The sequence below is a fragment of the Sminthopsis crassicaudata genome, chromosome 3 (genome assembly GCF_048593235.1).
Source record: "Sminthopsis crassicaudata isolate SCR6 chromosome 3, ASM4859323v1, whole genome shotgun sequence".
NCBI lineage: Eukaryota > Metazoa > Chordata > Mammalia > Dasyuromorphia > Dasyuridae > Sminthopsis > Sminthopsis crassicaudata.
In genome coordinates this window covers 331,757,361-331,901,539 of record NC_133619.1, presented here as the reverse complement: position 1 = coordinate 331,901,539, position 144,179 = coordinate 331,757,361, and the positions used below count along the sequence as shown (strand labels likewise).

The 144,179-nt window shown below is 37.3% G+C and overlaps 2 protein-coding genes across 7 annotated transcripts in view; one reads left to right on the top strand and one right to left on the bottom strand.

Moving 5' to 3' along the window:
- The window catches only part of ADCY5 (adenylate cyclase 5), a 250,104-nt gene extending 192,206 nt beyond the window's left edge, over nt 1-57,898 (top strand). For all 4 annotated transcript variants that reach the window (XM_074301403.1, XM_074301406.1, XM_074301405.1 and 1 more), the window contains exons 6-21: nt 901-1,059; nt 2,718-2,859; nt 7,072-7,212; nt 12,724-12,746; nt 16,970-17,114; nt 18,782-18,879; nt 21,348-21,435; nt 32,351-32,467; nt 33,532-33,696; nt 36,486-36,661; nt 38,066-38,098; nt 40,781-40,913; nt 50,000-50,263; nt 52,319-52,523; nt 55,070-55,194; nt 56,849-57,898. In XM_074301403.1, the coding sequence (XP_074157504.1) occupies nt 901-1,059; nt 2,718-2,859; nt 7,072-7,212; nt 12,724-12,746; nt 16,970-17,114; nt 18,782-18,879; nt 21,348-21,435; nt 32,351-32,467; nt 33,532-33,696; nt 36,486-36,661; nt 38,066-38,098; nt 40,781-40,913; nt 50,000-50,263; nt 52,319-52,523; nt 55,070-55,194; nt 56,849-56,977 (2,143 nt within the window). In that variant the 3' untranslated portion in view covers nt 56,978-57,898. The remainder of the gene's footprint in view (nt 1-900; nt 1,060-2,717; nt 2,860-7,071; nt 7,213-12,723; nt 12,747-16,969; nt 17,115-18,781; nt 18,880-21,347; nt 21,436-32,350; nt 32,468-33,531; nt 33,697-36,485; nt 36,662-38,065; nt 38,099-40,780; nt 40,914-49,999; nt 50,264-52,318; nt 52,524-55,069; nt 55,195-56,848) is intronic.
- Nucleotides 57,899-70,447: 12,549 nt separating this feature from the next.
- SEC22A (SEC22 homolog A, vesicle trafficking protein) lies at nt 70,448-143,719 on the bottom strand. Of its 3 annotated transcripts, XR_012488086.1 has the most exons (8): nt 143,325-143,461; nt 135,972-136,172; nt 121,382-121,545; nt 118,464-118,658; nt 105,920-106,035; nt 101,617-101,682; nt 93,523-93,678; nt 70,448-79,731 (listed from the first exon to the last, which is right to left on the bottom strand). XR_012488086.1 is itself a non-coding variant. In XM_074301407.1 (7 exons), exons 2-7 carry the CDS (start codon nt 136,151-136,153, stop codon nt 79,531-79,533), a joined length of 924 nt encoding a protein of 307 aa, XP_074157508.1. In that variant the 5' UTR covers nt 136,154-136,172; nt 143,579-143,719; the 3' UTR covers nt 70,448-79,530. The 3 variants fall into 3 exon arrangements, 2 of the variants coding, with proteins under 2 accessions (XP_074157508.1, XP_074157509.1); XM_074301407.1 differs by lacking the exons at nt 93,523-93,678; nt 143,325-143,461 and adding an exon at nt 143,579-143,719; XM_074301408.1 differs by lacking the exon at nt 93,523-93,678 and having other exon boundaries at nt 70,448-71,371; nt 143,325-143,462.
- Between the last annotated feature and the right edge of the window lie 460 nt (nt 143,720-144,179).

Genomic DNA, 144,179 nt, shown 5'->3' with positions numbered 1-144,179 from the left:
TGGGGTAATAGCTCATAACCTAAGAAGTAGAAGGGACCCAGAGATCATCTCACCCTATCTTTGCACATGGGGAAACTGAGGGAGTTTAAGTGACTTAAAGGCATAGCTAAAGTGACAGCCGATTTTTGACTTCAAATCCAGAGGCAATGAGTTGACATTAGTTCCCTTCCACCCTTCTCAATTACCATGCTTTGCCAAGGAGTATTTAAAGTATATCTCTCTTTTCCAGTTTATTGGGAAGAAGTGGAATGGTTTGGCTACAGTTAAACAACAGATAACCTACAAGTAATTTCTTGTGTTTGCTCCAAGAGCATTAGAGGGATATTTTTTGGTAGCTGCAAAATTCCCTTCCAAATGATTAGCTCCAGATTATATTAAAATGAGTTTGCATTTCCCAAATGCACCCTAATTGACCAGTGAAAAACACAAGCTAGAAGTATTTGGATTAGAAGGAAAAGATAGGGCTCTAAATTAAAATTTTTTCCAACATATTTGTACCTGTGCGTTGATGCACTGCACCACCTTGTGTTCGTAGGTGGAAAATGCAGTTTCTGCCATTTGAGAAGAAAGCCTTCTCCCGAATAAAATAACAACCCCATTTCTAGGTTAAGTAGTCTCAGTCCCTTTATCTGGATAAAACCAGGGGAGTGGCTCCTCGATTTCGGTTTTTTGTGACTCTCCCCCATTATTACATCTATTTTTCCTCTCCATCCTCAGTTCTTGTCCCCTTGCCTTTTTCTCTCCTCCAAAGATTCAATTCTTGACCCTCCCAAAGCCTTAGAATCACTAGAATTTGGAATATTAAAGCTTTACTTAAAAGTCACCTGTCCAAGCTTCCCAATTTTCACAGGCGAGGAAGCTATTCCCTCACATGCTTCCTTACCCACCCTCCTCCTCCAGGTTGGTCCGAGAGGTGACCGGGGTGAACGTGAACATGCGGGTGGGGATTCACAGTGGTCGAGTACACTGCGGAGTGCTTGGACTGAGGAAGTGGCAGTTCGATGTCTGGTCCAATGACGTGACCTTGGCCAACCACATGGAAGCAGGAGGCAAAGCCGGGTAAGTGACCCAGCCTCGGTCGTCGGTGTTTGGTCTCGCCAGCCGGCGTCAGGCAGTTCCTCAAGCCTGGTCCTGTCAAGTCACCATCCCCGTGAATCTGAGAGGGGTAGGGATGGGCGAGAGGAGGGAGCTGCTATTTCTAGGGATGTCACAATATTTGGGAGATTTATTCATTCCTTCATTTAGTCAATCGGAGAGTATTTTTTAAACTATCTTCACCATGCACATCTCCAAGATTGATTACTGAGTTGTATGGCATCCAGCCCCAGCCCCAGCTCAAGGAGCATGGAATCTAGCGGATCAGCGGTAGGGAGAGTGGTGAGCTGGTAAACAACCCGCAGTCTCCCAATGACTAACCAATCATTTATGATCAATCTGCATTCTGAACATTGTGCCCATCACATTCGGAAATGGAGGCAATCAACAAAGCAAGACATCAGACCCTGATTTGTAACATTTGATGATTTCTGAGAGTAGAACTGAATTGGCTTTCTGGCAGAAAGGATGGCCTGAGCAAGCTGAAAGTTCAGGAAATAGTACATGCAGATTGACTGGGATGGAAGGTTCTATAGGGCAGTAAGGGGAGATAAGACTGGAAAGGTTAGCTGGGAACACACTGTAGAGAGTCTGAATGCTGGCTAGAGAGCCTAGGCTTATCCCCCTAACCAGTACTTCCCAAACTTTACAATGTCAGAAAATTTCTCAGATCCCCATGACAGTAGTTACTGTTAGTATCTGTTGATTGAGAAACTATGCAGTGCCAGAAATTACTGTGAATTTGGCAAAGTTTTGTAGTTTATTTCTAAATAGAAATACATATAGATGCAATATTTATGATTGATTCAGTCTACAAAAGGCGCGTTTGCTTCCTTATGGATTCATGGACTACTTGCAATAACTCCGCGGTCCCCAGGAGAGCCATAACTCACAGGTGTGGAATCAGCGCTCTGGGCTTTAGAGAGGGGCGTGACCCAAGCAGAGTAGTACTTGGGGAAGATGAGTCTGGTAGCAACGCGTAAGGGTTGTGTGGATCTGGAGTTAGGAGGCTGTGACAGTGACTTAGTTGTGGGGTGGAATGAACGTTAAGGAGTTAGTAGGAAACAGAAAGGAGGAACAGTTGGGTTACTGAGTTGAAATTAGGATTGGGATTGAAGTTAGAATTTCACTTAAAGTTTAGGGGGTTTAGGTCAAGCTGAAGGTTGTGGAAGTGATTTAAGGCTCATGTTAGTTCCAAATTGCACATCAGATGGACGTGGCTCTTCTCAACAACGAGGTGATTCAGGCCAGTTCCAATAATGTTGTGATGAGGAGAATTTAGAGAGAGGACTGTGGGAACTGTGGGTCACAATGTGAATTTTCACTCTTTTTGTTGTTGTTCACTTGCATTTTATTTTCTTTCTTTTTGATCTGATTCTTCTTATGTAGCAAGATAATTGTATAAATATATGCCTATATTGGATTTACATATATTTTTACCATGTTTAACATACATTGGATCATTTACCATCTACGGAAGAGGGTGGGGGAAAGGGGGGAAATTGCAGGAGTGAATGGTGAAAAACTATCCTTGCATATGCTTGAAAATAAAAAGCTTGCATATCAGACTCCGTCTTGCCGTGATCTTACTCTCTTACCCGATTGTGTTTCTTGGACTGCAGGCGCATCCATATCACCAAGGCCACGCTGAACTATCTCAATGGTGATTATGAGGTAGAGCCTGGCTGTGGGGGGGAACGCAACGCCTACCTCAAGGAGCACAGTATAGAGACTTTTCTTATCCTGCGCTGCAGCCAGAAGAGGGTGAGTAGGGGAAAAAGAGGCAAAATGAGTTCTTGAGAGGGGAGGGGGCAGCCTGAGACCCCTAGATCAGAGTTGAAACTAACAATATAGCAAGCCTTGCCCATCTGGAGCGAGAAACGTGCCTTCTAATTAACTCTTTAAGGTAAGGAAAGAGATTCCAGAACATTATCCTGGGGCGACTAGAAACAGACTCCAGAACACTTCCAAGGACTGATGTGGGCCATGGGATAGCTCTTCTGGGGTGTGACCCAGAGGTGAGATCTGGTAGCTTCCTATTTTAACTAATTATCCCTGGTAACTAGGCATTAAGGATAACTAAGAGCAATTCCAAATTGCAGTGCCCTGGAAAAAAGCCCTGGTCATCCCCCACTAGTTCTGCTTCTGCAGGATTCTCTTCATAGAGCCTCTTCTCTTCTTCCTCCTGTTTCCTTTTTAAATGGACATGCATGGTGATGTTAAGCCTAGAGCACTGTGTAATTTTCTCTATCTAATTCAAGAAAATACCATCCCACAACATATATCTTAGAGCTGAAGATGGTCCAATGAAGGGCAATTTAAATGGGGGGAGAGGAGAGTATAATGCGAACTGCCCCCAAACAATCAGAAGTACTCAGTTTGGAAAGGCTAGAAGACCTAAGGGGTTTGGAGTAGGAGAACATAGTCCTGTCCCTTAGATCTCAGGGTGTTAGAAAAAAGGGGCAACCCCCTGAAGCGTTTAGGAGACTAGACCTAGATACAGGAAGACCGGAGTGTGAATTCTGATTCAGACATCTAAGTGCCGTGTGACCATGGGCAGACCACTGAACCACTCTCAACCTCAGGTTCCTCATCTATGAAAACAACCAATGATAATAACCCCATCTTACTGGATTGTGAGCACAGATGAATGAATGATGAACATTTATTAAGCACTTATTATGTGCCAGACATTGTGGAAAGCACTGAGGCTCCAAATGCAAGGAAGAAAGGCAGGAAGGATGGATGGATTTATTACGTACTTATTCTGTGCCAGACATGTTGCAAGTTCTTTATTTTAACTCATTTGATCCTCACAATAACAATCCTGGAAGTTAAATGCTATTATTATTCCTATTTTACAGCTAAGGAAACTGAGGCAGACAAATGTTAAGTAACTTGCTCAGGATCATACAGTTAATGTATATATATATATATTTGAGATGGATTTGAATTCAGGTTTTCTAAACATACACACACAGTAAGATGGATCAGTCTGGCTAGAGCACTGGGCTGAAGTCAGGAAGACCACATATTAGATATGTGACCTTGGACAAGTTACTTAACCCTGTTTGCCTCAGTTTTCTCATCCATCAAATGAGCTGTGAAAAGAAATGACAAACCACTCCAGTATTTTTTCCAAGAAAACCTCAAATAGGGTCAAGAAGAATTGCACATGACTGAATAATAAATATATTGTGTGTGTGTATATGTATGCAGTATACAAAGTGAGTGTGTATATATTTATACATACATAATATATATGTGTGTGTGTGTGTGTGTGTGTGTGTGTGGTGTAAAGTGCTTTGTAAAGTTTAACTGCTGTATAGATATTAGCGATAAGTATTTTTGTTATCAGTGTTGTTGGAGCTTAAGAAACTGGTAAACTGAGGACAAATAAAAGGAAGTGTTATTTTACACTGTAGGTAAAAACTGTAGAGAAATTATTATCCTGATATAGGGACATTTCCATTCCCAAGGTGAATCAGATCCCCTGTTTCATTTCATTAAGTTCATGAAATAAATAGCAGAAAGTAACATGCCCATTTGTGCCAAAAGTTGGGAAAAACACCACGAGGCTATTTTTAAAAATCTAGTGGTTTTGCCCTAAAGGCCAGAATAGGGGGAGTATTATTTCATGAAAGCCCACGTACATGTATCTATTGTGAATCTCTCACTTGTGGAGAGACCTCCTCCCTTGGGCTTATGTCTTTGTCTCTACTCCTGTATCTTTTCGTTAAGTAGTTCTTGATCTTTTTCCTCCCTCTTCATATTCTTTCCTTTCCTTTCCCTTTGCCTCTCTGCTTTAATTCCCCATAATACAGAACTGAAGTAATAGTATTTTTATCTACCCTTATTTAATGCCTTTCTATATCCTGGTCTTAATCTGAAAATCAGTAAGCAGTCTCTTTGCCTCCTTTCTCTTCCTCCTTCTTCCCTCTCCTTTTTTTCCCTCTCCTCTTTTCTTCCCCTTCCAACTCTTATGGAAACTTTTTGGTAAAAAGACAAAGATGCTGATTAAGCAGCAAACACATTTGGATGCTTAATCTGCAAAAGTGAATTATATAAATTATATAAATCATATAAATCATACATCCTTTTATGTATTTGTAACTTTTCACATATTTGTAACTAGAAATTTCTCTTAGTTTCCCAGAAAGTTCTGCCCCTATTTAGGGGAAGGGAAGATTAGCAATAATGATGTCCCACAAAGAGGGTCATTATAATTTTTTAAATCTAGGAAAGAAAAAGAAGTCCAGAAGGAATAGAAAGGAATACAATTCTAACACAAACCATAAACTTTATTTATACACCTTTTTTTTTAAAGTAGCATAAAAATGAAGCATCCAGTTTCAATAGAGAATCTTCTTTTTCTGTTCTTCTAAATACATGGAAATGTTCTTTAAGGTTTAGAATTTAGAGATGATTTTGATGATGAAAATATGAGAGATATGGAAACGTGGACAAAAGCATTTGCAAGAATGGAAAGATCTTCAGAACTTCCTGGGAAACTAAGAGCAATTTCTGGTTACAAATATGTGAAGTTACAAATGCATAAAATAATGTATGAATTATATAATCCATTTTTGCATGTATTTGGGGCAGTTCAGACCTGGACCTAACCCATTCTAGAAGCGTGGGTAAATACGCATTTGTGGCAGATCGCAGTAAATTGCATCAGAACTGAAGTCCAGGTCTCCAGAATGTCCACTTTCTTCCGTGGCCCTCCTTGGGTTAAGATGCATTTAGTAGAGCAGATAGGGCATATATTCTAAAGACCAGGATATGGATTGGACAGTTTACTCACGGGCTTGAGTCCCTTTTGTTTCTTTTCCCTTGGTTACACAGCTAGCCTGGTGTTGGATTTGAATTCAGGTTATTCTAATTTCAGACTTAGTGCTCTAACCACTGAGATATCTAGCTGCCTTGTATATGTTGGGGTTGGGGGGGAAATGGGAAAATGTTGGGACTTGAGAATAGGGGGAAGACCACCAGGGAAGAATTATGGATTAGAGAAAAGAGTCCTGGCAGTCCAGCTTCTAATACATCATACCCCAGTTTCCTCATATATAAAATGAGTGGATTGAATTAACTAGCCTCAGAGATCACTTCCAACTTTTATATATGAACTTATATGCTTTAAAGCTACTTAAGGCACACAGCACCCTCACCCTACAAATGTTTTTTTTTGGGGGGGGAAATAGCCCCTAGAGATGCTTCCAGGACAGCTGGGGGAGGCAGGGAGGGAGAAATCCCAGCCATCCTGCCCTTTTCCTTCCTAACAACAGCCCGGCTTTTAAGGCCATTTTCACTGTGACCCAACCAAGCCAGATGGAATGTGTAATTTGAAAGTCTGGTGATTAAGGCTGCTGGATTGGGGAATAGAAAGGGGGCGAAGGTTCCCAGAAGGCAGAGAAACATTTAGAATGTCACTGGACCGTTGGGACCTTTGGGTGGGGAGGGAAAGAAGGAAAGCAATTGCATTACTCATTCCTTCCATCCCTAAGAGATAAAACTTAGAGCTCGGAGGGACTTTAGGCATCTTCTGTTTCAGAGGTTCTGAAATTTTGGGGGGTCCTGGACCCTGCTGTCTGTCTAGTGAGACCTGTGGGCCCCGCTTCAGAAAAGTGTTTTTATAAGCCTAAAGCCAATACATAAGATTACAAAGGAAACCAATTATAGTGAAAAACAATTATCAAAGCAGTTTTAAGTCAAAGTTCATAGACCTCAGATCCAGCCCTTTGCTATACTCCTACCCACAAAAGTGGAGGACAGATGGATATGTGGATTACTGTGCAGACAAGTTTAATGAAATAAAATAAGCCAAGGGATCAGGAGAGAGAATGGGACTATGTATGTAGGCAGTTAGGAGAAGGGTCTCCTCTTTTTCTAGTCCTCAGATATCAGGAGCTGCTGAAGGGGGTGGTATCCAGGTCCCTTCTGTGCTCACGCTGATTCTAACTGCTTTTTCTCCAGAAAGAAGAGAAGGCCATGATTGCAAAAATGAATCGCCAGAGAACCAATTCCATTGGGCACAATCCTCCACCCTGGGGCGCCGAGCGGCCCTTCTACAACCACCTGGGGTCCCACCAGGTCTCGAAGGAGATGAAGAGGATGGTAAGTTACCAAAGAGATGGCCATGGAAATTGGGGGAGGGAAGGGGAGAAGGAATATTTATCAGAGAAACAATAACAATAGTAATCCATTGCATTTATAAAATGCTTTTGGTTTTTTAAAGAATTCTCACACATATTACCTTATTTTATCCCCAGTTCAACCCTACAAATAGAGAACTGGGATTTATTCTTCTGACTTTATAAGACAGGTGGGAAAAAGGAAGAGAATAAAAATTTAGTGAATCTGTGATAAATGCTTCACAAATATTAACTCATTTGATCTTCACAGTAACCCTAGGAGGTAGGTTCTATTTGGTGCCCATTTTACAGCTCAGGAAGCACTGGGTAGAGAGTGGTGGGATTTGGTAATTTTCAGTCCTGGATTTTCTGTGCCCCGATTTGGGTTTTTTTTGGCAGAGGTACTAGAGTATTTGGTCTTGTCCTTTCTAGATCATTTTGTAGGTGAGGAAACTGGGGAAGATGAGTTTAAATGATTGCCAAGGTTACACAGCTGGGACCTGTCTGAGGCAAAATTTGAATTTGGGTCTTCCTGACCCCCCAGTGCATTACCCATCATGTTGCAGAGAAGAAATCATATGTGAGAGAGACCTTGTCCCAACCCAGAGCCAACGTGTGACTCCAGACTGAGGACTTTTGCTTTGGAGTCACATGTCTTTGTCCCTTCCCCCTTGGCAGAGCTCGGGCTGCCAGGCTCGGGCTGGGATGCCAGCTGTTTGTTGGCAGCAGTGGGCATTTGGTGAGGTTTTTCTCCTCCAGTCTGGTGGGGAGAAACACGCCAGGTGTTGCCTGTGTCTGCTGCATTTCCCAGGCAACTGAAATTTCTCGCGAGACCCACTCCTGCTTGGAAACTGCCATGGTGATGCTCGCCAGTGCTTTCTGTGCCTTGGAAAGGCCCTAATCAGCTGGAGCTCTCCCTCAGCGGGGAAGGGAAGACCTGAAAAAACCAGGAGCCAAAGGGGATTTATTTACTGGGCTCTGAAGCCTGTTTCACCTCCCCGGGGCTGGGGGAGTCAGTGTGCATCCCACACCTGCACCATTCAGAGGGACAAGATGAAATGGATGTGGTAAAGAATCAAGAAGAAAGGAGGGAGAAAAGAAAGAGATGGAAGTAAAAGCAGGAAGGGGGAGAGATGTGGAGGAAAGTAAATTATAATGATATTTTTTTTTCCTTTCACTTCCTCAGTTCAGGGGGATAATCAAGAGTTATCTCGGTGAAGTCCCCCACTCACCTTAAGGGGAAGGACTAAGGAAGGGATGAGGGAGGGGCTGTCCTGCCTTTATGTTTCCTCAGGCCTGCTGTTGAGGAATTAGGTCAGGGGACGGGTCTGGGGAGGTAGGAGGAGCTAATTTAGAATCAGATGATACTGAGTTGGTTTAAGTGCAACAGGATGGATTAAAATTATATAGAGAGAAACACACGAGAGCTCTGTGCCTGAGAAGAACATGATTTACACTCTAGACAGCCTGGTTGAATCCTAAAATCTTAAAAACTTTGCTAATGTGGACAATGGAAACTGGGATCTAAAGAGATAATCCAGAGATTCTCCAATGTATGTATTGGTTATGACACTTAAGCCCCTAACTCCATTTACTTACCAGACCTGTCCTCAGGTGTTATATCCCCCTTTAGTCCTTTATTCTTCTTTTTGAGAGATTGGCATGTTTAATAATTTAAAGTAGCATAAATCTTAATTCATATGAAAACGTAACTTTTTAAAATGGGTGACTTAAAAAAAAAGTTATTTCCTGATATGCTAACCTCCCTACATCTGCAGTTCTCAGGGATACTTCTGCGAACATATACACAACACAGACATATATGTGTGTACACTATACATACACACAGGCACACACGTACGCAGTATATCTTATAATGCACACACGTAACACACACATGGCACACATATGTCCATAAATGCAATATACATATGTATACGCTCACAGTGCATAGTTATACAATGCATTTACATGCACACACAGACACACAAACATACTTATGCAATGTGCACGTGTCATTACACAGGTATATGCAGTACACATGTATACACACATCCATACAGATACTCTAAAATCTCTCTTAAAACCAAGGAAAATGGCAAGGGAAAACTTTGCTGCATGGTGTAGTCTCCCTCTCTCAAATAGGGAAGATGTACAAAACAGTCTCAAAACTGCAGAATTTCTTGCTCTTTGCTGCTCTCTGCTCCTTTTCCTTTCCTTTTCTTCCCTTTGTCCTGATTTTCTCTTCCTTTTTACTCCTTCTTTCAACAGTTTGAGTCTCTCCTAAATTTTTTCCTTCCTTTATCTCTATCCTATTTTCTCCTCTCTTCCCTCCTCATTTCCTCATTTCCAATGACCTCTACCCTTCTTGGCTTTTTCTATCACTTTCATACCCACCATTCTTTCTCGCCTACATTGGCCTACTATCACTAGCATGTCTCTTCCCTGTTCTCTGTCTCTCTCCGTCTCTGTCTCTGTCTCTTTTTCTCTCTCCCTTCCCCCTTCTGTCTCTGTCTGTCTCTGTCTCTGTCCCTCCCTGTGTATCTCTCTGTCTCTCTCCCCCCCTCTCTGTCTCTGCCTATCTCTCTGTCTTCCTGACTCTTTGATTCTTCTACACCCCCTACTCATGCTTGAGTTCTCCCTCACCCCTCTGCTGTCATCATCCTTTCCTTACATGTTCCTAGGCAGCAGATGTGACAGCTCCATGATGCTGCCATTTTCTTGGCCTGGAGCTGGGTTTAACTCATACGCCTCTTGGTATTGGCTCTCCGGAGAGTCTAACTGGGCCACTGTGTAATTAGAATGAGGATTTTCTGTAAACTGCTTTTGGCTCTGATGAGAAGCCTTTGGAGAAATAGGTTCTAAGGCTGTCTCCTTCTGGGTTGAGCATGCTGAGTGTGGCTGATGAGAGTTTGTTGCCTTCCCTTTGGAAGAAACTCTGTAATAGATGGGGAGATTAAGCTACAGTAGAAGCCTAAAATTACCCAGGAAATTGGAGCAGCTAAGTGGTGCAGGAGATAGTACACCAGCCATAGAGTCAGGAGGATCTGAGTTTGAATCCAGCCTTAGACACTTATTAGCTGTGTGATCCTGGGCATGTCACTTAATCCCAATTGCCTCAGGAAAAATAAAAATATACCTAAGTAGGCTAGTCTAGGAAAAAACCCACCTTCTTTAAAACATTTCAAGAATGTTCACTATCTTTCATAATCAGCACCTAATGCCTCCATGAATTGCCTAACTATAGACCCAAAGTCAGGAAGCTTGGGCCCTAGGCTAAGCTCTGTCACCAACTAGTAGGGAGGTGACTTCCATAAAGTAGCAAGAATGTGGGATTAAGAGCCTGAAGATATTAATTTATGATTCAACCATTCTGGAGAACAATTGGGACTATGCCCAAAGGGCTGTCAAAGTGTGCATACTCTTTGACTAATCAGTGTCTATAGCATCTGTATGCCAGAGGTCATAAAAAAGAGAAAAGAACTCACATGTACAAAAATGTTTGTGGTTGCTCTTTTTTGTGGTAGCAAAAAATTGGCAAAGGAGCGAATGCCCATTAGTTGGAGAATGGCTGAATAAGTTATGGCATATGAATGTTATGGAATATTATTGTTCTATAAAAAAGTGATCAGCAAGGTAATTCAGAAAGACTTTGAGAGACTTGCACGAACTGATGGTAAATGAAGTGAAGAGAACCAAGAAAACATTGTACCCAGCAACAAGATTATGCGATGATCAATTCTGATGGATGTGGCTCTTTTAAACATGAGGTGATTCAGTCTAGTTCCAATGATCTTGCGGTGGAGAGAGCCATCTGCATCCAGAGAGAGGACTGTGGGGACTGGATGCGGATCACAACATAGTTTTTTCACCTTTTTGTTGTTGTTTGCTTGCTTTTTGTTTTATCATTCCCCACTCCATTTTGATCTGATGTTTCTTGTGCAGCATGATAAATGTGGAAATATGTATAGAAGAACTGTACATGTTTAACATATATTGGATTACTTGCTCTCCAGGGAAGAGGGAGGAGGGGAAAAGGGAGTGAGAAAAATTTGGAACACAAGATTTTTCAAGGGTAAATGTTGAAAATTATCTTTGCATATATTTTGAAAATAAAAAGCTATCATTAAAAAAAACTAAAATAAATTGAGTTGTTACCAATTACTGAAACACTTTAAAAGATTTTAATTTGAATCCTGGTTTTTAGGATTTTAGGACTACATTTAGGCAAGTCATTTAAACAATCTGTGCTCAGTTACTTCAGCTGTAAAACGGGAAGGGGGTAGAATGGAGGTCCTCTAAAGCCCTTTCTGGGCAGCTAGATGGCACAGTTTTATAGAGCATCATCCTGAGGTCACACAGGCAGGAAGTATTAAGTGTCTGAACCAGATTTTGAACTCAGATCCTAACTCCATTGCAGGTTAAATCCTTCTGGCTGTGACTACAGACAACCTATTTAGTGGAGATGATGGTGCACAGCTAGAATTCAGCTAAGAAAAATCCCACCAAAGGGGGAAAAACCATAAGAAAGAAAAAGCAAACAAACAAATGAATGAACAAAAAAGGGTGAAAATAATATGCTTAATCCATATTGAATATGCTTCAACCCTAGTTCTCTCTTCACCCCCAATTCTCTGGGTGGGGTAATAATTCATTGACAATTCCAGAAAGACAGTAAAAAGTCATAAGTCCCCAGAGTCTCAAGTAAGTTTCCCTTCATACGTCTTCATCAGTAAAACAAAATGGGTACTTATGCAGTATATCAGACTGGGGAAATAGGAGGTGGGCTTCTGAACAGCAGGTGCTAAGAACTGAAGTGACTAGAGATTCAATTCTGCTCAATAAGAGGACAGTGGCACTGGGGAATGTGCTTAGACCCAAGGCGACTCTTCTTGCCAAAGGTTATTTACTTACTCATATCTCAGAGACATAAATTTAGCAATACATGATGTATCAACAGGGAATTTGATAAGTCTGTTCTAGTCCTTCTCCTTCCCTCCATAGCAGCCACACAAATTATCCTTTTCTAGTCTCTTCTTTCCTCCATTACTTCTCATTCTCCTTTCTTCTCTTCTTTATTTTTCTCCTCCTTCTCCTTCTCCTTTTTCTTTTCTTCCTTTCTCATTTTTCTCTTTCTTCCCTTCTTCTTCAAAATGTAGTGTTGGGTTTTTTTTTTTTTTGAGGCAATTGAGGTGAAATGATTTGCATAGGGCCACACTATTAGTATTTGAAGACAGATTTGAACTCAGGTCCTCCTAATTCCAGGGCTGGTGCTCCATTTACTGTGCCATCCAGCTGCCCTCTGTACCATCGATTTAAAAAAATGCTATTGATGACTTTTATTTCGAAATTACCGTCCATCTCTGTCTATATTTTGGCTGTGCCCCCTAGCTGTTAATGAAAGAGATGTAGGCCAGAAGGCAGGTACTCCTTACCATCACGGTACCTTTGTTGTTTAGCTTTATTCTTACACTTCTGTCTTTCTCTTTTTTAGGGTTTTGAAGACCCCAAGGACAAGTGAGTAATGTGACTTTCTTTGCCTCTCTTTCCTTAGTCTTAGAAATGCTTTTAAGATGTCCCCATTGCCAAGATTTCACAAAGACTCTTCATACCAGCACCTTATCTCAGATGAGCCTTAAGGGAGTCTATATACAGTCCTAGGAAAAGGACAGTTCTTAGTCCCCTGGAGTATACCCCTTAGAACTGACCACATCGATCTCTCATTTAGCATACAGGATGTTAAGTCACTCAGCAGGAAATCTGGGGCCCCAGGCAACGGCTGTGCTCCTATTTCTCTCCTTTCCCCCACAAAACATTTGAACTTAAGATCCCTAAACATATATGTTTGCCCCCAAGGGAGGTTTAAATTCCTCCCTCTTTGGACCTCAGTGACTATTTGAAATTCTGTTCCAAGGCAAGAGGAAGAATGGGCCCTTCTAGAAAGATCATTGTTTTGAATGTGTAGATCAGCAATTCTGGACCCTGTTTCAAATTAAAGTCCTTACTCATATCCTTAATTACACATGGTATTCTGACTGAGTGGGAAGTAACAAGGAAGTGGCAAATAGCTGGGAGAAGAAAAGCAGCTTAGACTATATCCCCAAGGAAGAAAAAGAGATTTCTAGTATCTACTCCACTTCCAAAAAGGGATAAGTACGATTCTTTAGCAGTGGATCTAATTCACTTCTCTGAATGGTGTTCTTAAATGCAGAAAATAAAATACACAGGATTATGAAGGAAATCAATTATGGAGATACTATATCAAAATGTCTTTTTAAAAAACAGCTCATGGACCCAGGTTAGAACCCCTGTTCTAGTCACCTTTCACATTCCTATTAATACCAGGTTAAATTTTGGCTTTCAGTATGTTTAACCAATTAATAGCTTTTTGGTTTTTAATTAAGAATTCAAAGAGTTAAGTTTTCTTTCCCAACAGATGATCACTAAGACCTCTCCAGCTCAAATTGCCTGCCATAGCATTGCTACTGGTGATTTTAGATAATCTGCTAGCAGTATTTAAGGATACCATGGTTTTGCATAATTGCCCCATAGGGTTGGTCTGCATTCTCCACATCAAGAGTTCCTCACTCAGATTACATCAGATGTTAGAGGTTCTCCTCTATCCCCACTCTCCAAAAACAAACCAAAACAAAACATCACACATTGGAAATATAGCACCTCTAGGACAGTATTAAGTTACAGGAGGACAGAACTAAGGAGAATAAAGGAGGACATAAGCAATCAGCCTCTTTTCTTATTTTTTCAAAAACTTTTTTAAATTGGCAAGCAATGGCCTTAAAGTCAGGAGGAGTCAAGTTCAAATTCAGCCTCTGACACTTACTCGTTCTGTGAGCCTAGGCAGGTCACTTAATTCCAGATGATTAAAAAAATTGGCAGATATTTGTTTTATCTTCCTTTCAGCTGTCTCACCTCTGCTAAAGAAGCAAACATGCTCTTAAAACAAATATACATAATCAGGCAAAACAAATTCCCACTTGGTCATGTCAACTTGGGTTCATTGTCTCTATCAGAAGGTGATTACTTCCAGCCTCCTTTTTATTGTTGTTGTTCTCAGTATTATTTTACTTTACAATACATGTAATTTTGATGTCCAAAAATGTGTGCTTCATTATACATATTTATTCCATTACCTCTCTGTCAGAACATTCTTCATCTGGAATCATGGTTAATCATTGCATTGATCAGACCAACCTCCTTTTTTCCCAACTCAGTCTGTTACTACATTTCTTTTTGGAGGACTCAAATTAGAGCTAGTCTCAAGCTACAGCAATCTCCCACCACCTCCAGGATTAACAGATTTTGTTATAGAACAATAAAGGAGCATCCTCACATGAAAACCTGGAAGAGGAGGTATTGATCGGTATTTCATTCATTGTTGGTATTTGATCAGACCCAGAGACAAGACAATAAGGTCTTATAGATGAGGAATCTGAATAAATTAAATGAATTATACAAAATTACACAGCCAGTTAGAAACAGAGCTACCAGATCTTAATCTAGCAATCTGAGTAGAAAAAACTTTTCTTCTTGTGAATAATGCAATGGTGTGCCTTCCTTCCTATTTCTTCTGAACTCCCTTTTCCAGTTTAAAGGGCCCAATGGGAGTCTGGGATTTGGTGAAGCACTTGTATCAGGATGGATTCACCTTGGGTTCTTCCTTCTCTCTACCCAGTATGTGACTTGGGGTCGAACAGGGATAAGGAAAAGAGTTGATCTGAGAAGTCTGACAGAGAGAAGAAGACTTTCTGCTCCTTGATTGATGAAGGGAGCCATCAGAGGGTCTAAGATCATAGGATTAGAGCACGAAGGGACCTCAGAGGTCTATTCTACTACAGAGGAGTAAACCAAGGCACAGTCAGGTTTTAAGGTCTGTCCAATGTCAGACAGGGAGTCAGAACCAGGATTTGAACCCAGTTCCTCTGATTTCAGAGTGTCCTTTCCACTATGGGAGGAAAAAGATAGTAAAGGTTGGGGGACAAGATAAGGAAAAGTAATGTCTAGAGGAGGTAAAGAAATACCCTTTAAAAGGGCAGTCAAGGGCAGAGCCACATTCAGCTCCTCTTTCCAAACAGTAGATCACTTCAACTCCTTCTGACTAGATTGTTCCAGAGAAAGAATGTTTATGGAATCATAATGTAGCAAAGATGATTTTAGTTAGAGGTGCTCATCCTTTTTTGTATCATGAATCCTCTGGCAGTCAGGGAAAGCCTTATTGACTCCTGCCCGGGATGATGTGTTGTTTTGATTTCATAAAATAAAATACACAGGATTACAAAGGTTACCAATTGAAATATTTATCCATTTAAAAAAAGTTTGTTTTTAAACAAGTCCCCAGGTTAAGAATCCCTCCCTGCTTTAGATCATCTCTGAGGTAGTCTGACCCTCTGCTTAATGGATAAATATGCTTTGCAACCTCTCCCAACCAGTGGCCATCTATTCACCCTTACAGTGATGGGGAGTCCAACTGAAAATGCAGTCCATTTCATCGTCCTCTTCAGAGAGCTGACTAAGCTCCTTCCCCTTGGCCACATGGGAGGTAGAAAGAAATGAAAGGAGGGTCCTGAGTCTCTCCTTCAGGGTAAACTACCAGACATCCCAAGCATCCCTATTTTGGGGGAGTGGGACTTATTTGATTGAGTGTTGAGACCCAAAGTCTGTCACTGGGGAACACACATGATGCATCACTCTAGGAAGGAGAAAATGAGGAAGAAGTAGCAGGTGGGGAAAAGCTGGCTTTCCATCCTGACTGAGTGTGGATAATTTGGTCACTGAAAATGAGCTCTGAAGAGCTATAGCCTTGGGCTACAAAGAGCTGTCAGTCTACAGTTGGGAACTTGTATTTGGAAAACAAGAAACGAATTTTGCTCCTTTTTCCTAGTCTTCTGCCTTTTCCCTTCATTTGCTCCTTTTTCTTAGTCTTCTTCCTTTTCCCTTCAGTTCCTCTGAGCCACCCCTACCCTTCTGCTTCTCTGCCTTCTCCCTCTAAAAGGCTGTAGGGTTAATAGGAAGATATATGACAAATGCACCTTTCTTTAGGAAGATGGACTTGTTCATTTAAAAGTTGTGCATACATTGGATTTTTGTAAATTGTGTTATCAGACAGATCCAAGAAGCTATCTGGTCAAAGAAATTTTACAATGACACCTTTTTGTAAAGTGATTAAACCTTTGGTGATGAGATTCTGATTAATGCCTGTCAGGTTGCCTTTATGTGAGACATAATTTGTATTGTTGAAAGAACGACATTTGAATTTTCTCAGGATCTCAGTAGCCTCTGCTCCTCCCCTTCACTTTCCCCTATGATGTTTCTGTTATGGGCCTTTCAAGCTTCCATTGTCTTCATAAAAGCACAGTCTACTCCAGAAGTGTCAAACACTCTCATGTTGTCCTCAATCCCTCTGTCTATAGCCCCAAATCAGATGAAAATCTAATCAGGAAATATTTAACAAATAATTAAAATTATTTTTAAAGTTAAATATCCTTTTAAAAAATTAAAAATTTATAAAACATAGGTAATATTAACATGTGGTTTTCTAAGTCAGCACAGCTCTCTCAGGGACCCTTCTGTATGACTTAAAAGTCCCTATTTCTATCTAGGCTTGCCTTCTCCCCGCCCCATGCTCCCATCTCCAGGGCTTGGTCTGGAAACGAGCACATGTTCTAATGTAATTTCTCCCTGGGTGGTATATCTGTCTTGGGTCTGTGCCCCTTCCCCCCAAGGAACACCCAAGAAAACATGAACCCCGAAGATGAGGTGGACGAGTTCCTGGGCCGGGCTATTGATGCAAGGAGCATTGACCGGCTGAGGTCAGAACATGTTCGGAAGTTCCTCTTAACTTTCAGAGAGCCTGACTTAGAGAAAAAGGTAACCCAGTCCTGGGCAGACAGTGGGATTTGGGATGGGGGAAACAGTTTGGGGGAGGGGTAGCACTCAAAACCCAAGCATGCGCTCCTCATCTCAGATTGACCTCTCTAACCAGGCTACTAGTCACTCACTTAAAGTGGTAAATCTCTGGACAAAAACTCCTTAGGTAAACTAGGTGAGGTCCCTTTTGTCAGCCTCTGTTTTTCCACCTGTGAAATGGGGGCAACCAAAAATCAGAGAGTACAAGAGGGATAGTGTAGCCTTTTTTTTTGCTGGGTATCTTTTATTAAAGAGCTATCTTACCCAGCCTTTCTAGAGCCATAGAATAGAGAGATACAAAAGCCCTGAGAGGCCATGTAATCTGTTTTGTAGTTGAAGAAACCAAGGCTCCAGAGAAATGGAGTTCAGAGATACAATCTTAGCGGCAGAGCCAGGACCAAAAGCCAGGTTTGCTGACTTTCCAGTGATCTTTCTGCAACACCACATGGCCTCCCCCAGTGCTCTGGAATGTAAACGAACTTCAGTGTTAAACCGAGGAGTATTTAATTAGGAAGATGGATCTACTATGGAAAAAACCTTTATGTTTCCCCGAGCCAAAGCACATTACTTCTAGGTTATCCACTATGTGGGATTATACGTGCCAGAGTTCGGCACCATTAGCACAGCCTACAGCAATAGCCAGTTGATAAAAATGGAAAAAGGCTGGTGGAGGGAAATGGAGTCCAGGGTTCTTTTCCTGGCCAGACTAGCCCATTAGCTATATTTGGAGATAAGTCATTTAACCTCTTCTGACTTCTGTTGTTTCATCTGTAAATTGGGCAAAATACCTGCTCTACCTACATCACAGAGTTGTGGTTAGGATCTAATTAAATGACAGTTTTTGAAAGTGCTTTGAAAAGGTCAAGTGCCATGCAAATGTCGATTATATTTTTATAATTAATCATAGAATCTCAGAGTATCAGAGCTCAGGGAGCATCTAATTCAATTCGTGTGTTTTACAGATGAGACAGTTTAGGCCAGAGAGGGGCAATGACTAAAAATAGGAATCGGCCTTATTCGTTCAGATCTCCGGGAGCTGGCTGGAGAAAACAAATGAGCGGAGGAGAATGGGCAACAGAAATCGGGCTTTTGTGGCCCTGGGGATTGTCACTAAGTCATGAGCTTCAACTGCTTTTCTTCCGGAATAGAAGTTTGTTTTATTTTGCTCTCATGTGACTATTATTCTCTGAGAGGGAGAAATCAGAAATCCCCCGGTTACTTTTCCCCAAATACTTGAGCTTGGGGATTCTTCTGCTCTTCATAGTACATACTATGTCCCTGTGAGTCCTGGCTGGGACCACTGGTGCCCTTGGTACTCAGAGAGGACCAAAATGGCCTCGGAATGTTAGTGCGTCTGACTGGCTGATCAGACTGACATGGGCCTGGAAAGCTCTGCCACAGGCTGGGCAAAAACATGCACATTGATCCTGGAGATGTCTCTCAATGTTCACATCTCACATTTCTTTTGAGCCATTGCAGGACCTGTGGGTGGGCATTAACTCTGCCATGCAAGACTGGCTGTATTAACTGATGTGGCCCGAGTGACTCATCCAAGTGAATTATGGAATCGGTGTTGACTGGTTCTACGTTCCAGGTGCCTTTCCAACCTCTGCCTTTTCTCCTCTCAGTACTCCAAGCAGGTGGACGACCGCTTCGGTGCCTACGTGGCTTGTGCCTCCCTTGTCTTCCTCTTCATCTGCTTTGTCCAGATCACCATCATGCCGCAGTGAGTACTTCTTCTGCCCCACGCTTTTTGAGTGCAAGCATTTCGGGTCTCAGAAGAGTAGGCAACTTGCTTCTCTAGTCAACAAAGCACATTTTAGTTCAAAAACAAGATGGACTTTATGATATTGGAGACCTGAGTTTGAATCCTGCCCCAGTCATTTACTAACAACTGTGTGACCCAGGACAAGTGGCTTCATCTCTCTGGACCTCAGTTTTCTTATCTACAAAATGGGGGGGGAGTTGGACTTAATATCTCTAAAGTCCCTTCTAGCTGAAAGTCTATGAACTGAGGAGGTGAGGAGAGTGAACATGGTTCGTGGAATTGAGAGTAAGGTTTCTCAATGTAGGAGATTCTTAAAAAGAGGAAAACACGGATGTCTGAGTTGTGAATGTGAGTTATTCACATTTAGTCACACTAAACATTCATCCAGTTCATTAATGGGTCATACGCTAGCTATGTGGAGATTGTTTCCATATTTGTCTGAAAGGAAGAGCAGTGCTAATTGTAATATATGTAAGCTCATCACCTTCCCCACACCTTTTGGTGTATAATTGCATATCATCAATTGCTCCATCACTCTTTGCTTTAGCAGTTACATTGATCAATGCATTGGATTGCCTCAGTTTCTAAGTTATGCTGATGTCATTTTATCCTTTGGCAGCAGCTCTTTAGAGCTAGAATTGCCTGAAGTTACTCTCTCACAAATCTTCTCTGTAGGGAAGCTTAAAAATCTACTTTAAAAAGTGGGTTCTTTTCCTTTTTATAAAGAATTTCTTTTTCTCCTTCCCATGTTGGTTTGACTGTTAAGTGCAGGCGTTTAGGAGAGGCTGGAACAAATACCTGGCTTAAATGGCTATTGAGTATTCACTTTCCCTTGGGAGCCTTTCATTTTCCTTTAATTCAACAAACAGTACTTAACTCCTCTAAGCCCAATCTTCTGTTATTGAAAGAAAAGGAATTTCAGAAGACTTTAAAGGTGTGGTTTTTTGTTTGTTTTTGCTAGCTCCCAGTGGAGAGATTGACAATTCAAAAATGAAATGCACTTGCTACCATTATTTTCCTTCCCTGGGGATTCCCCCCAGGCTCAGGAAGACTGGTATCTATCTTCTATAATTGTGATTTCCCTTTGAAAAGTTCAGAAAGGAGGAAGGGATAGAGAGCTCAAACCCATAGGCTATTTCCTATTGAAAACATTGTGATTGAAGTGGGGAATATGGAAATAGGATTTCTTAGAAATTGGACAAGGAACAGGAAAAATGAAATATTATTTTTACTCATTATAGGAATTAGGAGACAATAGGAGGGGATGGATTTAGCAGATCTTCACTGTTCTCCATAAATATGTGAGTCTAGTCTATACCCTAGTACCACGGACAAATGCCAGTGGGGTCCACATTAAGATTCCTGATATGTTATAGTGCAAGGAGACATTTCCAAAAACAGCTGAAAATTTTATAATGCAACATTAATTTTTGTAATTTCTTATGAAGTCAAGAAAATATACTCCATATTTTAAAGGAAGAATAAATAAAACATCCATAATCCAGACAAACAGGGCTTGCCCCACTTAGCCAAAAACATTCCATCTTCTTTTGACTTTCATAGACTGACCTGACCCCCTTCTGCAATCTCTCCTCACCTTAGATCCCTTTAAGGTTTAGCTCAGATGTCAACTCCTCAGTGAAGTTTCTCCGGATTCCCTAGTTGTTAAATCCCTTCTTCCCCCCCTTCATTTCTTTTTAATTTGCTTGGTGTATATTGTGTTTACTTATGTGTACATGTCATGTGTCTCCCAATCTCCCTGCTACAATGTAAGTTTCTCAAAGCAAAAAGTAGTTTGTCTTTATATCCCCAACAGCTAGCAATGCATGACATATGTTGGGTACTTAATAAATTATTTTATGAATGAAAGAATGAATGCATGAATAAAAATTAATCAAGTGATAGAAAAATGGCTAAAATATTGAGGTTCTAGTCTTCTCTAGGCTTTTGCTGCTTCTAAGTGATCAAGAAACATAACAATAGAATAATGGGTACATTTTGAAGGGAAAAAACATTTTTGTGGGAGGGAAGAGTTTTTTGAATCTGTTTGCAAGTTTATCACCAAGTACATTCTGAGAAAATAGAGTAAATTCTGTCTCAGAATTCTCTTAGAATTTATTTCAAAATTTTATCTAGAAGGATGTTTTCAGTTCAGAATCCTGGATCCAGAGGAAAAAGCTAGGGTCCATAGTTGTTCTTTTATAATGTGTAGTGTGTCCTTTTCCTTGTACTACACAGGGCCTCTCTGAATAGCCCAATTAATGTAACACAAAGCTACAGAGGTACTTCCCTCTGGATGCCTGAGTATGGAAATCACCTGCTCCCTGGAAGCCAGAATAACTGCCCTCTCCTACTTTAGTGAAGGAAGCCATAGTTCTTTTCCTCAGAATGCCCAGGAACCCTTCCAACTTTCTCTTTGCTTCCAGCTCCATGTTTATGCTGAGTTTCTACTTGACGTGTTTCCTGCTGTTGACTATAGTGCTGTTTGTCTCCGTGATCTACTCCTGTGTAAAGGTGAGTGAGCAAACAAGTTTCCTCGATGGCCTCTTTTCCACTGAAGAGTCTATAATGTTTTTGAAGAAGATAAAGAGAAGGGAAAAGAAGCCCTGATTCTGGTTTGCTGAGCACAGGGCTGTAACCAGGATCAATCCTGGAGCTTGTATTTTTTTGAGATTCAATATTATTCTTAGGACAGAGCACAGGAAGAAGAGAATGGCATTGTGGTCACACATCTGTGGTTGTTAGTGTTAACGAGCAAAATTGGAAGGTTGATCGGTGGGGAAAGAGCCGAGATATTTCACTGTGGGCCTATTTGTAAGAAAAGCAGATGTGCACCTTGACAAGACTGTATCACTTCTGCTTCTCCTTTAGGATTCGTTTCTGCCAGGTTTTCATGTGTTAGGGATGATGCAGAAGTGATACATTCAGAAGTATTTGCCCCAGGCAGAGTCCAGTGAGCTCTGATCCTTCAACCTTAGTGGGAGATAGAAAGGTCCCCAAAGTACATATATAAAGCTATCTGTCCAAAATGCCATCAATGTCCCAGACAGACTCAGAAGAATATAAAACTGAAAGGGATCTTAGCGACCGTTAATTCAGGGGATCATAGATTTATAGCTAAAGGGGACCTTACTCACTATTTAGTTTGACTCTCTGATTTTACAGATGAGATAGGAGAAATGACTTGCCGTGCTCATGCACTTGGTTAATAGTATGGCAGTTATCCAGGATTCTTTTAATTTCATTTTTGCTCCTTGACTAATTTGGGTCTCTTTCTGGGACAACTGTACAGCACAAATAACTTATGGTTATTTCTGAAAATCATTTTTTGGTTCCATTTTCACTACTTTCCTTTCCCTTTGCTGTGCTTCATTTGCTTAATGCCAATATTGCCATTCTGGGCAATGGGAAGGGGAAAGACTGATAGTGGAAAACATATCCATTCCTTTATGGTATCTAGTCCCTTTCAGCTTCCTTCACTTTCCTCTGTCTATTACAATATCGTATTCTTTGTCAGAATTTGAAAGCTCCCACCTTAATGTGCTATGTAAATATCTATTATTATTATCCTTCTATCCTATAATACTGAGTAACCACTCCAGGGTCACAAAAATCTAGGTTTATTCATTCTTCCTATCCCTTCTGGATTGTAAAATTTTCTTTTTGCTTCTGAAGAGGTGGAAGCTTACCTTCTAGAAAACATCCCCTTTTGCTATATTCCTGGCGGGAACAGCAGTATAAGGCCAGCTATAGAGAGCTCCAACCAAAGGAAAAACCATGTTTTCATCCGTGGTCCTCAGGGCTCTTCCTGCTGCCTTTCCTGGTCTTAGGCATTTCTCCATCTATTTCTCTAATTGTATAGAATAGGGCTTCTTAAACTTTTGTTTAGCTCACGACCAACCCCTTTAGCCCAAGAAAATATTATACAACCATAGGTATATGGGTATATAAAATAGGCACATAAATCAGAATTTACTGATAACATCATATTAGTTATGTGATCCCATATGGGGTCATGACCCACAGTTTAAGAAGCTCTGTAACAGAAAATCTAGTAAGGACACTATGACATTATCATTGCAATAATACCTCCCTCTTGCCTTTGGCTACTCTGTAATTATATCTCAGTATAATCTTTTCGTAAAAACAATAACAACAAACAATAGGGAAGGGACTTCCATCACATCTGTTAGTGGAATCATTCCAGATTTTTATTTCCTGCACTGTCAGGAAATTCTTTTGAAGCTTCAACAGCTGGTTGATCACAGCTCTAGGAGAAGAACCCAGTTCTCCTGACTTACTTTGCTCTTCTCACTAAACAGGGCTATCTCTAAGGTTCTGCTCCTTCTGGGTACATGAGAGACAACTACTCAGCATTCCCCTCTTTAAATTCTTTTGAATTTGACATTTTGACTGAGAAGTGTTAATATATACACAAATGATAATTACACACACATACTGAGGCATGAAGTATATGATCCAATTGTCTCTTATTTCTTGATTCCTTTTCACCAAGAATTAAAATAAATATAGTCGATTTAGAACAGAATGCAGCCTTGAAGGCTTTCCTCCAATAAAGCATCTTCCATGCATAAGTTAAGATCACAAAAAATTCCATGATAGACTGCAACTGTGGAGTTTAATTTTGTTCATTGATCTGCTGAGAAGTACTATCAAGCAAGGTTTCAGACAGGGAGACAAACAGATGCTCACTCAAGGTGTTTCACCAGTGTCATGGAGAAAAGCCTGTGCATAGACCAAGCAAAATGAAGACTTCCTTCTCAGTGGGAAAGTTCTGCAGGTGCTCTTGTATGCAGGGCGCATTGTGTTGATTGCATACAGCCTGGGAAGCATGGGGTCGGGGTAGGGAGAAGAGTTCTTATTGAGATCCATGACTACTTAAAAGTGATTGCTTATCCCTTCTTGCCAGAACCATGGAATTAATCTGCCAATATTTGGGCAGCTAGGTGGCACAGGCCTGAATTTTGGAAGATTCCTTCTGAATGCAAATCTGGCCTCAGACACTAGTTGTGTGACCCAGGGCAAGTCACTTAAATCCTATTTGCCTCAGTTTCCTCATCTGTAAAATGAGCTGAAGAAGGAAATGGAAAACCACTACAAGATCTTTGCCAAGAAAAACTCCCAAAAGGGGATCATGGAGAGTCAGGCAACTGAAAAATGACTAAATAACAACAAATGTTTGGAAGGTGCAGAATTGGCAGGAGGATCAAATTTGTTAAACTGCACAATTCTTTCCATAGTCTCAAACTGCTTACAACTATAAAATACCATCCATCTGCTTACCATCCCTCCTTTCCTGGTGATATTATGTGGTTGTGATTTGTAGGACACCAGGATCTCAGAAGAATCTGAATCATAGTTAACTCAAAAGGACAATGGAAAGATGTATGGTAGGTGTGAGCAGGCTGAAGCATGTTTTCAATGAGTAAGTGTATGAAAAGTGATGAAAGAGTGATCATCAAAGACACAGAAAGCTAGAAAAGGAAGTGACTAAGTTATTTATAAGAACAAGAAATAGCAAGTGGACAGTTTTAGAGCACAGCGTCCTTGCCCTCTGACTTTGTACTAAGCCAAGAAGTACAACCAAAATTAAGTAGCTTCCATGTTCATGTTATTTAATTCATCAGTTTTTCAATGGATACTTTTTTAAAAAAAAAATTAATATTTTTTCTGATTTAAGACAGTCATTGCAGCTTCAGAGGCCATATGCCCATGGAATGCCAAAAATAATTATTCATACTGGAGGAAAGGTTTCAGAACATTTTGACTTCATATTCTTGGTACCAAGAGAAGTTATGAATGGGTTGAAATCAACACTATTAGAACTATCCATACCACTGAGAATACATATCCATTGAAATCCTCAGTTTCTAGCACACAGTATGTATATTGTAAATACCTCTTAAATTAAATTGCATCCCCAATGGTAGATTGCTAGAAAGACAGGATGAGAAGTCACGGATGCAGGAAGAAGGATCATATGATTGTTGAATTTTTGTTTATAGGTAACACAAGTCCACTGACATATACTTGAAAATCACAATTAAGCCACTACATGGCCTTCTTTCCTCAAAACTAAAGTCTTAACTGATTTATGCTTATTATTGTAAAAATGCAAGATGATGAAAATGGTCTTTAAAAAAGTTGAACTCTGAGTTTGAATGTCTGAGGAAGGTTTTATTTCTGTTTCCTTTTTTCCCATTAATAGTATTTTATTTTCCAAATACATGTAAGATAATTTTCAACATTCATTTCTGTAAGATTTTGTGTTGCAAATTTTTCTCCCTCCCTCTTTTACTGCTCCTCCTCCCAAGACACCAAGCAATATAGGCTAAACATGTATAATCCTTTTAAACATTTTTATATTTCTCATGTTATACAAGAAAAAATCAAAACAAAAGGCAAAAACATAAAAAAGAAAAAAAAACAAATAAACAAAAAATGTGAAAATATTATGCTTCAATCCACATTCGGTTTCCACAATTCTTTCTCTGGATGTGGATGGCAATTTTCATCCCAAGTCTTTTGGAATTGCCTTGAATCACCTTATTGCTGAGAAGAGCCAAGTCCCTCATGATTGATCAACATATGATCTTGCTATTACTGTTTACTGTGTTCTCTCAGTTCTTCTCACTTCACTTATATACTCTTCTGTTTCAAAATAATCCATTAGTCCTTGAGACATTTAAAAAAAATAGAAGAGAATGACAGTTCATAGAAAAATAGACAAGCAGGTCAGGTTTGAAAATAATATGCTGAATTTACTGTATCCTTTAAAAGAAAAGTAAGCTATGTGCGATAGAGATTTACAGGTTTCATATGTAATCCTCTTTTCCTATTCTATTTTGTTTGTAGAAATATTCATTTATTTTTGTTACTGGTTAAGCTAATGATCAGATGAGATAATATTTGTAAAATGCTTAGCACAATGCTAAACACCTAGTAAGTGCTTAAAAATGCTTTATACTCTTCCCTTAAGTTCATAATTTTTATTTTAAAAAATGAAAAGAAAGAAAGAAAAAACTCTAACCAAATTGATTTTATTTGATTCTGGTTGTTCTTCACCATCCCACCTTGCTGTTGTCCTTGTGAGACAGGCTGTGAGAATCTGCATGATAGGACAGTAAGTAGCCCAGTGACTGCAGAGTGAAGTGGAAGAAGGCTGGGACTTACTGGGGAATAGCAGAGAGTACAGGAACAGTGGTGTATCTCCATTCTCTAGGAGGCTGAGGAAAAAGGGATGTGAGAAAATTACTATTTGGGATGGGGAATATTAGGGAGGGTAAGTGGAAAAAGAGAGGAAGGAAAGGAGCATTTGTTAAGCACCAACCATGTGGTAGACATCATGCTAAATGCTTTACAAATAATATCTCACTCGATCCACAGCCTTGGAAGATTCTTGGAAAGTATGGTCCCCATTTTAAAGATGAGCAAAGAAGTTAAATGACTTGCCAATGGCCATAGGGCTAGTAATTGTCTGAGATTGAATTTTAACTTCAGACTCAGTGCTTTATTCACTGGACCACCAGTCAGGTAGACTAGTGTGCAGCATAGATTTGGCCTTTGAAATTTCTAGAAATAAGTCATCCTTGGCCCCTCCTCTTAACAGGAGCAGAGAGGGTGGGTCAAAGAAGCCTAAATACTCCCCTTCCACTTTAAGCATCCTGAACGTTTCTATACATGCCGACCTTCAAGACAACCCTTATATTTTTCCATAATACATTTCTGGAAACTCCATCTTCAAGCAGATCCTAGTCTTAAAGCAGAATGAATTTAAAAAAAAAAAAAAAGAATGTTCTTATTTAACATGTATTGAACTACCTGCCATCTAGGGGAGGGGATGGGGGGAAGGAGGGGAAAAGTTGGAACAGAAGGTTTTGCAAGGGTCAATGTTGAAAAATTATCCATGCATATGTTTTGTAAATAAAAAGCTATAATAATAAATAAATTAATTTTTTAAAAAAAGAAAGAAAGAATGTTCTAACTAGGAGTTGAGTTTCTAATCAGGGTCTCAATATCAAATAAACCACAGCACTTACCAACCACTTGCTAGAGAAAGAAAGGCACATCATCTATAAACTTCTCCTATTTAAGATTAAAAAATATTGTCAGGCCTATAAAATATGAATAAATATGCCATAAGATGAATTACATGAAGGACTCTCAATAGGTTATTAAGGGTACATTCAAACAGAATAAACAAATACAGTTTATAAATCTGACATAAACTTAATATGGCAGCTATGATAGACATTAATTAAACATGTAGATAATAACTTTGCCTTCATTTCGAACAGAGGTTCTTAAAATTCCATGAACCTCTTTTATGTTGATAAATTTATTTCAGCATAATTGGTTTTCCTTGCAATCCAAAGTATTTTATGCATTTAAAATATTATTCTGTGAAAGAGGTTTATGTACTGTGCTAGATTATCACAGGGGACCATGGCACAAAAAAAGTTAAGAACTCCTTATTTAGAGGGACCCTTTGGGGATAATTTGGATGTTTTAGATTGTTTTAGACATCCATACAAAGAAGCAAATCTTACCTATGATGCTTAGTATGTGTAAGACTTTGGGCCAATTATTCTGACTCTCCAAGCCACCATTTTTTGCTAAAGTAATGGGTCCCTGTGTTCCTTTGCATCTTCCTTTTCAATTAGTGAAGTTCCTTCTGACAAACAGACACATTCCAATATGGTGTTGTTGAAAAAGCACTGAGTTTGGGCTGAGTTGTTTTCCTTAATATTTTATTCCCCTCCCTTCATTAATATATAAAAATAATTTTAAAGATTCATTTAAAAATTTTGAATTCTAAATTCTCTCTTCCTTCCTCCATCGTGAGATGGCAATAGTTTTCTTTAGGCTATGTATGTGCAGTTATGCAAAACATATTTCCAAGTGAGTCATGGAGTCATATTGTGAAAAAACAGATCAAAACAAACAAACAATGAAAATTAAGAAATTTTAAAAAAACATACATTTTGATCTTTTTCTGGAGGTGGATAGCATTTTTCATTATAAATCCTTTGGAGCACTGTATTGCTGAAAATAGCTAAATCAGTCACAATTGGTTTTCATGCAGTACCACTGTTTCTATGCACACTGTTCTCCTGGTTCTGTTCATTTCATTTTGCATCAGTTCATGTAAGTCTTTCCAGGTTTTTCTGAGCATCCTACTCATCATTTCTTATAATACAATAGTATTCCATCATAAGCATATACCTCAACTGGGTCAGCCATTCCTCAGCTGATGAACATTTCAATTTCCAATTTTTTGTCATCACATAAATTGCTGCTCTAAATATTTTTCCATTTTGTTTTTATATATTTGGGATATAGACTTAATAGTGAAATAAAAGATACACATGATTTTATTGTCTTTGGGGCATTTCCCCAAATTTCTAACTTGTTCTCTAGAATAGTTGGATCAGTTTACAACTCCACCAACAATACCTTAATGTTCCTATTTTTCCACATCACCTCTAACATTTGTCATTTTCCTTTTCTGTTATATTAGCCAATCTGATAGGTATAGGGTGGTACCTCAGAGTTGTTTTAATTTACATTTCTCTAATCAGTAGTATATTAGAGCATTGTTTCAAAATGACTATAGATAGCTTTGGTTACTTTCTCTGAAAATTGCCTATTTATGTCCTTTGACCATATCTCAATTGGGGAATAGCTCTTATTTTTATTAATTTGCCTCATATGTACTTGAGAAATGAAGCCTTTATCAAAGATATTGGTGTAAAATTTTTTCACAAGTATGCTTACTAACTATATTTTCCTCCTTCCTATTTTCCCCATTTATCCCACTCTCTCTCCTTTCATCTTATCCACCCTCATATGTATTTTGCTTTTCACTACAGCCTTTCCCAATATCCCCTTCTTTCTCTCAGCTTCCCCTTACCCCACCAATCTTCTCTTATCCTCTCCCACCTATTTTCCTATAGAATAAAACAGATTTCTATACCCATCCAAATATGTATGGTATTATTTCCTCTTTGAGCCAGTTCCAGTGAGTATACGGTTCAAGCATTTCTGTTCACCTTCCCATTTTTCTCTCTTCTACTATAAAAACTCTTTTGTGCTTTTTAAATATAATTTACCTTCTTCTACCTGTACTTTCTCCCTTCTCGTAGTGCATTCTTCTTTCTCACCCCTTAATTTTATTTTTTTAGATATCATCCCATCATAGTCAACTCACACCCAAGACCTCTATCTATGTATACTCCTAACTGCCTTAATAATGAGAAAGTTCTTAGGAGTTAGGAGTCCCATGTAGGAATTTAAATACTTTAATCTTATTGAATTTTTTTTAGTTATTTTTCCTGATTATCTTTTTATGCTTCCATTGAGTCTTGCATGTGAAATTCAAATTTTCTATTCAATTGTGGACTTTTCATCAGGAATGCTTGCCAGTCCTCTGTTTCACTGAATGTTAATTTTCCTCCATGAAAGATTATATGCTCAGTTTTGTAGGTAATTCTTAGTTGTAATCCTAGTTCCTCCAACTTTCAGAATATCAAACTTCCAAACCTTCTAATTCTTTAATGTAGAAGCTGCTAAATCTAGTGTTATCTTGAATGTGGCTCTAGATAATGGACAGAAATATGTTCTTCTTAATTTGAGACCTCTGGAATTTGGCTAACACTTCAAGGAATTTTCATTTTGGGATCTCTTTCAGGAGATGATCAGTGGGTTCTTCCCATTTCTATTTTACCTTCTGGTTCTAGAATATCAGGAGTTTTCTTTGATGATTTTCTTGAACAATGACTAGATCTTTTTTGTTCATGGCTTTCAAGTAGTTCAGTAAATCCTTAAATTAACTCTCCTTCATGTATTTTCCAGATCAGTTGTGCTTTTTAGTGAGATATTTCACATTTCTTTCATTTTTTATTCTTTTGACTTTGATTTTTTAAATGTTTTATGGAGCTATTAGTTTCTATTTGACAAATTTTAATTTTTAAAGAATTATTTTCTTCATGAGGTGCTATATCTTCTCCATTTAGATAATTCTGCTTTTTAAGGTGTTCTTTTCATTTTTGTATCTCTTTTTCCATTGGGCCTGTTTAGGGTTTTAAGGTGTTATTTTCTTTGGTAATTTTATGTGCCTCTTTACCAAGCCATTGACTCCCTTTTCATAATTTGCTTGCATCACTGCCATTCCTGTGGGGAAGGGGGTAGAGGTAGAGGAGGAACAATTTTTTCTCTCTCATTTTTAAAAACAATCTCTTGATTTTGGGTCTCTTGACTTTTTTTTACCTGAGACCAATGCACATTTTCCTTGAGGCTATAAATGTAGAAATTTTATTGTCTTCTTCCTAGACTGTGTCTTGATCTTCCCTGTTCCCATAGCAACTTTTTATGGTTAGGATCTTTTTTTGTTTGCTCATTTTTCTAACTTGTTTCTTGATGTTTAGTTTTATGTTAAAGTTGGGCTCTGCTCCTGGGGTGAAGGGGCAATGTCTCAAGCTTTAGTTTTTTGTGCAATTTTCAGCACTTGTTGTTATGTAGAGAAGGTTTCGATTCTTCCAAGGTGGCCTGATGTGATTACTACTCGTGGCTTGTGCTCTTGTCTATGAGTGATCGCATTCACTCTGTTCCAACCTGAAAGTGTGACCAGGATCTCTGTTTCCCCATGGCCACAGGCTCTGGTCTGCCACTGCTCCTTTCCCGGACTGCCACCCAGAATTGTGTCCCAGATCTGAGTATGAGCACTGTAACAGAGCCTTGTCTCTTATACCTGTCATCTCCTGCTGACCACTTCTCCAACCCTTCCCTGTCTGCAGGCTGAAAACTGCAGAAGCCGCCGCTGCTGCTGCGGATTTAGTCACTCCTGAGATCTGCTCCCGGTGTGCAGGTGTAGCCTGGGCTGGACTGTGCTCCACTCTCACGCCTGCCAACCTTCCCAGTCGTCTTTGGCTGGAAAATCATTTCTTCTCACCTTTTTATGGGTCCTGCTTCTCCAGAATTTGTTTAAAGTTGTTTGGAGGGGAACTGGGGAGAATTTAGGCAATTCCCTGCCTTTCCTTAGCCATCCTGGCTCGTTGGATCCCATTTTGAATCTCTGCTCTAATATTGCTAGCTGTATGAAGTTGACAATGTATTACTGCCTATTTGGGCTTTAGTTTCCTCATCAAACTGACAATATTTATTAAGGATCAGTTTCGAGAAACAAAGTGGCTCAGTAGATAGAGACTGACCTCAGGAAACTGGGTATAAATATTTGTTTTGGGGTCTTTTTTCAGTCATATCCAACTCTCTGTGATCCCATTTGGGATTTTCTTGGCAAAGATATTGGAGTGGTTTGTCATTTCCAGATCATTTTACAGATGAGGAAACGGAGGCAAGCAGGGTTAAGTGACTTGCTCAGGGTCACACAGCTAGGAAGTGTCTGAGGCGAGATTAGAACCCGGCTTCCTGCCCCCAGGCCAGGCACTCTATGGGCTGCACCACTTAGCTGGTTGGTGTAAATATCCATACATTATATGGAGGGCCCCCAAAGGGCTGCTCAGTGTATATGCAAGTGGCATAAACACAAATTTGCTCTAAAATTAATTTGTAATAATGAAGCATTATTGAAATAGATCTAGGTTCAAGTCCCTGCACATACTGGTCATTCTAAGCCTAAATTGCAGACAGGGTAAGCATTCCCTCCAATGAAATCACAGGTCTAGTCCCTCTCCCTATCTGTGCAAATCCCCGCAAAATGAACAGCTTGGACTAGTTGATCTCCGAGGCTCCTTTCAGCTCTACATCCCATGTTCTTCGGTGACCTTCAAGCAAGGTTCCCAACCGGAATCAAAAATAGTTATCTTTTGCCGTTAGGCGGCATGCCTCAGTAAGCCTTCAACCGACTCTGCAAAAGCATCTGGAAGTGCTATTTTTATTAAGCTGAGTAAGCAGCATAAATTGGTGGAGTGCGGGGCTGTAAAGGAAGAGGAGGTGAAGGCCTGGGGCCTGCTCATTCCAATCGTCACTCTCACCAGAGTCGGAGCCTTCTGGCCAGAGGCTGTCCAGCTAGTTAGTGGCGGAGCTGAGAAGCGGCGGGCAGCAGCAGGGAGAAGTAGGGACTGGGTGCAGACATCTCCCAACCCAGAGAGCCACGCAGATCAAGAACCAAGAGACCTGGCTGGAAGTGGAAAGCACTGCAGTCATAGGCTCTCTCTTAGGCTGATTCTGAAGGAGGAGGAGTTGGAATTCTTGGGAAGATGACCCAAACTGGCGAGACCCAAAATCCAAGGCAAGATTTTCCCCTCCCTCCGTATAAGTTGAGAGGGGAATGATCTGCTGAGAAATTACGGTGTTGTGTGGCTGTAGCAGTCTGAATCTTATTGTTTCTCTCTCTATCCATTTCCTTTTCTCTTTACCTACATCTTTATTCCCCCCATATCCTTGGCAGCTTTTTCCAGCACCTCTGCAGACTCTCTCCAGGAAGATCGTCCAGTCCCGGACCAACAGCACTGCAGTTGGAGTCTTTACCATCATCTTAGTTTTCCTGTCAGCATTTGTCAACATGGTATGTGGCCCCAATATCCATCTCACTACCCCAGTGGCCTAATTCTGATAGAGTTCTGCAAGCAGAGGGAATAGAAAGGTTCCTCCACAGCCCATAAATCTTCCTCCACAGGAAGGTCTTGCTTGTGTCTAACCACAGAGACTTAACGGATGCAGCTTTAAGGCTGGGATAGGAATGGACTCTTAAAATTATCCAACATTAAATCTTTTATTTCTAGCCACTTAGTGCCCTACTCCCAAGACTGGAAGTTAATTTAAAAAAAAACTTAAACCACTATTTTATTGATCTGAATATAAGCCCTTTTTTCCCTTCTCAAATCTTCATATTAGGATAATTAAAATGACCAAAATAAAGAAATCACTGATGATAAAAGTTAATAAGACTTTTTTCAATGGGATAAAAGGTTCAAAAATAACTTTTACAGTAACATTTTTAGAAATATAGAAACTTGTACAATTATTTTTCAGCTTAAACCTACATTTTTCCTTTGAAAGAGGTCTCTTTAAAGGATCTGTTCTGTATTTATGAGTAGCATATGTTCAAATCAATATTTTCAGTTGAACTATGGAAGACTTGGGAAATATTATAACACATCTTAAATGGCTCAACACCAATTTCTTTCTCTCACACTCACATTTCTCTCCTCCCCCCATCCCAGGAGAATGTAAGCTCCGTGAGAGTAGAAATTGTTTCATTCCTTATATTCCCAGCACCTAGCACAGTGCCTGTGCTTAGGAGGTACTTAATAGAGGCTTGTTGGATTGATTTCACGTGGCTGTGACCTCCTGCTCAGGATAATTCTTATACTCATCCCTGTCTGCTACAACTTGATGTATACATTCATTTTCATTTCATACACATTCATGTATACATTCAGATGAATAGTTCCTTTCTCTCAACCATCCCTAATGTGGAGCCAGGAGAGTGGAAGTAGGGGAAAATTCAAAGATGAGAGCATCCAATAAAGTTGTTGAGCCATTGCAACTTAAGAGAGTAAGTGCTTAGCTGTAGAGCCTCAGCTTTAGGGAGCTCTCTTTCATCTTTCTTCCCTTCTCTCTGCCCAGTTCATGTGCAACCCTGTGGATCTGTTCAGCTGCTTGGCAGAGGAGCACAACATCACCGTGAACCAAGTCAATGCCTGCCACGTGGGTGAATCAGCTTTCAACTACAGCCTAGGCATTGAGCAGGGCTTCTGTGGCAACTCCCGGCCCAACTGCAACTTTCCAGAGGTACCCTGGGGAATTTGTGGGGAAATCGTGGAGGAAGGGGAACAGCAGTCAAAAGTCAGGGGAGAGCTAGAGACAGGGTATCAGGGATAAGAGTGGAGGGCTGAGGGTCTCCATGGGAGACAGAGGAGACAGATTGCCTAACTTCCCTATCTTGTCTTCATCTGTACTTTCTGGAAAATGTAGTGAAACAAGAAGAGAAACATCAGGTTTTATAGTTTTTACAACAATAGGAGCCTGCATTTACAATATAGAAAAAAAGCACTATGACATTAGTGGCTAGAGAACCTTTTAGGGAATCAAAGACCTGAGTTCAAATCTCATCTCTGACACATACTGGCTGTGTGATTTTGGGTAAGTCATTTAACTTCTTAGTAACCAAGGCAACTAAGTTTCAGAGTGGGTACCCATCAGCATCAGTGGTAGGGGTATCACTGGGAGTACCAACGAAATCATAGGTCTGAAAAAAATATTGTTTTTTCAGAAGATCTTCCTCAAAACATCACCACAAAGAAGGTTAGGGGCTCAAGGTCTGTTATCTTATTATAAATGAGGAAAATGAGGCTGAGAGTCAAAGCCCTTGCCCAAAGTTCCATAGCTGATGCCTCAGAACCAAGATGAGCTAGGTCTTCCTAGTCCAGGCCACATCGCTGTATTTAGATTGGCATTTGGATCTCAAAGGAAGAAAGGTGGCAGAGGAGCCGGAAGTATTAGATTCCTGCACTGACCAAGGGCACTGAAGGGCTAGAAAATAAAAGGAGATTCAGGCAGAGTTGATGTGGTTATTCATTTTAGAAGGATAACATGGGGTCCTCCAATAAAAGGCCTCCGAGAGCTTGAATGGTCACTGTGTCCTCCATCCAGATACAACTTTAGGAGACAAATGGTAACCCTTCCCATGCCTCAGGCAGCTAAGATTCTATTTTGGCAGAGAAATTGCCAGTCTTTGTTTCTTCCCCAGAATTCCCAGTGCCAATGAAATCAAAGAGCTGGGGTTTTTTTGTTTGTTTATTTGTTTTAAACAAAACCTAGAAAAAAGCTAGATGTTTTTAGAGTCACAGAGCATATGAATATTGAAGCTGAGACTAGAATCCAGGACTTTTGGTGCCCAAATTGTGTTCTATTCTGAGATGCTTTTTCTCCTGCATCTTTGGGACCAAGTTTCTTTCCTTCAGTCTCACTTACCCTCAAAGGTTTCTGGACAAGATAGAAGGCAGGCTTTCTGCTTGATTCTTCTCCACTCCTACCCCCTTCCCTACTATTTCCAAACTCTCTCCTAACCCTACTCTCTTTCCCCCAGCTGCCTCTACAGGCTGATGTTTATTTGTGTGTTTTTGTTTTTTTTTTTTTCCACATCTGGACTGAGAACCCTGGAGAGAACCGGCTGGTTTCCACTTCCTGACAGGTGTTTGCTGATGACTAGAGACTATTTTTAATTTCTCCTCCCCTTCCTCTCTCCTGCCTCCCCCCCCCCCCCCCGCAATCCCCTAGCCTAGGGAAACTGTCAGCCCGAGGAATGAAGCATTTTTAGGAAACCTGGGATCTGTCAGGACCTGCCTCACTGACTCCTCATAAAGAGGAGATTGATGGTCCCAAGAGCCTGGATTTTCTTACCTCTGACAAGCAGGGCCTGTTTCAACAAATAGCAGGCTGAGACCCAGGTCTCGTTGTGAGGACCCAGTTGAGGGTCCTAGAGGACTGTTCCTTTTACCTCCACCCAAAGTAAAACAAAACAAGAACAAATCTGGCTCTTTTTCCAAACCTCAGCTGTGCATAGAATCTGCTCAGTCAGCTCATCACTTAAGAAACACTGTGAGCCCCACAAGTGAACCCAAAAGCCTCCTCCCCACCCATGTTAGAAGCCAAATGGCTAGCATTTACATAGCACCTTAAGGTTTGCAAAGTACTTTCCACGTGTAAAGTATCATCTGTTCTCAAAACAACCTTGCAAGATACATGCTAATATTATTCCCATTTTATGGATGAGAAAACTGAGTCTGAAATAGATTAAATTACTTGCCCAGGGTTATGTAGCTAATAAGTGTGAGGCAAAATTTGAACTCAAGTCTTCCTCACTCTGGTCCAGATCTATCCACTGCATCGCCTCACTGCAGTAGTACTGATCGCCACAGTTCTCGAAGTCAAATTGAGAGTAGAATGTCCAGGACAACCCTCATGTGTCTCAACTGGATAAATTAGACAGGGGTTGTTGGGCTGCATCCAATAGGGAATTTTTTCTTCCTTTTTCTGTCTCTCGCTTCTGCTCCAGCCTTGGGTGACAGCGAAGGTGGTCTGATCTTCTTATCGCTGAGGCTTTTGGAGGGGGTGGGCAGGAGGAGATCCCGCTCTTCAGCTCCCTCTGAAGTCTGGGGTTCTGGACAACAGATAGGAGTGTTAAATGAGAGGGTAAGGGTAGGGACAGCTCTCCCCTCCTCACCCTGTGACCTACCACACTCACCCTCTTCCTCTCCCCAAGCCCTTCTCTTGCTCTGGGTTTGGCACAGGAAGATGATGACCTAGATGGAGGATCACTAGCCAACTAAGAAGGCCTTAACACTGACTCTGAAATGGCAGGCTTACGTGTCTGTCCCCCCAGCAGTGGCCGCGGCCTCCCTGCTCCCCTGCTGTGCTGCCCCGTGCCCCCACTCCCCTGCCGTGCCATGTTTGGAGTGGCCCAGTTTAGAGAGACGAAGCACACGGAGCCGCAGCCCTAGCAGGGGCAGGGGAGACGTCCGTCTTTGCTGGGCCTCCAGAGCCATCCCTGACATTCTCCCGCTGTCTTCTCTCCCCAGTATTTCACCTACAGCGTCCTGCTCAGCCTGCTTGCCTGCTCCGTGTTCCTGCAGATCAGCTGCATCGGGAAGCTGGCGCTGATGCTCATCATTGAGGTCATCTACGTGCTTATGGTGGAGGTGCCCGGGGTCACCCTCTTTGACAATGCTGACTTGCTGGTCACAGCCAATGTCATGTAAGTGGCGGATCTGGGCACCCCCACACCCTCTGGCCTTGTGCTCTGTGTGGCCCTCCCTCCCCCAGCAGGTCCTGAAGGCTACCTTTCGGTAGAGAGAATTTTAGAACCGTAGACTATTTGGACTAGACAAACCTGGAGGAACACTGACCCTGTGACCACCACTAACCCTACCTAAATTAGATCATATACATGAGGCTTTATTCCAGTTGCCACGTCTTCCTTCCCACCCCTAATGACTATTGGTCGTGTGACAACTATTTAGATTACGGGTCAGCACTGTCCCCTACCAGTCCCCTATTTCCACAGCTTCCCAAACAGATGCACAGTTCTGCTCAAGGCTTCCTGGACTCGTTCTGGAATAAAAACAGACCTCCAGATCCCCAAGGAAGTCCCTAATGGATATGAATGCCCATGTGTCCTTAAAGCAGAGGAAAGAGTTACAAATGAAGATCTTGGACACAAATGTTAAAGGACAAAAGTTCATGGGGACAGTTTTAATACGACTTCAGGCCTTAAGGGACAGAAAGCTCCAGGAGTTGTTCCCTGTCTCTCCTGAGAATACAAGAGGAAAGAATGGCCTTAAGCCACAGTGGGAAGAATTTAAGTCAGATATAAAGGAAGATCTTCACAATAGAGTGAAATAAATGGTGGGACACGGGACTAGAGAAAGTCCTGGGATCTCCTTGCCACGTATCATACTTTGGGATGTGTGCTGTCATTGGAGTACTCCAGATGAGAGAATTGAGCAGGTGATCCTTGATCACACCAAGTCCTCAGGACACTTTTTCCTGAAATCATCAAACAGAACTAGGACCAGGAAGTACCCAAGACCCCCCAGGTCACTAGAGTAACTTTAGAATGAGAGTAATGAGTTTTTATTATCAGAATATTAGCAAGTATTATCAGTAAGGTGCAGAGGAAAAGGGCTGAACTTAGCATCACAGGACCTGAGTTGGAATCTTTGCCATTTACTAGCTGTGTGATCTTGGGACCCAGAGGAAACTCTGGGCCTCAGTTTCCCCAACTGTAAAAAGAGGGAGATAACCTCTAAGATCCCTGGCAGCTCTAGTTCTGTGAGCCCATAAATACATTTGCACAGAACAGCTTCAGAGAGCATCCATGTCGTCGTGATGTTGAGGCTGTGGTTGCCGTGAGCACAGTTGTGGGTCGAGTATCCGTAGAATTTACTTACCTCTGTCTGTCTCTGGTGAGGCTTTGAGAATGTGGGTGGGACACACAGTAGACAAGGATGTGTTCTGGGCTCCCTGGTGTTTCAGTGGCCCTGGGATGAGGGGGACCAAATCCTGGGGATCCAGTATGTAGAAGGAATGCTGGAGAATAAGGTCCAGCCCCAAGAAATGCTGCTGTGCTGACCCAGGCTCTCTCTGCTTCTGATTCCAGTGATTTCTCCAACAACAATGGAACGATGCGGTGGTGAGTTAATGCTTATTATCAATTTACATGGAGAGGGTATCCAGAGTAAGTAGGCGACAACACAACCAGACAGGCAATATCACAGAGAATCCCTAGAAGGGACCTTGGAGATCACACAGAGCAGTGAAAGGCCTATAGATTCTGGAGTCAGAAGATCTGGATCCAAATTCTGCCTCTGATGCTGACTGCCTGTGTAATTAATCTTTGATAAGTTACCTGGACCCGTTTCTCATTTGTAAAAAACCAAACAAACAAACAAACAAACAAACAAAAGAGTAGACAATTCCCTTGAAGATCCCTTCCAGCTCTAGATCTAGGACCATAAAGGCTTTTTTTTTCCTAAGGTCAGATAGCAGGTAACACCCCTACTAGTGCCTCATGTCAGATGCCAGGAAGCTCAGAGGATTAATCATAAGAGAAAGAATACATAGACTGGCATACAGAAAAAAGGGTGAGCCTGGAAGGATGCACCTGGGGTTGATTGGAAAGCAATTTATTCAAGTATCAAGTACTCATCAGGGTATTCTGTTATTTATTTATTTGTTTGTTTGTTTATTTATTTACTATTGTCTTTATATAATATATGGCTATAGTCAAAATCCACAGACAAGCCAGAAACCTCATTTTATTTAGTATAGGATCCTAGCTTCCTCCACACCTCCAGCCAACCTTTATCTAGAACTATTCATAACCTGAATTTGGAAAATTCACCTTCCTGAGTTCAGATCTAGCCTCAGACACTTACTCACTGTGTGACTCTGGCCAAATCATTTAACCCTGTGTGCCTCAGTTTCCTCATCTGTAAAAATGAGCCAGAGAAGAAAATGGCAAACCACGCCAGTATCTCTGCCAAGAAAACCCCAAATGGGATCATGAACAGTTAGAACCACTGAAAACAACCCTGACAACCCTGACGTGTGTCCCTTCTCTTTTCCTTCTAGGAAAAAGGAATGGCAGAGTAACGATAGGGACACAAAAGAGAGGAAGGGAGGAAACAAGATTCAGCTCTTGGATAATTGAAAGTTGGCTGTACCAATACATTGTGTATTGCTCTAGAGCATTCATGACTTTTACTTGGTACCTGAGCACATACATAGAGAAATAAGTGCATTACCTGCCAAGCAGTTGTTGTTTGGAAGCAGTTGGATAAGTGACTTGCCCAGGGTTACACCACTAGTAAGTGTCTGTCTGAGGTCACATTTGAACTCAGGTCCCGCTGACTCCAGGCCAGTACTCTATCCACTGTGGTACCTAGCCACCCCTGCCAAGTAGGTTTTTAGGCTCTCGAGGAATAAGTAGAAGTTTTATAGAGTCAGAAAACCTGCTTTGCTACCACCACGAGCAGGTGACATTCTTTCTGTGGCTTTTGGTTTCCTTCTCTGAAAAGCGAAGGGTTAGAATGGACAGTCTCTAAGTTACCCCCAGCTCTAAAACTTCTATGAAACAATGAAGCAGGGAGATGCACTGAACCAAGGACTTAGAACTGGAAGGGTCTTTAAGGACCAGACCGCTTGTATTATAGGTGAGGAAACAGATTCAGAGAGAGTCAAGTATCCTGCCCAGGATCACTTAGCATTCCTACTCAGAGGAGGCTAGCTTACTCTCTTTGGAGTCAGAGGACTCTCTGCTACTGTGACACCATGGACAAGTCATTTAGATATCCTGGGCTTGTTTGGTCATCAGTAAAGTGAAGGGGCTGGACTAGATGGTTTGGGAAGTTCCTTCCAGCCTTAACTAGATATGAAATCCTACAAAGAAGTTGAACTGAGGAGATTTCCAATGCACAGAGAGAAGAGAGGGAAGGATGGAGAAGAAGAGGAAGGAGGAGAGAAGGAAGGAGAAAAAAAGAGAGAGAGGAGAAAGAAGGAAAGGAAAAGGAGGGGAAGGAGGGGAAAAAAGAGGGGAGAGAAGGATGGAAGGAAAGGAGGGAAGAGAGGGAGGGAGAAAGACAAAGACAGACAGAAAGAGATGGAGAGGGAGAAAGACACAAAAACAGAGAGATGGAGAGAATGAGAGAGAGACAGAGAGAGAGAGACAGAGAGACACAGAGAGAGACAGAGAGAGAGAGACAGAGAGAGAGAGAGAGAGAATGAGAGAGAGAGACAGAGAGAGAGACAGAGAGAGAGAAAGAGAGAGACAGAGAGAGAGAGAGACAGAGAGAGAGAGAGAGAGAGAGAGAGAGAGAGAGAGAGAGAGAGAGAGAGAGAGAGAGAGGGAGAGAGAGAGAGGAAGAAGAAGAAGAAGAAGAAGAAGAAGAAGAAGAAGAAGAAGAAGAAGAAGAAGGAGGAGGAGGAGGAGGAGGAGGAGGAGGAGGAGGAGGAGGAGGAGGAGGAGGAGGAGGAGGAGGAGGAGGAGGAGGAGGAGGAGGAGGAACAACGGAGGGAACAGAGGGAGGGAGAATGAAAGAGAGAGGGAGTCAGAGAGACAGTGACAGAGAAGCAAAGACTAAAGGAAGTAAAGAAGGCAAAAGCAGGAGGAGAGGTGAGGGAGAATGAGAGTGAGAGTACAGAGAGACAAAGATTAGGGTTTGATGAAATTATGTGAAAACTATCATATAGTTTTAGGAGGAGCGCAGAGTGAATTGGCAGAATATATGGGATGGAGGGAACCAAGATCCACTGTATGCTATGTACATATGTATCCAAGGCAACTGACAAGCTCATATTTTCTTTCTCCCTACAGCCCCGAGCATGTGACGAAGGTAGCCCTAAAGATCATGACGCCCATCATTATCTCTGTCTTTGTGCTGGCTTTGTACCTTCATGCCCAGCAGGTGGAGTCCACAGCCCGGCTAGACTTTCTCTGGAAACTGCAGGTAGGTGGGGCTTATGGTCATTTCTGGTGCATTTGGGGAACCAGGAAAAAGCTTATTCAGCCTATTGGTAACTCTAGAGCTGTGTAGTTGGGGCACAGTGCAGACACGGCAGCCCTACATCCTTTGTCCCAAGATAATTATTTGAGGCATGATGTAGATTGATGCCAATCAATCCCTACCTTAATTTACCAGGCTGCCAAATCGGTATAGAAGGCTGTCTCCCTGTTTTTCATGGACTTAAAGGAAGATTACTTATTGAACTCTCAGATTTTGATATAGCCTGACCTATCAATTATCATCACTCTATATAAGACTTTCCTGCATCTACTAAGGAAAGCAGAAGTGAATGGAGAAAATAGAAAGATGTAAGATATAATCTCAACCCTCATGGCACTACAGTCTAGATTCAAAGAGACAAAATGTCTCTATGTAACCATACCATTAGCATTTTAGGTTATGGAAAGGAGTTCAAAGGAAGAAGAGATTTAGGGAAGACTTCATGGAAGAGGAAGGGGCTCATCTGAAGCTTAAAGGATAGGTAGTATTTAGATGGGATGTAAAAGCTGGAGAGAGCACCAAGCTTGGAGTCAGAAAGATGTGTCTTCCTGAGTTCACATCCAGCCTCAGATACTGCCTTGCATGTAACCCCACTTGCCTCAGTTTCCTCATAGGTAAAATAAGATTGAAAAGGAAATGGCAAACCATTCCAGTAACTTTGCCAAGACCCAAATAGGGTCACAGAGGATTAGACACAGCTGAAAAACGAATGAATGATAACATGAAAGTCCAAGAAATATAGTTAAGTCTGGCTGGAGTGAAGTGTTGATGTAGGAGGAGATAACACTAGACTGTGGAAGGCCTTGAATGCCAGGCTGAGGAATCATAGAAGTTCCTAAGCAATGAAATGGCACATTCAGTACTGTGCATAAGGGAGTATTAGTTGGCCAGTGATATGTAAGATGGATCAAAGAGGGAAACATCTGGAAACACCCAGTAGGAGACTGCTATGTAGAGTGCTAGACTTGGAGGAAGACCTAAGTTCAAATCTCATATCTACATTTAATATGTGATCTCGGGCAAGCATTTATCTTTCAGTTTCCTCATATGTAAAAGGAGGGAGTAAAATGCACCTTCTTTTTTCCAGGGTGAATGATTGGGAGTCCTTTACTGTCTCCTTTTAGGTCTTATCCTTATGCCCTTTCCCCCCATTTTGAAGTCTACTCCCACAGCCATCTTCAGGCCGTCCACATGTGTCTTTTTATGTGAAGCCCAGAAGAGGCTCAAGCATTGTAATGGGTGTGTATAGCTGAGACTGGAGCAGCCAACACCCTCTTCTCCTTTTTCCCACTCCATAAGAGGTATGCTCTTCCTAGAGACAGCCCAGGCTGGGTTGCCTTTATACTAAACACTTCTGAAGATGAAGGAAAAAGCAGGAAGGAGAGAGATCTTAAACAGACATCCCTAACTACCACCCCACTCTTGAGGCATATTTATTTCACCTCTTCACAGGACAGTAAGCAAATAGAGGAACTGTCTGTCAGAACTGAGCAAAGCCAGCCCTTCAGATTTTACTAAATGCAGTCTCTGACACCTGTCCCAACTATTCACCCCCCTGCTGTGCTTCCTAACCCTTGTGGCCAGCTTTTGCCCTCTGTCATTTGAGCTACCAGGGTCAACTGTTATTCTTTTCCAGGTATAAAATCTTGGGCTCTTTTGGTAATTGTATTTTATTTTTTCAAATCTATGCAAAGATAGTTTTCAACATTCAGCTTTGCAAAAATTTTGTGTTCCAATTTTTTTCTTCCTCTCTCCTCCCCTCCCCAAGATAGCAAATAATCTAATTTAGGTTAAACAAGTGCAATTCTTCTAAATAGATTTCCATATTCATCATGCTGCTCAAGAAAAATCAGATCAAAAGGGAAAAAGCACAAGAAAGAAAAACAATCATGTCTCAGAGCCATCAAGTCCAGTCCCCTTATTTTATTTTATAAATGAGGAAACCAAGATGCCCAATGAAGTTAAAGAGATTCATCCAAGTTCACAAACAGAATTGTGTCCGAGGAAGAATCTGACGTATTCTCTGACTCCACAATTATCCCCTTTTGCCCCTTCTGCTGTACCACACTGCTCCTGGAATCTTGATGTGCTGCCCTTGCCCTCATTCATGTGCATTCCCTCCCATAACTTAGCCCATCCCAAAAACTTTGAAGAAAAGAACAATATGGGAATGGTCTTAGATGACACAGGCAGGTGCTTAGCACTGCCTTGAATAGTGTGTGAGGAGGCAATCCCTAATTGTGGCAAAAATGAGGTATAAATTTTGACAAGCAAGTGTAAGGGCTAAGCCTGAGCCAATACCAGAGTTTTCAATCCAATGAGTTGAGACGGAAACACAAAACTTGCTGTAGGAACACGTGCCCTGAAGTTTCCAGCTTGGATGGAGGTTGCTTTCATCCTGTGTCCCATTTTGACTCACTGGCATGATCAATAACCTGGAGTTCACTGTGTTCCCCTTTTGACTCAGCCACACCAGCAGTTCAGTTAATGAACTCGGTCATTCCTACTTAACAGCTGCATTACCTTAGCTAAGTTAATTAACCTCTCCAGATTTGTACACTGTACCACTAATGATATTTCTCCTACAATAATATTTTTTTCCTGTCAAGCCAAATGGGACACTTAGAATCATACATCCTTGTTGCCAATGAAGAATTCTGATACTTTATAATTTCTTCAAGAGGAAGGAGGGTTGATTTGATTTACCTATCAGGCCCCACTACACTATGTTTTACTTTTTTAAAAACCACTCAATTAGTCACATTACTGTTTAGAAAATTGAGGATATTTCTGTGGGATTTGTTCTTTTTTTGGCCCTTTACAGCAAAACTGAGAGAGATGGGTAAGTGCTTCTGAAGCAGATTTTGGCCTCCCTAACAATATGAGCTGTCTGAAAGTAGAATGGACTGCCTTGGGAGATAGTAAGTTCTAGATGATCATTTATCAGAATGTTCGAAAAGCAGTTACCGTTCCTGATATGGATTGGATTGGTTGACATATGAGGTCTCTTTCAACTCTGATTCTCTAGTTCTGTGACTGTCATTTGAGCTACCAGGGCACGGTATTCTATGAGAGCCTCAGTCATCCAGCATATAAAGATATGACAGTTAATGTCACATTGAAAATCAGGTCAACAACCTGCCAAAGGCATTTATCAAGCACCAGGTGTTGTGCTAAATGCTAAGGATATAAAAAACAGCAAGAGGCAGTCCTGCTTTCAAGAAGCTCACAATCAAATGGAAGAGACAACATAAAATAGCTATGTATGAACAAGACACATACAGGGTAAATGGTAGATAAATTCAGAAGGCAGGTATTAACATTAAAGAAGAATAAAAAAAGGTTTCTTGCAGAAGATGGGATTTTAGCTGAGCCTTGAAGGAAGTTAGGGAAACCCAGAGACAGAGATGAAGAGGGAGATTATTCTAGACAGTAAAAAATGCCCAGTCCCAGAAGGAGCCTTCCTTGTACGTGGAAGAGCAAGGAAGTTGGTATCACTGGATTACAGAACACATGGAGAAGATTAAAGTGTAACAGTACTTGAAAGACAGGATAGGGCCGGATTATAAAGAGACTTAAAAGCCTTAAATATGCTTTTACATTTGATGCTGGAGGTGATAGAGATTTATTCAGTAGAGGAGGTAATATGGTCAGACTTACCCATTAGGAAGATCAATTTGACGCTCAATGGAGGATGGAATAGAGGAGAGACTTCAGGCAGGAAAACCAGCCAGCAAGTTATTGCAATAAAACCAGGGGTGTGAGGTGGTGGTTAGAGAGAAAGGGGCCTTGAAAAAAGATGTTATGAAGATAGAAACAATAGTGAGAGAGTAGAGTTGAAGATGACATCTACATTGTGAGCCTAGGTGACTGGAAGGGTTCTGTGACCTTCAGCAGCAAAAAGAAAGTTAGAAAGAAGAAAAGGTAGGGGTAGGGATGGGGGAAAACAAAGTAATGAATTCAGTTTTACTTATGTTGAGTTTAATATATCTTATGGAATATCCAGTTGGAGATTTCTAATAGAGAGATGAAATGTGAAACTGGAGGTCAAGTGAGAGGTTAGGGCTAGACAAACAGATATGAGAAGTGTGTGTGTGTGTGTGTGTGTGTGTGTGTGTGTGTGTGTGTGTAAAAGAGAGAGAGAGAGAGGGAGAGGGGAGAGGGAGGGAAGGATGGAGGGAAGGGGGAGAGAGACAGAGAGAGAGACAGAGAGAGAGAGAGACAGAGAGAGAGAGAGAGAGAGAGAGAGAGAGAGAGAGACAGAGAGAGAGAGACAGAGAGAGAGAGACAGAGAGAGAGAGACAGAGAGAGAGAGACAGAGAGAGAGAGAGAGCACAGAGAGAGAGAGAGACAGAGAGAGACAGAGAGAGACAGAGACAGAGAGAGACAGAGAGAGAGAGAGAGAGAGAGAGAGAGAGAGAGAGAGAGAGAGAGAGAGAGAGAGAGAGAGAGAGAGAATATGAACACTGGATCAATAGGAGAGATAGGGCTGTGTCTGTAGGCTGTAGGGAAGCAGCCAGTGGAACGCCACAAAGTGAGAATAATAGAAGAGGAAGACTGATGGCAAAGATGAGATGGGATGGAATCACTTCTATTTTGTCTTGGCCAGAAGGGCTTACTTTTTCATGTTAGAAGGGGGTAAGGGAGAATATAGTAGTGGAAGACACTGGAATAATGAGTGAGATGAGGAAGAGAGAAGAGGGAGCTCTAAAGAAAGACAGTTTTTTTTCCAATGAAATGAGAGGCAGAGTTCTCAGCTGAGAGGGGATGAATGGAAGAATGAAAAGGTTTAGAAATGCCATTGTGGTGAGTAGAAAGTGAATCAATTAGGATGATATAAAAATATTTCCTTGCCATGTTGTGTCCCCCATTGAGATTATGTAACTAATTTGTAGTGGCCCCAGTCAGTGTTCAAAGAACTTGGATTATAGGTAGATGACTTTGCTTATAAACATAAAAGACATTGAGCCATGGAGTGGCCAAAGGATTCAGTCCATCTCCCATGTCCCTGAATACCTTCTCATGTACAGAGCTCTGCTGGCACTGAGAAAAGGTAGGAAAACACAGAAAACATGCCCCTTACCCTCAGTACATTCCCAAATCTGTAAAGGAAATAGAGTGTTTTTTCCCACAGCTGCTATTCAAATTTATAAAGTATTTATTGGACATCTACTATGTGTGTAGCACTCTTCCAGATATTAGACAAATAGATAGATGTTGAATGCTATAGAAGGATGAAAAGGAGAAAAATCATGTGGACTTAGGGAAGATTTCTTTTTTTTTTTTTTTTTAGAATTTTTTTTCACAGTATATATGCATGAGTAATTTTTTAAATAATATTATCCCCTGTATTCATTTTTCCAAATTATCCCCCCCTCCCTCCATTCCCTCCCCCCGATGACAGGCAATCACATACATTTTACATGTGTTACAATAAAACCTAGATACAATACATGTGTGTAAATACCATTTTCTTGTTGCACATTAAGTATTAGATTCCGAAGGTATAAGTAACCTGGGTAGATAGACAGTAGTTCTAACAGTTTAAATTCACTTCCCAGTGTTCCTTCTCTGGGGGTAGTTTTTTCTGTCCATCATTGATCAACTGGAAGTGAGTTGGATCTTCTTTATGTTGAAGATTTCCACTTCCATCAGAATATATCTTCATACAGTATTGTTGTTGAAGTGTACAGTGATCTTCTGGTTCTGTTCTTTTCTCTCAGCATCAGTTGATGTAAGTCTCTCCAAGCCCTTAGAGAAGATTTCATTAGAAGAGGTGGGACTTAAGGTAACTTGTGAAGGAAACACAGGGAAGGAAATATGTTTATGTTTCACAGGGAAGGGAGGGGTTATTCCCAAGAACAGAGACACCAAAGTAGGAATAAGAATGACAGTGAAGTGAGAGGAGTATTGAGGAAACCAATTCAGTTGGTATCTAAGGTGGCAGGAGCTAAGATTTTTATATAAGAGGGGGCTAGTTTATGAAAGGTCCAGAATGGGAAACAAATTTTGACTCAGTTTTCTAAGCTGAGTAGGTTTTAAGCAGAAAAGCAATATAATGAAGCAGTTCTTTAGAAAGACTGATCATGGCAATGTAGTATATGATAGATCAGAGAGGAGGAAAACAAAGATGCTGTTATATTAACCTGGACATTTTATATATAGATATCTATATCTATATCTATATCTATATCTATATCTATATCTATATCTATATCTATATATTTGCTTACAGCCAACTTCTTTTTTTTATTGTAGTTTTTATTTACCAGATATATGCATGGGTAATTTTACAGCACTGATAATTGCCAAACCTTTTGTTCCAACTTTTCCCCTCCTTCCCCCCACCCCTTCCCCCAGATGGCAGGTAGAGCGATACATGCTATATATGTTAAAGTATAAGTTAAATACAGTTTGTGTATACATGTCCATACAGTTATTTTGTTACAGCCAACTTACAACTCTCCAGTTACCGAAGCCCCTCAGTAGTAACATAATCCATCATTGGAGCCTTACTACTGTACCCTTTTCAGTATGTTAAGACCTGTCAACACTAGAATAGTGCTCAAGAATGCAGAAGCATCAATACATCACCATGGGGCATTGTAGTATCAAGTCAATAGAGGTACTGATAAGATATTTGAATTTAAATAAAGGTTTTGTACTCTTAAGCAAAAATAAGGGAGTTTTGGCTAGAGAGGAGGCTATGGGATAGATTATGAGTTCTATTTTGTACTTCTTGAGTTGGAGCTATTAAGTCCAATAAACAGATATTGAACTTCCAGTGAATGATGTCAATTTGGCCCAGACATAATGGTTGAAGTTTTAAGAGGGGATGAACTCTCTAAAGAAGAGAACGTAGAGGAAGAAGAGTATAGTGTCAGGGACAGACCCCAGGGTTAAGCTGTAGGCTAAAGAAGGAAGCAGGAAATGGTAGACTAGCAAAAAGTCTCTATCCTCAAGGAGATTCCATTCTAAAGAAGGGTCCCTATCCTTGGTACTGTCTATTCAGGGAAACCTAACCCATTCTGGCAGAAGATTTGGAAGGATGGAGTCAGAGAAACCAGTCATTCCTTAAATAAGCTGGCTATGGTGGATTAGAATCCAGGTTAAGATCTTGACTATAGGACTGAAGAAAAACAAGATGGGGTGACTGAACCACATGTACTGTTACTTGATTGGGGGCATCACTTCACCTCGCTGGGCCTATTTCCTTCCCTGTAAAAAAGAAAACACCAAGCCATCTCTAAGGCTCCTTCTAGCTCTAACTTTCTGGGACTGTTTCAGTCTGTCCAACTGTCATCTGGCCTTTTCTTGGCAAAGATCCTGGAGTGGCTTGCTATGTCCTTCTCCAGCTCATTTCAAAGATTCCCATGACTAGCAAGTGTTTGATGCTGGATTTTAACTCAAAAATCAGTCTTCCTAACTTCCGGTTGGACACTCTATGCTACCTAGTTGCCCCTGAATTTTAAGAATACCTACAAAGTAATATACAAATGGGTACAAAATTCTTATTGTAAGCACTAGATGAATGCTGCTGCAGTCGTTCAGTCTTGTCTGACTCTTTGCAAGCCCATTTAGGGTTTTCTCTGGCAAAAGTACTGGAGTGATTGGCCATTTTCTTCTCCAGCGGCTCCCCTTTGTCAGCAGTTAAGTGACTGGCCCAGGGCCATACAGCTAGCAATAAATATCTGAGGCTGGATTTGAACTCGGGTCTTCCTGACTCCAGGCCCGGTGCTCCATAGACAAATGTTAGAGGATGAGCCACAGTGGCCTGGCCTGAGAGGGCTGCCCGGGAAGAGTGATTTCTGGGAAGGGGAAGGGCCTGAGGCTGGTAGAAAGGAGCATGCGTCACTGCCATGGGGCTGTACTGAGAGGGTACAAGGCCGCAGTAGTTATGAAGCTCTTGTGTCACATGGCCGAGTCACTTGTCAGGCCAGGCTGACCCAAGGTCATAGCTCAAGGTGGCCACAGAGTTTTGAGGCATTTTTTCCGGACAAATGAATTAACCCAACATCTGTCAGGCACCACCAAGCATGCTGTAGGGGTTCATGAAGGACATAGGAACAAAGAGAGGCGGATCCCTTTCCTGTCAGTGTCCTCTCCCCCCTTTCTCTTGTCCACCCTTTAAAGCCCTCGCCAATCACTACCTCCTCCCCAAGGTTCTGCCTCACACACCTCCCCCCCCCCCCCGCCCAGGGGCAACCTTTCCCCCTTGGATTCATGATTTGTTTTGTGATGCTATGACAGCCTTACAGGTGGTACTAAATGAGATGGTATTCATAAGGCACTTAGCCCAAAGCCTGGCCCAAAGTAGGTGGCTTTATAAGTGCTTGTTCCTCCCCACTAATATCATGTTTGTGGTTATCTTTGTTGGCAAATTATCCCAGCCCCACCCCTCAGGCTCCTAGCACAGAGCTCTGCACACAGGAAGGGGTTGGGGTTTTCAGACATGTCGGACTCTTCATGACCCCTTCTGCAGTTTTCCAGAGTAGTTTGCCATTTCCTTCTCCAGCTCATTTTACAGATGAGGAAACCGAGGTAGACAGGTTAAATGACTTGCCCAAGGTCATAGGGCTTGGAAGTGTCTGAGGCCAGATTTGAACTTGGGAAGATGAGCCTTCCTGACGCCTGGTGTGTTATTCAGTGCACCAGCTAGATGCCAGCACATGACAGAAACATGTTTATTGAATGAATTAACCTACTTCAGTCACTTCCATTCTTAGATCTCTCTTTACTTTTCCCCATTGTAATTAGAAGGCTGGATCCATTTCTTCTCCCACCTTTCTTTCTTCCACTTTTTTCCTTCTTCCTTCCCCCCTTATATTCTCCCTTCCTTTTCCTCACTCTCTCTGTCCCTCTGCCCTTTCTTCTCCTAAATGCCAGCCTTTTCTTCTGCCCTTCCATGACTTTCTCTCCTTGCTCTCCCTTTTCCTCCTTTTCCTTTCTTATTCTCTTCTTCCTTTCCCCGCCCCTCACTCCTTCTCTCCCTCCACAGCCCCTCTCTTACCTGCTCCCTCTCCCTCCAGGCCACAGAGGAAAAGGAGGAGATGGAGGAGCTCCAGGCCTACAACCGCAGGCTGCTCCACAACATCCTGCCCAAGGACGTGGCGGCACACTTCCTGGCTCGGGAGCGGCGCAATGATGAGCTCTACTACCAGTCCTGCGAATGCGTGGCCGTCATGTTCGCTTCCATTTCCAACTTCTCCGAGTTCTATGTGGAGCTGGAGGCCAACAACGAGGGGGTGGAGTGTCTCCGATTGCTCAATGAGATCATCGCTGACTTTGATGAGGTGCTGGGGCTGCAGGAAACCTTTGGGCTGGCAAGGACCCCCAGGGATCATCTGTTTCAGATCCCACCATTGCATAGGACTGTTCAACTCTAAACTCTCAGTCAGTCAATGGAGCATGTTTTAAATTTAAAGATAGGTCCCCTTTCTTCCCTAGCCAGAGTAAGAGAGGTTATGACCTTTCTAAGCCACCAGTTTTCTGGCAGAGTACTTTTTCTTCATTCTCAGGTCTTAGAGGAGCTGGATGAAACTGAATCAACAGGACGAGCAGATAATGTGGGGTGGGCCCTTTGAGGGACACAGAGAGGAAAATCTTCCTTCCTCCCCTCACTCTCCAAACACACATATGGAATGCCCAACAGAAACCTAGTCGTTCCAAGAGATGCAGCAGATATAGGCATTTTCATTCTTGAATATTTACCATGAGCAATGTTGCCAGGCTGGCCAATACTCAATCACCAACTTCCTTCAAAGATGGGACTTGGAGGCTGGGAGCAAAACAAAACTAAATATCTGAGCCGAGTTCCTATTGTACGTGCTAGGGCTGTCCCAAGTGCTGGGGGGACATGCAAAGGAAGAAAGATACCCCTCACCTTTAAGGGAACTCCAGTCTAATGGAAAAACAGCATACTGATATCAAATTAAGGACAAGAGGGATAAAAGCAAGAACACAAGGAATTACAGTTGGCTAAAACATGTAGCATAAGTAGACACATAAGGTTGGAGTGAACAGGAGCAAACTGAATGGGGAAAAATGATTTGGGGAGTTAAGGGGTAAACCTTCCTGAAAGCAGTAATCAATGAGGAGGAAGATCTGGAAGGAAGTTAGGGAAAGAATTTAATTGTGTGGAACCAAGAGCAATGGCTATAGGAAGCCTGGGAGATGATGATAGTAAAAGCTTGGAGAAAAGAAGTCTTAAGGGGCCTTGTTAGCTCTGTTCAAGGATTTAAAAGACTGTCACATGGAAGAAAAATTATACTTGTTCTACTTGGTCCCACAGGAGAGAAATAGGAATACCATAAAGAAGATTTGCAGAGGCAGCTCTCAGCTCAATTTAAGAAAAAACTTCCTAATAATTAAAAGTGGAATAGGCTGCTTCAGGATGGTAGTGGGTGATAAAGCAGAGGCTGGACAACTACATAGCGATGTCCTGGAAAAGATTCATGGTTAGGTATGGGTTGGGCTACTAGTTCCCTAATTTTTTTTTAACAACAAAAATTGTGTTGTGAACCATCAGGAGAGGTCTGTACATTTACAAAATATATTTGTACCCTCAGTTCTCATACCTTAAGAACTTAAGTCCTTAAGACACCATGAAAGAATTTTGAGCACAAAACTCCTGGACCATAATTGAGAGCACCGCAATGGGAACCAACTGGGCTAGAAAACCCCTGAGATTCTCACATTTATATAATGTTTTATATGGTATACAAAGCACTTTCTCCACCCAACCCCACAAGTTTTATTAATCTCTATTTTATAGATGGGAAAAAGGAAGTTCAGGGTGGTAATATGACTTATTTCAGTAGAATCACACAGACGGCAAGTGTTGATATAAATCTTTGGGCCTGACATTTGATATTTCATCAATTAACTAGAAGTGGGTGAGTTACTGGGGTGGGAGATGGTGAAATGTCATTGACTGGAATGGAGCTTATGAGCTTTTGAATGAGGGGAGATATATGTGGATAGTTTGGCAGAAGAACCTTAAGTTTTAATAAAATGTTAAATCTGATAGTTTGGGAGCCATTTGTGGCTTTTTGGGCAGAAAAGAAGTTTGGAATAATTGGAACAGATATTTCTTACTAATATATACAGAGAAGACAGATTTTTATTGTGTATCTAGCACTATGTCAGGCACTGTAAGAAAAAAAGAATTATAAGACATGGATTCTTGGCTCTTATTTGGGAGATATATAGTATCTCCCAAATATATAGGGAGATATGAGTAAATCCTAAGACCTTGTCTTTTCCCCTTCAGTTTCTCTTTTCTCTTTTTTGTCATTTGTATGATCCCTGGGTCCCAAGGACTCAAGTTTTTTTCTCTCACTGCCTAGATCATCAGTGAAGATCAGTTTCGGCAGCTGGAGAAGATCAAAACCATTGGCAGCACCTACATGGCAGCCTCTGGCCTCAATGATTCCACCTATGACAAAGCAGGGAAGACGCATATCAAGGCCCTGGCAGACTTTGCCATGAAGCTAATGGACCAAATGAAATACATCAATGAGCACTCCTTCAACAACTTCCAAATGAAGATAGGTGAGGGAGGGAACTGATGTGCCTGGCAGACTAGCCCTGGGGAGGGAGCTATGGGACTGTCCCTTCTGGACTGCCATTTCCTTTCTGCCCCAATTTAAGTAATATATGACTCTCTCTCCATTGTCTTGGAGCCTCTGAATCCACTAGAGGATAATGTAGCCAGCTAATCAGCTCTTAAGGTACCTTGCCTTTGGTGAACTCTCTCTCTATGTGCCACGGATGGTACAATATGTTCAGAAGGAGTCAAAAGAAGCCTATTTAAAATGCTTCATGGAGATGAGATTTGAGCTTGATGCTGAAGGATGGTAAGAAGTATCATTGATGACACAGTGGAGAGACTTGAATAGAGCAGAAGACTTGGATGGGCTGGGTCAGTACAATCATAGAGAGCCTCAGCTTTTTACTGACAAGTTAAGATTTTGTCCAGAGAGCACTTAGACAAGGATGAGCAGAGAAAAGAGGCAAATATTCCCCCCTCCCCCCTGAGGCTGGGGTTAAGTGACTTGCCCAGGGTCACACCGCCAGAAAGTGTTAAGTATCTGAGACCACATTTGAACTCGGGTCCTCCTGAATTCAAGGCTGGTGCTCTATCCACTGTGTCACCTAGCTGCCCCCAAACAGATAAATATTTTTGAGTAGGGGAATGAGATGTTGAGAGCAGTTTTTAGAGTATCCCTGAAGCCTTAAATGGGAAGAGGCTAAAACAAAAGGGTCAGTTAGGAGACTTCAGTAGAATTCTTGAAAGAAGGCAGTATATAGAAAGAAGTTAGAAGAGCTGAATTTGATTCTCAGCAATGTGGTTTTCATCCATTCATTTATAAATTGAGGGGGTTAGACTTGGTCTGTAAGCAGGCCATTTTAAGAACTTATCATGCACTAGACATGTCATTAGGCCCTTGGAGATAAAAAGACAAAAGTGGAACTTCTGTTCCTTCCAGATCCTTCCAAGTCTAAATCCTGTGATCTGATGAACTAAGCAAGAGTAGACTAGGAAAGGACAGATATGAGAGGTCTTCAAAAGAAGAAACAATTGAATTGAGAATTAGTTGGATGAATACGGAGGGAAAGGGAAGTATCACAATTGGGCATCACAAATGGATGATCCAAAATCACATCAAATTCATCAGGTCCAAGAGGTTCCTGTAGATAGTTGGAAGTTTGAACCTGTGATTTGGGTGAGGGGTAAAGGTGGAGCAGGGAGGTGACACAGTTCAGGCCTGAAGTCAGGAAAATCTGAGTTCAAATATGTTCTCAGACACTTACTAGCTGTGTGACCCTGAGGTAGTTGCTTCATCCTGTCTGACTCAGTTTCTCATCTATAAAATAAGCTAGAAAAGGAAATGGCAAACTACTCCAGTATCTTTGCCAAGAAAACCCCATGAAGTCATGAAGAGTCAGCCATGGCTGAAACAACTAAGCAACAACAAGAAAAGATGGAAGAGATAGAAAGGTCTATCTGTGGAATGCTGAGAGTTGGGAAAGAGTATAAAAAGAAAAGTAGAAGACAGAGGGCTAAGCTTTGAGATTTCCCACAGGTAGAGCAAAAGAAAAGGAGCCAGGGAAAACAGTTCAGGAGGCAAAAAAAAGCTGAGAAGTAGTGGCCAAAAACAAACAAACAAACAAACAAACAAACCCAGAAAGAAAAGAATTGACTAAAAGAATCAGATGTTTTAGAGAAATCAAGGAAGAGAGGTGGATAGAGAATAAGTGATCAGATTTGGCAAGGGAGACATCAGTCCTAGATTTAGAGCTGGAAGAGACCCTAGAGAACATCTGGTCTGGCCTCCCATTTTATAGGTGAGGAAACTGAGGCCCAGAAGATTCAGTGATCTAGACAAAGTCATACAGAGAGTGTAGGCAGCATGAGGGGAGTTTGAGAGATCTGGCTTTGGGGCCAGGAAGATCTGGATTAGTATCCTGCTTTGGACATATCTTGTCCCTGGGCAAGCACATCTGAATGCTCAGAGCAACCCTCTAGGACTGTGTACTGCAAAAAAAAAGCTATTAACCTGCTTTATACAGAACTTTTCACTTGGAAGTTGGCTATCCCAATGAAATCACAGGTCTAGTCCCCATCCCTATCACATATAGATGTGGGATTAAATCTGTTTTCCTGATTCTGAGTTCACTGATGAGCAATTTCAGAAGTGGAGTGCAAGTAGAATCAAGAAGTGTGTTAAGTGTGTGGAGAAGAAATGGAAGCTGCATTTTGTGAAGCCCTTTTTGGAGAAATTTGACAGTGAATGAGAGAGGGGGAGAGAAATTGGGGAGAGCAAATTTTTTTTCCCTTTTTCCTTTCAAGATGGTACAGACGTAAGTGTGTTGGTTTTTTTGTTTTGTTTTTTTGACATTAAGAGGAAAGGAGGGAGTGAAGGGAGAGAGACTTAATAATATGAGGTAAGGATGATTGAGAAAGAGCCTTCAGGACTAAGACATGGATTTGAGGCAGAAGTGGGGAAGTCTGTTCCCCTCTTCCCCCCCCCCCCCAAATAGCATCGTCTGTGCAAGAGGTTGATGCTTTTTTCTTCCTACCTGTTCTATTATAGGGCTCAACATTGGCCCCGTGGTGGCTGGGGTGATTGGAGCTCGCAAGCCTCAATATGACATCTGGGGCAACACAGTGAATGTGGCCAGCCGCATGGACAGCACTGGCGTGCCTGACCGCATCCAGGTAAGCAGCATCTCAGTGTTCCCCTTATCTCTGAACCTCACAGATGAAGTTCTCTTCTATGCTGAGACATCTTCATGGATGGGGATCTCAGAACTTTCACTATGTGGTTAAGTTTGAAGATTAGGGATTGACTGACCCTGACAGCTTGATTTAAATTTTAGGAAATAATTTTTGTAAAAAATTATCAATATTACAGTAGGAGATGGTAAGAGAATACTGATATTAACCAACAGACTAATTATCCATAATCCTAAACTGATCCATAATCCTTCCTGGATGTAGAGCCATCTATATGGTACTACGAGAAATAGAGGAGGATAAAAAATATATTTTGCATGACTTCACATGTAATTGATATGTTGCTTGCCTTTTCAATGGGTGGGAGAGGGAGCAAATGGGAAGGAGAGAATTTGGAATTCGGAATTTTTTTAAAAGAAGAAAAATATTAAAAATTACTAAAAAGAGAGGCAATCCCATTGGGTAAAGAGATTGGAGAGGGAGCTTCTAGAGTAATGGAGGAAACTGGTCAGTCCCTTCAGAGACATAAACAGAGAAAAGAGCTATGTGAAAGAGAAAGAGGGGTTAGCTGACAGAGCCATACAAGATTCACATGCAATGTCCAGTTAAAAGTAAGCTTTGATTCTACCAGATTATTTTAGAGGAAATAGTTTAACTAATTAAAAACTTTCCTGCTGAGAATGCTCTGCCATCTCCTCTACACACACATGCCTAGAGAGATTTTTCCATTCTCCATTTATCAAGGTCAAGAACTTGTAAACCTTTCCTTCTTGTCACCCAGCTCATAACTCAGCAATAATGCCCCACAGGATCTCAAATTTTGGTGCTCTGTTAGAAGCACTTTGACACAATAGAATGTTGTTCACTCTTCTGAGTTTGCAGGTCTCCTGGATTTGTCACTAGCAAGTTGTATGATTGTGGACAAGTCACTTAACCTCTGCAAAATTTAGGCAAAGAACTAGATCTCTGGTGACCCTTCCCCAGCCCAAGATTTAAGAAGTAACACTAATTTTATTCCAGGGACTACAGACAGAGACACACAAAACCATGAAGCAGACTACTATCATGTGGTCATCAGAGCCCTTGAGCCACAAACTTAACTTTGCCAAAGATCATTCAGTCTTCTCCTTCCTGCTTCCCAGGAGAGAAACAAGAATAGAAATTTCAAGTCCCAGGTAGGGATGATTGAGGAAGGGCCACATATAATTTCTCATTAAAGCCTCAAAGAACGTAACTCTTAGCAGAACTGATTAATTGAAAATAATACTGCCAACACAAACGATTTTCCAAATAATGAATTAACTGGGCAACTGAAAATCCCCTTCTTAACAGTGCTAGAACAAGTTTTAGGTGTTGAGCTGGGCAGGGGTCCCAGGTATGATTTTTTTGAGCCGCTTTACTGTTTGGGATTGTTTGGACCCTCTTCAATCTATTAGCATAGATGAATGCCTTGGGTTCTGCTCCTCGGCACTTTTCTATCCTTCTTATGATATAGACCAAGCATAGGGGTCAAGATACAATGTGAAGAAATAGCAAGGCCTCTGGAATTTGTGGTGCCAATGTGGCTTCCCAGGTTTATACCCTCCATATTTCTTCTTCCATCCCACTTTGTCATTGTCCCTTTTTATTTCCCCAGGTGACCACAGACATGTACCAGGTGCTGGCCGCCAACACATACCAGCTGGAGTGCCGGGGTGTCGTCAAGGTGAAAGGCAAAGGGGAGATGATGACCTACTTCCTCAATGGAGGACCTCCACCCAGTTAGCAGCAGGCAGGGTGGGCAAAGTTGTACCAGGCAGACCGGCTTTTGGAGAATTGGAAAATGACTACTTTTGTGCCAGGCAAGGTGGGCAGGCCTAGTTCTAGTGCCCACAGGGTATCCTGGTGTATTTTTCCACAGTGACTCCAAAACCAGCTTTCTCCTCTCCTTGGGGGGCAGGAGCCCCAGAAGGACCCTGGGGGAGCCAACTTCCCTGAGAGCACTAAGTTGACCAAAGATGTATCTGGCTCTGTATGTCGGCTAGGAGAAGACCTGAATCATTTGAGTTTTCTAACTGACGGCAGCGTCAGTTCCACAGGGTGGCAAAGAGCTTAGTATTTATTGGTGTAGTGCAACCTGACACGCTCGTGGAAGAGGCAGGTGTTGCCTGGGGAAGACTTCATGCCCCCAGGAGTAAGGACCTGGGGCGCCAGCCAGGGAAAGCTCGGGGATCCTCACAGATGCTGCTTTTTTTGTGCAAGCTTTTTAAAACTCAGATGGTGGCCTGGCCTTCATTCCACTGAGGCCTTCTGGCATTGCTGGCCGGGCACTGTCACAGGAAGAACTTCTAGCCATATTAAGTGTGCCCTCCTCCATTCTCCCCATCCCCCTTTATGGGCAGGCAGTACACCTAGGCTAAAGAAGACTCTTTCCAAGGTGGGGAGGGGAAGGGAAAGGGTAGCAGGAAAGCTCCCATGGCTCTGAGAAAAGCAAATATTTATTAAACAAAACAAAAACAGTTCTCCGTGCCCTTCTTTAGCACGTGCTAGTCTGCCGCGTTCGAGAGACACAAGTAAATCAACACTTCAGGCCAGGGTGCTGGGGTTTGGGGAAGGGAGGGATCCTAGCCCTGAGATTTGTCATTTTTTGTATCTTTTATTTTGTAATATTGAAAACTTGGAGATCTAACAGAGATACCAAATTCTATATTTTGTAAATTCTCTATATCAGAAAGCAGCTGTGTGCAGCAGGGTGTTGTTGCTGGTGTGTACGGCTTGTCTGTTTGTACGTATGTATATAAGCTATGGAGCCAGGCCCGCCCTGTGCTGCCCTCTCATTTCCCATGTGGCAGTTTTTAGTCGTACAGGGTACAATCAGCAGTGGGTTTATCTGCTTCTGGGACCTCAGGGTAAATTAGGTACTGTACCTTCCCGGTGGGAGTACACCCCCCCCCCATACACACCCACCCCTTCATTCCCCCACCAAAGAATATAAATGGTAAGTGAGGACCCAAAACTTTCAGAGCTGAAGTGGGTTTGTGGAGAATCCTTACCCTCTCTATAAACAGCACTGCTGTCCCAGGGGCCTCACCATCCAACATGTTTTCATATAAAAAGGTTTTATTTGGCTGTACTAGACCCATCTTTGAGCCTGACTGAGGCTACCCTTATCCTAAGAGGGCTTGAAAATAGGATAAGTGCCATTTGCTGGTTTCAATTTGATTTCTGTGAAGAGTCTTAGACTAGCTCACTCTTTTTTTCCCCTTAAAAACAAAACAAAACAAAAAACAAAACAAACCCAACAACTGACAATTCCTCTATTTGTCCAAGCTGGTTCAGGAGCAGGTGGATTTCCCTAGAGGATCCTTACTCCACACTTGGAGCAGTGCATCTCCAAGCATGTGCCAAGTCCTTAGCTCTGTGCTCCAGAGCAATGCCTGGGCATCACCCTTTCCCCCTTGCCTCTAGTGGTCTGAACCATGACAGTAGAACATAAAAATCTTTGAAGGAAACCATCATTTATTTTGCATTGTGGCTTTTTTGTTTTTGTTTTGGATTTTTAGATTTTTTTTTTTTTTTTTTTTGGGTTTTTGTATTCTCAGCTTCTAGATGTAATAGCTGCTTAATACATGTTGGTAGAATTGAATTGAAAATAAACCCTTGAGGTTTTTTTTTTTGTTTTGTTTTGTTTTTTGTTTTTTTTTTTTTTTTTTTTAAAGACAACATAAAGAACCTTGGTTTTGTTTGGGTTTTGGGTTGTTTTGTTTTTGTTTGGTTTTGTTTTTTGTGGGTTTTTTTTTTTTTTTTTTTTTTTTTTTTTTTTTTTTTTTTGCAATCTGTGGTGTGAAGGGAGAGTTTTAATAACTAGTTAGGCTGTGCAGTAAAGAGATACTGAAACCAAATCCAATGTCTGGGGGCGGATCCATATCTTCATTCTTCTCAGGGCAGAATCACTCTCTGGGGTTCTCATGGAAAACCAAAATTGGGGCCTGTTTCACTGTGTTCAATAATGAAAATTATCATGAGCACAAAAACTTGTTTTCCTCTCACTGAGGTATCCTAGGTGTGCACATAGAGACACACAGAAACACACACCCTACACAATGCCATTTATTCTTAGCCTTTGATTTCCAACTCTCCTGACCAACACTCTCCACTATGACCACCTGACTGCGATATGCCATTACCCCCACCCTCAGTTAGGGCACGTCTCTGAGGAGCAAAGTGTATAAACTGTAAAACTGCCAAGTCTGCCTTTGTATTATATTTCTGCTGTTACATCTTTTGTTTTATGAAGCACCTATGTTTCCCACTGTATTCTATTGGCTTTCTTTTATATCCATGGTTGTTTTGGTTTCTGTTTTAAGGTTTGCTTCCAACTTGAGTAAAAGTATGTACTCAATCTTCCTGTGTCACCGTGCTCCCTCTTTACTACTGACCTTTGTTAGAAACATCTCTCTTGAGAGGTCCTCTCCCACCTTCCTCTTGTCATTTTTCTGTCTCTTCCCCTTTGCCCTAAATTTATCTCCCTTTTTTCTCTCTCCAATTATGCTCCTTAAGCCTCAGTTTTGCCATCTGTAAAATGAGGGGGAAGAATGAGTTGATCCACAATTATGGTCTCTTCCAGACCTAGAACCTATAAAACTCTCGCCCTGCCTGTGTGTATATCCTTTCTACCCCCTTCCCATCCCAAACTGTGACTGTTGATGATGTGTAGAGCTTAAGCATCATTTTTCTCTAAGGGGTGTACACTCTGTTTATTCCTGATCTTGCAAAAACAAACAAAAGAACCGGAGACGATTATGATTTCCCATGGAAATTGAAAAAGTCTATTTAAATAATTTAACTATTAAACACTTTCACTGGTAATGTGTCCTGGTTTGATTTGTAGCAAGAGTTAGGGAGTTCTAGTTCTGAAGTATGGGTTTACCTTCACTGAGCCCAGCCAAGATGGGTTAGATGGAGAGAAATCCACTGGAAACTAGCTTGGCCCGGCAGAATTTTCAAACAGACCATTTTTCCAGTTGCCACAATCATATGCTGATCTGTACTTGAACAAAGCAGCTATCTCTTCTGTGCCTGGAGTGTTAAGGTTTTATGGTGATGATGTTTGGGTTTGTTTGTTTTTTATTTAGTAGGACTCTCTAAGATTCTGCATATCCAGCTTCTTTAAGCCTGCCTTTGTGGATATCATCAACATGAGTTAGTTGAATTGAATTTTCCTAGTGTTCTTCTATTTGTGATAGAAGTGCATTAACTTGCCCCTTCTTCTAACTCTCAACTACTTCACAGAGAGAGAGACTAGTTTGCCAATTAAGACCCTTAAAGTGTAATAGTAATCATAGGTGTACTCACAAAGCAGAAGAAACATCACAAACTGACTCAATGAAATCCCATGAAATCAGTTGAAGAAAGTTAATCCATTCATAAATGCTCAGAGAATCTGTGGATGATTCACCTGGCAAGAAGAAGGCCAAGACAAGAAGTCTATCATCTTAGGATAATAATGTGTACTTCTTTTCTACCCCTGCCACCACACCATGAAAAATATCACAGAATTTCAGAGCAGGAAGAAGTTATCTAGCCCAACAGATCCTCAGTAAATGGGCGTCTGACATCATTGTTAAGAACAGTAGTCAGGATTAATTCATTACTCCCAAGGAAGCGCATTCTACTTTTAGACTTCTACAAGACAGTTTTCCCTTGTTGTGACCTTAAATATACCTCTCTAACTTCTGCCTATTGCTTTTAATTCTGTCCTCTGGAGCCAAACAAAGCAAGTATAATCATTCAACCATGTGGGGGTCTTTTTAGTACTCAAATGATCACATTTCTCATAACTCTGATCATAATCCCAGGATCTGTAGCCAAATAGAAATGGTACAGTTTCTAGTCATCCTGGTTTAGACTTTTATGGATACATTCCATCATTCCCTAAAACATGGCACTAAATGAAGTACTCTAGGGGTTACCCTACTCTAAAGGTCTAACCAGGACAGAGTACATGGGATCTGTTTCTATGCTTGTTCTGGACCCTGTAATGTGATTCAGAATTGCAAGAGCCTTTTCAACTACTATGAAACACTGTTGCCTCATAGGAAATTTATAGTCTGGATGTTTTTCACGTGAACTATTATTCTATATTTAACTGAACTTTTGAATCTATGTTGAAAACTTTGTATCATCCCTGTTAGATTCTATCTTATTAGATTTAATTCATCATTATAGCCTGTTAAGAGCAGCTAGGTGGCACAGGGAATACACCACCAATCCTAGAGTCAAGAAGACCTAAGTTCAAATCCAGCTTCAGACACTCTGTGACCCTGGGCAAGTCACATAACTGTTTGCCTCAGTTTCTTCATTTGTAAAATGACCTGGAGAAGAAAATTGCAAAGCACTCCATTATCTTTACCAGAAAAAAACCAAATGGAGTCATGAAGAGTCAGGCACAACTGAAATGATCAAGCAACACAAAACATAGCTTGTTAAAATATTTTTTGACCTAGCTCTTCAATCCAATAGTATTCCCTTTTAACTGTCCAGTTGAAATGTCTCAGACATTGAAAAAAAAGTGAGTCCAATAGACTCATATATGAACCTTGAGATCCTTCACTAGAGATCTCCAGGCTGTCTGATCACCATTCTTTGGCTGTGATGATTTTTTGATACTTTTTGACACCATCCATGATTTCACTAATGTGAATGGTTCCTTCAGTGACATAGATTGCAACCCCTCCATACCTGCCCAGCCTATGCATCTCTTGTCTACATTATTCTATGAATCATTCAAAAAGGGTCTACCAAACATATATACACTGTGGGAGAGAGGAGATTCACTTATTTTCCTCTGTAAAAATGGGTGCCATCACAGCACATGAGCTGTGCATTACTTATTCCTCACATTGACAAAACCAGCTCACTTTTTGGAGAAGGTATCATATATCAATGATGATATCTTTTGGCTCTGTTTGTAATGTGGTAGGTATAACCTATTCAGGTCATCTCCATATGACTCAACTACCCTTTGAATAAAGATAAAATGTAACCCAAGACACTTATTCTGTGATCATTCTACTGGTTAGTAAAGGACTTAAACAATTTATCATGCAGGACACATCCCTCCATTTTGTCCACAATGGTACTGCAAGAACCTTTCTCAAATGCTATGCTGAAATCCATGAAAAAAAATGCTTATAGCATTTCCCTGGTGAACTAAGCTGGCTAGAAATCCTCTTTAAAATAAAAAATGAATAAATTAAATAAAGGAAATAAACTCTATCTGGCAGCACTATTTGTTTTTGATGAATCCATATCATCAATTCTTTTTCTATGTGCTCGAAAAACAAACAAACAAACAAAAAAAAAAAAAACAAAAAACAACTCCAATGGTAGACACTAAAATTTGATTAGGAATCAAGAATAGAGCTCATTATACCATTCTTCACAATTTTTGTTTTGCTTTCCATCAAAGAAGGAGAAATATTTTATTATACACGTGCTACAATTGTAACCAGTCCAGAATATCAAGAGAATCCTGGCACATGAAGTAAATTATTTCAGGTGGGTAAACTTTGTGAGAAACGAATTCAAATCATGGACAATGTCCTATATGAGATGACTGAGATAAGAGTTCTGGGTCAGATGGGAGAGCTGAGACAGACCTGAGACAGGGTGGTCTCTCAAAGGCTCCAGATGCATGTGACTCAAGGTCTGTTACTCCTCATGCCTGTTCCTAGCACTGTCTGACACATTGAATTTCTGCCTCCTCTTGTGCTTCATTTGGCCTATGATTCATGTCTTCCTCCATTTGGTTCTTATAGTAAAGTAAAATTAGTCATGATGGCACTAAAATCAAGAGCTCTCCATGGTTTTTCAAAGATCATTAACAGCACTTTGACAATCAAAACCTCAAGTTTTTTTCAGTACTTGAGTTGTGGAACATCTGACCATGGGACCTGAATTCATTGAGATTTTCTATGTGTTTTCCTCTCCTATGCTTACTTTTCCTAAGTCTAAATTCCCCATTGATTATTTCAGTTCTATCTATTCTACTCTGAAGGCCATTCTCTGTTGATAGAGAAAACAAAGGCAAAATAGGACTTAAATTACTCTGCTTCCATGTGTCCATTATCAACACCCCCTACAATCTGGGCAGCAATTTCCCTCCGCATGACTATTTTAAAAGTCATTTTTGCTGAAAATTCTGATGGTCCTACAATAAGAGTCAGAAGACTTGATCCAGGAGCCTTAGGACCATCAGAATTTTCATACAGGTGTGTTCAACACATCTAAATAATAGGTACCAGCAGAGCTCTGCTGTCAAAGGAAGCATCCATGTGCCCTTAGAGAAGTAAGATGGGCTACCATGTACGGAATGAAGAAAATTAATTATTAGGAATCCAAGGTTTCAGTTTAGGAAATCTTTAAATTAGCGTGTGCGCACGTGAACACACACACACACACACACACACAAAACACACATTGTTCAGTGGTACTTCCTGGTGAAGTTTACTACAACTCAATTTTAATACTGCGTAAATGCATAACAAAAATGGGGGGAAAAAAGAGATCCACTTTTCTGCTGCTTGGTTTCCCTATCTATAGAATGAGGAGTTTAATTTAATTCAAGGATTCTTAACTTTTTGTCAGGAACCCTTTTGGCAGCCTGCTGAAGACTAAAGACTTTTCTCAGGATGTATTTTAAATGACTGAAGGAAATGCTAAATTTCAATTAAATTTCAATTTCTTTGTCTTCCATCACATTCCTTCCCATCTCCTGGAGAAGCTGATTCTTAATTATCCCATCTCTCTATCATCTTTAGTCTTTTTCCATTATTTCCTTCCCCTCTGCCTACATATGTAAATGCTCAATGCTCTCTAAAAGAACTATAAACTGTCTACTGAGAATTTTCCATAACAAGCTTAGCCAAGACCATCTCTCCCTGCTACTTGGCATGCATCTTTATTAGCTCTCACCCATGAGCCCAAAGCTACCACTTTGTGGGATGCTATAGAGAGCATTCTTGCTCAGGAACAGTTGGGGTAGATGGCCTCTGAGGTCCTTTCTAACTCCTAGATTCTCTGCTCATACAATATGAGCTTTTTTCTGCCCCAGTGTCCTTCTTCCATGACCAGGCTTAGAGCAGCCCACCTGTCTCATTTCACATTTATTCATGTCAGCAGATTTGGGTCAGTGCAAGTGAACAATAATACCTCCTCATGGCCTGATAGCACTGCTGTAGGTGGTGTAGGTTTATTGGAAGGCTGTGGGGACATACTGACAACCTTCTATAGTTCACACTGAAAAGATTGGTACAACCACATATTTTTTTTAGTGTTTTTACTTTTCATGGTGTAATGGAAAAGCACGAGATTTCAAATCAAACAATTTCAGTAAAAGACCCAGCTCTGATACTTATAACATATAGCCAGCTGTGTGACTGTGGGCAAGTCACATAGCTAAATCTATAAAACAGGCACATTATTTTTTATACTACCTATATAGCTCTGTTGTTTTGAGAAAAGTCCTTTTTGAATCCTTGATAAATAAAAATTATCATTGTTATTGTTACAGATGTCTGATAAAGCCTTGTGAGAGAACATTAATTGAATATAGATCCACCTAAGATGGGGAAGACTGAACTAAAAATGTCCATTGACAACACATTCTCTAACAACTTACTACCTCCACTCCAACCCTCCCTAAAATAACCCAAAGCAATGATAGCCACAATGGGCCTCTCCTTTGTTCACCAGCCCTTTGGCATCCTCCCCCACCCCCAATCCCATAGCACAGAGGATTTGCTTTTCAGAAATTGCAACATGGCATATGCATCATGTCAGCAAGGAAGAATGTAGATAGTCTGTGCCTACTCTGTTCTATTACTGAGTGGGTTGTGGAGGTAGAACAACCCTTGCTCACTCTTTTCTTTGTCTATTCATAAAAATAGCTGACATTTCCAAATAATTTTAGGACTTATAAAGAATTTTCCTAACAAAAATCCTCTGAGGTTTGTCTGTGCTAGTAACATTGTTCCCATTTTACAGATAAGGAAGCTGAAGGTCAGAAGGATAGTGACTTGTTGAAAGTCACAGAGTTAGAATCAGAGTTAGGTCTTCTAACTTCAAATTCAGTACTCTTTTTATACTATATCATTCTGCTTCAAGGAAACTATTAGTCTTTTTATTTCTCTGGGGAAAATATCTGATCTGCCTTTGCCTCTTCCCTCTTCTCCTTCACCCTACTCTATCTAATAAGTTTGTAAATCCTCAAGAGTCTAGCTCCAGGACATCTTTTGCATCCTTTCTCCCACCTCTTCCACTCAGTTCACCATATTTTTGTTCAGGTACTCATAACCTCTCAAATGGACCATTAGAACAGTTAATTAATTTTCCTACTTTCAATCTCTTTCTTCTCCAGTCAATTCTTCACACAGTAGCCCAAAACAATATAATCTTGTCATCTAATGTAACCTCAGCACTCCCTTTCTCAAAAACCATCACTGGCTTTCTAATGCCTAGATGATCAATTATAAATTCCTTACTCTGGCATTTAAGGTCTTCCATAATCACACGTCTCTTCTTCATGAATACTAATGTTACAGACAAAAAGAGCTATTAATGATTTCTCAATCTTAACCTATTTCCTCCTTCATTCTCACTGACCTTTTTCCAGGCATGGGAAAAGACTTTTAAAAATGCACAAGAGAAGCTTTATTGTTCTGACTTTGTCAGAAGAGCAGGAAGTACTGTAAACTTACAGCATAATTCAACTTACCAGGAGCCTCAGAGGGCTTCCTATACACATATTACCTATAATATACACAAGCACTATCCCTCCCATTTCCAAAAGCTTCTTGCCCACAGAGTGCATCCCCTTTCTTCTAATACATTTTGAAGTCTTCCCTTTCCCTCCACCTGGACACTAATATCCCTTTAACTCTTAGCTGTAGCCATAATGTTTCCTTATAACTTTTTTCTTTTTTTTCTCCTCCCTTTCCTACTTCACCCCCATTTCTAAATAACTAGTCAATGAAAGAGTGGAGAAGGGACTGGATTTTGAGTCCCAACTCACATAACTGTGATGGTAGGCAAGATACAACCTAATGCCATTTACTTTCCTGAAAGAAAAGAAGAAAAACTGATGACTAGCCAGAAAGAGGAAATAAAAAGACACTGGATGGAGATTCAGATGCCTGAGAAGCAGCCTAGCAGGTGCTTGGGGCAAAATTAATAGCTTTTTTTTTTTTTTTTGGAGGGGGAAGGGAGGTAATCGGGATTAAATGACTTGCCCAGGGTCATACAGCTAGTAAATGTCTGAGGCCATATTTGAAGCCAGGTCCTCCTAATTCCAGGGCTGGTGCTCTATCCACTTCACCATCTAGTTGCCTAGAGACTAATAATCTTAAACCAGAAAATAGTCCAGTCAGCATTTCCTTTGGGTGGAGCTGTGGATTGAACAAACAATTGGCCCATTCAATGAACTCACAAAATGACCTCCAAGTTGTGTTCCTATTAAATATCTAAAGTGGTTTCAATAAATGCATAAGACTTTGGCTTCTTTTCAGCTAATTTCAGTTACTTTTCACAGACTCACAGAATTTTAAAGTTAGAAGGGACCTCAGGGACCACTTGACCTTCTTAAGATAATGGTCTGTCCCATAACCAATCAAGCAAGGATTTTTTATTTTTTAGAACTAGGGCCAATAGAAGCCTGGGAGATTCTGAAGAACCTATCTTGGCAATTCTTAGGGAGCCTGCTGTCTCCATGTAGAGGAGCCCTCTTATATGGATTCAGAGATTCCTGTCCTCAAGATCTCCAGGGAATAATGATTACAACTTTCTCAGGAAAATATGGGACCGCTTTTCATTCCAATGTGGCCGCCAAGAAACGATGTAATAGGAGTAAACTATATTTCCACATTAAATAAGGGTAACTACTATATACTGCTACCCAACACCAAATACAGAGTGGTACATACAAACAAGTGTTCAACAAGTACTCACTGATTTGAATCCAAATTTCAGACATAGCAGTGGGTCAATATTTTCTCCATACTTGCTTTGAGAACTAAGCTAAAGCTACAGCATAACCATATTGTTCTGTTGGAGTGGAGATTTGTTCCCCCCTCCCAATACAAAGAACCTGAATATATTTTAAGGGAACTTCTCATTTCTCTGGCTTATTCAATATCTTCCATCACCCAAAGTGCAATCACAACCTCCTCTTACACATGGGCCCACAAGACAGAAATTATACCCATAACAATAATAACAAGCATTTATGTACCACTTTAAGGTTTTCAAAGCACTTTAAAATGTGATCTTTACAACAGACCTGGGAGGTGTCATTATTATCCCCATTTTACAGATGAGGAAACTGAGGCAGACAGAGTTTATAACATGTCCAAGGTCACATAGCAAGGTTTGAACTCAGCTCTTCCTGACTCTAGGTCCAATATTCTATCCACTGAGCCAAGCCACTGGGGTAAAAAAAAAAAAAAATAGCAATGCCTACCCAATGGGCAATCCTATATAATATCAATCACTTAAGGGAATTGCCTTGGGTAGGACTTCAGCAGTCAGTCAACAAGCAGGGATTAAACATTTATTATGCATAAAACAAGGGCTGCAGCATTCCTTGCCCTCTGTTGCTGCATTTCTCAAAACTCTCCTAGATGATGGTCACTCCTGTCATCCCTGTGCTGCAGCTCTGCTTCCAGCAGGTGGCACTCATTCTCTTTTTCAGGAACAGTAGGGAAAGAACATTGCAAAATCTGTCTCTAATGATTGTGTTTACAACTCAGAAAACACTCTAAACCTCAGTACATTTGATTTCCACAATTCTCAGGCCTCATCCCCAAGAAGTCTCAAAGTGGTTAACAGACCCAATTCTATGTTGACTTATTAGTTTTTGTCCCTCCTTCCCCTTAGTACTGGGAAATAGAATATAAACGTATTTTACAAGTTAAGGGAAAGTAAGTAGATACAGCAAAATTCAGCCTCAGACATTTAACAATTACTAGCTGTGTGACTGAGCAAGTCACCTAACCTCAACTGCCTCATCCCTCCCCTCAAAATTTTTTTTTTTTTTTTGGTTTTCAGGTCAGATACAGATAGGTTTAATGACTTGCCCAATATCCAAACTGTAAGAAATATGGGGTCCAGATTCAGACCCAGGTCCTCTAACTTCAAATCTGGTTGGTTGGTTGGTTTTCCCACTGTACTGTACTGCCTAATACACTGAAATCACAAAATATACATAATATACATTTTTTAAAAATCATGCTTTTCTATTAAAAATTGTAATAAAGCATAAACAACTACCTATCACATTAACATAATAATTATTATCATTAGAATGAAACATTACAGTATGATGTAAATAAACACAATAAGATGCCTTTCATAGTAATTTTAAACTATTATCAATCAATCCTGGTTCTCCCCTCCCCCCAGACTAGAGTAGTATTAATTCATTGTTTCTTTCATTATTTGCCCCGGGCTTATTTGGACTCATCTGTGCAAAGACAACTAGTTGCCAGATTGTCTAAAAAATCCTTGCAAAGTGGCTTCTCTACTACGATTTTTTTTCCTTCCTGGGGATAATTAATAGACAACTGATGAGGTCAGCCATGTTCAGCTTTCTTAGCTTTCTTTATCAGTGAAATGAGAAATGTCAAATAAGTGGTTGGGGCATGAAACCCCCAATACTCTTGATTAAAATTTTAATTGGTAAATACTTTAAACAAAATAAAAAATGTATAATAAAACAAAGGTCATATCAACATGTAGCTTTCTAAGTCAATATAGCTTGCAATACAGTCAATTTAGCCTGCAGAAGATCATTATATATAATTTGGTGGCCCCTATTTCTATGTGAACTTGACACCATGAAACAAGGCCTTATTCCTCTGTCTCATTTTGTGGCAAACTAATAAGAGGAAAAAGTCACAGAAGCATAATGTTCTAATCTGTCCTAATTTGGTCTTTTTTCCAATAAAAAGGGACTTTTACACATTCCATTTTGGACTCCCCAAACCTTCCCTCTCCATAATGTTTTTATTATCAATAGAACCACAGATTTATATAGCTTTATTTATATATGTGTATATATACATATATAATAAATATATACATTTACATACACACAGACTAACATTCTTATTTCAATTCCTCTGTGTGTATATTTATATATTTGCCTATGAATTTCACCCGCCTTTTGTTTGCTAGATATGACAATTATATTCCCTTACCAAGGAGAGTTTCTAGCTGTTATTTCTAGCCGAGTGAAATCGAGAAGGCCCAAAATGGACAAAGTCCAGAAACCTGTAAAAGAAGCTACATAATGCCAACAATCCAAGTAGAGCAATTCCCAGCAGACAACCATATCCTATAGCTGCCATAAGACTAGGGACCAGTGCCCCTAGCAGAGATACCACACCTATCAGAGAGTAGGTTCAATAAGAACAGCAAAACTACATCAGCAGAAAACACCAGTGGTCCTACAGTATTGAAGGTATCAATTCCCCCCGCCCCACACATGCTCTCTGAGCTCGTTTCCTGGGCATGTGATCCTGATGCATACCTGCTCTCTCCATTGACAGTATATGTATTTGTGGCAGAGTGTGCTAAGATTTTGTTTTGTGTTTTTTTTTGCGGGGGGTATTAGGTGGGATGGAGTGGGTAGGGGAAGTTCTATTATAACCTTTTTCAGATTTCATTAATGACTGTTTTGAATCAATTCTATTCTCTGGCAGGGGTTCATGAACTATGGTCCTGAATGGATATAAACTCATAAAGTACTTTAAACATGGGGTAGCTATTCTAGGGATCCCACATGTAAAAAAAAATAACCCAAGTGTTACATGAAGAATAGACTCATGGAATAAATCTGGATTATCAGCTAGTCTGGCCCTTTTCTTTTACAGAAAAGGAGAAATCCTCTCTGCCTTCAACATAAGTAAAATTTTCCCATTCTGCTCTCTAACCTCCATATCTCTAGCCTTAAATACCCAGAGAACAGTGATTTAGGAGAAAGTCTTAGGATTTGGCTACAATGAATGTAACTTTTAAGGTGAATAAGAGAAAATGGCTTCCAAACATGGCCAACTATCTATCCCACAATGCAAATTGCCTGGACATAGATAACAAGTTGTGTGCATATAAAAAGTGAACTTAACAGGAAAGATTTTCATTCCCAGACTTGTGGAGCTGATATAAAGATTTCAGTTAAAGATCAATTGTACCTAGAATTTGCATAATCAAAACTTTTATTTTAAAAAAGACAAAGAAATGCAGGGTGGATGGAGAGTACAGCTTTTATCTTTTCTGAAAAGAACTGCAAACCCACAGTGAATTATATAAGACTACTTGAGGGATGATACATTAATGGGAGAAATCACAGAAGCTAAAAAATAGACATGGTGACCAAATAGCCTTAACATTTTCAAAATTATAAATATAATTTACAAAAAAATTTCTTAAAAAACTCATGTTATTATTTATTAAAATTATACAATCCTAAAAGCTGTAGACATTTATGCAAGTTCAAGTTTTTCATTTTTGAAAACATAGACCCAATATACCATATCTGGAATGATACCATATCTTATTCTATGAAGCAGACTCCCAAAATACTGAACTTTCATGCCTGTATTTAAGAGAGAGAGAAACACTTGCCATCATTCACAATACAGAAAGTATCACCAGCTATTGGCCTAAAGGCAATTAAAAGGTGAGACGGAGCAAGTGCCTTCATAAGGAAACTGTTAATGTGCTTCAGGAGACATTAGGGCAAAAGAATCAATGAGATCCAAAAAAAAATTTGTTACTTGAGAAACAAAAACATTACCCCTAAAATACATCATATGCTGAGAAAATAGCTATAATTATCTATGATCTGAAGGAAGAGAATTAGATACATTAATTAGATCCATGGTTTTCAAGAGATCTGTGCAACTGTGCAATACCACCCCTTAGAGAAATGATGAACATTCTGTTTTCTCCATCATTAGATGGAGAAGAAGCTAGGTGACAAGAATAGGTTTCAGATATGGAAGGTGTGAGCAAAGCCAGGGAGAGGGCTAACCTAATTACCTGATGTAGTTTTAGCAGTAGGAACCTCAAAGTGCCAACTTCATGTGGTGAGGTGATAACAGCACTTTCTCATTCTTTCAGGCTGGAACAAAGAGATGATATCTTGATGACTGAAGATTGATTATAGATGAAATAAGGTCAAAGACTATAACAAACTTCCTTTTTATTTATTTAAATGCAAACATTTTCCTACCACTTTATATAATTCCTTTCCTTTTGGTTCTTCCCTCTGTTCTATGGAACGATTTTTAAAAGTGAATTTTTGGGAAAGCATTTAAATAGGAAAGAGGATGATTGGGTTTAGGGTATGACATTAAAACTTTTTGTTTAAGGAACTGTGCTAGAAGGTCTTTATGATCAAAAGTATCTGATGTTCTGTTGGTTTTTCACCCTCAACACCAAACTAGAAGGAAGACACCACTCATGACTACAACCGAGATTCATTTAGGTTAAATGTGAAAAAACCCCAAGAAATTTCTTTTTTAACTACTCTTTGATACTTATAAATTGCCAATCTAAATTTTTTTTTTACATAAAACAGTCAATTTACCTTTAAAAATTAATATCATACATAAAACTATTTTATGACATTATTCTTCTGTTCTAAATTATAGCAATTTAAGGTAGAAAAAATATTTCTGGGAAGAAAGGTTTGGTCTGAGAAGACTAAGGACAATGGCAGCCAAGAGGATATGCAAGGGGAAAGGAGGAAAGGGTGCGGAGAAATGCTTAAAGGGATAAGATAGACAGTGAAAGAAGAAAGGAAAAAGGACTAAGGGGAAAAAATAAGTCATCATCTTCTAATCACTCAACTGGGGTTCTACATGCCACATCTCATCCTAGAAAAAGTCCTTTACAGCATCAGCTTTTCTTTTCTGTTCCTGAGACCACTCCTTAACAGCACACTATCAGATAGTCCTATTAAGTCTCAAGATAGAGAGATAACTCTTTATTGAAGAGTCCCTTGCATTTGGCCTACTCCTATTATACTGCATCTGACCAGTCCTATTAGTGCACTCATTGATGCAGTGAAGTAGCACAGTGAATAAAGAACTGAGATTGGAATCAGAAATCAGGAGGATTCATCTTCCTGAGTTCAAATTTGGCCTCAGATACTTATTATCAGTGAGCATTGTCATTTAATCCTTTTTTTCCCTCAATTTCCTCACTTGTAAAAATGAGCTGGAAAAGGAAATGGCAAACTACTCCAGTATCTTTGCCCTAAATGGAACCACACAAGGTTGGACATGACTGAAAAATGACTCAATAACAATTAATTCAGACTATACAACAACAGCTTTAAAAAAAAAATTAGTAAGCACTGATGGCTTTCCCTTTACCCATTCTGAATTCAAGACTTTTGCTCCTGAGAACACATATAAAGACTTTTAAAGTCAACTTTGTGATTTTGCATCTACATGAATAAGAGGGTTTTAGTGGGCAAGGTTTAGGAGAAGGGGAGAATGTGTGACATAATTTAGGGATACCTGATTTTGCTTGAATGTTATTACCCTAAAGGCAAGCCTTTCTCCCCCTCCCTTTCCATTCTTCCCTCCTCCTGTCAATCAGAGCCTTCCTTATGGAAAATAAGAGGTTAGATGATCTTCAAAATCTCTTTTAACTTTCTAGTCCGACTCTTAGCCCCAGAGATTGTCTACTCCTGTCCTAGAAAATCTTACTACTTACAATTCTAAGTGCCAGTGTTACAGCCAGTACCAGTTCTACCTTTCAATAGAATACAGAATTGCATTACACCATTGCAGAATGGTGACATCCTGAAAATTATGCATTGTTTAGGATGCCAGATGTGAAGAATACTTTATGACATAAAAGAGGCATTGGTGGTTGATAAAAACACTAGAACAATTATTAGGAAGCCTGGGTTTGAGTTCAAGTTGTAATAAAAATAAGAGTAATAACTGCAAGCATTCCCATAGTGCTTTATACAGCTTAAGAAAGTACAAAATACTTTACAAGTATTATTTTAATTGCCTCTCTCAATAACCTGAGAAGGTAGGTCCTCTTTTTAACCCCATTTTACAGATGAGGAAACTGATGAGAGGTTGGTTTAGGAACACACGAGGTGGAATTTGAACTCTGATCCCCTTAACTTCAGAGCCAAAGCCCTGTCCACTGTACCACTCAGCTGTCGTATGAGGTACTAGGCAAATAAATCACTTGACCTTTCTAGGCCTCAGTTTCCTCATCCACAAAATAAAGAACTTTGATTTCAAGATCTCTAAGAATCTTTAAAGTTCTAATGATGTATAAATACATACTATATATTCTGAATATAGGCTCTCATAAAACCTGGGCAATGGCTTGTATAATCAATATTGGTCTTTACTTCATTATTTTAATCAATATTTTCAAAAATCTTACCCTAAGTGACATACTGTGCTAAGTTCTGGGGGAGAACAAAGTTATCAAAGCTATCTAAATAGTAAGGATATGAAATGTATTCAGGAGTGGACTAAATATCAAATAGTGTAACTGCCATGTTAAACTATGAGGTCCCATGTCTTCTCAAATGAATGTTTCCCAGGAGCAGAATGGTAAAGACTGGGAGTTTCAAATCCCTTCCTTTCTATTCTTCCTTAAAGACCTCTATACATCCTGATGGCAGGATATTTAATTGAATGAGATTTTAAAGAGGATACTATGAATACATGAGGATATTCTTCAAATAACAGGTACATAAAACCCCAAGAAGAAAGCAAATGACAAAATTTTTTAAAACTGATTTCTATTTTGAATGCTAGGAGACCTAATGTATTTGATAAAGCTAACTCCTTAACTGATTGTTTGTATGAATTTGAATTTCCAAACATTGACTCTGCTTAAAGCAGATAGCTATTATCATAGAAAAGCTCAGTTTGGGCTATCATCTAAACCTAAAAAAAGTAATAAAACATTTCCAAAATATGACATACTGCTCATTTGACTCAAGTTGAGTTTTAACTTCATATCCTGGATCACTAAGTGAATAAATATACGGTTATATTATTCATATAAATAATTTCAAAGTTAGACTACGAATTATCTACCCCAGATTACCATCTAGCCTCAATTAATACTGCTTTAGGTTAAACCATTAACACTTTATATTATGCTTGCTTGTACATACCTTAGGAGATAGTTTGAGAGTTCTTTATACATTTGTTCTCATGTCTATAGCCTGAAGCTTTTGAGGGTGGGGATGGTAAGAGAATTTCATCATTAGGGAACTTGGAAGTATTGAAAATCCCTCCAACATCTGAAACTCATGTAGAACTTAAAATGCTTAGCCTGAGTTACTGAGAAATTAAATGGTTTGGTTACTGTTATAGACTGAATATGTATCAGAGACAAGATTTGAATTTAGGCCTGACTCTAAAGCTTTCCAAGGTCCACCATTTCTCTGCCACTCATAGCTTAAAGTTCATATAGATAAAAATTGCCATTTTTTTGTCCATGTCTGCTAGATTTGCTTTTTATGTGAATATTATACCCAGCCTCTACATTTATAGTGCTAATAAAATTAACAGACTTTCAGTATTGAGATTTCATATGTCATCTACCTGAAGCATGAATGTGAAAACATGAATCCTTATAGAAAATAGTATTCCTAATAGGTGGCTATTCCATCTCTGCTTAAAGACTTCCAGTGAAATGGAAATTAACTTGTATAATGTTCACTGCAACATAATAACGGTTGTATTTTCTTCTACATGCTTATTCAGTAAGAAATTTTCCTTTGGGGAGCTAAAGAGGCTCTAAATATATGGAACAATGCCTTGATTCATTTTCTGAGAGATTTTTATAAATGTGGTGAGGACGTGAAAATAAGAGGTTAGATAGGGCAAAGGAAAAATGATTGAAATGCAGATATAATTAATGACTGTATTGGAAGGGGAAGCCTTGTTAGAGGAGTCCCATTATAGAACATAACATTCTCCAAATATTTTTGCTACCAAACTAACTCAAAAAACTACTAATAATGCTATAGCTGTTAAGGAGTTCAGGAAGTCCAATAATAATTTGCTCTTTCCTTTCTTGACACTCCACCAGTAAGGACCATTTATGACATTCCAGAGCCACCAGTTTCTAATTCTATTCAGTTAACAAGTGAAACAAAGTAACGAGACAATGAATCATTTTACTTTTAGCCCTATTATATCACAAGTCTACTCATATTTTCACCTGCTAAAAATAGAACATGGAAAAAACCAAAACGTAATAAACCCCGAAGTAGCAGACTAAAATCTTAAAATTGCTGGAGAAGGCTTCAGAGTTCATCTAGTCAAATCCCTACCAAGCAACAATCCCCTCCACAATAACTCTAACAAGTGCCATTTAGCTGCTTTTTTTCACAGATTTTTAACCTACCTAATAGGGCTTCTCATGATATGCTATTATACAGCTCTGATTGTTGAATCAATTGCCTTATATCAAGGTGAAATCAACCTTCCTGTCTAATCTATCCTAGATTTCTGGCCCTAGGTTCTCCTTTCTGGAGCAACACAAAAGCTTAACCCATTTCACAGGGCAATTTTTTAAGACAGACATTTTCCCTTAACCATTCTCTTCTTCAAATTAAATGTACTCAGTTCCTCACATAGCATGACTTCTCTTTAGAATTTCAATACTCTACAAAAGTTATAATCTCCCGATCAATTCACCATTCCAGAAAACTAATAGAGGAAAAAACCATCTTTAACTTTATAAAATTACATTACAAGAGCTAAATTCTCGACTGGTACTCATTCACAAAACTTTTATGATTAGGAGATTTATTTCAACTTTTTGGCCAGCATGCTAAAATAAATTTAAATTTCACTTTTGCTATGGTGGTGATGTGCTTACTGTACTTGGAAACAAGAAGATAACTTTACTTTTTTTTCACAGTCTTTAAGAAAATGTAATCAACAAAATCAAAAATAACAAAGTCAGAGAATTTTCTCAAAAGACTGTCTCTAGAATGGGACTATATGTTACCTTGTTTTGTGTAGGGTGGAGACAATTTCTATGATAATTTCATTCCTCATTCACAGATCACAAAATTCTATTTCTAGGTCAAAAGAACCAAGTTTTAAACAGCCAAAAAGAACAAGTAAAAGACATTTTGGTTGTATGTAAATTCAGTAATTCCTTCAACCCAGGACAGGTCATCAGAGATATTATTGATGCATAAGGAACACAGGATTGCTAAAAAATTGCTTCCCTAGACCATTTTTGGCATGAAGTACCTAATAATAGGAAAGTGCGCCTTGTGGCCTGTAATTAAGGGATAAAATAAAAAGTATTCTGGCCTCTGTGCAGCCTTGACAAGTTAGGAGACTTAATGGAGTTTCAGAGGCAGCATAAAAGATGTGGGGCTCTGTATCTGATGCACCTTTCTAGAAGAGTTATATTTAACTGAGGTAAGGCCTTCAACTCTGGAGTTAATTGAAGATAACATTTCACATATTTTAAAACTGTGATAAATACTCCTATTTTGCATCAATCTGAAGATGGCACATTTTGTTACATAGCAAAAATTCAAAACTGAAGAAAAATTTTCTGGGTCTCAAGACAACAGTATTTACAGAAAGTTAGATCTTCATTTTCTGATATATTTGTTTCTAGTCCATTCTCCTGACTAAGGAGCTTGCTTACATACATGTTAAACCCAGAAATGAAAACTCTTGTGTGCTGACATACCACAGCAAACAAGAAACAGCTCTATCAAGCAAATAAATTATATTATTAGCAGGCATTTATGAAAAATAAAGAGTTATTAGTTGTGCCATGGCAGCACAAATTATCTAGAACAATAAAAATACCCTCAAAATAGCCTAGATTAGTGGAAAATATATCAATACTTGGTTGAATTAAGTGAATTGGATTCATTGCTAAACAATCTAAACACTCTAGTTATTACCAAGATATGATGTATTCTGTGACTACAATACTCATGATTCCCATTGTAGCAGAAAGAGCCCTGGAAAGCCACGAGACAGGAACACTAATACTGGCTTAGTTATGAGAACTTTTCAGTAAGTCACACAAGTTTTTTGCACCTCAGTTTCTTCTTCTAAACAATTGGACAAACAATGACTATCTTCCATATCAGACATAGTGTGAAGATGTTGTAATAGAAATTGTTCTTAAAAGCAAAAAGTAGCATTAAAAAACTAAAGGATAATTATTACAAATATTTAAGATAAGTTCTCAAGAGTCTAGGATTTCTTTGAATCCTTGGTAAAAATCTATTTTCCCCAAAGAGTCACAGAATCCTGGACAACAGACCATCTCCAATTTGGTCGAACTAAGAATGTTGGATGTAAACAGAGTGATGTGGATATTGATGGATGAAAGAGGGAATAAAATCTTTCTGACAAATAAAATTTAAAAAAATCTTTCTGTTTCAATTCTTGTAGAAAATCTTTACAAAATCTTATTAGTTCATACATTTCTTTCTAAGTAAGTACAGCACAGGAAATATCACCATTGTGTTTCTTTGATGATTTATGATCTTGTATCTCAGGGTCATGATTCTCAATGTCATTTCGTCTTGCACAATCTTGTAGTTATAAAAGAAGGGGTTGAATGTGTACTGACCCTAGTATATATTCTGTATTGCTTTTTCAAATAAATCCCTGATAACACCTTTTCTTGGCATTTGCTTCTTTCACTTAGAAGCTGACTGCAGCAAAAAGTTCTGTTGAGGCAGGTAGATGGAGCAATGGATAGAGCATCATCTCTGGAGTCAGGAGGAACAGAGTTCACTTAACAAGTCACTTAACCTCAACTGCCTCTACATGTCCCCATTCCCCCTGAAAAACTCTAGCTAATTAAGGTTTATACTGTAATGTATATTATAAGTATATAATAAAAATTCCTGGTTGATAACTTATAAAAGTTTGTTAATGCCTATAAAAACATACCAACCATATGCAGAAGGGCATGGAAATTAAAACCACCCAATGATAAATTTCCCTAAGGGTCTTGATCTTTCCTCAGCCTCTTTTTGACATTTCATTTTACTTGCAAATGTATCTTTTGACCAGCAACATAAAGTCCATGGTTTTTCAACACACAAAATTCCATGAAATTGTATAATGTTAGAAATGAAAGAAATCTGGGAAATTCTCTCCTCCAACCTCCCCATTATTTTACAAATAAATAAACAGGCCTAGAAGAAGCAGTAACTTGCCAAAAATCAGTTAACAGAGCCAGAATTTGAGGTTCAGTCTTCTGACTTCCACTCCAGCGACCTCCTGTTGTCTCTGGCTGCTACCTTCACATTTTCTGCTTGAAAACATTAGTTTCATTCTTTGAAAGTGAGACATTCATGAATACGGCTGCCAAAAGCAAGCCTGATATCTCATGGATTTTTACAACTGTAGGCAGCTTTTGTTTATGCCTAGATTAACAATACAAAATTTCAGAACATTTGGACATCTTTTACAATTTCATCAGGAGGGCTACAAAGGACTTAAGACAGTAGCAGTTAATGGTAATTACAATTCTAGAGAAATGGATGAACTTTTTGCCTTAACATAAATTCTAATAAAACTTGGTAATAATGGTAATTTCCAAAATTACAGACAAGTAGCTTATAAACATCACTATTTCCTCAAATATTTCTAAAGCTCTCACCTAAATGAGATTGCCAGAATTATCTTCAGAATTATTGGTTTTTAGGATTAAAGATTCAAGTGAGAACTTTAAAAGAACCAATAAAAAAATCAGTTTTAGACACACAATGCACATTCCTATGAGTGTATAATCCCACATTCTGACATTTAGTAACTACTTTTTCATTTCAAATATAAATTTGCCAGTATGCCATAGCATCTTTTTATTTAATCTTCACTACTGCCTCACAAAGGCAAAGACCAACATTGACACTGGTTCATATTTGTTTTGGAAAACTAGTCCTATGTTCACGGTTTCACTGAGTTTTTCAGAAAGGTTTATGTGCTGCTTGCTATCTTCCAAATTTACTATGTCCATCCACATGCTCAGCAGAGCAAAAAGGGGGCCTGCCTTCTTCATGATGATGATCCCTCAGCCAGCAATGTTTTCAAAGGCTTTTTTGGAAGACTTCCATGGCAAGTGTATTCAGAGGCAGGTAACGTTTTTAAACACCAAAAAGATGGAAAAAAGAAGGAAAATGACGCTCTTCATGTCTGGTAGAAATCTTCCCCAATAACAAGCAGGAGGCTCTCTTGATTCTCTAGGCAGCTGTTACAGGCAAATGTAGTCAGGCTTGTTTTAGACGTTATAATCAGGGGACTTGCCCTGAGGTTGCCTCAGCCAAATTTGTAGTGTCACAAACACTCCCACAGTCACATGAAAGAAAAGCTGCCAGAGGTTGCGGAGTTCATATAGATACATGTTGCATAGACAAATTAAGCCAAAAGTCAAGAAAGATTTTACATTCCTCCAACCAGTGAAGTAGATGAGCAAATAACACTGTCCAAAAACAAAAATCAAAGACAATTATTATTGGTCAGGAAGAGATCTTTCAGCAACTAAAATGTAATAAGCCAACACACAATAATAGTCATAACAGCTACTTACATAGTACTTTACAAAGTACTTTACAAATAGTTTTCATTTTATTCTCACAATAACCCTATGAAACAGGTGCTATAATTATCTCCATTTTGCAGATGAAGAAACTGAGGCTAAGAGTTAAATAATTGTTCCAGAGTCACACAAATAGTAAATGTTTGAGGTAGGATTTGAACTCAAGAGTTTCTGACTCCAAGTCTAACACTCTATCTCCTAAGTCATCTAGCTGCCTTGGGAATAAATAAGATATGTGATTCAGTAGTGAATCAATCTAAGAGTTCTAAATCACTGTCTTAAAAATTCCACAGCTAACAGAAAAAAAATTTTTTTTTACTCTCTTCACTTTTTCCTTGAATGTTGGAAAAAATTTAATTGTAAAAAAATGATTACAAAAACAGATACACACAGTTTTCAAAGAATACTTATTTCATAATCAAACAGATGATGGACAAACATTTTAGTATAAAATATAGAAAAAGTATTGTTAATGAAACTGAATTTCTGATCAAATTAGATAACATAATAAAACACACTGCCTGGTACATTTAGGCCCTATATAAATGCTCGTTCCTTCCCCCCTCTAGCCTTTAGTAGGTATTTACTAAATCTTAAGTCTGTCAAATTTTTAAAAGTATATATTAAATTTAACATAAAAACAACAAAACTACTTTGTGCCTGTTCTGAATTTCCTTCTGCTCTCCTCTATATTTAAAATTTGTACCACCTGATGGAATTTAGGAGATACCTTAGTCTCTTAGTGACATAATATGAGACATATTAGTCTTCTCTCCAGTTAATATCTCTTCACTTTTCTAAAAGAAAAAATGCTAAACAAAGTATTTAAGAAGGCCAGTTGGAAAATCTCTACAAAGCAAGCTGAAGAAAATTTTCAGGATGGTAGGCTACCAGGCCTATTCTATCCTGCTGCTATCTCCTTTCTACCCTCAACTAAAACAGTCTAAAAATACATACAGATATATTTCATACATATACACATATACATATATAGGGATATAATTTTGATAAAATGTTGTTGAGGACGAATGTGAACGAAAATAATTGTTATCCTAAAGATCAATTTCCAAGTCCTGATCACTTTCAAGGTTTTACATGGCACAATAAAATCCATGGCCATTCAGAAGAAATGCATTTCTAAGACTCCTCTGTATGTTAGTATACATATATTTGTATAACTTGCAATCGTATAAAAATGACAAGAGAATTTTAAGCAAATCAACCAACTTATAGAAGAAATAAAAAATTCATCAGAAGACAAAAAAGTCACTATATGTTACAAAGCAACACATGAAAGAAGGCAATGCTCCTGTGACAAACAGAAGGCTGGCTTCCAAAAAACTTAAGCAGAAATGAGCATCCTAGAGTGGACTTAAGAGACTAAAATGCTTTGTGAGAAACTAAGAGTGAAACAGTGATAATTCAGAAATATATCATGTTAAACTGGGTCACACGTTATTCTGGTCAAAAGTTACATACAAAAATGACAAAGTAAGAAATTGTAGAGGAACTGTGATTTCCATTGGTGAAGGGTGCAGCCATACTGATAAAATCACTAATATACCAAAATACCAAAGTAAAAGTTGGATCACTTTTGCTAAAAAATTAGAGCTGATTTAAGAAGTAGGGTACCATTAAAATAAATTGAGTATTGCAATTAATTATGCCTTTGAGAACACAATTATTAACCTGTTTAATCTAATATCTTTTCTTCTTATCACACAAACACACACACACACACACACACACACACACAATACATAAGTGTAGGCAACTAGGTGGTACAATGGATAGTGGGCCTGAAATCATGAAGTCTCATCTTCTTAAAGTTCAAAGTTCAGACAATCAATTGTGTGAGCCTGGGCATGTCATTTAAGCCCAAAAAACTTGTGGAAAATTGAGTTAGAGAAGGAAATGGAACCATGTGTGTATAAAAATATATATGTAGGAATGTTATATATACATTATTTAGTCATTGCAGTTGTGTCTATTCATGACACCATTTGGGGTTTTCTTAGCAAAGATACTGGAATGGTTTCCTATTTCCTTCTAATCTTGGCTACACTGGTTTTATTTGTACATAACCCTTCTAATTTAACGTTAATTGAAATTAATATATTTTACATTTCATAATGTTCTCTTATCTCTTTGTTTACTCAGAAATTATTCTATCCAGTTTACATTTTTCATATTATCTACCTTTTATCTGGATTATATATCCATTGTGATCTTGTCTTGGTAAATGATGTAAGATATTGGCCTATGCCCAATTTCTGCCAAACTGTTTTTTGAGCTCTTCTAACAGTTTTTACCAGATAATGAATTCTTATCCCCAAATCTTAAATCTTTGTCAAATGCAAGGTTACCATAGTCCTTTGCTACTATATAATGTGTATCTACTCTGTCCCACTGATTCATCTTTCTATTTTTTAGTTAATACCAGTTTTGATAATCATGGCTTTATAGTATAATGTAAAATCTGGTGGTGCTAAACCTCCTTCCTTTGATTAATTCCTTTGATATTCTTTGACCTTTTATTTTTCCAAATGAATTTTATTTTCTTTTTCTAGCTCAGTAATTTTTTTTTGATAATTAGGATGACACTGAATAATTAATTTGAGTAAAATTTTTATTTTTATTATACTACCTAACCATGATTAATATTTTTAAATTAATGCTTAATAATAATTATTCAAATAACTTTATTTGTATAAGTGGTGCTTTATAGTTGTGTTCATGTAGTCCTTGGGTTTGTTTGAGGAGGTATATCCCCAGATATTTTATACAGTCTATGGTTATTTTAAATGGGCTATCTTTTCTTTCAGGGTTTTGTTGGTGATATATAGAAATGCTGATAATTTATGTGGATTTCTTTTATATTCTGTGACTTTGCCAAAGTGACTGTTTCCACTAACGTTTTAGTTGGATCTTTTAAGATTTTCCAAGTAGATCATCATATCGTCTGCAAAAAGAGTTTTCCTACCTCACTGCCCATTCTGATTTCTTTGGTTTCTTTTTCTTCTCTTATTGCTAGGATTTCCAATAAAATACTGAATAATATTAGTGACAGTGGGCACCCTTATTTCACTCCTGATTTTATTGGGAATAATGCTTGCTTTTAATTTTAGGGATTTACTTCTTACCATTTTAAGGAAAAAATCCTTTATCTCTAACTTTCAAGTATTTTTAATAGAAATAAATATTTTTGTCAAAAGCTTTTTTGCATCTATTAAGATAATCATATGACTTTTGTTACTTTTTTAATTAATAAATTCAGTTATGTTAATAATTTTCTTTATGTTGAACCATCCCTGCATTCCTGGTATAAATCACAATGTATAATTTTTGTAATATATTGTTGTAGTCTTCTAGCTAGTATTTTATTTAAGATTTTTGCATTCATAATCACTGATGAATTTGGTCTATAATTTTCTTTCTGTTTTTGCTCTTACCAGTTTAGATATCAGTGCCATATTTGTTTTATAAAAGAAGTTTGGTCGAGCTTCTTCTTTGTTATTCAAAATAATTTATTTAATACTGGAATTCGGTGATTTTTTAAATGTTTAGTTTGTAAATCCACCTGGTCTTGACACTTTTTTCTTAGGAAACTCATTTACGGCTTGTTCAATTTTTTTAAAAATAGGTTTATTTAGATATTCTATTTCCTTTTCTATTAATCTTGTAAATGTTTTTCTATTTAACTTGTTAAATTTACTGGCAAATAATTGGATAAAATAACTCCTTATAATTACTTTGATTTCATCTTAGTGGCATTGTCCCTCTTCATTTCTAATACTTGTGATTTGGTTTTCTTTTAAAAAATCATTAACTAATGATTTATCTATTTTATCATTTTTTCATAAACCTAACTCATTTTAATTATTAATTCAACCCTTTTCTTACACTCAATTTTATCAATCTTATCTTTAATTTTTAAGATGTCCAATTTAAAATTGATTCAAATTTATAAGAATATAAGCCATTCTCCAAGTGATAAATGATCAAAGGATATGAATACTTTTCAGATGATGAAATTAAAACTATTACTAGTCACATGAAAAAAATGCTTTAAATCACTTTTGATCAGAGAAATACAAATTAAGACTATTCTGAGGTACTATTTATGTACTATTTATACACCTCTCAAATTGGCTAAGATGACAGGAAAAGATAATGACAAAGGTTGAAGAGGATGTGGGAAAACTGGGACACATACATTGTTGGTGGAGTTGTGAAATGATCCAACCATTCTGAAAAGCAATCTGGAACTATGCCCAAAGGCTATCAAAATGTGCATACTCTTTAATCCAGCAGTGTTTCTACTGAGCCTGTATCCCAAAGAGCTCTTACAAGGGTCATGAAAGGACCTACATGTGCAAAAATGTTTGTGGCAGCCCTTTTTATAGTGGCAATAAAATGGAAATTGAGTGGATGAGCCCATCAATTGGAGAATGACTGAATAAATTATGGTATATGAATGTTATAGAATATAACATTCTATAATAAATGATCAGCAGGAATGATTTTAGAGATGCTTGTAGAGACTTAGATGAACTGATGTTAAATGAAGTGAGTAGAACCAAGAGAACATTGTATATAGCAATAGCAAGATTATATGATGATCAAATGTGATGAACTTGGCTCTTTTCAATAACAAGGTGATTCAGGCCAATTCCAACAGGCTTGTGATGGAGAGAGCCATCTGCATCCAGAGAGAGAATTATGGGGACTGAATATGTATCACAACATAGCATTTTCACCTTTTTGTTGTTTTTGCTTGCTTTTTGTTTTCTTTCTCATTTTTTTCCTTTTTGATCTGATTTTTCTTGTGCAGCATGATAATTATAGAAATATATATAGAAGAGTTGAACATGTTTAAAATATATTTAATTACTTCCTATCTTAGGGAAGAGATAAAGAGAAGGGAGGGAAAAAATTTGGACACAAAGTTTTGCAAGGATAAATACTAAAAACTGCATATATTTTGAAAATAAAAAGCTATTTAAAAGATGTCCAATTTATTGTTTAATTGGGGATTTTTAATTTGTTCTTTTTCTATTTTTAAAAATTTCATAACCAAATCATTGATATACTCTTTATTTTGTTGACATACGCATTAAGAGATAAGAGATATAAATTTTTTTCTGATTACTGCTTTTTCTGAATCCATGGGTTCTAATGTGTTCTCATTACTGTCATTCTCTTTAAAGAAATTATTTCATTAATTTGTTCTTTAACCCACTCATTTAAGATTAGGCTATTTAATCTTCCTTCCACTAGTTTTTAATAAGTTTTTCCATTTTTTCACTTACTAGCATTTTATTTTTTCCCAATTACATATGATAGTTAATTCATTTTTGGAAAATTTTGAGTGCCAAATTTTTTCTTTCTCTCCAAGACAGCAAGCAATCTGATATAGGTTATGCACATTACAATCATGTTAAATATATTTTCACATTAATTATGTTATGAAAAAAATCAGAAAAAGGAAAAACTACAAGAAAAAAAAAGTGAAAATATATACTTAGATCCACATTCAGTCTCCATCCAGTTGTCTTTCTGGATGTAGATGGCATTTTCTATGGCAAGTCTACTGGAATTGTCTTGGATCACTGTACTGCTGAGAAAAGCTGTCTATCCCAACTGATCATCACACATTGTTACTGTGCATAATGTTCTCCTAATTCTCCTCATTTCACTCAGCATCAGTTCATGTAAGGCTTTCCAGGTTTTTCTGAATTCTGCCTGGTTATCATTTCTGATAGAAAAATAGTATTTTATTATTCATATATCACAGCTTCTTCAGCCATTCCTCAATTGATAGGCATTCCCTCAATTTCCATTGAATATAATTTTTAATATTGTGATCTGAAAAAGACACATTTAATATTTCTGCTTTTCTGCATTTAACTGTAATGGGGTTTTTTTTGTCCCTGTAGTCAATTTTTTTTCCCCTGAGGCAATGGGGTTAAGTGACTTGCTCAGGATCATACAGTTAAGAAGTGTTAAGTGTTTGAGGCCAGATTTGAACTCAGGTATTCCTGACTCAGGGCTGGTACTCTATTCACTGAGCTACCTAGCTGCCCCATATAGTCAATTTTTGTAAAAGTACCTATACCACTAAGAAAAAGGTGTATTCCTTTTTATTCTCAATTATTTTCAGATATCATATCTAGCTTATAATTCTATTCACTTCTACCAAAAAAAACTTTTTTTATTTAATTCTGAGAGGGAAAGGTTTAGATCTCCCATTATTATAGTATTACTATCTATTTCCATCTCTAATTCATTTTATTATTCTTTAAAAAATTTAGATCCTATAGTATTTCATGCATATGTTTAGTACTATACTACTTCATTTTATATGGTACCTTTTATCAATGCAATATCCCTGTTTATCTCTTAATTAAAACAATTTTAGGTTTAACCTTGGTTTGGTTTTCTGTTTTCTGCTTTTTGGGGTTTGTTTGTTTGTTTTACATCTTATCTGAAGCATAAATTGTACTTCATTTTAACTCTGTAAGTCTCATTTTTTTTTTCCTATCATATCTTGATAATTTTTAACATTCATTTAAAATTTTTTTTGAGTTCCAAATTTCCTCTCTTCTTCCCTTATTATTCCCCTCTCTTATGCAATAAGTCATTTCATATAGGTTACACATTGTCATGCAAAACATTAACTTATTAGTCATGTTGCAAAAGACATAGACCCATGAGGGAAGAAACATACAAAAAGAAAGACAAAGAAAGTGAAAAATAGTACGCTTCAATCTGCATTTACACTTCATCAGTTCTTTCTCTGTAAGTAGATGGCATTTTTCATCATGAATCCTTTGGAATTGTCTTGGATTCACTACAACTTTTGACAATATTGACCTCCTCCTAAAAACTCTTTGCTCCTTCAGTTTTCATGACACTGCTCTGTCCCAATTTTCTTCCTTCCTTTCTGACTATGTTTTCTGAATCTACTTTTCTGAATCATCATCCACATCCTGACTTCTTATCCTAGGTTTGTGTCAAACACTATTTGGAATCTCTTATTTCTTTGCACTCTGTCTTGGAAATCTTTCCATTGGTTCAGTTATTACATCTATGAACATATTCTCAAACCCATGAAGCTACTTCTAATATTTCTCATAAGCTATAATCTTTTAAAAATGATTTAATATTTTCTTTTCCCCCAATTACATGTAAAAACAATTTTAAACAATCCTTTTTAAAATTTTGAATTCCAGGGACAGCTAGTTGGTCCAATACATAGAGCACCAGCCCTGAAGTCAGGAGTACCTGAGTTCAAATCTGGTCTCAGACACTTAACATTTCCTGGTGTGTGACTCTGGGCAAGTTATTAACTAAACCCCAATTGCCTCAGCAAAAATAAATAAATAAAATTCTGAATTCCAAATTCTCTCCTTTTTTTCCATTAAGAAGGCAAGCAATTTGACGTAGGTTAAATGTCTTCAGACATACAAAACATTATTGCCTGTTAGCACTGTTATGAAAGAAAACAAAGACCCTCCCAAAAAACAAACAAAAACAAACATCAAGAAAAATAAAGAAAAAGTTTGCTTCAATCTGCACTCAGATTTTCTTCAATTCTTTCTCTAGAGATGGATAAAATTTTTCCTTATAAATTCTTTGGGCTTGTGTTGGATCATTGATTTCTCATTTTTAAATGTTCTTCGTGAACAATATGCTGTCAGATTCGATTTTTAAACCATTCTGTTGTTTCCATTTTATGAGTGAATTCATCCCATTCACATCTAAAGTTATAATTAGTACCCGGGTATTCCCCTCCATCCCATTTTTCCTACTATCCTTTTCACCCTCTTTTTATCTTATCCTTCCTCACAGGATAAGATTTATAACCTTCTACCTCTATAAAAGAACCCTTCCTTTTATCTTCTCCATTTACTTTCCTAAATCCTTAATCTACCCACCTCTCTAAGAATCTTTCCTTTATCTCCTCTAATCTCCTACTTCTAAAAGTCCCTCCTTTATCCTCTTATTTCTTTATAATTTTAGAAGACTTTTATACCCTTCTAGATGTAAGTTTTCCCCTCTCTAATACAGTTCCAATGAGTTTCCAGAACTACCATTTTACTTTTCCCTACCCAATTTTATTTTTTTTAGATACATCCCATCATACATCAAACTCAACCCTAAGCCTTCTAAGTAAGTTCTTTCAAAACTACCACAATAATAACATTCTTAAGAGTATACTTAACATTTACCCATATAGAAAGTAGACAGTTTGATCTTACTGAGTCCCTTATAATAGGTCTTTAATGTTTACCTTATGTTTCTCTTGGATCTTATTTGTCAAAATTTCCATTAAGTTTTGGTCTTTTTGTCACAAATCCCTGAAATTTTTTCAATTAAATGTCCATTGTTTTAAAATTCAGGATTGCTTTGTTAGATAAGTTATTCTTGGTTGCCACCTCCACTCCTTTGCTCTATGGTATATGTTCAAAGCCTTTCACTCTATGCTCTTTCAAAACTATCCTGATGACATTTTAGGAGTACAGATAACATTTTCCCACAGTAGTAGTAAACAATGTTACCTTACTTTGTCCCTTATAATTGGTCTTTAATGTTTGCCTTATGTTTTTCTCTGATCTTGCATGTCAAATTTTCTATCAAGTTATGGTTTTTTTTGTTTTTTTTGTCACAAATACCTGAAGGTTCTTCATTAAATATCCATTTTTTTCATTCAGGATTATTTGCTTTGCTAGGTAAGTTATTCTTGGTGTTACCCTCACTCTTTTGCCCTATGAAATATGTTCAATGCCCTTCACTTTTTTTTTTTTAATGTAGAAGCTATTGGATCTTGATTATAGCTCCACAGTAAATAATTTTTTTATTTTTTGCTTGTAACATTTTCTTCTCAAACTAGGAGTTTTTCAAATAGCTTTTTATTTACAAGACATATGCATGGGTAATTTTTCAGCATTGACAATTGCAAAACCTTTTGTTCCAATTTTTCCCCTTCTTCCCCCTCACCCCTTCTCCCAGATGGCAGGTAGACCAATACATGTTAAATATGTTAAAGTATATGTTAAATACAATATATGTATACATGTCCATACAGTTATTTTTTTGCACAAGAAGAATCGGACTTTGAAATAGTGTACAATTAACCTATGAAGATAATCAAAAATGCAGGCGGACAAAAATAGAGGGATTGGGAATTCTATGTAGTGGTTCACACTCATTTCCTTGAGTTCTTTTGCTGGGGTATAGCTGGTTCAATTCATTACTATTCTATTGGAACTGATTTCAAACTAGAAGTTTTAAAACTTGACTATGTTGTTCCTGTAAGTTATCACTTTTAGGTGATAACTAATGGATTTTTTTCTATTTTAACCAGAACTTCAGGACAATTTTTTCTTTTTGAAAAAATTTATGAATTATGTTGGAAGAGAAAAATCAGAGCAAAATGGAAAAACCATGTAAGAGATAAACCCCCCCCAATAGAAATGAACATAGCATATGTTGGTTTGTATTCAATCCCTTTAGTTCTTTTTCTGGATGCAGGTGGCATTTTTTGTCCAAAGCTTTTGGGACTTTTTTGAATCATTGAACTACTGAAAAGAACCAAGCCCTTCATAGCTGATCATCATACATATTGTGTACAATGTATTCCTGGTTCTTTTTGTTTTGCTCAGCATCAGTTTATATAAATCTTTCCAGGCCTTTCTATAATCAGTTTGTTCATCATTTTTTAATAGGACAATAATATCCCATTACCTTCATGTTCTACAACTTGTTTAGCCATTCCCCAATTGATGGGCATCCACTCCTTTTCCAATTCTTTGCTTCCACAAAAAGAGCTGCTATAAACATTTTTGCATATGTGGGTTCTTTTCCATCTTTTATGACTTCCTTGGGATAAAGACCTAGTAATGGAGTCACTGGGTCAAAAGGTATGCAGTTTTACAGCCCTTTGGGCATCGTTCCAGATTGTTCTCTAGAATGGCTGGATCATTTCATAACTTCACCAGCAATGTATTAGTGTCCCAGTTTTCCCACATCCCCTCCAACATTCAGCATTATCTTTTCCTGTCATCCTAGCCAATCTGACAGGTGTGTAATGGTATCTCAGAGTTGTCTTAGAGAAATGCAAATTAAAACAACTTAGAAATACTACCTCACACCTCTCAGATTGGCTTAAGATATCAAGAAAGGATAATGATAAATGTTGGAGGGGATGTATGTGAAAGCATCCAACCATTCTGGAGAGCAATTTGGAACCATGCTCAAAAAATTATCAAAGTGTGCATACCCTTTGATCCAACAGTGTTACTATTGGGCTTATATCCCAAGGAAATAGTAAAGAAGGGAAAGGGATCCAGATGTGCAAAACTGTTTGTGGCAGTCCTCTTTGTAGTGGCCAGAAACTGGAAATTGAGTGGATGCCCATTAGTTGGAGGATGGCAGAATAAATTGTGGTGTATGAATGGTATGGAATATTATTGTTCTGTGAGAAATGATCAGCAGGATGATTTCAGAAAGGGCTGGAGGGACTTACATGAACTGATCCTGAATGAAATGAGCAGGACCAGGAGATCATTATATACTTCAACAATACTATATGAAAATCAATTCTGATGGACATGGCTCTCTTCAACAATGAGATTGTTAGGATTCTTACAGGGTACTAAGACCTGTACTACTACTAAGTGGAATTGATAGAGACAATAATTGTCTAATTTAGCATAGTTCAGTATGATTGATCTGAGCCTACAAGGAGAGGTTATGGGCCAGAACCTGAAACAAGGTACTCAGTAGAATTGATGAGATAATGATTCTCTAATTGACATGTACTTAGTACTTACTATAATTCTACAAGATTCACACCTTTAAGAGAGCATATATAAGGAGGAACTCTCAGGGCCAAAGTGAACAAGCCCACTCTCTGAGTAGGAGACAGATTCATTCCATCTTCTACCTTTGTGCTAGCTGGAGACATTTGGAGGGAGCTAGAGGCAGAAGCTGGGAGAGGCAAAGGACTAGTGGTGGGAACCAAGGAGAGATATAGGACTCTAAGAAAGCTAACCGGGCCCCAGGAAAAGAGACAAGGACTTTGAAGAAAACAATAAAGGAATTGGACTTTTAACTCCTGGCTGCATTGGGGGTGATTACACTGAAATGAAACGAAGCCCTCCAAGAAACCTACTCCCAGAGAACATTAAGTTTTAGAGAAGAATATTACATGAGATGAACCAAATAAGTTCCATTTGTTCAATAATGAAGAGAACCAGCTATATCTAGTGAAAGAACTATGGGAAATGAGTGTGAACCACAACATAGCATTTCCACTCCCTCTGTTTTTGTCTGCTTGCATTTTTGGTTTCCTTCTCAGGTTATTTTTACCTTATTTCTAAGTCCGATTTTTCTTGTGCAGCAAAATAACTGTATGGATATGTATACATATATTATGTTTAATATATACTTTAACATATTCAACATGTATTGGTCTACCTGCCATCTAGGGGAGGGGGGTGGGGAAAGAAAGGGAAAAAAAGGGGAAAAGTTGGAACAAAAAGTTTTGCAAGGGTCAGTGCTGAAAAATTATCCATGCATGTATCTACATTGTAAATAAAAATCTATGATAAAAAAATGTGCATTTCTCTAACCAATAATGGTTTAGAGTATGTTTTCATATAACTATAAAATGGTTTTAATTTCATATGAAAATTGTTTATATGGACTATTTATCAATTGCGTGACTTATATTCTTATAAATCTGAAATAGTTCTTTTATATGTTTTAGAAATGAGACATTTATCAGAAATACTGGTTGTAAAGATTTTTTCCCCAGCTTTGCATCTTATTTTTGTTGGGTTTTTTTTGTTAGTAGAAAAACTTTTTAATGTAATCAAAATTGTCTATTTTGCCTTTCATAATGTTCTCTAGTTTTTCTTTGGCCATAAATTCTTCCCTTCTTCAAAGATCTGATAGGCTAATTTTTCCTTGTTCTTTTGTTCATTTGTTTAATCCTTTAATCCTTTTATTTATTTATTTGTTTGTTTGTTTGTTTAATCCTTTAATGCCCAAATTATGTATCCACTTTGGCCTTATTTTGCTATGGGGTGTGAGATGTTGGTCTATGCCAAGTTTCTGACATTATTTTCCTAGTTTTCCTAGCAATTTTTGTCAAATAGTGAGTTGTTATTCCAGAGGAATTTGGGGGTTTATCAAATACTAGATTGCTATAGGCCTTGCTTATGGTGTTATGTGTATCTAATCTATTCCATTGATCTACCACTGTATTTCTTGGCTAGTACCAAATGATCTTGATGACTGCTGCTTTATAATATAGTTTTAGATTTCGTACTACTAAAACCACCATCCTTTGTATTTTTTTTTCATTAATTTCCTTGATATTCTTGACCTTTTGTTCTTCCAGATGAATTTTGTTATTATTTTTCTAGTTCTATAAAATAATGTTTTGACAGTTTGAAAGGGTATGGCACTAAACAAGTAGACCAATTTAAGCAGAACTGTCATTTTTATTATATTAACTTGGCCTAGCCATGAACAATTGATAATTTTCCAATTATATAGATCTGATTTTATTTGTGTTAAAATGTGTTTTATAACTGTGTTCATGTAATTCTAGGGTTTGTTTTGATAGGTAGATCCCTAAGTATTTTATTTTGTCTATAATAATTTTAAATGGTATTTCGCCTTCTAGCTCTTGCTGATGGGTTCGGTCAATAATATATAGAAATACTGATGATTTGTGTGGGTTTATTTTGTATCCTGAAACTTTGCTAAAGCTGAAAATTGTTTCCAGTAAATTGCTGGATGATTTTCTAGGATTCTCTAAGTATATCATCACATCATCTGCAAAGAGTGATAGTTTTATTTCCTCATTGACTATCCCAATTCCTTTCTTTTTCTTTTCTTATTGCTAAAGTCAACATTTCTAGTATAATGCTGAATAACAGTGGTGATAATGGGCATCCTTGTTTCATCCCTGATCTTACTGGGAATGTGTCCAGTTTCTCTCCATTACAAATAATGCTTACTATAGGTTTTAGATAGAAACTGCTTATTATTTTGGGGAAAGCTTCCTTTATCCCTACATTCTTTAGTGCAAGGCAATTTTCCTTAATGGTATCTTATAATATCTTATGTTAATGGTATCTTATAAGATTCTTTTTTTTAATCATAATTTTCAGACAGTCCAACAATTCTTATATCATCTGTCTTCAATCTGTTCTCTAAATCAGTTATTTTTTGAGATGTTTCACATTTTCTTCTATTTTTTCACTCTTCAGATTTTATTATTTCTTGGTGTCTTATATCACAATTAGCTTCCCCTTGCCCAATTCTAGTTTTTAAGAAGTTATCTTCTTCCTTATTGGATCTCTTTTTTTTTTTTTCCAATTGGTTGCTTTCTTTTCATACTTTTCTTCATTTTCTTGGATTGATCTTATTTGTCCCCTAATTTCTCTTCCACCTCTTTGATTTTTAAATCAAATAAAGCTCTTCCACAAACTCTTTTTGGGGGGGGGGGTTTGTAACCATTTGACATTTTTTCTCTGAAGTAGAGATGGCTTTTTTTCTTTTTTTTTAAACTTCACTATCTTTTTCAAGCACGAACCCAAATCTTCTCTATACCATGGTAGGTACTTATGGCTGGGTTCTTTCTCCTTTGCTTACCTCCGGTTCCAGTTTTTGCTTTCTATTGTCTGGGACTCCAAGCTCAAGTACTCTTCTCTGAATTATCACTAGGGCACCCAATCAGGATGTCACTTCAAATGTTCTTGCTCCCTGGGGTTCCTCCCACAGCTACAAACTTCAGCAATCCCCTCTGCTCTGGAACAGAAATCAAGAATTCTGTTTTCCTGCAAGTGCCCATAGCCAGGAGGGTCCCCACCTCTCAGTTACTGAACTCACCAGTCATGTGCTCATTTTTCTTCATCTAAAGCCACATCCCAGGACCATGTTGGGTCAGCACAATTGGACTTAGCATCCTGTGACAGTGGAGGTCCTTCAATCTTTCCCTACTCAGCTTTCTAATCCCCTTCTACTGTCCTTGAAGGTGAAAGCTCCAGAAGACGAGGCTGCCTCCAGAACTTGCTATTTGTTGATTTGGCAGAATCACTTGGAAATGTTTTTATTTCAATCTAGTCAAACCTCTGCAAATAAGAGTTCAGTTCCTAAGATCTTCTCAAGTTATCTTAGGAGAACAACAGCTTTATCCTGACTTTTAATTATTCTGCCATTCTTGTTTATGAGAGAAATCTGGAGAGGCTGCATTTTCTCTCTTACTTCTCTATATTCCCAGAATCCTCTCCCTGAACTCTTGCTTACAAAAGAAACAAATATATATTTTTAAGTAAGAACCAACAAATTATAATCATGGCTTAAAATTTATCCCAAGAGCTTTTCTTATATGATTGAAATCATGGGTATACCCTTTGATCCAGCAGTGCTACTACTGGGCTTATATCCCAAAGAAATACTAAAAAAGGGAAAGGGACCTGTGTATGCCAAAATGTTTGTGGCAGCTCTTTTTGTAGTGGCTAGAAACTGGAAGATGAATGGATGTCCATCAATTGGAGAATGGTTGGGCAAATTATGGTATATGAAGGCTATGGAATATTATTGCTCTGTAAGAAATGACCAGCAGGATGAATTCAGAAAAGCTTGGAGAGACTTGCATGAACTGATGCTGAGTGAAATGAGCAGGACCACAAGATCATTATACACTTCAACAACAATACTGTATGAAGATGTATTCTGATGGAAGTGGATATCTTCAACATAAAGAAGATCCAACTCACTTCCAGCTGATCAATGATGGACAGAAACAACTACATCCAGAGAAGGACCACTGGGAATTGAATATAAAATATTAGCACTACTATCTATCTACCCAGGTTACTTATACTTTCAGAATCCAATACTTAACATACAACAAGAAAATTGGATTTATACACATAGATTATATTTAGATTATACTGTAATACATGTAATATGTATGAGAGATTGCCTGTCATCTAGGGGAGGGAATAGAAGGAGGGAGGGGAAAACCTGGAAAAATGAATACAAGGGATAATGTTATAAAAAAAATTACTCATGCATATATACTGTCAAAAATTTTATAATTATTAAATTAATAATTTAAAAAATCATAGGTATACAAATGACAAGATGCTTTGCTTCTGTTGGAAGGACAGTGACACTTTCTGGTCTCAGTATAATCTTTTACATTTCACAAAGCCATTTCAATATTAGGTCTTAAGTGCAGGAGAATAGGGTCATGCTTTATCTTTGTATCCCCACCACCTAGCGCAAAGTCTTACCCACAATAGATGATTAATGTTTACTAAATGAGCAGAGGGTAAACTGGCTGAATCTTGTTAATCTCCTCTGTTTCCAGTGATAACCAGCCTGAGAAATGGCAAATGATGCATAAATTTTTTAGGTCTGCTCAAAAGTGCTTGGCAAAGATTCTGATGGATGGAGAAAATGAGATAATATTAAGCATCTGATAAACTGTGGGCCCCTAATGTCTGTTTATAATAATAAAAAAAAAATCAACATGTTTCTTCCCAGTAAGACTTGTAAGACTTATCATCTAATAAAATGATTATCTGTTTTTGAGAGATATTGATTCATCACGATACAACAATCTACCTGACACACTCCTGTACAGCATTTTGATTTACTCCTTTAAAAGTAAAACATCCACAAATTATCTTAACAATCAGAATTGCCAACTATAGCGATGTCATTCATAAAACTCATTTATTGTAATCAAACTTGATAAAATTGGCAACCTGACAACTTCTGAAGATAATAAACTGGGAAAACAAAGATTGTAAAAAAAGAAGAAAAAAAAAAAGGCAGAGACTACTGGAATTAAAAGTTTCTATATAAGAATTGTGTGTCTGAATTCTATTTATTTATTTTTTTTTGCTGAGGCAATTGGGGTTAAGTGATTTGTGAAAGGTCTGAGGCCAGATTTGAACTCAGGTCCTCCTGACTTCAGGGTTGAGGCTCTATCTACTGTGCCACCTCGCTGCCCCATGTGCCTGGATTCTAATAATGTTCTTGAAAGCTTGTATTGAAAATTAGTTTGAGTAATTCTGAGATACCACCTCACACCTCTCAGACTAGTTAAAATGACAAGAAAAGAGAATGATAAATGTTGGAGGGGATGTGGGAAAACTGGGACATTAAATTGTGAATTAATCCAATCATTCTGGAGAACAATTTGGAACTATGCCCAAAGGGCTATCAAACTGTGCATACTCTTTGACCTAGCAGTGCCATTAATGTAGACCAAGGAAATCATAAAGGAGGGAAAAGGACCCACATGTGCAAAAATGTTGGTAGCTGCTCGTTGGGTGGTAGCAAAGAATTGGAAAATGAGTACATGCCCATCAATTGGGGAATAGCTAAACAAGTTGTGGGATATGAAAGGTAATGGAATATTATTGTTCTATAAAAATGATGAACAAGCTGATTTTAGAAAGATTTACAGGAACTGATGCTGTGTGAAACAAACAGAACCAGGAATACATTATACACATTAACAGCAAGAATGTGCGATGATCAACTATGAAAGACTTGGTTCTTTTCAGTGGTTCAGTGATCCAAAACAATCTCAAAATGCCATCTGCATCCAGAAAAAGAACTATGGAGCCTGAATGCAAATCAACACTACTATGTTCACTTCTTTTTTCTGTTTTTTTCTCTTTCCCATTGTTTTTCCCTTTTGCTCTGATTTTTCTCTCCCACCATGATTCCTAAAGCAATGTGTATTAAAATTAAGTAAATTTTTAAAAAAGAAAATTAGTTTGAGTTACTTCATTTGTAGAACTAAAACTCTGTATTGACCTTGCTGATTGCAACCAGAAGAAATGTGTCCCTTATGAAAATCTAAATAAAAAATAATGGCTTTAGTCAGTGACTTCAATAACGAATGCTTAAAGTTATATTCATACTATTTTCTACCTACAAACCTTAGCTGCTGCTGCTTCTGCCTTTTTTTTTTTTTTAACCCTGTAGTTACTTAGCTAGGCTTCAAAACTTGGAGTCACCTTTAATTTTTTTCATTGAATTTCCAATGCCAATTAGTCATCAAGTCCTGGGAATTCTTTCTTTACCATCTCATCACTTTTATCCTGGTTTGGATCTTAAATATTTTCTGCTATATCACTATTAGTATTTATTCTGGCTCATCTATTTTACCTATTATTAAATGAAGCTTTCTAAAACGCTTCTTGAATCAAAGAAACACTGTATTATGGAGCCATAGAAAATCAGTGCTGGAAGAATCCTTAATCCCCCCTCTGGATGCCCATCAATTGGGGAATGACTGAACAAATTGTTGTATATGATTGTAATGGAATACTACTGTGTTAAAAGAGATAAGTAGGCAGATTTCAGAAAAAACCTGGATTTACATAAACTGATACAAAGTGAAATGAGCAGAACCAGCAGAATATTGCACACAGCAGGAGCAATACTATATGATAATCAACTGTGGATGACTTAGCTATTCTCAGCAATATAAATGATTCAAAACAATTCCAAAGAACTCATGATGAAAAATTTCATCCACCTCTAGAGAAAGAACTGATGGAAGCTGATGGTAGATCAAATCATACTATTTTCCACTTAATTTTTTTCATGTTTTCTTTTTCTTTTGGTCAGTTTCTTTTATCACAGCATGACAAATATGATAATATGTTGTATATGATTGAACAGGTATAATCTTTGTCCAATTGCTTACCATCTTAGAGAGGGGGAATTGAGGGAAGGAAAAAGAAAATATGCAACTTTTAAAAAATTTAAAGGAATGTTAAAAAATTATCTTTATGTGGAATTGAGAAAAAAATAAAATCTTATTTAAAAAAAATTATTTCACTCCCCATTTTAAAGTTAGTAATAGAGAAGGATGATGACAATTATCTATTCATGGTTAGCAGTAAAACCAGGCCAAGACCCAGAGCTTCTCATTCCAGTCCTCTGCTCCTCTTAGAATAAGACTTACCTAAACCATTTTATACTCCTCTTCAAAAATCTTCAATGCTTTCATGAGAAAATTCAAATTTTTCAACCACAGATTCAGGACCCCTCAAGCTTCTCTATCACTAATCTCACTGAACCAAACAGGTTTATTACTTGAATAATTCAAACCTTCACAGAGTCATAAAATTCAATGCAGGACCTTAGAAATCATCTAGTCCAATATCTTAATTAAAAAAAAAGTTTTATTCATGCCTTTGGTTTTTACACAATTATTATTTCTGGATATATTATAGCCTTAGGATACCCAAAGCTAACACCTTCATCCAACACCAGAACTTAATCCTCCTTTGTACCAAAGGAATAAAAAAAATTAGTGTCTGATTCTGATGTGATTCTGCCTTTATAGTCCTTTGCCAAAGCAAGGAATATTTGCTTCATTATTTTACCCAGGACTATTACTATTTTAGTTACTCAGAGTTTGACTTCCTTTTAGTGATCATTTAATTTGCATGGTTATAGTTATACACACACACACACACACACACACACACACACACACACACACACACACGTGTGTGTGTGTGTGTGTGTGTGTGTGTGTATAGTTCTTTTGGTTCTATTCATTTCACTCTGGATCAGTTCAAATGTATCTTCCCATATTTCTCTGAATTCCTTATATTCTTTATTTTTTATGCACAGACACAGGGTACCTACTTTGTTTCCAGTTCTTTGCTATCAAGTCAATTTGCAAGTCATAAGGTAAAACCTTAGAGTGGTTTTAATTTGAATTTCTACTATTAGTGATTTGAAGATATTAGAGTCATTTGCCATTTCCTTCTTCAGCTCTTTATTTCTAAGGAAAATGAGGCAAACATGGTAAAGTGACTTTCCCAGAGTCACACAGCTACTAAGTGCCTGAGGTCAGATTTTAATTCAGAAAGATGAGTCTTCCAGATTCCATGCTCAGCATTCTAGCCACTGCATCACAAAGCTGCCCCAATAACAATAATTATTATTATATTTATATTTAACACTTTTAAAAGTTCACAAAACACTTAAGAAATCTTCTGTGCCTTGTATATAGATGACCAATAAATATATACAGAATTGCTAGCTGACTATGGTATTTTCCTAAGCAAACTGATAAAGGTTTTATACTTATTTTATGAATCATCTCAGGAGATTTTTTTTTAAAGGGTAAAGGACCTATCTATACAAAATTTTTTATATTATTTCTTTTGTGGTGGCAAAGATTTGGGAACATCAATTGGGAAATGGCTAAACAAGTTGTGGTATGTGACTGTAATGTGCTATAAGAAATAATTTCAAAAAAACCTAGAAAGAATTATATGAACTGATGCAAAATAAAGTGAGCAAAACCAGGAGAACATTGTATACAATAATAGCAACACTGTTCAATGATTAACTGTGAATGATTTAGCTATCCTGAGCAATGTAATAATCCAAGAAAATTCCAAATGACTCAGGATGAAAAATGATATCCACCTTCAGAGAAAGAACTAATAGAATCTGAATTCATATCAAAGCATACTTATTTTTTCATGTTTTTTTCTCTTTAGGGATGTGTCTTCTTTCACAACATGACTCTATAGTAATACGTTGTCCATGAATGATAATTTATATCAATCTGCTCAGGAAGAAGAGATTTAAAAAAAACTTTAAAGCAAATTTTAAAAATTATCCTTATACATAATTAAAAGATAAATATTATTTTAGAAAAAGAACCATCTCAGAAGATTCCCCTTTTGTTTCTGGAAAAAGACTGGATGACTTCTTTCAAAAAGAAGAAAACTACTATACTGTGGATACAGAGGTATTCAAATCTCTTGAAAATCTGATTTCCTATTACCTCCAGGAACAAATTTTAAAATCCTCTTTTTGATGTTCAAAGTCCATCATAACCTAGTCCCTTCCTATTAAAACTTATTATCCCTTACTCCCTAAGTGGGAGTAATCTGTTCTAGCAACAAAATACTCCATCTCTTAGCTCTAAGCATCTTATCTGTATCTGTACCCAGGTCTGTTATGCTCCCTCTTCTGCTCAAACTACTCACTTCCCTGACTTCCTTTCAATCCTAACTAAAATCCCACCTTCTAAGGAAACTTTCCTAATCCCCCTCTTAACTGCTGTGCTATCTCACCACCCCCCCCAGCAACTTATTTATTTTTAATGTGCATTGCTTTATGAATTATGTTGAGGGAAAAATCATAGAAAAAAAGAAAAACCATAGGAGAGATTAAAAAAAACAAATGGAAAAAAGTGAACAGATGTATTAACTTACATTCAGTCTCCTTAGCTTCTTCTGTATGCAGATGGCATTTTCTGTTCAAAGTCTATTGAAACTGTTTTGGATTACTGAATTATTAAGAACCAAGTCTTTCATAGTTGATCATCGCACATTCTTGCTGTTATTATATCCAATGTATTTTTAGTTCTGGTTGTTTTGCTCATCATCAGTTCATGTAAATCTTTCCAGACCTTCCTAAAATCATCTTGTTCATCATTTTTTATAGAACAATAATGTTCCATTACCTTCATATACCACAACTTGTTTAGCCATTCTCTAATTGATGGGCATAAATTGTTCTTTGCTACCACAAAAAGAACTGCTACAAACATTGTTGCACATGTGGGACCTTTCCTCTCCTTTATGATTTCCTTTGGATAATAATAAAATTTATCTGCAGTGCTGTCTTTTAATGATTTCATATATATCCTGTGTGTAGCTTGTACATATTAGTTTGCATGTTACTTCACCTCTACCCTCTCCATAGTATAAGGCTGTTGAAGGCAGGAACTGTTTTTTTGCCTCTTTTTCCATCCCCAGCATAGTAGGTACTTAGTAAATGTTTACTGAACTGAATTGAATCACTATGATAAATTTATCTGTGGACATTTATTAGGAATAATGTGCTACCCAGAGAGAAGACTGTGGGGACAGTGTGGATCACACCTTTTTTGTTATTTGCTTGCATTTTGTTTTCTTTCATTTTTTTTCTTTTTGATTTGATTTTTCTTGGGTAGTATGATAATTGTGAAAATACATATAGAAGAACTGTATACATGTTTAACATATACTGGATTGCTTCCTATCTAGGGGATGGGTGCAGGAATGAGAGGGAGAAAAAAAAAACCTTATGTAAGGGTGAATGTTGAAAATTATCTATGCATACGTTTTGAAAATAAAAAGTTATTATCTGTAGGAAAACTACACTTTCTGATTAGGTTTTAAAATTCTTTCCAACTTGGCTTCAACTAACTTTTCTATCCATATTATACATTATATTTCTTCATGCATTCTACAGTCTAGAAAAACAGGCCTTTTTGCTAGTTCTCCAACATGACAATGCATTTTCAATCACCTCTGCACAGCCTGTTCCTCATGGTTGGAATACATGTATACATCTTTGCTTTTCAGAATCTCTAGTTTCTTTCAAAACTTAGCTCAAATACTGTCTTTTGTGTATAGCCTTTCCTGGTCTCCAGTTGCTGGTACCTTCCAGAAAATTACCTTGAATTGATACTGCAAATACTGCAAATACTTAATCTGTATATATTTATATGTGTATATCTTGTTTTCCCCCCATCAGACTACATAGAAGCCCTTGAGGGCAGGGATTTAACTTTTTTCTTTATATCACTAATGTATACTGCAGTGCTTGGCACATATTAGGCATTTAATAAACACTTATTGATTTATAACATCAGGATGGAGTTGCTCCTTAAAAAAATTAATCAGAACCTACCTGGTATAGACAAGCTGCTGTTCCAAGGAAAAATGCAATGACATAACTGAAATCCTCACCATCATTCTGTGAAAACAAAACAAAAACTAATAATCTTTTTCAGATGGAGAAGAGAAGAGAAGAAAGGAAAAGTGGTCTAATGCAACAAAACATTGTAGGGAGACAAAGTTAAATAACAACAATATGCACACAGGATAGTTTTTATAAAATGAAGTCTAAACAGCATTAAAAGTAAAAGTTGAAATAGAAAAAAGTATAAGATCTGAACCTTGTTCAATTGTAGGAAAAAGATGGAGAGAGTAAGAACCACACCAATGATTTCTTAAGAACTATAGTTTTATTGTTTTTGAAAGGATCTATACTTCATTAAGTGTAAAACAGTAATATAATAATAAAATTAGAAAGAGGTATACACATTCATATATCTTCTCCAGGTAGAAAAAATAATACACTGTATATACATGCTTTACTATTTAAAAATTTTTTATATTTTTGTTGTGATTAATAAAATATGAATTCATTAAAAAAACATTACTGAATTCATGGTAGATTTCAGTTTTGAATTTTCTCAGTTCAATGAATAATAATAATAGAAATACTGAAAAGTGTTGAAATAATAATGTTAAATAAAAATGCTAAAAGGTCAAAGATTTTGAGAAATCATAAAATTTCCTAACTGGTGGGGAATTTAGACAATCCAGTCTAAAATATTAAAATGGAAATTGAAAATGAGGCAATATACTACAAAGTCAAAGATGTAAAGCTAAATAGAGCCACTACCATGCATCCATACCTCTGCTCCAAGACAGACCTGCACTTATTTTATCTTAAGAAAAAAATTTTCACAATATTTTGGCCATTGTCTGTGCTAAAAAATAAAACTAAAATTCACAACTTTATCAGACTATATGCCATGTTTGTAGAGTCACCACTCATGGCAAATCAATATTGGCAAATTTTATTAGGTAGTGAACATCATTAATTTGTTCGATAAAATAATTCAGCAAAATGAAACTATTAAAACATACTTAGTAATCACTAGGATATACTTTTTAAAAAAACCCAACCTTGTGAGACAGACGGTATAAACTTGACATTCTTGAAATTTTAAAATGGCAACCAGCTAAATGAATAAGGAGAGAAAAACAGATAATTTATCAAGAATGTCAATATTATACTGATTAACTGAAAAATGTCTCCTTGCTTCTAGAAGATTCCTCTTAAATGTTTTAATCAATTTGCCATAGCTTCTCCTAAAAATTTTAACATAAAGCCCTCCTTTCTTCTAGTCAGGACAATGTTTTTTCTTAGTTTCAGAAAAATTATACTGAAATTTTTCAAAAATATGCAACTCTCTACATGAACTGATGCTAAGTGAAATGAGCAGAACTGGGAGATCATTGTACATGGCCACAAGAAGATTATAAGAAGATCAATTCTGATGGACATGGCTCTATTACAACAATAAGTTGATTCAGGCCAGTTCCAATGATCTTATGATGAAGAGAGAATCTGCACCCAGAGAGAGGATTGTGGGGACTGAGTATAGATCACAACATAGCATTTTCACTCTTTTTTGTTGTTGTTTGCTTGCATTTTTTTCTTATATTGTTTTCCTTTTTGATCTGTTTTTTTCTTGTGCAGCACGATAATTGTATATTTTTAACATGTTTAACCTATATTGGATTGCTTGACATCTAGGGGAGGGAAAAGGGGAAGAGGGGGAACAATTTAAAACACAAGGTTTTACAAGGATTAAAGTTGAAAAAATTGTCCATGCATATGTTTAGAAAACAAAAGCTTTAATTAAAAAAAAAAAATAACTTCCCCTCCACCCTGGAAAAGTCTGGATATGATGTCACAAAATTTCAGTACAATTTTTCTGAAACTAAGAAAAAACATTGTCCTGACTAGAAGAAAGGAGGATTTTATGCTCAAATTTTTAGGAGACATTAAAAGAATGATATTCTAATGATATTCTCTTAGGGGTTTTAATTATCACATAGTCCTCAAATCTCTCTCTAGCTTCCTATTTGCCAACTTCCTACTGGCCTTTTCTATTTAGAAGTTCTGCCTAAACTCAATTACATGCCATTGCCTGCCCCACAGTAAAGGCTTAATACATTTGCTGGCTGACAAATTAAATCATTTGTTTCCTTTTTCCTCCTCATTCAACTTCACCCAATTCACCATCCTGCATTCTCCCTAAAATGGAGGTCCATTCAGATTGAATATCCCTCTATTCTTCTCATAGGAGGCAATATATAAACTCTTCCATTTGAGGAGAGAATAAGATTAACATCTTCTCAGTTCCCATTTAGCTACACTCACTGTGGACTTTTTTGGCTTTGTCCTAGGTCAGGAGCTGTCCTCTACCCTAGTTTTTCAGTTTCTTTGTGTTGTTTTGAACCATTACAATGTAATCTCCTAGAAAAGAGGGACTGTTTCTTTTTCTTGTATTTGTATCCTCAGAGCTTAGTACAATATCTAACACATAGTAAGCACTTATTGACTATTAGAAAATTTTTACCTTTGATTTCACTCTCATGTAAACATCTTTCAAGTCCATGAATTTGTCTTTATTTTTTATTTCTCCTGTTCTTGTTCACCTCTATTACTTCTTACTTGGCCTATAGCAATGAACTAGCAAACCTCACTCCAGCTTCTTACTCTAAAAATCAGTGACAAATTATTCTGCCTAAAGCATAGTTCTAATTACCTTGTTTCCTTGGCAAAACAAACAAACAAACAAAAAAACCCAAACTTCAAATATCTTTCTAATGCCTATTAAAAAAATCCCCAAATCCCTGAAAACCATTGATACTAGGCCATTGTGTGGCCTATTTTTCCATCCTTATCTTCCATAACTCCCTGATGCATTCCTAACACATCACCCAACTAGGACTATTAACTGTTTCCTAAACATGTTCTGATATCTTTCTCTTACACACCTTCAGTCCTCTTTATTCTAGATTAATGGAGCTACTTCCAAGTGTTGGTTAGATGATCAGGCTCTCTGGCACTTTACACAGTGGCTGGTACATTTAGTAAAATGCTTAATGATTGTCTGAAAATACCTGTCTTCCCTGATATCTAGCGGCAAAGATTCTTTTAAATTAGAGATTCTTAACCTCAGTGGTCTATGAATTTGTTTTTAAATATTTTGATAAGTATTTTAATATAACTGATTTCCTTTACAATCCTTTTTTAAATTTTATACATTTAAAAATAATATTCCAAAAGTCTGAAGGTTTCACCAGACTGTCAAAGGGTAGCATGACATAAAAAAAGTAAAGAACTTCTGCTCTAAGCACTTTAGTTTCCCCATTACCTATTCTAATTCCTTTAATTTATCTCTTTTTTTTTTCTTTTATTGTCAAAGCTAACATTTCTAAAACAATACTGAATAGTAATGGTGCCAGTTGCCAACCTTGTTTCACCCCGATCTTAATGGAAATGGTTCTAATTTATCCCCATTACATATGATACTTGCTTGTTTTTAAATAAATGCTATTGATCATTTTAAGGAAAATTCCATTTATTCCTATACTCTCTAGTGTTTTTAATAGGCAGGAGTTGGATTTTGTCAAATGTTTTTTCTGCATCTATTGAGATAATCATATGATTTTTTGTTAGTTTGATTATTGATATAGTCAATTATGCTACTAGTTTTCCTAATATTGAACTAGCCCTGCATTCCTGCTATAAATCCTACTTGGACATGGTATATCCTGGGGATAACTTGCGATATCTAAGTACTTATATGATAAATATTACCTCCACAGCACTAAAAGATGAAAACAAAATCCTATACTCTATTTATATACATTTCAATGTGGTTCATGAAGGATCTGAATTATACCTGGCTGGATCTTATATGAAAAAAACAATATAGAAAAATGCAAATGAGCTTAAGACCCTCGTGGGCAAGTCACTTAACCTCAGCCTCAAAAAAAAAAAAAAAAAAAAAAAAAAGATAATAGTAAGGCAAATCTTGGGCAGCAAGATAATTTAAAACTAGATTGTTCTTGTTTATTAGAGTTCTGTTTCTTGTATAGCTTATCCTTGAATGTCCCTCTTCTCTCTCACCACTTCAAGTTTCTTTCATTATACTGCACTTTTTATTCTATTTGTGTACATGCTGAATATAGTCTATCTATTAGACAGTAAGCTCCTTAAAGTCAGAAATTGTCAATTTTAATTTAGTATCTAGCATAGTACATTCTTATAGCAGGTAGAGTATAACTATATAATATAATAATAAGTAACTAATTCCTATAAAGCTGTATAAATGACACAGTACCTGTAGGAGACTTTCTATGGCATGAAAGCCTCGAATTAGATTTAGAGCCCCACATAAAAGACTAAGAATAAATGCCACAATCCCTGGCAGAGTCACTGGCTCCAGTCTCTGGTGAGCTGGGAAAAAAAATGAAAATGGTCAAAAAACAAGCATTAGTGTCTTCTCTATAGCAAAATCTAACTTAGAAAATGCAATTTTTTAAAACTCTACCAGACTAATCAATAAATATGATATATAAAAACATCCAGGTATGCTATTAAAATAAAGAAAATTCAAAATAATGTAAACATTTACATTCTAAAACATAAAAATAAATGTTTTTCCAAATATTTTTAATAGATATTTAACCTGAAGATATTTCATTTTGTATTAGAAGTGCAAAAGACGACTCAAAACTGCTGAAAAATTTGTAAAGAGGAAATATGTTTAAAAGGTTCACCGTTAATATTTTCACATATCACTTCAATTAAAAACTTGTTGTACAAGCTATTTTTCTAGAAAGGTTTAAAAAAACTATTTCAAAATACACAAAGTTTATTTTTGAACAAAACACCAAAGTTTTCCCCTATATTCAAGTTTTCAGGATACAAATGTGATTTGATAAACTGTTAAAAAATTAAAAAAAAAAAAAAAACTAACTCTTCTATAAATGCCAATTTAACTCCAAAAAAGGTCTAATGGACATGATTTTAGTGGTCATGTAAAAATAACTTCAAGACAAAATTAAAATGCCAGTCTGAAAAAGTCACTATTTTACCATTACAAAAGCATTCTTAACTGCTTAGCTCTGCTCTATCTTTTACACAAAACACTGTGCCTTCAAAACTGTCCCCCCAGACATCATTTTGTTCTTATTGAATAAACAATGGAAACCAAAATATAAAAAACAGACAACTGTCTACATGAGCATTCAGGCCACAAAAGGGAAAAGGGATAAAAGGACAATTGAACCACGTCCATACCATTTTATTTAAATCACTGAAGTGTGAAAGTATAAACAAAGAAGTTAATGAGCTGGATCATTAATCTACAAAGAATATAAATCTTAGTAGCTTACCCATTAACCCATGCATCAGCGAAAAAATCCCCCCAAAAGTTTCCAAGTTACAAAAGTTTGAGGGACATATACACAACAAAAATTTCTCTTGTTCATAGAAATAATGAAAAAGAGATATTTTGTTATGTTCAATTTGGGGGAGATTCTTAAGATTAAAAGGGAATTAAATTATTTTTTATATGTTGACACTGATTTTTCATCATTTTCTCAGTAGAGGGAAAAATGTATAATCTAGAATTCTACCTGATTAGTCTCTCCCTTCCTACTAGGCAATTAGTCATATGTTGTTTATTCTCATACCCTCTGAGAATAAAACTTACTTTTAAATATAAATACATATAAAAGGAATTCTTACTATAAGCTTCAAGCAGTAAAAAGTACCTATAAACTGAATGGATTATGTAAATAACATTACTTCTGAAGTAAATGAAACAAAGCTTATCTTGGTCTGGAAATACAAACAGTATCTCAAAAAGCTTTAGCTCCTTGTTATCTGAGAGAAAAAGGATTTTAATATTTTAATGTTCTAATGTCTATTTAAGATATACAATATTTTAAAATATATATGAAAAAGTGAATGTTGAAAACTATCTTTGCATACATTTTGAAAATAAAAAACTATCATTTAAAAAAGAATATGTATGAAAATACATACATATTTAAGAAATGAAATGCTACATAAGTACATTATTTTTTCCTAAATAAGGAAGGCATTTATTCCCATTTGGTCACTTGGTCTCTGAACACACTAGTGCATATTTTAAAATTACAAACTAGTATTTTAAAATTATTTAAAGCAACCAAGGCAGACCATGTGCCTCCTTTAAAAATTATGGGATTTTCACAGTTATCGTGAAGAACAAATTGCAACTATGCTAAAGTGATGAGGGATGGGAAATTGAGAGTAAAAATTTACTGATTATACTTTCCTTGACAAACCCATAACCTTTTCTCCATCCTCATTCTCTTTGAGCTCTCTGTAGCCTTTGACACTATGATCACTCTCCTCCTTAATATTCTCCTCTCTTCAGGTTTTCAGGACATCCTTTCTTCTGGTTCTCTTTCTATCTATCTGACTGCTCCTTTTCTGTTTCCTTTAGTGGATATTCTTCCAGATTCTAGAAGGAATTACATGTTCCCTCTGATACGTGTCCCTCAGGATTCTGTTTCTCTTTTCTTCTCTACTACTTTCCTTGGTGATTTCATCATCCCATGGATTTAATTATCACCTCTAAAGTGGTGATTTTACATCTATTTTTCTTCCCCAAACTTTCTGCTGACCTCTAATCTTGCATTCCAACTGCCTTTCAGGCATTTTAAACTGGATATCCAGTAGATATCTGAAATTCGTTATGTCCAAAACCTAATTCATTTTGCCCTAAAGCCTCCCCCCACACCAACTTGTGGCAGCTAGATGGCACAGTGGGTAGAGTGCTGAGCCTGGAGTCAGAAAGGCTCATCTTCCTAAATTAAAATCTGGCCTCAGACACTTCTTAGCTGTGTGATTCTTGAGCAGTTTACTTAACACCCTCTATCTCAGTTTCCTCATCTATAAAATGAGCTGGAGAAGGAAATGGCAAACCACATGAGTATCCCTGCCAAGAAAACCCCAAATGGGATCACAAAGAATCAGGCATAAAGGAAAAATAACTTCACAACAACCCTTTTCTTCCACCCCCCCTATTACTAGAGAGGGCTATACTTCCAATTCCTCAAGCTTACAACCTTGGAGTCATCCTGGACTCCTCCATATCTCTTACTCCTCCCCCCCCCCCATATCCAAGCTATTGATAATGTCTGTCAATTTTATTTTTGCAACATCTTTGCCACCACTCTGGTTCAGGCCTTCATTTCTTCATGCTTTATTTCAGCCACCTGCTTGGAGAGAGAGGGTGTGTCTGCCTATTTCAAGTATTCCCACTCCCCCACTCTAATCTATTTTCCTTTCAATCACTGAAGTGATTTTCCTAAAATGCAGGTCTGTTCATTTTGCTTGGCATTCAAAGCTCTTCATAACTTAGTCCCCTCTTGTCTTTCCAATCTTTACCCTATACTTTACTCCACAACACAAACTCTTATATCCACTAAAATTGGTCTCCTGGCTTTCCATGAATAAGAGACTCCATTTTTCAGCTCTGGGCATCTTCTCAGGACTAGAATACTCTCCCTCCTTCACAATACCTACTGAACTCCTTGGCTTCTTTTAAGTCCAACTAAAATCCCACCTACTATAGGAAGCCTTCCCAAAGCCCTCAATTCTGGTGTCTTCCTTCTTGGTAATTAGTTTCTATTTATCCTATATATAGCTTGTTTCGTATAAATTTGTTGCATAATGTCTCTCCCATTATACAGTAAGCTACTTGAGTAGTAGGATAGTCTTTTCTCTCTTTTTTTATTCCTAGCACTTGTCACAATGCTTAATACATAGTAGATGCTTGATAAATGTTTAAAGATTGATTAAAAATTCTTCCCCCTATCCCATCCTGCTTCCTCACCTTAGTGGGGAAAAATCCATTTCCAAGTCCTATACTTGGGAATGGATAGGCAAGAGGACTCCATGTAATCACAAGGAGATGATCCCCCATAATATGAAAAGATGGTCTCACTCTTTTGCAGACATCAGAGGTTCAGTGTATAACTTTTCAGATTTATGGGCTTTGATGATTTTTCCCTTTGTATTCCCCCCTTAAAATTATTTGTTATATGAATTGTTTCTCTGGGAAAGAGAAGGAGATTTGGAGATGTAAAAATAAAAAATTAATAAAAATTGTGGGGTATCTGGGGAGACTGGGGAAAAGGGAGGAGTAAAAATCTGGAACATGGGATTTTTTAAGAGTGAATGTTGAAGACCATCTTTGCATGTGTTTTGAAAATAAAGCTATTATTAACATTTTTGAAATAAAAAATATGGGGGAAGCACCAGCCCTGAAGTCAAGAGGACCTGAATTCGAATCTTGTCTCAGACACTTAATACTTCCTACCTGTGTGACCCTGGGCAAGTCACTTAACCCCAATTGTCTCAACAGGGGGGAAAAAAAAAAAAAACCTATGGGGAAAAAAGGATGAAGGATCTTTAGGTTAAATGATCTTCCTCCTGAAAGACTATGACTTCTAAGGTTACTTACCAAATCCTACTAATTGGAATGTATGGGGTGTTCAAGAGGGCTAGCACTCTAGTATGAAGACTTAAGGAACCTCTTTTTTTAGGCAATTCATCTACCTTTGGTGCTCATCTTCACTCAACTCCCACTTGTGGTTCCAAGTAGCATGAATAGTAGACGGTAAAACTATCCTAAAAGACAGGCTAAACCAGATTGAGGATAACTGTCCTTGTCTATTTCAAGCATATGAAAACTCCTCAAGCAGAATGGGTAGATGAAAACAATTTGTTCCAATGGTCATAAAGGCTGTGGAGCACTTAGATCATGGTCAGGCATGGAGTATGTCAAGGTCAGCCACTGCACCCTGGGGCACTGCCAATTCTTTTGATTTCTGTCTTATCTCTGGACTTCAATGATTCAGGAAGAGAAAGTGAGGCTGACAACTTTGTGCAACTCTGCTTCACTAAAATTCAATTCACATGCAAGTCAAAACATTATCCATGATGTCCTCTTCAAAAATGAAGGATGAACAACAACTAACTGGCAGTTAACAGTCAGAGGTCAATATTATCGCATTTAATGCAGTAAATAACACATGCTATGTTTTAATAACAAATTATAGAGCAAAATATCGTAAAAAACAAAAACTTGTTATTCAGCAGAATTGAGACTATATTTTAAAAAATCATTTTTAAATTACAAATCTTAGACTGCCACTGTCACTTAGTCTGTACACTGTGTAAAATACTAGGTTATTAGTATTTAAGTATAAGCTATCTAACTACTAACAAATAATAACAAATTAAGGAATTGTTTATTTTGTACAAAAGGGAATAAACTCCTGATTCCAAACTACTGGAAACTGAAAGGAGAAATACACTACTATACAATTCTTCAGAAATATATTGTGTTTTTTATAAAATCTGATTTCTCAAAATGATAATGTTGGTGATTTGAGTGGTGATGGGAGGCAAGAAGGAGAACAATATCATAAATGTTGCAAAAGAACTAAGAGTGCTTCCTCTGGCAATAAAAGAATATTGAATATAATAAATTTCCATCCTTAGATCTCAATTCGGAGATAAAAGTCCCTGTCCTTTAGCCAGGGGGAAAGATTATTCCCCAATCATTTCAATGAAATTAGAGTTCATTAGATGTCATCAAAGATGTTTGGTAGGATCAATGATTAAAGTAAAAGGCCAACTATGTACAAATAATTATATATTCCGATTAGAAGAAATACAAAGTAATTTAATTGTATTAAATTAAGCAGAAACTATCAGAAGCACATACCTGGAAGAAAGTATTTCTCAATATTCTCTAATATCTGTGTGGTACCATAGATTAAGCAATGGCCTTTAGTAAAGAAAAAACTAAGTTCAAATCATACCTTAGACACTGACTAGCTGTAATTCCGAGTAAATCACTTAAGCCTCTCTGTGCCTCTATAAAATGAGAATAAAAATAGCACTCCTTGAACTCCCTCTCCCTCAGGGTCAGGATTTTCAGAAGAATTAAAGCAGATGATAAACATAAAGAACTTTGCAAACCAAGTAGTATAAATGCTAAACATTATTATTATTATTACTACAACAAAATAGTCAAACTGAACTGTTAACCATTAGTATTGTCCTAAAGTATCTTTCATTTTATATTACAGGCCTGGATTAAATCTCCTTCTCCCCTCTTTATACTTTTTCTCCTGTTCACCTTCTAAACTCTCATGTACTCTAGTGAAACATGATTCTTTTATAGCTTATCATATTTTGTCTTGGATATTTGCTACAAAAGTAGTTAACTCCAAAGATGCTAATTATGTCAAGTGCCAAATCTAACAAGTTTCTTAATCTTCATCTTCTTGATTTCTCTGAAGCTTCTGACTTTGTGATTTCATCCTTTTTTTCCTTGATATTGTCTAACTAGATGGTACAGTGAATATAGCACGGGATTAAATCCAGTAGAAGCAAGTCACTTTTAACCTCTATTTGCCTGCATTTCCTCATCTATATAATGGGGATAGTAATAGCACTTACTTTCCAGGAATTATGATGTTAATATCTACATATTATGAAGATAAATTAGATTGAGTTCAAAGCCATCTTTAGTTGCTAGATGTGCAAAGCATTTAACCACTGATTGCCTCTGTGTTCTTGATGCAGGCATAGCCCCCTTTAAGATTCCTTGTACCTTTGATTTACAAGATCTGGTCAAAACCCCAAGGGGAGAGATCAGTATCTGAGCCAGTTTGGGCTTGTACCCAACCCCCCACACTGGATCTGAGCTGGCTTGGATAACCCAATCCCCAGCTATCTGAAAAGCCCTCCAAAAATCTGGCCTTCCAGGAATCAGCCTATAGGCTTCTTGAAGCAGATAAAAGAGCCAAGGTGGAATCATCTTTTGTCAGAGAGTTGAAAGATGCCAGCCAAGTTGCTTTGCATCAGAGACCCTCTGTCCCCACCGCTGCTGTCAGTGTGTATCTTCCTCTATCTAATGCCTTTACCTTAACCTTGCTTCCAAATCTTGCATTAACCTTTGTTTTTATTAATCTAGGTTTTTGGGTCTGTAAATTCATTTACAGGGGATTCTCGCCACCACTAGACCTGATTTAATTTTGTATCCTTGCGCCGAATCCTAAGGGGTTGCAGGGGAGCTCCATGTGACTCCCTGTACCCCAATCCTGCCACTAGACCTCAATTATTTGGTTCCCAGTTATCTCATCATGTTACCTCATCATTCTCAAGTGTGAAATGTAGATATTAACTAGCACCTACCCCCCAGGATTGTTGTGAGAATCAAATGACAATAGAAGTAAAGTGCTTAGCACAATGCCTTGTATACAGCAAGAATTATATAAATATTAGTTATATTATTAAAATATTATCATCATTATAATTATTATACCTTACTCTCCTCCATATACTCTTCCATCCAGTGATACTGGCCACCTTTGCATGCCTCACACCTGAGAGTATATATCTCTACTCTAAATATTTTCACTAACTGACTCCTTCATGCCCAGAAAAAAATCTCCCTCTTCTTCCTAAACTTAACTTTAATAGCTTCCTTTGGGCCTTGGATAAAGTGCCACTTTCTCTCTCTCTTTTTTTTTTTTTTTTTTTTTTTTTTTTGGAGGCTGGGGTTAAGTGACTTGCCCAGGGTCACACAGCTAGGAAGTGTTAAGTGTCTGAGACCAGATTTGAACTCGGGTCCTCCTGAATTCAGGGCTGGTGCTCTATCCACTGCGCCACCTAGCTGCCCCCCTAAAGTGCCACTTTCTTCAAGAAGCTTTTCCAGTTTCTGTCATCTTAGTTCTTCATCTGTAGTCCTGATACCACATCCAATTTCTCCTGTATCTACTTTGTACTATTGTACATAGTTGTTTGCAGGTTACCATTCAGGGAATGACCAAATAAAAGTTTACTCACCTCAAATGTAAATTCACCAAGGTCAATTGTTATATCTTATTCATCTAGCACAATGCCTTCCTTATACAAATATGATGTCCAATCACAAATTTTTTAATGTATGAAATAGAAACCAGAAGGAATGTCTGCAAAATCATATGGGGACACTAACAAGGGAGTGTAGCATTTTTAGAAACTAAAGAAATGGCCCCCAGGAATAAGATATGGCAGAAAGGCTCATCTCTAATCAAGCAGAGAACAAAAAGGGCTAAGAACTGACAAAATTACACTGTAAATTTAAGGTGTGAACTTCATGAAAAGAACAATAGTAAAGTGAAAGAAAAAAAAAGATGAAAATCAGAGATATAGGAGAAAAGTCAAGATTTGAAAGAAAAGGGAAAACAAAAGAAAAGAAGCTATGCTATACAGTAGAAGCTAGAAAATAAAACTTTAAACAATCACAACAGCCAGAACTCCAAGGTAAAAGTAAATTATTTCCATTTATGAGCTTTTAAATAGGAAAAATATTAAAACTCAGAGGACTATAGAGAAAAGATTATACAGTGCTGATTTTGAATTAAAACTAATTTTAAATTAATATCAAAAGAAGTTGTTCTCATAATGAATTAATAAGTAGTTCACTATTCATGAATTGCTTTTTAAGCTGCTCAATTTTTAAACAATTTTTCCAACACTGGTTATCTACCACACTGAAAGGCAGAAATCCATTTGTTAAAAGATAGAAAATTCCATTCGGGTATTTTTTTTTTCTTTTTCTAATCTCTTGTTTACCGTAATAACATGTTGTCAAATAGAAAGACAACTTGAACCAAAATGAAAATTAGAAATACAAATGTCTAAATAACCAAAATTCACCAAGAGGCAAGATTCACCGACTATATCATGTAGTTCTAAGAAGCCCAACAAGCTACCTTAACTGGTCCAGATAACTGATATAGAGGGGTAAGGTTTTCTACAGGTACACAGACATCAAAACATATCACATACCATTTAAACTGTAAAGTGAATTATTAAGTTCTTCTATTGTTTAAGTTTAGCCAATAGAACAATCCCCTTCCTATGCCGACAAGGCTCACCTATTTACCTCCCACTAAACCCCACACTTTAGACAACTAAATGACTATTCTACCTCTTCCCAAAACTTTCATCTTTATTATAAATACATGGTACATAACTTTGACTATTCAACAATCCTACTTTAATATTACAAATTCCTTCTTACTTTCCACAAGAACTGAGCCAAAGCACACAGGATTTCCCCCTTTCTCTTTCTCCTTCCTTCTTTCCTCCCTTCCTTTTTCCCTCCCTCCCTCCTTTCCTCTGTCCCTTTCTTCCCTCCTTCCCTCCCTATTATGGACTTAAGCTAGAAGCCCTTCTAATAGGAACAGGGATGAAGCAAAGATGCCCATTTTCACCACTATTATTCAATACTGTACTAGAAATGTTAATTGTAACAATAAAGGAAGAAAAATAAATGGAATAAATTAAAATAGGCAATGAGAAAACAAAAGTATCACTGCCCAACAAGGAAACAAAATGATCACTCTTTTCTTTAAAATAAGTAGCAGCTATCTAAAGCCATCAGCAAGTATTATATGTAACAGGCATAAACTAGAAGCATTCCCAATAAGATTAGGGGTGAAACAACCGTTGCCCACTATCACTATTATTATTCAATATTGAATGAGAAATTTTAATTTTTGCAATAAAAGAAGAAATAGAAATTGAAGGAATTAGAGTAGATAAAGAGGAAACAAAACTATCGCTCTTTGCAGATGATATGATGGTACACTAAAATCCTAGAGGATCCACTAAAAAACTACTAGAAACAATTAACAACTTTGGCAAAATTTCAGGATATAAAAATAAACCCACATAAATCATCAACATTTCTATTAGTTACCAACAAATCCCAGCAGCAAGAAATAGAGAGATCCCATTTTTAAATAACTATAAACAATATAAAATATTTGGGAGTCTACTTGCCATGACAAACCCAGGAACTATACAAATGCAATTACTGTGCACACACAAAAAGTTAGATGTAAACAACTGGAAAAATAGTCATTTCTCTTGGATAGGCTGAAATAATATAAAAACCTAAAACTAAAACACCTATATTTTATTATTATTTTATTATTTTATAAAGTGGTATACATACAAAACTAAGAAATAGAGTGATGGATCAGTAGACTAGGTTAGGAACACAATATAATAGTCAATGACTATATTAATCTAATGTTTGATAAACCCAAAGACTCTTTTAGGATAAGAACACACCATTTGACAAATATTCCAAGCAAAAGTGAAAAATAATATGGCAGAAACTAGGCAGTGACCAAGATCTTACCTCCTATACCAAGATAAGGTCAAAATGCATTCATGATTTACACATAAGGTGATACTATAAGCAAATTGGGGAACAAAGAATAGTCTTAATTCTCAGATCTGTGGAAAAGGGAGGGATTTGTGGACAATAAGAGCTAGAAAACACTATGAAATAAAAAGTGGATAATTTTTATTACATTAAATTACATTATTAAATAATAATTAATGTAATTATTTTTTTTCCTGAGGCAATTGGAATTGCCCAGTCACACAGTTAGAAAGTGTTAATTAAGTATCTGAGGTCAAATTTGAACTCAGGTCCTCCTGACTTCAGGGTTAGTGCTCTATCCACTGCACCAACTAGGTGCTCTAAATTATATTAAATTTAAAGTTTTGCACAAACAAAACTAATGCAACTAAGATTAAAAGGGAAGCAGAAAGCTGGGAAAGGCATAGAGAATTGACTCAAATTTGTAAAAATACAAGTCATTTCCCAACTGGTAAATGGTTAAAAATATGAATAATTTTCAGATGAAGAAATTAAAGCCATTTCTAGTCATATAAAAATGTCCTAAATCACTATTGATCAGAGAAATGCAGTTTAAGACAACTTTGAGATACTACTTCACACCTCTTAGATTGGCTAAGGTGATAGGAAATTATTTTACTTTTGTGTTGGGGGGATGTGGGAAAACTGAGACATTTAATGCATTATTGGTAAAGTTGTAAATTGATTCAATCATACTGGAGATCAATTTGCAACTAAATCATTTCTACCGTTATATTTCTGAATTTTATAAGATTCAAAAATATTTCAAAAGAGATCTGAACAAAAAGCCAAAGAAAATTTTGTCACATAAGGAATAGATGAAGAAAAAAGAGATGTTTATTCTAATTAAGAAAAGACTCAAGGGCACATAATTAACAGTACAAAGATATCTGAAGGGCTATCATATGAAAGCGGAAATGAATTTCTTTTGTAATACTCTACAAGACAACTGGGTAAAAGCTGAAATGAGATAGATTTTGGTTCAATACAAGAAAAATGTAATAATGAGACTTGTCCAATAACAAAACAGTGTATCTCATAAAAGAGACAGCTTCTGATCATTGACAACGCTCAAGCAGAAGCAATAAGAAAAGTGGTTCATACATGGACTATTACTTGGATTAAATAGAAGGAAGGAAAGGGAATGAGCATTTATGTAAAACCCACTATATGCCAGGCACTGTAGTAAATGCTTTACAAATATCATATTTGCTTTATCTGATGAAATAGCCTTTAAGTTTTTTTCTAAAAGAGTTGCTTTTTAAAAAAAATTCTCTAAAGCTAAAACATTACATTAGCATCTATTATTATAATACATTAAAAAAAAAGAGAGGAAAACACAGGACCTATGATTTCACTGGCCTGGTGAGAAAATTACCTTCACCAATACAGATTTACAACTGCTTGGCAATTTGCAGTCTTAATGGTTTTGTTTTGTTTTGTTTTGTTTTTAATTTTGTTGCCATCTTTTTTTTTTTTTTAACCTTAAATTCATTTCCCAATTCATTTCTCTTTCCTTCCTTAACTTAATCTATAAGTTATCCCTTATAACAAAGAAAGAAAAAAAGAAACATTTGGGCAAAAATCAACAAAATAACCAAGTATGATACTATAGGGAGTATTCTATACCCATAATACACTTCCTGAGTCACTGAAAAGTTTAAGTGACTTGTTACAAGGTAGTATGTTTCAGAAGTAGGATTTGAGACTTAGGTCTACCTGATCTGAAGTCAACCTTTTATCCATTACTTCATGCTGTTTTCTCATAAACAAGGATGCATAAAATTATATGCACATTTTCTCCAAAGTATAACTAAACTTTCTAAGCCTCACCTTCTACTTCTTTAAAAGTGCCCTATGCTCTCACCTTGCTAAACAATACTTAAAGCATATCTATTCACTGTCTATACTTCAGACTCTCCTAAATTTATATTTTTATTAGGCTATTCTAACCACCTGAAATACCCTCGGCATACTATTTCACAAGTCAAAATCATACCTTTTCTTCATAGTCAATGTCAAAAGCTGTTCCCTTCATTAAACCTGACTCTAAATTTTCTTTGCAATTCTCTTATGGCAGTGATCATATTCTATCTTATAGTAACATATTGCTATCTTCTTCATCACAATTAATGCCCTCCCACTAAATTGTGAATTTCTTGAAGAAAAGCATTTTATTTCATTCATCTTTGTTTCCTGACTTGCCTCAGCAAGGATGCTTCCTATGTGGCAATACACATCTATTGCTTTGAGTTTTCTCTGACAGTCAATGATCGTGCTCTAAAATCCAACTGGTAAATTACAACGGGCAACTTTAGCAATTCACATTCATCTCCACAGGTTACAAAAAGAAATCATCTGGTAGTAATTTATTAGCAAAGAGATCACTTGAAAAAATATGTTTTGAAGATAAACCCCTTGTTTTAAAGCTTTACCTAAGTTGGTACTCCAAAATACTACACTTTGTACTTTAGTATTCTTATACACCTGTTTTTAAATCATTTTTAAAAGCACTTCAATTACAGAAATGTTATCAATACAAAATGTCTAAAAAGAATGAAATAATTAAAGATTCAAAACTCACCAGAAGAAATCTTACTAGCACTTTTACATTCCACAGAAAATGAAGACGTGAATCCATTGGCTGATCCCAGTTCACACATGGACACTTGATAAGGTGGTCTCAATTTGATTTCAGTCTGCATGTCAGAAAGATTTATCTTTGTTGAAAGAGACCTGGGATTGTTATATCGCTGCTTGGTCCTCTGAATGAAGTTATCTATATAAAATGTTTAAAAAATTCCAAGATATACTTGGTAATTAAGTCATTTAAGATGTTGCAAAAACAACTGTGACATTATTAAAATGTTATATAATTTAAGTAGTAGTGATTAAAGAGAACAATAGCTTTCATCACTCTTTTTTTTATTAAAGCTTTTTGTTTTTCAAAACATATGCATGGACAGTTTTTCAACATTAGCCCTTGCAAAACCTTGTGTTCCAATTTCCCTTCCTTTCCCCAGGCCCTCCCCTAAATGGCAAGTAGTCTAATATATATTAAACATGGTAGAAATATATGTTAAATCCAATATATGCATACATCTTTATGCAATTATTGTGCTGCACAAGAAAAAAATCAAATCAAACCAGTAAAAAAAAAAAAAAAAAAAAAGAGAGAGAGAAGCAAAATAAAATGCAAGCAAACAACAAAAAAAGTAAAAATGCTATGTTGTGAATCACACTCAATTTCCATAGTCCTTTTTCTGGGTGTAGATGGCTCTCTTCATCACTGAATAATTGGAACTGGATTGAATTATCTCATTGTTGAAGAAAGCCATGGCTATCAGAATTGATCATCATATAATCTTTTTTGTTGCCATATATAATGATCTCCTGGTTCTTCTTATTTCACTTAGCATCTGTTCATTTCATCACTCTTTTAGAACTCATTTCAAATTTTAGAAAAAGTCATTATCTGATGAAATGATTAATTTGTCAATGTTTACCAACTATGGTTATGTAATTGCTTACACTATAAAATTCATTTAATATTTTAAAATAGACATCTTACATATATCATGATTTTTTTAAATCAACTATTTAAAACTAATCTATTGCTCACAAAATATTAGAATACAGATTTTTAAATTCTTCCTTTAGTACTGTCTCTAAAAAGCACATTTATAAAACTAATACACATATTAATGAAATCAATGAAAACCATTTCCTAAATATATTCTATGTGGAACTTAAGTTTTTAGTATTTGGCACTTGGATTTTAAAATATATGCTACTTCCAAGTCATTATTAATCAGAGAAATGCAAATTAAGACAACTCTGAGATACTACTACACACCTGTCAGATTGGCTAGAATGACAGGGAAAGATAATGCACAATGTTGGAGGGGATGTAGGAAAACAGGGACACTGATACATTGTTGGTGAAATTGTGAATACATCCAGCCATTCTGGAGAGCAATTTGGAACTATGCTCAAAAAGTTATCAAACTGTGCATACCCTTTGACCCAGCAGTGTTACCACTGGGCTTGTATCCCAAAGAGATCTTAAAGAAGGGAAAGGGACCTATATGTGCAAGAATGTTTGTGGCAGTCCTCTTTGTAGTGGCCAGAAACTGGAAACTAAGTGGATGCCCATCAATAGGAGAATTGCTGACTAAATTGTGGTATATGAATATTATGGAATATTATTGTTCTGTAAGAAATGACCAACAGGATGATTTCAGAAAGGCCTGGAGAGACTTACATGAACTGATACTGAGTGAAATAAGTAGGACCAAGAGATCGTTGTATATGTCAACAACAATACTATATGATGATCAATTCTGATGGACGTGGCCTTCTTCAACAATGAGATGAACCAAATCAGTTCCAATTGTGCAGTAATGAACTGAACTAGCTACACCCAGCAAAATAACTCTGGGAGATGACTATGACCCACTCACTACATGGAATTTCCAGTCCCTCTGTTTTTGTCTGCCTGCATTTTTTATTTCCTTCACAGGCTAATTGTACACTATTTCAAAGTCCGATTCTTTTTTTTACAACAAAACAACTATTTGGACATGTATACATATATTGTATTTAATTTATACTTTAACATATTTAACATGTATCGGTCAACCTGCTATCTGGGGGGGGGGAAGGAGAGGAAAAATTAGAACAAAAGTTTTGGCAATTGTCAAAGTTGTAAAATTACCCATGCATATATCTGGTAAATAAAAACTATTATTAAAAAAATAAAATAAAATATATGCTACTTAACTCAGAATTGTATGAGTAACTTTTCTCATTTACCCTATATATGAAGCAAATTAAGATGAATACTTAAACAAAAATTGGACACTCTTTAATTTGTGAATATATCACAGTCTGAAGCAATAAGAACATCCTATCCCCTTCATATTTCCCGTATACTTATCCCCTACTGAATGTTTTAATTAGACTTAATAAGACTATCATTTTTAAGTTAACTAACAAATTATTTCAGTATTTGCCAGCCCCTCTCCTCCATACATCATACTTTAAGATAACTTTGAGTTCCTAAAGGTCTTGACTGAAGAGTATAAGCTATGGCCAGTTCTATATCCTATCCATCTGGAAAAGCTTTGAGGTCAGGCCCAATAACAATCAATTGCTACTGCCCAAGAACCCAACTAAATTAAAATTAATTAAAAAGGCTATCATGAGAAAGCTGGCCAATGAGGTAATGACAATTTTTTAAACTATAGCAATTCATGAAAACTATACGTGAAGAGTAGAGGGGTTGCTGATTAACTCTTTGTGACAGAAGTACTGGGACCAATGAAACCTTGGCTCTTTTCAAATATTTTATTTATGTCAAATTATTATACTTTATATAGAGGCAAGTGGACAATCTCTGGATTTGTTAGTTTTTAAGAATTAGATGAGAAATTCTGTATGATCACCTAACTGGTAGCAAAATGTAGTTTAAAAAAAAAAAAAAAACTATCAGGCACTTACCAAATTCAATGAAACAGTATGGTCTGACGGCTGTATTTGTTTTCATCATGTTGTAAGTACTGATGAATTCCTTCTGAAGCTCATCCAGGAAAGAGAAAGCCAAGACATTTGGATAATTTTCGGTGCACAGCATCATATAACTCACTCCCAGTGAGCTAATAAAACTACAGTTTAAAAAAAAATGGTTTTAAAATTTCAAATTAAATCCTAATAATTTGCTCCTCACAAGAATAGTTCCAGCCAAGCAAGTAACTGTCACAATGGTCATGAAGACAGCACTATTTATTATACAATTCTGGAAAAAAATTTCAAGAGACAAAAACATAATTCTGCTTTAACCTATGTCTTTAAACCAACAGAATACCAGTGAAAAGAAAAGGAAGATGAGAAAAAAACCTATATCTTATAGTTTTAATTATATAACTCACTCTGGTAAGAGATAAAGATAAACTCTTTAAACTCTTTAATTTATAATTATTTTTATGGAAATTCTGATATGCTAACAATTTACTCTGCCTTGGTAAAGAATGCATACTGAACATAAGTTATTTTTTCTTGAGTCATTCTTAGGAATATCAATTACAAATATGTGTGATGGTAAAGGAGATGGGCTATACTTAGATTATTTTTTTTCCCCCCAAGGTAATTGGGATTAAGTGATTTGCTCAGGGTCACACAGTGAGGAAGTGTTAATTAAGGGTCTGAGGCTAGACTTGAACTGGGGTCCTCCTTACTCCAGTGTTGGTGCTCTAGAAAAAAGTTCCTCTTTGGATCTCACCATTTGGTCATTTTTCTTTCTCATAAAATTGGAAAGTTGTGTAGCTACATCATCTCTAGGACAATGTGATATGGCTGACTTTCTACAAAATTTATTATAGAATAGCTAAAGTGATCTTTTAGCATAAGAGTTTTCCTGCCTTCCAAAAAAGCTTTTTAGGTCTTATCATTAATGTTTGGCTCATCAGAATAGAAACATTTTCCATGAATTCTGTATCACCAATACACCTTTCTATCTCAAATGGATTAAATCCATTGATGGCATGTAGAGAGGCAGGCTCCCTCATAAGAAACATTGGCAAATATACTACAATTTTCATAGCCTCTTTAATGTTTGACTTTACAGGCACAAACACAAAAAATGTAAGTATATCTTAGGCTCATAGGAGGATTTGGCAATGAAAGTCCTCTCTGCCTAAATGATGGATTGACTTTCTCATGAAATCTCTTTTTAATAACATTTCATATTCTGATCAACACCTAGTTCTAGAGCTTAGATCAATAAGTTAACACTGAAGGTGAGGGGGAGAGGAAGAGAATCATAGTAAAAATATAACCAGACTAATCCTTCTTCATTTGAGGTTGATAACTAACAATAACGCAGCTCTGCTGCCCTATGGTAAACTATGTTTCTGAAATGTTCTTTCACTGCTGGTAAGAAAATATGACAGAACCAATCAGGAGGAAAAACTATGCATGTATTAGCTCTGTAAGCCACTGGTAAACAGGTGACACTTTTGAAAGCTCTAGGACAATTCAATTTCAAATCACTAAAGCTTTTATATTTGGGGCAGCTGCAGCATATGCACATTGATGCATCATTGTTCTTACTCTGCACTAAGGGACATCACCCAAAGAAATCAGTTTTATTACATTATAAAACTATTCTCATATAGACTATATTCAAAATTTAGTTCTCTGAAAATAACAAAATTGTTCTGCAGTTTAATGATTTATTGACTTTTTTTTTTAACCAGATGCAACTAAATTTCTAACACTAACTCATTCAAAAACCATTCAAAAAATCCAGACAACTAAGGTAACTGTTAGAACTCATTAAAAAAATCATCTGGATTTCAAATAACGGTACCTATTTTCATGGAAAATCACTCACAAAATAGAATTGAGGTGTTCTAACTTGGTAATAACAATTCCCATTGATATAATGCTTTAATGTTCAAAAGGCAGTTTTCTCAAACTATGTGGTTAAGTGTGATGCTACTCCCCCAAAATCAATTTAAATTACTTTTAATGACAAAAACCTTGACCACTTCATTTTTTTTGAACTGCAATGTCATAAGCATGGCTAACCCCAATATTGTACTGATCCATCAAAATATTCTTATTTGCATGCCATTTTCAGATTTTATTTTTTTGTTAAGGTTAGTATCAACTTAACACTTTTATTCTTTATTTTTCACTAGAAAAAAATTGTAATCTGTACTATTGGATGGTTTTTACAATAAACACGATGCTCTGTTCAGCTACTGGCATGGCTTGCTAACAATAGAGAACACCTCACAAAAGCCACTATACTGTAATGGGTACCATGACTTTGGTATCATACTATCTTATAAAATATTTCCCTTCATGGGAATTAGGTTTGATTTTTTTTAACAGTACAATAAGCATCTTGAAAGCAAGGAATATTTAATTTATCTCTCTTTCTCTCCCTGCCATCCTCTCCCCACGCACATATATAATTATGTATACTCAATGGTGGGGGCAGGGAGAGATCAGGTTGTAATAGTAGCAGATCAGAAATTTCAGTATAACTTATACTCTTAGAGAGCTATCTGGGGTAATAAATTCAGTGACTCTCACATGGTTAAATCTTCCTAACTCCAAGGCTGACTATTATAATAGTTTCTTCTTACCATATATATTAGGTACTTAGTAAACTTGGTTCAATTGGACATTGTAATGTGAGAGACAAGCATAGTGTACCTAATAAACATGAAAAATACTGACTGAATGACTGAAATGAATACAAGTCACTTTGCCCTATCACTAAATATCTACTAAAATTATCGTATTATTCTAGCAATTGTGCTTTCATTGTAAAACTTTGAAACAGAAACAATCTCTAGAGCCACCACTGTTTTGGTTTCTTATCCTCACACTGAATATCCCAAAATGTTCTGCTCTCCTCCCCCCCAGCTAATTCCTTTCTCTATCATCACAATCTCAAATCACACTTCTTTTCTTTTTTCCCTTTGTTATCCCTTGAGCTGTTTGACTTTGATGACTAACTAAAGAGCCACCTTCCATCAAAAGAACCTCACTTTTGAACAATGAACAAATTTCTTTCATCAGATTCAGTTCTTCTCATCATACTCTGTAAAGGGCTGAAACTCTTGAGTCAATGCACTGAGGTTGGAAAATGGGGCACTTGAGGCTATTACCAATTGGGCAATATTCTATAAGAATATGCTTGGAAAATGGCCCTTCCCACTATCCTGTGCTGGCCCAATCATTTGGTGTATACAAAGAATTGTGGGAGGGACTAGGAGGTGGAGGGAGAATAGTCAGGGTCAGTTCTGTGAGAGAGACGAGGTGAGGTCACAGAGATTCTACGCATCCACTCACTTTACTTCTACCAATAAAGACCAAGAATAAAGACTTTTGCTCATCCTGACTCTGGCTGATTCTAAGGTATCCAGGGTGTTAATGAGGCTGCCACAATATTCCATGATACAGAAATGTCCATAACAAAAAAACAAAAAAAAAAAAAAAATTTCCATACTCTACCTCTTGATTCAAGGCTGTTATAGACAGCTAACTGCTAGACATGAGTAATCATCAAGTGAGCTATTACTACACCATTTGTTCTAGATCTTTCATTAAACACACAATGTTCTGCAAAAGTCACAAAATTGCAAAGTAACTGGTTTGTACTTTAAATAAGTTACATTTTTGGACAAGCATAAAACAAAACCTTTTATGTTTACCAAACTTTACATAAAGTATCTCTAATTACCCAGGTTTACTAATAAAATCCCAGGATACTACAGATGACACCTCCCACTAATGTCATCATTTTTAAAAATTCACTTAACATCTAGTACATGCAAAATATTGTAACAAGTGCCACAGGATACAAAAGTATAATAAGCTACATTTCCTACCCACAAAGAGTTCACACTTTAACTTGTAAACAACATAAGCACACATAAATTTTATTAAGTGAATAAGACAGCAACATGTAATTGTATTTAATACTGATACAAAATGGGAAGGTACAGCCTAATAAGATGACATATAATTTTGCCTTCTGAAATAATGCACAAAACTGATGGAAATGCTTGTATTTTGGTGCTGACAGGTTCTAATATCAGTAGGAACACACATAGCACTTTTGACACAAATGGTAAATAAAACAAGTTAAAATCAGTAAGTGCAGAAACCTGTGCTTTGTAAACCTCAAAAAGTACCTTATACCTATTAGTCTACTTCATTTCCATGATCTCAAATTAAAATGAACATAATCAGATTTTATATTAGAATAGTGAGTATAAATTATTAGTGTACTGTTATTATCACTATTATTATTACTATTATTACTGTTTAAAATTTCCACAATTAATACAGGCAAAACAACACTGTATAATAAGCAGGACACAAACATTAAATTTAAAGTCTTAAAAGGTAAATTCTTGACAGCTAATGCTAAATAGAGGTGAAAAGTAAATTAACATATGTCACAATGAATAATTCAAGAAAGGCACATTTAATGTCACCCCTGTTCAAACAAATATTATTAACCATCTATTATATGTAAGGCACTGCTCTCCTTCTGACCTTTACAAATGATACCAACAAGAAACAAAATGCACACTTGTCTCTTGTTGGAAATATCAAGTGAACAAATGACCAAAGACAAGAAGTTGGGGGAAATGTGAGATCTGGGCAACACTAAACTAGAAAACCAGTTACCAAATAATCAAGAGTTGATGACACCTGCCTAATTCTTTTTGGGTGATTATACTGGGACATCAAGTCACAAGTGGTTGTGCCAAAGCTACCATTTTAAAACCACAAATAATGCAGCAAAATATAATTAAAATGTTACCATAGCTAGGTAATACAAAGATGGAGCACTGAGTCAGAAAACAGGACTGTATGAAGTAAAATCTGGTCTCAAGAAACTTACTAGCTGGGGAAGCCTGGACAAATCACTTGTTAGCCTCAGTTTCCTCAATGATAAAATGAAGATAATAACAGCATTTACCTAGAAGGGATGTTAGGAAGATCAAACGAGATATTTGCAAAAAAGCTTAGCAAATGTTTGGCACATAGTAGGTGCTATATAAATGCTTACTCCCTACTCTTCTCCTTTCCTCTTCTATTTGCATATAATTTCCTCAATATTTTCTCTCTAAAGCAATAAACTACTTCAGCTTATAAAATTACTTCAAGTTCTATTCTGCCTCCAAAATTCACAACCTATATTGCCTTTGAAAGTCTCATACTCATTTTTTAAAATACACAGATTCTTCAATACAACAGCAGCAAAAACTCTTATTCCCTCAAATCCCTCTAGAAATGTCGTTGTAAAAAAGTTAATGTTTGAAAGATAAAGGGATGATCTGTAGCATGGCATAGAGAAGGCAGTGCTGGAGTCAAGAAGTTGGGGTTTGAATATTCTTTCTAACACTTGTTATATGATTGTGGTCAGATTTTTTAACTTGAGTGTTTCCTCACTTCCAAAAATTGACAATTTTACATATAATACTTTATTTCACAAGGTTGCTCTGAAATTCAAATGAGAAAATTTATATATGGCATTTTGCAAATTTTAAAATGTTACTATAAATACCTGCAATAGCTATTATCATTTGTAAAGCCAAAAAAACTAATATTTAGGATGCTAGCAGTACAGTATCTTGTTCAAAGTAGAAAACTATATACCAGAATTATTTTTCTTAATTCACTTCTCAAAATCTGGGAGGGATAAATGAATGAGGAAAAATACAAGTAAAACAATAATTCTCACAAGGAACCAACAAAGCACAAAACAGTGATGTAAAAGTAAAAAGTGTTAGTATTAGCACAAATTGTCACTGAAAAGCAAAAATGAAAAGGTGGGGCTTTTTTGTTGTTGTTGATTTCTAAAAAAGAAATATCTTAAAATTTTAGGATAAATCAAAAAATTATATAATGTCATCTACAATGCAACATAGGACAGACCGTGTTCCACAGTGACACAATAAAAATATACTTTTCCAGTTTAAAAATTCAGGCAAATCCTCATCTCCCCCCTTAATTAGGTAAATGGAACATAATTAGAATGCTAGAGAAGACAAAAAAAAAAAATAGCCATCTGCTTCTTTCATGTATGCAGCCTACCTTCTATTCTAAGTTCCCTTCCTTACTTTTTCTTTCTCCTGAAGAACTCACCCAAAGTTATTCAGCTCATAGAATAGGAAGAGGAATGTTCATGAGTTCCATAATAGAAAGGCAAAGAATGTGAGGCATTTTGTGAGTATAATGATTTTTATAAGTAGGTCAAAAACCAAATCACAAGAACAATAAAAATTTAAAATAATGATTCAACATACTAAATACATGGAAAGCAACTTGAGTAATCATTGGAGGAATATTTATATTTATACTCCAGAACACATATTAGCAAAGAGAAAGAGTGGCAAAAGAACTGAGCATGACAAATAAATCTTGAGATCAAAAGATTGATGATACTACATATCTCCTAACTCATGATGGAGAGAAAATGGATTAGTTAGAATGAAATATTTTCAAATACAGCCAATATGTTAAATGAGAAAATTAGTTGAGATGAAATATAAGTTATTTATATATTTAAGAAGTGCAAAGGGTCACTTCTTAAATATCAAAAATTATCAAATGGCTTTAAAACCAAAATTATAACAAAACCTTGGTTACACAGAATTATAGGAGAACAAGCCTTTCTGGATATCTCAATTTATAAGCTTAAATGAGATCTTATCCTTTTAATCAGTGAGCTTTCAAAGTCTAAGGAAGGGTAGATTGCCACCACCTCTGCTGCTATTGTAATCGCTTCCACTCACTTTCTTCTGTCTCACATTCCTTATTTCTACCTATAACTTCTCCAGGTCTGCCTTCAAAGGTGACCTTCAAAGATATTCCAGAAATATCACTAGTAAAATAAAGTTTTCTCTCTTGTTGGTAAATAGATTAATCACACTCTGGTAGGATAATGAACAGTACTCAAGAACTATTTCCTTTCTACTCAAAGATTCTTTTTTTTGTCACCAAAGGTAATTCTTTCTTCTTACTTACATGTTTTAAGTACCAAGAATTAAGGTTTTGAGCCTAGATGTTAATGTCCTCCAATTCAAGAAATATACTAAATAAATGAAAGGGTTGAAAACTAATTAGGACTTTTAAATATTTGGGGGGAAGATAATTCTCATTAGTATTTCCTTTACATAAACAATGAAATTAAAATCTTCCTGATAATACCATCTCAACAATACTAAGAATTAAAAATAAATTTCCCTTTTTATAGGAGATAGCAGCAAAATTTAAAGCAGTATAATTCTCTTTGTTATAAGGGAAGATTTGTTTTGAGGAGGGAGTAAATGGGAAATTATAGAAATATATTTTTAAAAACCATCAATAAAACATTCTAAAAGATCTAGAGGAGTAATTAGTAAATTTCATGGGGCAGGCCCAAGTTGGTTAATAAATAATAGGAAAAACCAGACACCTGAGATAAAATACCTATTTTGCTTCCAGTCAGCACCTACCATACTGAGGGAAATACAGGGCTACCATGAAATAAATTCAGTATGGGTTTGAGAATATGGGTATTTTACCAACCAATAGAATGGGACTAAACACCCTGTCACCTACATTTCCTATTTCCTCTACATCCCACTCCTGCCCTCAAGCCTGGGAACTTTAATATTTATGTTCATATATCCTCAAACATCAAAGCCTCCCAATCCAATTGTCTTCAACTCCCAGGGCCTTCATCTTTTACTCTACTTCATTCTTAGGTGTCCCACATCACACAACTGTGCTACTTCCTTGATCTCAAATTCAAAATCAGATATCCTTCCTTATTTCCTTTTACACTTATAACTCATTTTCCCCAAGACCTCTTGTCTTTTTATTCTCTCTTCTTCCAATAAATGGTCTCACATTTCTCTCTTAGCAGTCAATTCTGCACTTTATCAGTTCAAAACTATAATATCCTCCACCCTTGGAGTCATACATATTATTTTTTAATACTCAGCTCTAGTAAATAGATTGGGTAGAAATCCCTCACCAATTGCCTTTTTTTCTCCACTGCTGAATGTCAATTAGAATAAACCACACAACCATGTTTCTTAGATTCACTACAAAATCATCTTAATCTCACTTGTATTCTCCCTGCTATGCAACATCCTTGTACTCTTCCAAAATTATTTGAAGTGACTGTTATCCTAACTGAAGTGACCATTTCAAACTTAGCTCTCTATACTCTCCTAGTCTCTCAGCAGATAACCTTGAATCTTACTTTAAAATTGAGAAAAATCAAAGTTGTTTGTTGTCCTAAGTTCACTCATTTTTCCCTCTTCCTCCTCCTTACCTTGGACTCCCCATTTCTTTACCTATGCTCTTTACCTCTGTACCAGTCTCCAAGGAAATAAGACTCTTCTTGCCAAGATCAATACTCTAATTATATCTATCCCATCTTAAATTATACCAGTGATGGAAATTAGTATGGCAGAAATTAGATATGGATCCACACTTAACACCATCTACCAAGATAAGATCAAAATGGGTCCATGATTTAGGCATAAAGAGTGAGATAATAAATAGATTAGAGAAACAGAAAATAGTCTACCTCTCAGACCTGTGGAGGAGGAAGGAATTTATGACCAGAGAAGAACTAGAGATCATTATTGATCACAAAATAGAAGATTTTTATTACATCAAACTAAAAAGTTTCTGTACAAACAATACTAATGCAAACAAGATTAGAAGGGAAGTAACAAATTGGGAAAATATTTTTAAAAGTAAAGGTTCTGACAAAGGTCTCATTTCCAAAATATATAGAGAACTGACCCTAATTTATAAGAAATCAAACCATTCTCCAATTGATAAATGGTCAAAGGATATGAACAGACAATTCTCAGATGATGAAATTGAAACTATTTCCATTCATATGAAAGAGTGTTCCAAATCACTACTGATCAGAGAAATGCAAATTAAGACAACTCTGAGATACCACTACACACCTGGATCATCTCCTGATTTTATGATACAGAGAAAAAAGGACTGGATTTCAAGGCAGCAGGGATAACTTTGAATTCTGATCCTACCTAAGGTCACCTTTGTGAACTTGTTCAAGTCCCTTAAATTTAAGGTTCACACTTTATTTTTTAGTTTATTTTTCAATAGAAATAATGTTATAAATGTTTACTTCCTAGGTTAATTCATAAAGTCTACTTAACTCAAAATTCAATAGAATCATGAGCTCATTACTGTAAGAACTAGCTGTGCTAGCAGTAGTTACTACTAGTATCTACAATTCTACTAGTATTTAGTGATTTGTACATGAATTTCCCATTCTGTACAGTTCTGGGGCTATGTTCTTCCTTAAATATAGCTCTACTGATGTCTACTATTTGTTCATTGCTCTTTGGATAGATAGTTTCATCTTCTGAGATTGTTAAGTTCTAGGATTCACAACCATATAACACCACTAGGGCATTGAGATTTATTTTAATCAGTTGTGTCAAGCTTTCTGGAATCCCTGAAAACTAGTTTCTGAAAAACAATCAAGCTGTTTCTCTTTTTCCTATTCAATTCCAGGTTCAAAGTATCGTCCAGCTGCAGTACAATATAATTTACATGGATTAATTGCTCAATTAACTACTTGGCATAGTTTGCATAACTGACAGTGTATGCTCAAACTGGTTCACTACCTTTGGTGGACAACACAACCAGCAGACAACACCATGAACAAAGCCAAAATGAAAGAGGAATTCTTTACAGAATGTGACCAAAGCTCCAGAACTGAACATCCTCCCTCACTATCGGCCTCAACTGTGTCCCAATCAGACTTGTCCCACCAAGAAGGTATCTTCTTAGATTCTTTCCCCTATTATCTTCATTTCCTGAATGTAAGCTCCCAGAGAGAAAGAGGGATTATTTCTCCTTCCATTTTATTTTTATCCCCAGAACAATGTCTTCCTTAACAAAGTAGATACCTAAAAAACATTTGCTGAACTGAATCAAATGAGCAAAGCAGGTCAAGAAAGCTGGCTCAGATCATTTCTGGAAAAATCCCAATAACTAAGCAAAGTTAGAGAAGGGATAGATTTCATTATCTCCTTCATGATTAACTACTTCTCTTTCCCAGAAAATGAAGGGTAGTAGAATCCAGGTGGAAAAGTTCCCCTGTCTACCAAATAAACTCAATAACTCTTCTCTTATAGTCAGAGATGGGAGTAATACAAGACTGTATAAATGAAATTTAAAAATTCATGAGCAGTACATTCAAAAGACTAAGCTGGCAAAAGTGAGTATAAACAGTACTACTGCAAAAAAGCAAAGCTAAAGAGGCCTACTGCCATTAGGGGCTTTCAAATTAATTGGAATCTAAGGAAATAAGTTTGTCAGAGCTTTCACATTTTATCTAAGGGACAATTTAGTCTTGCTAATATAATAATCAACCTCAAGTGTGAAACAAGCAAGTGGCTTAATGAGGGTTGAGGGTGGTACTATATTTTAAAAGAGAACTTATTAATTTAGATGAACTGGCAGTGTCCAGAAAAAAAAAAAAAATATATATATATATATATATATATATATTTTTTTTTTATATTTATGTTTTTAACATGAATACTCACAAGTGCGTTTGCCCAAAGTCCTCAAGGCAAAAAAATAAAATAAAATAAAGTGAGGAATGATTTCTCATTTGATCTCTTAGCAAGGAGGAGAAAGGCACATTTGGACCCTTCTCTCACACTGCCCCTAGAATTCAGCAGTATTCTTTAAAAGAAAAGTAGCTGCTCCAATAAAATTAACAGGCTTTATGATTTTAGTTACAAAATTTCAAATGCTATTATGTTTTAGCGACACTTTTAAAATTCTGGGTTCAACTATACATTTATGCTTCACAAATTATAATAAACAATAAGTTATAAATAATAATTACCCAGATATATTACTATTGAATCATCATAATCCAAACAAAAAAGTACTTGCTGCTACTAACTGGGACAAAAAGAGGCAGAGACTAATTGCAGTTTTCTAAATTTTCATAAAATTGAGTAATTAATTTTCATATGATACATTTGTCATTTATAAATGTCATTATATAAAGTTAAAATTGCAATTTCAAAGAAGTTTCCACAAACATTTCAAGTTCTACAGAAAATATTACAAAGATATCAATCATATCATTTTTATGAGCAGTATCACTATTTAAAAAATTAACAAACTGAATAATATAATAGCTTATTTGCTGAAGGTCTTACAGCAAGTAATTGACAATTACATTGTTGTACAGTGAAAATGTTAGGTAACAGATGCACTTCTTTCTACATTATAAGCATCCTTTAAACTGAAATAATTGTTACAAAAATGTAGAATAGAAAGAATATACAAAAAACGATACAAAGTGAACAATGTAAATGTACACATAATTATTTCTACTGTAATTCAGAGGAGAGAGAGAACTGGTTAGAAGGGTTTCATAGTATAGTTTTAAGATTTGAACTCACCTTTCAAATAAAGACAAAATTCTCCTAAGAGTCAGTGACAATTGTGCTCCCAATGATAGTTCATTATTAAGAAAATCAATAAAACTGTAAACTCGTTTACTTTAGGGGAAAGATTAGAATGGTCAGGATTTTCAAGGCAACTAATTTTAGCAAACAAAGTTTTATGGACTCTACCTACAACATTAGCAGAGGGTTTTTTAATTTAATAACTAATAGTTCAAATAATATAAATTAAATATATATAATGTATATATGTATATGTTAATATGCATATCAGTGGTCCTCAAACTTTTAAAATAGGGGGCCAGTTCACTGTCCCTCAGACTGTTTGAGGGCCGGACTATAGTAAAAACAAAACCTCACACTCTGTCTCCGCTTCTCAGCCCATTTGCCATAACCCAGAGGCTGCATAAATGTCCTCAGCGGGCCGTAGTTTGAGAACCCCTGATGTATATTATATATATCTATATATATTAGGGGATCAATGTGTTAAGAGTAAGTTTTTCATATACAGCAAAATACCAATTAACCAGAACCCAATTAAAACTCTCAATGAGTTATATTTTTGTATTTTAATCTTTTAAAGGTTGCATTCCATTTTTTAACAGAAAGAATCAAATAGCACACAAACACGATCCTTTACGAGGAATTTATTTTAAAACATACCAACAAACAAAAAATTAAAGCAACTTACAAAGTTAGTTCTGGGAAAGCTGGAATTACAAGCAGGCAAAGCATGTAGCTGCCTAGGATCCAATACACAGGACACAACAGAGAACACCTTTTGATATTAATTTTTCATAGTTTCACAGAATTTTTAATGCCAGAAATTTTTACTCTAGAATGTTTTTTTTTTTTTTTTTGGTATGTCAAATTGCATTTATGGAAGAAGACAGCACAACTTTCAAACTTTGCATAAAGTAAAGTAATATGCTGTCCCAGACTTTGACCTAGAAGTCAATATATATTCACTCCAGTTCCCTTTCTATGTACAGCTATAGCTTTATGTAACAAAAATTGATAGCAATCCTGTAACCCAAAAAACTTCAAGTCCTGAACTCAAGAAAAAAAACCAAACCAGTGTTGTACTTTCTGAGAGAGAGAGAGAGAGAGAGAGAGAGAGAGAGAGAGAGAGAGAGAGAGAGAGAGAGAGAGAGAAAGAATGAGAATGACACTCTTTTAGAATGATTGTCAACTACATTTCCTACCCTCAGAAAACTTTAATATCCTATTATTAAGTATTCTGGATCACAGTATCTTAAAACTATTAGTGTCACCAAAAGCTTGTTCTATGCCTTGCTTTCTACTCTTAGCTGAACTCAAGACACTCTTGTGATAGCAACCACAACTTAATTTCAGAGATTATTCAGAAGCTATTTCTAGCCTTGAATCATGTATTTCAATTCCATTATTTCTACAGTTATCTCCACTTGAATATCTTCCACCATTTCAAACTTAGGAGACTCGTAGAATCCACTTTTTATAAATATTCATTCTACTATCTCATAATCCTATTCAAAACTCATGCTTATAAATGAATTTATCTTTCTTTCCAAGTAGGTCTCCTCCCCAACTCCATTTCTGCCAATAATACCGTTTTTCTTCCTTCCAGTCATCCAGTCCAGAAACTTAAGAATCATAATTGCTTTTTCCCTCTCTTTTATCCCATTGCAACAATAACCATATTTTTCAAACCAAAAATGGGAAAATAGTCATTAACAATGCCAGTACTACAACCATTTGGGCTTATGTATTAGGGCATAGTAACAGCTTCCAGGTAGGTAAGGTTCCTCACTTCAATTTTCTTTCTCCTACCTTCAATCCCTCCTAGATACTGCTGCTAAATTAATTTTCCTAATACATTGTGTTCATTGTCATTTTTCTGCTTAAGAAACTATAACAGCAGCCTATTATATCAAGTACAAACTCTGCAGTCTGACTTTCAAAGTTCTTCTACAGTCTAGCCCCAATCTACTCTCTTTACTTCTCATTCTCCAAAGGTCTTCTCTACTTCAATTGGAAAAACTTCCTCAAAAGTATATACCAGTGTTAGAACACTTTAAGCAGGAAAAAGGTAGTTAACTCACCTGCAGCTGCCACATCAAAGGACCTGCCCTTATCTATCTAAATCCAGATCAAAACCCTTTCATACAAAACACTTCCATCTCTTTAATGAAGCCTTATGATTTTTTGGTTCCTCAATAATTTCATCAGTATATGGATGAGATACATGCAAGCAAATGCAGTATATATTTTCCCACTTTATTTACATTATTTCCCCTAAAAAAATTACATATAACAAATCAAACTGTAGCAAACAAATCAGCAATCTAATTTTAACTACCTCTTAATCTTTTCCTTAATCTTTCCTTAATTTTTCCCTATAGTAATAGACAGCATTCAATATAATGCTCTGCACAAGTGGTGTTAAATATAAATTTGGTGCGCTGAACTGCAGAGTTTGAATCATCATAATTTATAACCTGATTTTATTCACTGTTGTTTTCTCTCATTATTCCATTACGTGCTTCTTGTCAACAAATAGCAGACTTCTCTGGACAACACACCTTCCCCAAGCTCTGAGCACAATGCTGGACATATAGTAAAATGCTCAATAAATATTTTTTCCCCCAATAAATACTTGATTTATTCACTAATAGCAAGGAAAATGTGTAATTTAATAAAATTAAATCTCTTAAAAAACAAATGTAAATTAGGAACAGTAAGAAAGAGTCCAAAAAACAATACAATTTCTAAATTTATTGTAGTTGTCTTGGGATCAGATGGCTGTTGATATGAATAATCCTGAACTTTCTTAATATTATCAGATATTTGAAATTCCAGGAGAAAAGCCTTCTGAGGAAGGCTTTCAATACACTGAATAGACCTCTCCTATTATGAATTTATTACAGAACATGGGCAAGAGCACAGATGGTTTGCAATCAACATCATTAGAGCAAACATTCAAATTGATGAGATCATGGATCCATTTGAGAATGTATTAAGACACAAATCTGTGTCAGAACTACTTAAATTTCATTAAAAGGACAATTGGATAAATACTTTAATGTGCAAAGCAGAAGTCTTACTTAATATTATATTGTCCAGTTTTCAGTGTACATCTATCAGGAAGCTGACCAAGTTTCTTCGAGAGTGATTTAAAATACTTTCTGCACTCCTGCACTCCCATGCTTTGTTCATAATCAGTAGAAGCAGAAAGAGGTAATCCATCTCGTACTCGAACTACTGAAGCAGATAAAATCATAGACATTTCAACAAACAGAAAAGACCTAAAAAAGAAAAAAAATCAGAGCAAAAGTCAAAGAAGCATTTGTATTATTACTTTGAAATTTTTTTCTACCAAATAAATGATAATAATCATTTCTATACCATTTTCACTTTGCACACATTTTATAAAAATTACATGATCAAACAAGACCCATAGTCTAAAATTAAGCATTTATCTATTCATTCATCAATCATTTATTTAAAAATCTCTGAATGTGCCAGATACTGTACTAGGTAGGTATCAGGAATGCTAAAGACAAAAATGAAACCATTCCTGAAGAGGAATTGGGAGAATAAGATGGAATGAACACACACTATGACACAGATGAGAAATATAAAATATACACAATAATTTCCAAAGGAAGAATGTTTAAAACTAGAGAATTCAGAACATACTTCCTATAGGAAAAGACACATGCTAAGGCTTTCAAGGAAGCTAGGTATTCTATTAGGCAGACATAAGAAATAAGTACATTTCTGAAATGAGGGAAAACCTGTGCCAGGAAAGGCAAACAGAAGATGAAATGAAATGTAGCTTCTTAAACTGCAGATTTAAATCCCCTCATTAATTGAATGTGGGGGGTCGTGAAAAATTTGGCAATAATAAAAGGCATCAAATAATCCACCAAGATTCAATTCTTTATGGAAAAATAAACATGCATAGCCATCTCATTAGTATGCAAATTTGCTTTCATTTTTAATAAATAGCAAAATTATACACACACATACATATATGTATATATATGTATATACATATATATATATAATACACACACACCAAAAATTGTTTTAAAATAAATTTATTATTTATTATCAGTAAATGTTTGATTTGCATACCTATTTTATATAGCCATATATGTATACAGGTTACATAAAAATTTCTCAGGTGAATAGAAGCTGTGAATGACAAAAGTTTAAGAAGTCCTGTTGTACATGAAAGAGCAACAAGCAAGATCTACTGAGTGAAATGCAAAGAACATGAAGAAAAAAGTAAGATGCAATAATTCCAGAAAGATAAACTACATCAAATTGTAAGTAACTTTAAAATTCAGAGAAATTTGTATTTTATCCAGAAAGAAGCCACTGGAATGTCTTGATTAGGAAAATGCCATGGTCAGCCTGGTGTTTTAGGATTATCATCAGTTTAGCAATTTTACGGAGGGGAAAAAGAAAAGACTAGAAGTTTGGAAAATCATTAAGATGTATTGCAATATTCTAAGAGACAGGAAACAAGAACATGAAACATCACAGTGATTATGAGTGGAAATGAGAAAACAAATGGAACATATGTAATAAAGTTAAAATTGATAAGACGTGGGAACAGATTGGATGTGAGGTGGTGAGAGAGAATGAGATCTCAAGGATAAGCTTAAACATTTAACTTCAGTGGCTAGAATAATAGTGGTATTCTAAGAGGAGAGGGCTTTGGAGGAAAGATAATGACATGTTTTAATTATTATCCTTTTCAGGTTATCAAAAGTCAATAAAAACATATATCAGCTCTTATGTAAATAAAAATGGATAGTTTTATTCATGTAAAGTAGTAATTTGGAGAAATTTCTGCCAGACTGGTAGATTTTTTTCTAAATATTTAAAAGGCTGAATTAATCTTAAAGTACCTTGCAAGATCCAGTCAATAAAGGTGACAAATTTTAAGTAAAAAACATGTATTTGAAGCCTGGGCATAACACTGATTAGCCATGTGCCGTGTACCAAAGGGACACATTATTTTACCTTTCTAAGTTCCAATTACTTCTATTTAAATCCACCTCACAAGACTGTAGGAAAGCACTCTAATTCCTAGAGTATTTCAAAAAAAAATCAGGATCATAACTAAGTTTAAGACTCTCCCACAAAAGTTGGAAGACACCAAATCTCATGAGGGTTAACCAGTTATTCATGACTGAATTACCTGAGGTTCAAGAATATACTGAATTCACCTGCAGTTTCCCATTGTATATATATTTTATTCTAAAAAAAAAATCTAAGTTCTAGTTTGCCACCACCATGTTATCTTTTTCCATTTATTTGAAATTTCCATGTTATTTATTTTTTATTAAAATAGTGAACCCAATGTTTATAGAGAAGTCAGTAGCAAAATTAGATTTTAGGTCACCTTTTCTCTGTCAGCAATTTAACTTAAAACAAAATGGAGGGCATGAAAAGATTAAAAAACAACAACACTGATTTTCTTCTCAAAACGTCTGGAGAGACAAGGTTACTATCCTGAAAGGATTTTTTTATTTTATTTTTGCTGTTATGCCTCTAGAATTAAATGTGACAATTAAAGAGTTCTATTGGAGCAGCCAATTCAACAGACATAATAACTTTCTGCCTATATATTCAGCACTCCATTCCCTCAAAATTTCTCCTTTAGCAAGCACTAGAGCCATATGGTTCTGGTATGACTTAGTAGCTTCCTTTGTTGTTTTCTGAGGGAAGGAAATACCATCTCAAAAACTAGTATGTGACTACTGTCAAATCTTTTAACTTTTTAGCCCCACCTTTCTTTGTAAAATGTAGATAATACCTGTAATATCTAACTCATAGGTTGGGGGCGGTGGTTGTGGAAAAATGAGGGAGAATTATTTAGATAATGAATGCAAACTATTTTTGTAAACTCCAAAGTATTATGTCATAGGCAAATACTATAGTACATAAGCAATAGAGAAGAGTTCCCCATTGCTTCAATTTTAAATTTTCTATTCCTAAAAAAAGTGGTATAAAAAGGCCTGTGCCCGACTTCAAAGGTATAGAAAACAAAAAATATTGGCCATCAGCAGGTTTATTCAACCATTCCCTTGTGACTTATCTAAAAATCTCATTTACTGGTACTTAAGACTGAGTCTCCAGAGGTTTCACAGAATCAGAGTAGAAATCACCAAAATTAGAACAGGCAAAATCCTCATCTTAAAAGATTGCATTCTAAAAACATACCAGAGGAAATCCACAACACATCAGATCCTACTCTCGGTATCTTACATAATATGTGAGACATTTTTTCCCAGAACAAAACTGAGTTTCTTTAACTTGAACTTCAGGAACATGATCATCTCTCCAATGCCCACATATTCAATCACACATACTCTGTAAACCTGGGTTTGACTATCAGTCATAGAACCCACACTGAATAATGTCACTCAACGTATGTCTACAAATGCTTCCTACTCTGGTTTATTCCTTTCTTTAAGAAAGGGAGAGGTAAAATGCTGCAATGAGGCTGGTATTGTGAAGAGTAGCAGAACACCTGAGTTTAATGCTTGAGTTTAAGTCCTGCTCTCATGCCAACAAGACTCTATGACATAAATAAAATCATTTAATCTTTCTGAGACTCAATTTTAGTTGTAAAATCTTCTACAATCTTCCCTCAAAGAGCTCTGTCAATTAGGTTTTGCATCTATTTAAGTGTCTGCAATATGCCACAAATGATGCTAAGCAGTGGAGCTATAAAAGGTAAAGGATGTTCCCTATAAGACAGAAGAAAAATTGGAGATAGTCAACAGAGAAATGGCAATATCATTAATAGAGACTGGGAAAAGGCTTCTTTCGGCAGTGAGGATTTTAGCTAAGACTTGAATAAAGCTAGGGAAATTAGGAGATGGGGATGATAAGGCAAAGAATTACAGGCAAGGAAGGCAGCCATAAAAATGATCAGAGCAGAGAAATGGGAGTATCATGTTCAAGGAACAGCAAGGAGGTCAGTGACTCTATGTTGGAGAATATGTAGGTTATAAAGTGTAAGCATATTAGAAAGGCAAAAAGAAGCCAGGTCATGGAGGACTGCTATTTATAAATGAAAAAGAAGATTTTGCATTTGATCCTAGAGGCAATTTGGAACCCCTGAAAGTGAATGAATGGAAGGAGGGAGAAAGTAAGATATATGGTCAGATTTAATACTTTAGGAAGATCAATGTGACAGTGGAGTAGAGGAGGAGACTGTAAAGAAGAAAGACTTAGGGAAGGAGGAAGGCCAACTAACAAGCTATTGCAAATCTAGGCATGAGGTAAAAGGGACCTGTACCATAGAATGGTACACATAAGAAAGTATGTATGAACCAATTTCCAACTGATAAATGATCAAAGGATATGGACAATTTTCAGGTGAAGAAATTAAAGCCATTTCTAGTCATATGAAAAAAATGCTCTAAATCACTACTGATCAGAGAAATGCAAATGAAGGCAATTCTAAGGTACTATTCCACACCTTTCATATTGGCTAAGATGACAGGAAAAGATAAATGACAAATGTTGGAGGGTATGTGGGAAAACTGGGACACTAATACATTGGTGGTGGAGTTGTGAAATGATCCAACCATTCTGAAGAGCAAGTTGGAATTATGCCCAAAGGGCTATCAAACTGTGCATACCCTTTGATCCAGCAGTATTTCTACCAGGTTTGTATCCCAAAGAGATCATGAAAAAGAGAAAAGGGCCCACATGTGCAAAAATGTCTGTAGCAGCCCTTTTTGTAGTGGCAAAGAAACTGATGGCTGAATAAGTTATAATGTATGAATGTAATGGAATATTATAGTTCTATAAGAAACGATCAGCAGGATGATTTCAGAAAGGCCTGGAGAGATTTAGATGAACTGAAGTGAGCAGAACCAAAAGAACATGTATATAGCAACAGCAAGAATATGAGATGATCATTTCTGAAAGAATTGGCTTTTTTCAACAATGAGATGATTTAGGTCAATTCCAATTAGACTTGTAATGAAGAGAGCCATCTGAATCCAGAGAGAGGACTGTGGGGACTGAATGTGGATCACAACATATTATTTTCACCTTTGTTGTTGTTTGTTTGCTTGCTCTTTTGATCAGATTTTTCTTGCGTAGCATGATAAATGTGGAAATATGTTTAAAAGGATTGCACATGTTTAACCTATATTGGATTACTAGCTGTCTAGGGAAGGTGGGGTGGGAAGGGAAGAAGAAAAATATGGAAAACAAATGTGTTTTGCAAGGCTTTGCAAGGATGAATGTTGAAAACTATCTTTGAATGTATTTTGAAAAATAAAAAACTATTATAAAAAAGATATTATGATGACAGAAGTAACAGGAGGGGGAGATATGAATGAAGAATGAAAGAAAGGAGTCAAGAATGAGAGCTGGGTTGTGAGCCAAAGTGACTTGAAAACTGGTTATACTCTCAAGCAGAAAGAGATGCTACTAAGAGGAGAGGGTTTGGGGAGAAACTTCCGTTCATTTTTGGACACAGTAAGCTTAAGATGTCTACAAAATATTCATTTTGAGATGCCCAATAAACAGATGGAAATGAGAAATGGATCAGGACAAATTGGGATTGGACCGATAAATCTGAGAATCATTTGTAGAGAGATGCTAGCCAACTATAATGTAGCAAAACAATGAAGATGGGGAAAAGTTGCTAGCACCGAGCCTTGGCATTCATGCTTACATTGATATCTTGGCATGACTTAAATAAAGAATTAAAAAAGCAGACGAAGGATCAAAGAGAAGACACAGAAGAGAATAGTGTCATGAAAACACAGAGAGAAGAGAATATGAAGATGACTCATAGCATCATAATCTGCAGAGCGGACAAGAAGGTTAAGAATTAAGAAGAAATTAATTAAAGAGATCATTGTAAAGAAAAGGTTTAGTTAAACAATGAGTTAAGAAAAATGTGAGAGAAAAGTGAAGGCATCAATTATAAAAAGCTTTCTCAATGAGTTTAGCCAGAAAAGGAAAAGGATAAATAATAATATCCAGCAGGGATATATGGATTAAATGAATTTTTTGAGGGAGAGACATGGGTGTGTTTGTAGGCAGTGGAGAAGCAACTAGTTAACAGGGAGACACTGAAAATAAGTTAGAGTGGGGGAATGACAGAGAAGACAATCTGCTTTGAAGATGAGACGGGATGGAATAATTTGTGTTTGAAAAAAAAAGAGCCACTTCAGGCGAGATAAGCCTGGGGAGGAAAACAATGTCAGAAGGCATCTCAGTACCGTGAGATAGGAAGGGGAGAGAGAAAACGCAAAGCATGGGCTCAATGTTTTCAGTGAGAGACAAGGTTATCAACTGGAAAGGGTGGAAAGTGGGGGGAAGGGGCACCAAGGAGATCTGAAAAGGTAGTATTAAAATGCTAGCGCAATATTATGCTCCTGCTCTAAGGCTGTTACAAATCATAATGTATGTTTGGTGCTTTTGCAAGCCTAGAACACATTCCCTTCTTAACTCAGCCTTCTGAAGTGAAAAAAGTAACTTTAGTTAGTTTCAAGTTCCTTTATTATGACTAGTGCCTTTCCTCTCACTTTGTTCCAAAGATTAACTTTGTATTTAATTTTGTTTTCTTCATACTAATTTTAAACACCTGCTGCTCCTTGAGGACAGGGCTTGTGTTTGGGTCTCAGTCCAGCACAGCCTATACCAGTGCTTTACAGATTCACGTTGGGGAGTGGAACACCAACAGTTCCAAATGTCTTAGAGCTGTTTTAAGTTTTAATAGCTTTAGAGTCATGCTTTTAATAAAGTAAAGCTGCACAAAAATTTTCCTTTTGGAACTTAGTCCTCTCCACCTGGCCTTGCACTTACAAACTTGGCACCTTGGCTTGGGGATGGGTTAGGCCCGCAATGCGACACCTCCGGCTCCAGCCTGCTTTTGAACCCAACCCCTGTGGCTGCTCCGGCCTCCAGGAGCAATGCCTAGCTCCCTTCTACCTTTCCATTCTCCCTACACTGTATTCCCCAAGGCCCGATGGTCTCCAGCAAGTCCAGCAAGTACTTTCTGTGGCAGGGCCCACACGTGGAAGGCTCTCCCCCCTCTGCTCCAATAGGCCTCCCCGGCCCCCAATGCGGCACCCGCTGAAACCTCGCCTTCCGTGGGAAGCGTTTAATAATTCCTCTCAATTCTAGCGCTTTGGATCTTTTAATTATCTCCTACCCCCCGCACGGCTCGCTCCGTAGATACTGGTTTGCACGAAGCCTCCCTCACTGGATGAGAAGCACCCTGAGGGCAGGGTTCCCCTCCAGACCCGAGTGCAGAGCCAGGCGAGTAGCAGTCATTGAACCAGTGCGGACGAGACTGAATGGCTCTGTAAACGGAGGCAGGGTTAAAGCCACCCCTCGGTGAGGTGTTCTACCACCCGCAGTCCGAGCCTTCGCACCGCGAGCTGCAACAACGAGCTACTTACACACGCATTTATTCCCCATCCCTGTCCCCCGCCCCGCTCGCACGCTGAGGCCCGCGGACGCGGGGGGGCCGGACTGAAGGGTGGCTCCCGTCACCTGGAGGGCCACACAAGGAAGATTGGCCCGGGAAATGACAGGGAGGACCTAAAGGCACCCGGACAGGGCCGAGGTAGAGGCGCGGAGAAGGGAAGGGTGGGGCTCGGCCCCTCAGCTAGAGGCCCGCGGTGAAGGGGCAGGGCCGAGGCCGGAGCCCTACCTGCTGAGCTGGAAGCCGCCGCTCCGGGAGACGCGGCACGCGATGCATCATGGGATCCAAGAGCGCTCTCGCCCCTGGTAGGGCCGGGGGAGCCTGGGCAAACCGTCACGCCACGCACTGAGGAGGGCGGGGCAATGGGCGGAGCAAAAGCAGTCTCCTCCTCCCTCCCCACCCCTTTTCTGCCAACTCCTAGACCCAGTGTGCGCCCCGGCCAACTGCGACGCGTGCGCGCGTTCCCACACATGCGCAGTGACATCCTCGCTGCCAAACACCTGAGACTTCCTTCTCCGTCATCCCATCCTCCTCGTCCTTCCCTTTTTCTTTCATCTCTTCCCCCCTCAAGTGGGATTGCTCCAGGACCTCTCTGCCCATATAGGAGCCCTTCCTGCTCTAACATTCATCTCCGGATCCTGGTCCGCTCCTCCCCAGCCCAGCGACAGGCGCCTCTCGCAGTCTCCCTCCTTTCAAATGCGGAGCGCTCAGACAGCCTCGCAAAGGCACCAGGCCCCAGCTGCCCGCCCCGCTTTTAGTCGTATGTGAATGTTTGGGACAAGGAGACCTGCCCAAACTGACTGCTCCGAGATCGCTCACAGAAAGCAGT

What these genes read in the sequence shown, in the direction of transcription:
- SEC22A (XM_074301407.1), bottom strand. Translation starts at nt 136,153, where the DNA reads ATGTCTATGATTTTATCTGCTTCAGTAGTTCGAGTACGAGATGGATTA. An exon ending in ACTGGACAATATAATATTAA is followed by an intron (nt 121,546 to 135,971) that starts GTAAGACTTCTG and finishes TTTAAACTGTAG; the next exon opens with TTTTATTAGCTCACTGGGAG. An exon ending in CAGCAGCTTGTCTATACCAG is followed by an intron (nt 79,732 to 101,616) that starts GTAGGTTCTGAT and finishes GTTTTTGGACAG; the next exon opens with TGTTATTTGCTCATCTACTT.